At 36.2% G+C, this 144,179-nt stretch overlaps 1 protein-coding gene across 6 annotated transcripts; it reads right to left on the bottom strand.

Moving 5' to 3' along the window:
• Nucleotides 1-42,851: 42,851 nt before the first annotated feature.
• On the bottom strand, nucleotides 42,852-129,983 carry RDX (radixin). Of its 6 annotated transcripts, XM_072611172.1 has the most exons (15): nucleotides 104,559-105,153; nucleotides 97,208-97,329; nucleotides 96,401-96,469; nucleotides 93,635-93,718; nucleotides 88,125-88,220; nucleotides 85,214-85,488; nucleotides 72,744-72,827; nucleotides 72,380-72,526; nucleotides 68,682-68,778; nucleotides 66,455-66,618; nucleotides 54,858-54,988; nucleotides 48,665-48,825; nucleotides 47,425-47,517; nucleotides 46,858-47,100; nucleotides 42,852-45,563 (listed from the first exon to the last, which is right to left on the bottom strand). In XM_072611172.1, exons 3-15 carry the CDS (start codon nucleotides 96,410-96,412, stop codon nucleotides 45,399-45,401), a joined length of 1,752 nt encoding a protein of 583 aa, XP_072467273.1. In that variant the 5' UTR covers nucleotides 96,413-96,469; nucleotides 97,208-97,329; nucleotides 104,559-105,153; the 3' UTR covers nucleotides 42,852-45,398. The 6 variants fall into 6 exon arrangements, with proteins under 6 accessions (XP_072467273.1, XP_072467272.1, XP_072467275.1 ...); XM_072611171.1 differs by lacking the exons at nucleotides 97,208-97,329; nucleotides 104,559-105,153 and adding an exon at nucleotides 129,886-129,983; XM_072611174.1 differs by lacking the exons at nucleotides 97,208-97,329; nucleotides 104,559-105,153 and adding an exon at nucleotides 129,760-129,838.
• Between the last annotated feature and the right edge of the window lie 14,196 nt (nucleotides 129,984-144,179).

The raw sequence follows: 144,179 nt of genomic DNA, 5'->3' as shown, positions 1-144,179 counted from the left end.
TTAATAAGGCAAGGACAAACCAGTATTGTACCTGCAAGAATTCACATAGATAATTTACAAGTAAAACAGCAAAATTATGTTATACTAGACAATACAACTTCTATATATGTTTCACGTTTAGTTAAGATATCAAAAAGGTAGGAGTTGCCCTGGGTGTAGACCAAAGGAGATAATTGGGGGAAGTGGGTAAAAGGCAGAATGGCCAGAGCAGCCACAGTCAAGAAAATGCCAACTCTGTCTCATGCCTTCATCAGTCCCAACATCACTTCCTGATTGTCAGGAAAGGCAAGAATTTCCCAGGTGTTCTTACTACCGGCCCATTCATTCCCAACCTGAGGCAGCCCAAGGCACTGTTACAAATCCTAAACTGGAGCAGTTTCCAAGAGTGGAACCAAAAGAACTCCTAGAATATAGTTTAATTCAATACACTTTTTACCTGATAAGAACCTCGTAAATTAATAGCAGGAAGTGGTAGATTATAAATTAACTGCCACAGTGTTGATGGAATGATTTGGTGTGGGAAATATATGTAACCACAAGCTTTGACTAAGTTGCTGAGAAAAATAGCTTACTTATGTTGGGCAATGCCCTCTTTTAAGGGTCTAGGGGAATGAACAGGAAGATCAAGGAGAGAGCCAAAGCCTGACTCTGGCTCTTCAGACTTCTAAAAGAGGAGTGGAGGTGTTCTGGTATACTTCTTAATTTCTTAACTTTAATTAAAGTTAAAGTCACCTAATTCGTTCTCTTTAGCTTGTGTTTTTGGCTACATTTTAATTAAGTTAATTAGCACTTTAATCTCTGAGTTTTTCCTGGAATATTTGTCAATATAATCAACCTGGAAGGAAAATCATTGGACCAACTTTCTTGTACCATTAACCTTCTATAGCTTAAATGCCCTCAGTCTCCCAAATATGGCCCCTCTCTCTCCTTAGATTAGCGTCTGGTCATTAACCATATTTTTATTTTATACAATCCCATTCAGAAATCTTTGCCTTCCCGGAGCCCCCAGGAGTCTGCATAAATACTAGAGCAATTTTAGGAGGAGCATTAAATCTTTCTGGCCATAAAACCATCAGACAGGAGCATAGTTATTGAAGAGAAGTAAAGGATGCTTCAAGGAAGGATTAGTGCCCTCACAAAGTGGTCTCTTACACCCCAGATGCTCTGAAAGTGGTATAGGCTCTCAGACCACACTGTATTCCCACCAACCCATTCTAATTGCCTATTTGTGGGCCCTGTTTAATGTCAGTTTATTTTTCCTATAAGTGAATTGTCCTATGGTGAAGCCATGAGGCAAAGGCAGAAAAAAAAAAGTCATTTCAAAAATAAAAACCAAGCAAGAGGCTAGGATACTGAGGGGAGTACAGTTGACAGCAATAGTCTTCCCACAGGTAAAGCTCTCCCCACCCTTACTGCAAATGCGGGTATGTAACCTAGATAGACTGTGTTAAAGGAAAGACCATGGCAACAACCTGGAGTCCTCTTCCTGGACCAGAGCCACACTGAGATAGTTGAGGTCAGGCAAGCCCCATGCCTGGTTGTGCCTTCGTTTTGAAAACTAACAGACTAAGCCTGGAGGTCACTAGCCACAAGAGCCAGCTGAAGCCAGATCCTCCATCTACAAATGACTCATAGGATTAGAAACCTGTTAAGGAGCTCTATTAATTCTTTTAGACCATAGAGATAAGGTATAATGCCCTAAAGCATTCATTTATGAATGTGTCTGGTGGCCTGGAAGGAGCTGGTCAATTTCCTCAAAGTGCCTGACTTCGTTGTGCACCCAAGGAAGGATTTTGCTCAAACCTTATCTAGCTTGAGCACCCATTCATTGCCAATCCAGATCCCACAAAGGAAGAAGGTAAGGAAAAGATGCTATAAGCTCTTAGATGGCAGAAACCATCTGATGATTAAGACAGGACAAATGTGAAAAATATGTAAGAGAAACACATTTTGCCAACTTTAGACAACTTTCAACCTGTCCTAAAACCTTGGAGTCATCTTCCAACAACTTGGGCCCTACATCTTTTGTCTTCACCTGTTAGAACATGAACTCCTTGAGGGCAGGGGCTCTTTCTTTTTTCTTAAATTTGTATTTCTAGCAAGTAGGCTAGTACACAATAAGTACTTGGTAAAGTGCTCTATTTATCTGTATCCTATTTCTCTTAGGTCACTATCATATGTGGATGAATATGACCAAAAAAACAAGTACAAAAACTTTCACCTAATGTGTTCTCTTTAGCTTGTGTTTTTGGCTACACTTTAATTAGATCTAGTGATGAAGATGATATTTAAGGCACAGAGACTTGTGTAAGATGTGTTTTCAATCTCCCTTTTAGAAAGGCAAAAAGCAGAATTAACTATCTAATGCTTGATGTTCTCTGTATATTACAGTTTTTTAAAAAATATTTTTCCAATTACATGTAAAAACAATTTTTAACATTTTTTTAATTTTAAGTTCCAAATTCTCTGTCTCCCTCCGGCCCCTATCCCCTCAGTGAAAAGGCAAGCAATCTGATAGATACTCATGCAGTCATGCAAAACATTTCCATATTACTCATGTTGTAAAACACAGACAACCCCCAAAAAACATTAAAAAATATGTGTTTTTTTTTTAAAAATATGTTTTGATCTGTATTCAGACTCCAGCAGTTCTTTCTCTGGAGATGGATACCTTTTTTCATAAGTCTTTTGGCATTGTCTTGGGTCATTATCTTGCTGAGAATAGTTAAGTCATTCACACTTGATCATCTACAATATTGTTGTTACTGTGTATAATATTTTCCTGGTTCTGCTCACTTCACTTTGCATCAATTCATGTCTTTCCAGGTTTTTCTGATGTTTGTCCACCATTTCTTATAGCATATTAGTATTCCATTCACATAACCCACAACTTGTTTATTCATTCAGATATTGGACATCCCTTCATTTTCCAATTCTTTGTCACCACAAAAAGAGCTGCTATAAATATTTTTGTACATACAGGTCCTTTTCCTTTTTTAAAAAATTTCTTTGGGATACAGACTTAGTCGTGGTATTGCTGAGTCAAGGGGTATGTACTATTTTATAGTCCTTTGGGCATAGTTCCAAATCTATCTCCAGACTGGTTGAATCAGTTCAAAACTCTACCAACAGTATATTAGTATCCCAGTTTTCCCAAATCCCCTCCATTTGTCATTTTCCTTTTCTGTTACATTAGCCAATCTGATAGGTGTGAGGTAGTCCCTCAGAATTGTTTTAATTTGCACTTCTCTAATCAATTGTGAGAGTATTTTTAATAACACTATAAATAGCTTTGATTTCTTCATATGAAAGCTGCTTATTCCTATCCTTGGACCATTTATCAATTGGGGAATGATATGTGTTCTTATGAATTTGACTCAATTTCTTATATATCTGAGAAATGAAGCCTGTATCAGAGAAACTTGCTGTTAAAATTATTTTTACTGTTATGATTGTTACTTGTGTATTTTCTTCTATTCTGTTTTCCCTGTTTATCCTTCTCTCTCTTTTTTCACTCTATCCCCCTTCAAATGTTATGCTTCTGATCGCTACCTCCCCTAATCAGTCCTCTCTTTACCACAACTACCCTTGCTCCTTATCCCCTTCCTTTTCTACTTCCTTGTAGAGTAAGATGGATTTCTACCTCCAATGGAATTTGTATGTTACTCCCTCTTTGAGCCAATTGAGAGTAGATTTCAAGGATTGCCCACCACACTCCCATCTTCCTCTCCACTGCATAAGCACTTTCATGCTTCTTTTATGTCAGATAATTTACCATTCTACCTTTCCCCCTTTTCCTTCTCCCAGGGCATTCTTCTTTCTCATGCCTTGATTTTACTTTTTTTTAGATATCATCCTTCATAAACAACTCACTCCCACTCCCTCTGTCTATGTATACTCCTAACTGCCATAATAATGCTGAAGTTTTTAGGACTTACAGGTATCATCTTACCATGTAGGAGTGTAACAGTTTAACCTTAGTGAATCCTTTGTTACCTTTTCATGCTTCTCTTGAGTCTTGCATTTGAAAGTCAAATTTTGTCTCTGATTTTTTTCATCAGCAATGCTTATTAGAAGTCTTCTAGTTCATTAAATATCCATTTTCACCTCTAAAGGATTAGAATCAATTTTGCTGGGTAAGTGATTCTTGGTTGTAATCTTAGCTCCTTTGCTTTCTGGAATATCATATTCCATGACCTCTAATCTTTTAACGTAGAAGCTGCTAAATCTGGTGTTTTCTTGGCTGCAGCCCCAGAATATTTGAATTATCTTTTCCTGACTGCTAGCAGTATTTTCTTCTTGACCTGGGAACTCTGGAATTCGACTATACTATTCTTAAGAGTTTTCTTTTTGGTATTTCTTTCAGAAGGTGGTCAGTGGCCTCTGTCAGTTTCTGTTTTATCTTCTGATTCTAGGATATCAAGACAGTTTCCCTAGATAATTTCTTGAAATATGATGTCTAGGCTCTTTTTTTGATCATGGCTTTACAGTGGTCGTCTTAAATTATCTCTCCTTGATCTATTTTCTAGGTCTGTTGTTTTTCCAGTGACATTTCATGTTTCCTTCTATTGTTTCACTCTTTTTACTTTGTTTTATTGTTTCTTGATGACTTTCATGGAGTCATTAGCTTCTACTGGTCCAATTCCAACTTTTAAGTTCTTCAGTGAGATTTTGTACCTCCTTTTCCATTTGGCCAATTCTACTTTTTTAAGGCGTTCTTTTCTTCAGTGAATTTTTGCACCTCTTTTTCTATTTGGTCAATTCTGTTTTTTAAGGAGTTTTATTCAGGGGATTTTTGTGCCTCTTTTAACATTTGACTTATTCTATTTTTAAGAGGTTATATTCTCCAGTATTTTTTGTGCCTCCTTTACCAAGTTGTTGACTTCTTTTTTTTTTTTTTTTTTTACAATTTTCTTGCACCATTCTCATTTATTTTCCCAACTTTTCCTCTACCTCTCTTATTTGATTTTTAAAATCATCTTTTGAGACCTTTCAGGAATTTTTTTGGGCCTGAGGACAATTCACATTTTTTGAGGTTTTGTATGTAACTGTTTTGACATTCTTGTCACCATAGTAACTTTCTATGGTCAGGGTCTTTTTTTGTTTGTTTGTTTGTTTGCTTATTTTCCCAACCTATTAATTGACTTTTAACTTTTTGTTAAGGTTGGGATCTGCTCCCAGGATGTAGAGGGCATTATCCCAAGCTTCAGGTATTTGACTCTACTTCTGGAGATCTGTAAGTTTTCAGTTCTTCCAAAATAGTATGTGATCTAAGAAGAGGTGTAGTCACTACTCTCTTGGCCTATCTTCTAGTCTGTGAGAAACCACAAACACTCTTATCTGCCCTGAACTGTGAGCAGAGTTCCCACTCTCCTGCAAGCACATGCTCTCCTCTGGTATTTCTCCTCCTCAATCTGGTACTACAATCTAAAACTTCATATGGGCAGTGTAACAGAGACTCCTGCACCCAGTGCCAGTAAGGGATCCCCAGTAATCTCTTTCTGTCTGATCCCCTTACCTTCTGTGGGTTGAGAGCTCTGGAAACCACCACTGCCAATTCAGTTACCCTGAAGGCATGCTGATGACCTGCCGGGAAGCAGCTGGTGTGGCCTGTGCTAGACTAAGCTCCAGTCTCACTTCAGTGAGACTGACCTTTACTGTGAATCTACTATGTTATCTTGAGCTTAAAAATTGTTTCACCCTTCTTTTTGTTGGTTCTGCCCCTTCAGAATTAGTTTTGAGGCATTATTTTAAAGCTGTTTGGAAGGGAATTTGGGAGAGCTCAGGTTAAGTCCCTGTCTTTACTCTGCTATCTTGGTTCTACCTGTGGATTGCACTTTGATCAGCCTTGGAGTAATCTCTCCAATCTTATGACTTTTGATATTTAAAACTCAGGATTTTTTGTTGTTGTATGTTTTTGAAAAAAAAAAACAACATAATCCCAGTTTTGAAGGGAGCAGATTTGAAAAACCTACAAGTGCATGTTCAATCTATATCTAATGTGTGTGGGCTATGGGGCTGTAACACTATTTGTATTTGAGAGAAAGGAAGGAATTCTGTCACTCCATCACAAAAAAGACCCCTTTTCAGGCATTTGTACTATGATGTCCATCTCCACTAGCTATCATCCCATATCTCTTCTTCCTTTTGTGGCTAGATTCCTCGAGAAGGCCTTCTGGATAGGTATGTCAGCTTCCTTTCTTCTTTCTTCTGAACACTGTGCAGTCTGGCTTCTGACCTCATCATTCAACTGAAACCGCTCTCTCCAAAGTTCTCAAAGATCTCTTGACTAACCTAAAGACCTTTTCTCATCCTCATCCTTCTTGACCTCTCTAGTTTTATACACTTTTAAATCACCATCTTCTCCTTAATATTCTCTTCCCTTTAGGCTTTTGTGGCATGGTTTTACTTACCACTTCTGTTGCCTGTGCTAGACCTTTATATAGGTCATACCTGCTAACTGTGGGTATCCCCACAGACCTTGTCTTCTGCCTTCTTCTTTTCTCCCTCTTTATTCTTTTATTGGTGGTCTAATCAGCTCCTTGGCCTTAATTATAATCTCAATGCTAATGTTTCTCAGATTTGTTTGTCCAGCTCTAACCTCTCTCCTGATTTGGATAATCTCTGGATGTCTTAAAGTCAAAGTGTCCACAACTGAACTCATTATCATTCCTCCCAAACTGTCCCTTCTTCCTCACTTTCCTATGACTGTGGAAGATACCACTACCCTCCCAGTCACCAAAGTTCACAAGTTAGGGGTCATCCTTGACTACTTACTCTCTCACTCCTCGTATCTAATCAGTTGTCAAGTCCTGCTGTCTTCTCAGGTGGGATTAGCTCTTCAAGCCCTTTAGTGGTTAATTCCTGTCTAGGGAGCATGTCATACTAGTTTTTACCTCCTGCTATGGTCCTGGTCTTCTAACTCCTCCACCTTCTTTGTAAGCTATGTGATCATAGTACTATAAATAACAATAATTAGAAATTAGAGAGCATCTATTATGTGTCGTGCACTGACCTGCCCTAAACACTTTACAGTTATGCCATTTGATCCTCACAAAACCCTTAGGAGGTAGGTGCTATTATTATTCCCATTATGAAGAAACTGAGGCAGACAAAAGTTAAGTGATTTGCCACACAGATACTAAGTGTCTGAAGCCAGATTAAACTGGTTTTCCTGATTCCAAGTGAAGACTGAGCCACCTAGCTGCCTTCTTCCAAACTCCTGCCACTATTCTAATCAGCCCTCCTCTTCCCCACTCCTAACAAAGTCATCCATCTCATGGCGGGATCCATAATGCCCTTTGAAAATTGTCCTCTCTGCCCCTCCCCTTATCTCCTTCTCTGACTCATTATCCTTCCCTTTTTTTCCCCTTCCTTGTCCCCTTCCCTCACTCCCCGCCTCCTTCCCCATCTTCACCCTTCCCTCCATCCATTCTCCTTCCTTTCTTCCCTGGCCTAAATGATGCTGTGGTGGAGACAGCCAAGGAGGCCACAGAGCCCACTAAGGTGGACATCACAGGACTGTACCAGGACATGGTCTCCAAAATGGCCAAGTACCTGATGGGTAAGCTGACAGCCACCACGGAAGACTATAAATTTCTGGAAAATAGGAACAAACTGATCAGCTTGAAGTATCTAGAAATGAAAGATATCACAGTAAACATAAGTAGAAACCTAAAGAATTTAAACCAGAAATATGTAGCTCTTCAGACTCATCTGGATCAGTTTGCTTTCACTGAGGAGCAAGTTGCAGCTCTGGAGCAGGCAGCTTACAAGTTGGATGTGTATTCAAAGAAATTAAAAGCAAAGTATAAGAAATTAAAAAGGTGATGAAAGACTTCTTTAGCACAACTTTACAAGAATGTTTTATAAGAGCTGCAATAAGTGGTATGGAACTTATCACTATGCTTCAGTTCCTAAAAGGAAGTGGTGCTACTAATCTGAAGAGAATCCCAGTCCCACTTCTGGTTGGATGTGTAATTCTGGCCACCCCCGACCTTTTCCTAAACCTGTACCCCATGGAGTCCCATCTCATCCTGTGCTTCATTGTGTGCCCTGGACCAAGGTTCAGAAATCAGGATCAACCCTCTCTAGAGCAAACACAGATGAGAGGCTCTCATCTCCGTGTCCTCTCTCTTTCCTCTCCCCTAGGGACCCCCACCTCGTCATAACCTGATCTTGATATTAAATAATTACTGACAACATAAAAAAAAAAATCATGCTCTCCTGTCCACAAACTCTCCTAGGCCCTTTAACTTTTCAGCCAACATTTCCTCCACCTTGCTACTTTAATAAAAATTCATCTCTTCTCTTGGGTTTTCAATTGTTCTTCAGACAAAGTATCAGTTTCACCATTCGGCATTAACCTGCACTTTTAGTTTATGTCATCTGCACATCTGATAAGTAGGTCATCTATGCCAAGCTGACATCCAACCATCAGTGTCTACACTGAGTCTGATCATTCATCTAGTTTACCACTTGATCCCTACTACTTTCTCACACATTAGAATGTAAGCTTTGGGGAGTTTCCAGACATTTTCACTGATCCTCACCCCTCAATAACCTCCCATATTTTGAAGTCCATGAAATTCTTGTCCTTTACTCAATGCCCTTTAAGTAACCTTTTCATCTTTCTTAGTGGCTTTCATTGCAGTCTTGGGATTTTCTTTTATCATTCTCCCTTGCTATAAACCTGAGGAATGTGAATATATTCCCATTAATGACCTCTAACAGCTGATCTCTCAATTCATTTAACTTTCTAGCTCCATCAAACTCTATCTCTACTTCCCTAGGTAATGAATTCTAATCCATGACAACCCATGCAAAAATAAAAATAAAAAAATGGTCCTCAATCCTGCACAGCACTCTATAACAGTGACAGTAGCAGAATAACAAACAGGAGTACCAAGGGGGATACAAAACACACAATGTTTAGACTGTCTAAAAGCATTTGCCTAATGTTGGTACTTTAAATGTGAATTATTTGTCCAAAAATGAACTCAACACTTGAATTCAATTGGAGGAGCTGAATGCCTTCAGTTCCTACATTTCCTGTAGGATGAATATATCTTATTATAAAATGCTACCCCACTCCCACAATTCCTTTTACTTAGCCTGCTTCTTTTTGAATAAAGTATATTCATCCAGAGTCATGTTTCAGTCATCAGTATCATCCCACCGAAGGTTTGCATGGCATGTATGAGGTCAAATTTTACTCTTTGTGCTAGTACCTCTAAATTCTTGATTGTTGTCCAGACTTTGAGCATTTGACTGTGGACATTTGTGGTCACAAGTTTTACTCCCAGTTCTCTCTTGGATTTTGTCTCCTGGGACTTTTTGGCTGTCTCAGCTGATAATGTACTTCCTTCCTTGTGGCTGTTCCATGGCATCTACCCTGGGGCAAATATAAAGATACAGCATGATGTGGAAGGAGTGCTGGATTTGGGAGTCAGAAAGCACCTGGGTTCAAATTGTGCCTCTAACATTGCCTGGCTATGTGACCACATATCTCCACTGAAGTCTTCTTCCAAATGCCTCTTCACAGTAGAGAGGTAATCCTGGGTCTTTGAAGGCTTTACAAAAGAGTGTAAATCCTTTCCACAATATGGAAAAGTCTCAAATGCAGGTGACAGACAGTGCGTCTTGTCTGAGGAACAGTCTAGCAAAGTTCGTAGAGTTTCATAACCAAGTGAAGACATTTTTCAGCCATAGCAGTTCATCAACTAAAGTACAGATGGGGTTGAATGGGTGTTAGAAGTTATGGGTTATGATAAAATTGAAAAAAAAATGACAAATCTTTAAAATACTGAAGTGACTATATATGAGCCATAACCCTCTTCCAAAGTCAGTTTCCTCATCCATAAAGTGGGACTATTTCCTGTAGTCTTCCCTTATGAAAAGCTGTGTGGTGCAATAAAAGAACTAGCTATGGAGTCAGAGAGTTTGCAGTTCAAGGCTTGCCTCTAATATTTATTAGCTGTGTGATCATGGGCAAGTCCAGGAAACTCTAAGACTATAAATTACAGATGAGTTGCCAATCTGCATCAATGCAGGGAGTTTCCATATTAGAATTCCCAGCACTGATGAAATCATAGGTCTGGACCAAAACAATCCTAAATCTTAGGGGTTGTTATGAGGGTTGAAAAGGCTAGCTGATTTTTAAAACTATAAATAGCTACATGACTTTTCCTATCAATATTGCTTCACTCTTCAGACTGATTAGGCAAACAGTGGTGGGCAGATTCTAATATTTGCTTCATCCTGAGGCAGCAAGAACAGAAACAATGACTTGTCTTATTAACTTTGACCAAAATACATTTTTCTGATCACCAGAGCTTGATCTCTGAGGGTCTCCTCAGTTACTTTGGAGCACAAGTCTATTGTATATATCTGCCTTAGGTAAACCTCCACCTCCCAGGGATATCCACTAGTTCTTGACAACACAGGTGGTTTGCTTATTAGAGTGACTTTGATTTGAGATAACAGCTTTTCCTTTTTCAATGATGATAAGAAAAGGATGGATCTTTGTTCTAAACTGATGAGACCCTGAGGAGAAATCCAGCAGATGTGAAATAAAATGATAGAACTTATTTGCAGTAAGAGAGGGCAAAAGTTAGTAGCTAGTGACCATGAGAGAGAAATAGAGACAAAGAATATAAACAACAATGAAAAATACATAGAAGAGTTGGAAGATCAGAAAGTGACAAACATCATCTCCTGACTTCTGGCATTTTCATTGGCTACCCTCATACCTGGAGTGCGCTCCCTCCTCATCTCCACTGTCTGGCTTCCTTTAAGTCCCAGGTAAACCTTCCCTTCCACAAGAAGCCTTCCTTGAATGCTAGGGTCTTCACTCTGTTGATTATCTCCAATTTATCCTGTAAACAAAGCTATTTGCCTGTTTGTCTTTTTCCTTTAGGCTGTGAGCTTCTCATGGGCAGAGACTGTCTTTTGCCTTTCTTCATATCATTAGTGCTTAGCATAGTGCCTGGCATATAGAAGGTACCTAATAAATGCATATTGATTGACTTTTTAAGCAACAAAAAAGCAGGGCAGTTTTGTTACTACCATGTTTAATTTAATATACTTTAAAACTATGAAAGAGTTCATATTTGTTATTTGTATATGGCAACATTCATGTTTGTCAAATTCAAATTAAAAGAACATTTTAAATGAAAATAGAAATGAATTGACAGAAATGAATAAAGTAAGCTTATTAAGGGATTTGTCTGTTAGCTTTGAATCCTTTGAAAAATAAGTTTTTAATTAGTGTCAAAAGAATACACTAATGATATGTATTTATATACAGATTTATGTGTCTGTATATATCAACTGTTTATTAACCCCCAACATAAACAGAATCAGACGTTCAGTGTTCATTAAGTCCAATCTACACTTCCCCAAAGAGTTCTCATTACAATGTGCTCAACAAAAGATCATCCATGCTTTGTGCTATGCTTGAGGTTTTCCAAGGAGAAGGAACCCAATATGTGTCAAGGCAGCCCATTCCACTTTAGGGTTAGCTCTAATTACTGAAATGTTTTTCTTTACATCCAGGCTAAATTTGCCTCACTGCTACCTCAAGCCCTTGCCAGAACACATTAAACTTCTCTTCCATAGGAGAAAAGGCAGCATGACAACTGAACTTCTACTCCCTTCCCTTTCTCCCTGAAAGCCCCATAGACTCTGATATCTGAACCCCCTCAGGAGACATCAAAAAAGACTCCACCATGTTCAGCAGAGGGAGGCCCTCGTGAGAAAACTTGGGCATTACTTACCTTGGACAGGCATACAGGTTGAGGTGACAGATCTGTATGTGTATTTGCGAATCTCTAAACCCTGCCTCCCAATTTCTGCCCTCAGGGCTATCCATCACGGCTCCCATGTGTGGCATAGACCTGGAAAGGATTTTAGATGCCTTCTACTCCAATCCCCCTATTTTATAGATTCAGGAACTGTTTTTCATTCATAGCCCCAGGACCTAACCCAGTGCGTTCCTTATTGTAGATGCTGTTGAACTGAATAAGATGGAAGTCCAGTAAAATGTAGTGCTTTGCCTAAGGTGGCATAGCTACTTAGTAGTGGAGTCAATTCAAAGCTTTTTTCCACTGGTCCCTCTTGAAAGGGGTCTAGCTTGTGGAATAATATCTTTGCTCCTTTCTTCTTTTCTCCCCCCAGTCCTCCAGCCAATATACCGAGTTAAGGGATAAAGTCACTGCAGTCTAACAGTTTAGCTAAGAGATTTGCTTCTACCTGTTTGGCCTTGAGGAAATCAAGGAACCTCTCTGGCCCTTAATATCCTTATCTTCAAAATGAGGATGAGGTCAGATTAGAAAGATTACTCCCGAGGTCTTCTTCTTACTCTAAATCTGTGATCTCAATGTATCAGACACAAATTACAAATTCTTCTAGAACACTCCATCCCTGTATCCTTAAAGAACCTGAGACAAAAAGCCAAATCAACATTAGAGATGACATTCTCAAGAACAGACTAAATGATCATCTTTCCTGAATAGTCTGAAGATTTATCTCCTGGAATGCAGAAAGGATGACACAAATGACTTTCTAACTACCCTTCTAACCTCTCATTCTGATTCTTTTCATATTTAAGAAATGTTTCAAGCATTGTAAGTCCAGGCGTTGGATCTGGAGTCAGAAAAACTGGATTCAAATCTCATGTAACTGTGGCCAAATCATTTAACTTCTTTGTGATTCAGTTTCCTTGTGTAGAAAAATGTCAATGGTATTATTTACACTACCTAATAAGCCTATTATAAGGAAATCACTTTATAAAAACCTTAAAGTACCATAGTACTTTACTGAGTTATAATAGGTAACCTTTTAAGGTCTGCAATGTACTTTACAAATATTACCTCATTTTATCTTCACAACAATCTTGGGAGGTAGGTACAACTATTATCCGCATTTTATAGATAGGGAAACTGAGGCATATAGTAGTTAAATGACTTGCCCAGGGTCACACATCTACTAAGTTTCTGAGGCTAGATTTAAACTCAGATCTTCCTGACTCCAGGTCTAGTGCTCTATCCACTATACCACCTAACTGCTATTATTTATGCAATATGATGCTCTACCTTCTGTTACATTGATATTGCCCTCCTTTTAACCCTGAATATCTCATTTGGTATGAATACCTTCTGCGAAAAAACACAGTACTGATGTTAGAAACAACTCACCTTCAGTGAGAAAGAAGCTTAAATACAAAGCTAGAGTAAATTACTAGATAATTTTTCAAATGATAAACAAAATCAGGTCCTCTATGCTAATGTTTTTTTTAAATGCTTGATAAAATAAATAAGAATCCTGAAACTGATAATAAATCAAGTTGGGGAACAAATGCTAATTGACATCGATAAACAGCATCATCCCTATCACATGAAAAGGTTAATGGCTGATGTGCTAACATCCTTTCTGTAGAAAAAGAATGGTCTTCCTGAAGCTGTTCCTTCCATGTGAAAGGAAGAATAGGCCTCTGGGTCTCAGAGTAGATCATTGAGTGAAAGGAAATTCAATATTCTAAAAGTGATGGATATTCATAGGTCAAGTCCTCAAATAGCCTTTCTGTTACCCCAGACTCCCTCCATTACTTGATATGTTCAGCTTCCATACCAGGTTAAGCCATGTTAGATAAAAGCAATGTTATCATCCTCACCTCCTTAGTTTGTGACCTGCACAAAGTACCTGGGGATTATAATGACTCTTTTCAACCTGAGTTGCTTAGGTAAACCATCCTTCCCAGTAAGCAGGACAATTATATCTGCATTTAAAAGTGATCCCAAGGTGAAGTCAAATGAAAATAGGATTCATTTATAATGTCAGAATATATTTATTGTCCCATTTATTTACACATATAGAAACAGCCTGCAGAAAAGGGCATATGTGTTAAGGAGAGCACAGATATATGTAGGCATATAGAGCTGTACACAATTTCCTTCTTCTGATTCAGAGCTAAATACAAACTATGTACATTTTCTTGAAAACCTGAAAGGTCTTTGGAAAACAGACTATCTTTTCTTCCCTACAAGTTAGTCATGCAGAACTTGAAGGGTTGACAATAGCTAGGTGACCTCATGCACCTGTCTGAAAAGGGGAAGTGGTCACTTATCAACTAAGGAGTGCTGGATTGAATCTGCTGGGCGCAATGCAGGATTCAGAAGTCACAGCTCACCTTCCTAAAGTCTATCCAGGAAAACATAATCAAGATGACCAAAAGGAAGCATAGTAGACCAAGAAATGAAAATTCAGCAGTCAAGAAAGTGCAGAGAGAGCGTCAGTGAGAACCTTGCTTGAGAGCCTGGACTCTTCCACATTGTTTTAGCTGTAAATAGCTCCACTTACGGAAACCATATATTCAAAATATTTGATCATTAGAAAGTGTCTATCCTAAGGCTCGCCAGAGATCAGATTCCAGTGACCTGCACAAAGACAGAGAAATTGAGCAGCAAAGTTAGGAAAGAAGGAAAAATCAACAAGAAAGTTTCAACATTATTGTGATGGCACCAAGCAAAACCCAACACTAGAAAACTCTAACCATGCAGACACTCTCTTTATTATTGACCTTAACGTGCCTTACAGGGAACACTGAGGGAAATGGAATGTCACTAAAGACAAATGATCTTGGCATTCCTTGGGAAAATGAGTTGCAACAGGGCATGGAGAAAGCTTTCGTCTATTGTATGCCCTATCCCCAATCTAGCTAGTATTATTTTGGGCTCTAGGGAGAGGCTACTTACCACAATGTAGTATAATTCTATCTTACAACCACCAAGGATAGAATTATAGTGATGCCAAAACCATTTGTAAGGGTATCATTTCATATTATCTTCCTTAACCAGATGGAAAATGAGGTGGGCTGGCCATGTGGCAAGAATGAGGAAAAACAGATGAATAGCCTGAGTAGTGTATGAGATAATAAAAGAACAAGAGGAAGAACTGAAGTATGCTGGGTAAAATTTCTGTGGTTACCACGGAGAGCAATATGGACCAAGGTTGAGATGTGGAACAATCGTGACTAGCACAGGTAGAGGGAACATTTACAATGATGAAAGCACGGTTCTTTCAAAGCATCAAAATCAGATGGATAAAGAAACAAACATATCAGTAACAAGGGAGATGGCATAAGAACCTAAGCCAATGTCTTCAATTACTATCATTATCCCAGCCTAGCTACTGAGACTCTTTGGGACTCAAATAGCTCTCAGGAAATAACACTGTAAGCTCTATTTACCCTCACATTTCTGTATTTTAAGCCAAGGAAAATTAAAAAACAAAGTTTTTAAGTCCAGGATATTATCGTCTCCAATGACTGAATCTTTACCCCACCACCTATTTGCTCCTTTACCATTAGGTCTATCTCAGGCCACTTCTCCATAAAGAGAGCTGAAATTCTGTGATACAAGGCAAGCTGAACAGACAGACAACAGAAAGGGAATCTCCAAGTCAGATATAACCTAGCTTCCTAAGTTAAAATCAGCCATAAGAGGAGAAGAACAAGGACCTCGAGATGACCAAGAAACCTAAAGCCAGGAATAAGGCATATTCATGGTACAGGAATGCTGTTGGTTAACTCTGCTAATTATAGAGCTGGTGAGGTGAGGATCATAGGATCAATCCCATAGATTCACAGCATGCTATGCTGTGTGTCATGACCACATTCTGCACTCCTATACCTAGCCAGCCCTCTTTTCAAAGGATACCCTTCATAACAAAGAATAGAATATTACATATTATAGATCAAGGTAAAGTCTACCCCCAAAATAACTTAAAGTGAATGCTCTACTGATTCTAGGTAAGAAACATTATACAACATTACAGAGAAAAGACCAGCAGCTTCTCCATGGCCATCACTTGTGACATTTCAAGTTGATGGATGTAACAATTGTCAATTCCCTTAGTCCCTTAATAGATTCATTCCTAGGCAATTCAATATTTCTTCCTGTCCATTGATCTTGACTTCACAGTGAATCCTGTCGAGACTTTCTTTCCCTTACTCTGGGCAGTAAATGCAGTCAATTGAATCATCGACAATTTGTCCCTTAAAGAAAAATTACTTTAAAATAAAAATGAAAATTGAGGATTGGAGAGGGGGCAGGGAGAGAAAAATCACAAAGGATCCAGAAAACTTAAATTTTACTTTGGGGATGATACCAATCAGGAGTTAAAACTTAAAGAGAGCCATATAATGAGATGTATATTGCTGAAATTACTACCATATTACCTTATACTACAAAGCCAGATGATGTTCTAAAGATATTATTTTGAGAGGAAATTTTGAGAAAAATTTGTAAACAACTACCTGACTTATTATTTGCAATAATATTTGAAACACTTTGCAGGCAACATACAATGAAAAGAACAATGGACTTGAAGCTGAAAGACTTGGATTTGAATCCATTTCATCTATTTTGTGTGACCTTGGGCTGGTTTCTTCCCTGAATATTTTCATTGGATAACTTTCAAAGGGTGGTTGTAAAGAAAAAACTTTGTAAACTTCATAATGTTCCATAGAAATTGGAAATAGAATTATTATAACTAATAACAATGACAACCACCACATGCTGCCAAACAGAAAAAGTTTATTTCTACTTCCAAGATATGGTTAGGACAGTTCCATAGGCACTGAGCAGGTCTGAATAATAAGCACTTCCTCCAACTTCATGACATTCAAAGGATGTGAGAAAACTGCCAAAAGATGCATGTGTAACATGGTTCCAGAGAATCCTCTCTGTACCATTGCAGGCGGTGCACAAAGGAATGTTAATGTGTCCTCCAGGGACACCTATAATCAATCAAAAATTTTATGCCAAGGAAATTGATGAAACGGAAGGAACCCCTACCTAAAGTCAACTCATGATTTAAGGTGGAGGGAAGAGGGGAGACGACTATATAGAAGAGGTGAGTAGCTTCTGGCATCAAATGAAAAATTCTAAACAAATGTTTTTAATGTCACAGTGGACCCAGTTCTGAATCTTAATAATACTTTGTACAGAGCACCTAATTAGGTGGTAGGAAAGGTGCACATTTTTTAGATATACCACCCTGCCCTCATGTACTTTATAGTCTTGTACAGCAGATCAATCTAAACTGCATCAATAGCTTTCTGTGGGTTCTTCCTGTAAAGTAAGAAAAACTTATGTAACTCATTTAGATTTTTAAAATCTTCTTGGCTACAAATAAGCAAGTGGTAGGAAGCAAAGTACATATCCAGAATATAAACCAGATTTTCCCCAGAAACAGAACTCATGAAACCAAAGCAGCAGCAGACAGAAAAATTTGGAAGTCAGCATTGCACAGAGGTGTTGGACTGAAACACAATGGACTGAAAAAGTCCACACAAATGTTTGCATTTGTCATTGTGTTGCTCTAACACTTAAAAACACAGTTAGCTTGGTAAGCAATGTGGATGGTACCTTAGTCAGTTCTGGTCCTATCTTGTGTTCAGCATGCATGTCAAAGAAATTATTTTACCATAAGGAATATCAAAAAATGAACTGAATTGCTTTATACTGATGAATGTATACTAGGAAGGTCTGAACTGAAACCTTTTAGGTTTTAGGATCACAAGTAGAATTTACATTTTAACCTCCATAATAACTTGTCTTTTGAATTAGGAATGACTTTAAGTCAGGCTTACAGATAGACTCAAACCCTTACCAGTCCAGGAAAATAGTTTGCTACCCCTTAGCATTCTCAGCAACTCTAGTGACAGTTATCTGCATCACAATTATAATTTACCTGATAGCAAAGTGCACTAGTGGCTTGAATTAGGCGTTCGATATCTAACTTATCTTACTAGTTGTGTGATGCTGGGTAAGTCACTGAGCTGCTGTTTGCCTTGCTTTCCTCAACTGTGAAATGTGGATAACAATAGCATTTACTACCCAGGATTGAGGTGAGAATCAAATGAAATAGTAATTAGTAAATGCCTCTCACATAGTAAATGCTATATAAGTGTAAGTCCTTATTATTATCATCACTATCATTATTATCTGTAGCCTTAATTTTATTTTCTTCAGGTGCTAGTCACACAGACCTCATTGTAACTTGCATAACTTCTGTATTTATTCACTGATTTCTGGGTTTACATGGGTTCGGTAAACTACCACGCTTTGCAAACAAATTTTTTTTTACCATGAAGTCAAGCATTTATTGGGGTCTCTCTTTTCATTCCTCCCCACCCCACGTGCACAGAGCACAGTTGTTAGGCACAATCATTCCGCCTTGTAATGTTCAAAAATAAATACTATTTAACTCCCCCAAGGAGTCCAAAGGTCTTTAAGTGAGAAAAGATCAAAAAATTTTCCAGAAATCCTATTTCTCCAGCACAGTTTGGCAATTTTGGTGTTGCTGGGGCTAGGTCTCTGTTCTACCAAGCTTAACAGGGCATACAAATTTTTCTGTTCAATAAAGGCCATTCTAACTAGTGAATAATGAAGGCCAAGAAACAAACTGAGTAGAATGGATGAAAAGCTTCTTTAGAAAATCTGTTTTCCCTGTGGCCATTTTGGCATTACATGGAGTCTGTAATAGAGGTATTCTCTCCACCTTCTTTTTCCTGCCTCCTCCTCACCAATTATCTACAGTAGGGTCACCAACCCTACTCCCACTTTGCTTCAAGCCTTTAGTAGATGCTGTAAATTCATAATTATCACTAACATTGCATGGAGAAATAGCAACTGGAAACGTGTACTGTAGATACAAACATTACTGCAAAAATTCATTTGCAAGTTGATATTTTTTAAAATGCAGGAATATATTTTCCTACAGAGACAATTTTATAAATGGCAGCTAGGTTCCAGGACAATCTATAGAAGTCTATTTAACGTGAAATATATTTGAAATATTAGGAATTTGTATTTAAAAAAAACAATATTATTTTAATACTTTTTAACTATTAAAACTATTTAAAACTCTCAAACCGAATTAAAAACCACTGTTTAAAGTTTATCATAAACACTTATTCATTGGAAACAGACAGACAAAAGAAAGATAAAAAGTAAATGAAGGTTTTTGTGGAAACTAAAAAGTCAATTTCTTGAATTTGTAAGGGCTTTAGAAGATGATGCAAGGGACCTTTCACTGTGTCTGATTTCATTTAAAAATTTACAGTTTTCCTTCATACTGTATCCCTAGCACAATTTTTATTATAATAATAAGTGCTAGCACTTATATAATGCTTTAAGATTCACAAAACTCTTAACACACTTTATCTCATTTGATCCTTAAAGTCCTAGATGTCAGATGAGGAAAGTAAGGATGAGAGAGGTTAGGTTACTTCCTCAGGATCACACAGTTAATAAGTATCTAAAATAGGATTCTAACTTAGATCTTCCTGAATTCAGGTCTGACACTTAATCCATGCAGCCAGTTATGTTTTTTTTTTAAAATATGTTTATAAGCTATGATTGGGGTAGGAACAAAGAAAAGGAGGAAAAATGTTAAGAAAACAGAACAAGAGTTGGAAAAGAGATATAAGGAAAAGAAGGGTTAAAGAAGTCATTTTTAAAATGTGAGAAGGGGAATCTTTCATGTGGAAATCAATGAGCAGTGAGCAGCGAAAACAAAGCCAAACAAACAAACAAGCAAATTTAAAAGGACAAATTCATGATCCTTCCCAGGAAGAAGAAAGGATGTGGTGGTGGGAAAGTTGGGTAGAATAGTTCCCCACATGGGCCACCAGGTGGAGCCATAGGTACCAGATAATTTCCTGAATGAATTTGAAACAATCAGAACAGAATATGTAGAGTGTGTGTGTACAGGTGTATCTGCAAAGTGTACAGCCACCATTCAAGTATACAGGATATGCATAACTCAGTTGTTTGTACCTCAGAATGTGCCAATATTTGCAAAACTATAGGTTAGTAAATAAAGCGTAATATAAAAGTAAATTGCCATTTATCAATCCCTGAATGACAATTTTTTGGGGAAATTTTTCTGTCAGAAATGCTACAAAAAGTAGAGTTAAGTATACATATTGTAAGAGTTATTCTTCAACAATATCATAAGGATATAAAAGATTTTTAAGAAAAACTTCATTGTGGAAAAATCAGTGGCCACAATTTTTTTAAAAAATAGATAAAAGCAAAGCAGTGTAATATTTCTACACTACTTAAAACTGAGTTCTTTTTAATCAGATAGGGAAGAAAAGGAGAAAGTAAAGAAGTATTTATTAAGCACCTAGTATGTACCAGCCTGGTGTGAAGTGTTTCACAATCATTATCTCATTTAATAATATTTATAAATATTATGACTGCAAAGGCACAAAAGTAAGACACGAAGAACAGTATGCCAGAAGCTGTAAGCAGGCCAGTATAGCTGCAGAATGTGTGCAGGGGTGTTGAATGTAAGAAGACTGGAAAGGTAGGAAGGGGTCAAGTTACAAAGACTTGAAAAAAGGACATTAAATTGAATGATATAAGAAATTAAGGAGCCAAAGGAAAGAAGAAAGTAGGGGAGAAAGACAGGAAGGTGATATGGTCAGAACTACATCATAAAATGATTTAGGAAAATCATTTTGGCATTCAAGTCAAAGATAAGTTAAGATTAGGAAGAGACTACAGACAGGTCGATTAGAAGGCTATTGCAATAGCCCAAGTGAGAATGAGGAGGGCCCTACTGAGGGTAGTGGCTGTGTGAAGGCCCAGGAAATTAAAAAGGAGATAATGTAAAGGAAGATATTATAAGATTTAGCAACTTACTGGATATGTGCCTTGAGCACAAGACAAGTCTGAGGGTGATTGGAAAGTATAATGGTATCTTGGTCTATAATGGGGAAGTTCAGAAGTGCAGCGGGGTTTGGAAGAAAAGAGAGGTTTGTTTTGGATATGTTGAGTTTGAGATTACTATGAGACATTCAGCTTAAAATGTCTAACAAGCAACTGGTAATGAGACTGAAGGCCAGGAGAGACACAGACTGGATAAACAGATCTCGGAATCATATACATAATTATAACTGAACTCATTGAAGCTGATGAGATCAGCTCATAGTAAGGAATATAGTGAGAGAAGGATATAGTAAGAGAACATAATAAGAAAAAAATAAGAGAGTGATGATCAGACTTTTAGGGGACTCCCAGTTAGTGGATGTGACATAGATTAAGATCCAAATTGGACAGATAAAAGAACCCAAGGCAAAACAGTCATGAAAGCCCAGAAATAAAAGACTATACAGCAAGAGGTGGTAAAACAGTGTCAAATGCTGCAGAGAAGTCATGAGGGATGAGCCAATGTTATTAGGTTATTTTTTTCTCTCTTCTAAACCTTTAAGTAAATGACAAAGAATGAACTAGTGAATTTCAGTGAAATACTTGGTTATCACATCTAGTTTCTGAAAGCCAATTTAATATTCTCTTTCTACATGAATTCTCTCTACTAGCTAGTTATATTTCAAGGCTCAGTTCCCAAATCTTGAAAGAGAGAAAAATACCTTGCCATACGGGCTAGACTATACAATCTTTAAGTTCTCTTATAGCTCTCAAATCCCCCAATTCTATGACTACATTCTTGGGATAGAGAGAAGACGAATAGGACAACATACACTAAAAGTACACTGAACTCTTTGAAATGAATATATTTAATGCTCTCAAAATGGTTGTTTGGGCTGAAACAAATTCAGCCAAATCTGATCATCAAATGACTATATATGTAAAAACACTACCATTTGGTAAATACGTTTAAATGTCATCGTAAGACATTTCTCTTTTGAACTCTAGACTAATTTTTCTCCTTTAGTCTGCTCTTATGTCATATTTACTTATAATACAGGATACTTTTAATATATAATTTAGCTTTTAAACAACTAATTCAGTCTTTCTTGAATGAAAATTTTTGGCTGATTGTAGATAAGTTAGATAAACAAGTGATTTTAATAATAAACACCAGTTCAGGACGGTATTTTTATTATTTTATTTTTTTCCGGTATAATCTGAATGACCTGTTATTTTGTAAGCAGACCATGCAAAATTAGCTAACAATGTGAATATGCTGACATCTGGTGTTTTTGTATACAGGTGTTTTTTTTTCCCCCACTCAATGTGGGGGGCGGAAAAAGAAATAAAGTAGGATGATATATAGACAATCATGTATATTCACTATGGTAAGAGATACACTTCCCAGAAGTACCTGTAAGGTCAAGGTAGTCCTTCAAGGTAGACAGAGAAGACTAACCTTGATAGACTTAGCTCTTCTTAGCAAAGCAGGATCTAAGATAACTCCAAGGGACACATGATGGAAAATGATATCCATATCCGGAAAACGAACTATGGAGTCTGAATGAGATCAAAATATATTATTTGCTCTTTTCCCCCCTTCTTTCTTAGGATTTCTCCCAATGGTTCTAATTCTCTTTACAATATGACTAATGTGAAACTATGTTTGAGAGGAATGCATATATGCATCTTGGGAAGGGGGAAGAGAGGAAGGGAGAAAATTTAGAACTCAAAATCTTATGAAAGTAGATGTTGAAAATTAAAAAATAATTAAATAAACTTATTAGATCTATCTATCCACAGATAGCTAGATAGATAGCTAGATAGCTAGATAGATAGATAGATAGATGTATACAGGCAGAGTCCCTTATGAAACTAGATTCTTTGAGGTCTTATCTCGAAGTGTTCATAGAGGGTACCTGAGAAATAGTGTATCCTACCACAGTTCTTTGGTAGCATGATTTTCAGATACTTAAGAAGTTGGACTTAAAAGTGAAGAGAGGTCTTCACATGTACTTGGTTTTTGCATAAGTGACATCAGTTAGGTGAAGTTGCCTCTCTGAAGGTCCTAAGGATGCATATTTGCCTGCCTATCTTCCCTGGATATTGTCTTGTTAAAGAATAGTGCATAATTAGCCCTGAAAAGACAGGAGAGTGATGCTTGATTGAATCTCTATGAAAATATGGTTAATTAGCCTATATAATCTTATCATGTACAGAAAAAGAAGTTCTAATTCCAAAGCCATTTAAACCTCATAATGTCACTAATAATGGAGATGAGAGTTTACCCAGAAAGTTAGGGAAAGGCATTCAGTTTAAATACAATTGCTTTCAGTGAGAAGCAGCAGAGATAATGAAAAGGGAGGGGATGATTAATTTTTAAGGATTTTTTTTCTATTTGATTTTACAATCATACTTGTATCTGCTTGGTTAATTCTTTGAAATTAAGGAATTAATGACGCCCATTAAAACAAATGGTATTAAGTGAAAAAAGAGTTTGAAATGTGTCTTTCTTATTGAATTTATTCATCTTAATCTGAACATTCCAAGTGAATAACTTTTCTATATATTCTTAAACCACATTCAAGGAAGTTTTATGATTTATACAATAAAAGGGTGAAGGTAGTAGATAATAAAAGTATTATTTTTGAAATGCATTTCTCAAGATTCCTTCCCTCTTCTCTTTTTTCTAAAGTTGACACTGCCCATGGAGAATTCTCTTGATGAACACTAGACCTGTACTTCTTCACTAAAAGGCAGGGGCCCAAGCTACCATTTCTTTCATGGGAAACTGTCTCAGAAAATCTTATTACCTTCTGATGATAAGAACTCACAAAGTCTGCGTAGCCAGTGCTGAGTCACTAAGCATTATCAGTCAGAACCCCAGAAAAGAAGCTACTACAGCCTTCTGGGTTTTTTCTGGCAGAGATCAGCATTACTTGTGAGGCTTCTCACCTTCAGACATTTGTTATTTTGCTATCCTTTACAGAGTGATTAGCAAATGCACGAAAAAAAAGACTTTTCTTCACACAACGTACAATGACATCCCCCAATTATAACAAGTTGGAAATCACTGAAAGGCTACAATCTGATTTGCTTCAATTTGTTGGCACCCAGTTTAGAGAGATGGAATTATACTAGGGAGCCTGAGTTTGGAGGATGCTAACACTACCTTTGTGATAAAATCAAGTGTGGAAAATGGGCAAAAAAACCACTTTCCTTTGCCTCAGTTTCATCTCTATAAGAAGCGGAGTGGAAAAAGTGCCACTCACTATGCAACTTCAAACAAGTCACAGCACCTCTCTGCTTGCCCATTTTCTCATCCCACTAGGGGTTGGGACCAGTTCATCCCTAGCTGCCAAATTCTATAGCACTGATGAATGTCAACATGGGAATGAGGAGACAAGTGTTTGTTGAATTGAAATGAATTGATGCTTGATCTTACAATTAGTAATTGTATCATCTTGGGCAAGTCACAACCTTTGGACTCAACTTCCCCTTCAAAAATTGAGTAGACTTGATATGGCAGTTTGGTATAGTATAAAGAGTAATAGTTCTAGAGTTGCAGGACTTGGGTACAAAATTTGCCCTGACTACCTACATGACTTTAGACAAATTCTCAACCTTCCTGGCTCTCAGTTTCTTCATCTGGAAAATATGGGGCTTGTACTAGATGACCTTGAGGCCCCTTCTGAATCTAGTTCTATGATCCTAAGGTCTTTTCTTTGCCTTTGAGTAGGGACTATTATAAATGTGAATGCCTCAAAGAATTTAAGGGTAGGATAAAATGTGCATGATAAAAACACTTAAGATTTAAAAAAGAGCTACACAATTCATTCTGTATCATTGCTACTGTTAGTAATATTCACTACAATGATGTAAATGCTAAACTGAGCAGTGATTTCGGTCTTTACAAACAAGGATAACACAGACAAACATAGTACCAGCAACCATATTTGAGCCTTAGTATGGGGAGAAATTAAAAGGCGAGAATGTTTTAGAGATTCCAGGTATAGAATTGACTAGTTTAGTTTTCATCTTTTTCTCCCTTCTACTTTCTGATAAAATAAGCAGAAAAAAATGAATATAAAAACATAAAAAGAACCTGGTAGAAAAAGGTTTTTTTAAAAGAGAGCAAGAGTCCTAGATATCACAAAAACTAATATAATGAGCAAATAACTGATCACTCTAACATCAAAGAAACATGAAAGAAAAACAACACAAGTATCTATAAGACTTTCTGGAGGTAAATCAGGAGAGAGCGGTGACATCTGATATATTTTGTGCCAGGGAAAAAAAAAGAATTCCTGGTTGCATTATCTATCCTTTCACACCAGATAAGTAACATAAAGGCATTCAGCATAGTTCTTTATGTAGTGCCTGGCTTTACTTTGCTGACATTATACAAGATCAATAAAAATTAGAATTTCTGAGAAGAGGTTGCAGCCCTCTAATCCTCTCAAATAGAGACAAGAATATTTTCCATCAATAAACCAGAAAAATCTAGTCTGAGAGATAACCTTATTAAAATTACATGCAAAATGGCTCCATGGAACCCCATCAACAGTATAGAGGAGACTAAAAGAGAGAGGGAAACTTTCCAATCTCATTTCTGGTCCTCCAAAACAGTAATTTACACTAACCTACTTGTCTACATTAATGAAAGGAAGTTCAGGGTACACCCTGAAAATAAAGGGTAGGAATGGAGACTGAAAGAAAAGGTAAAGCCAGAACCACAGCTACCAGTTAACTATTCAAAAATAGGTAATGGAGAAGGCAGTGAGGGATTCTACAGGCAATCAAAAAAAAATCACCTCTACTTTGAAGCATACAGTTGCTAAGTAGGAGCCTGCATGCTGATTTGCATTGCAATGATTCAATGCCACCTTGAGAGAGTATACTGTTTAGAAGTGAGTTATAGATCTAGTTTAAGCAGCATGGTACAGCCATAGTGAAGAAATGCTCATTCTTGGAGTCTGGAAGATGGTTCAGATCTGGTTCATGACATATTTGCTGTGTGACCCTGAGTGAATCATTTAATCTCTCAGTTTCTAGTCAATTTTAAAACTATAAGTTATAGATGAGTTGATCTGCATCAGTGGTAGGAGAGTCCTCACTGGTAGCTCCCATACTCATGAAATCATAAGAGAAAGAAAAAAATAACATCTTAACTCCAAAAACAGAATAAAGGTGATCATTAAATTTAAAGATTATGCTAAAGTTGCTAAAATCTCAGGAGATACAAGAATTCAAAATTATCTTTGATCAGTTAGAGAAATTGTCATTCAAAAATTGATGAGCTTCAGTGGAAACATCTGTAGGAAAAGAAGAAAAGATGACTACACAGATGGGATCCAAAATGGGAAATAAATGGTTAGGTATAAGATATCACAGGTCTGGTAAGAAACATCACAACAAAGACCACAAGATAAAGGAGAATTTAGTCTTCACAATAAAGTTTGTAAAAAAGGTATGGAACAGATCTAGAACATTTTAAAAAGATAAGATTCAAGAACCGTGCACAAGTTTAGGGTGCTAGGAAAAACCAATTTAAAAAAAAACTAAGTTGCTGGAATATATGATTCATGAGAAAAAAGACAAAATTTGGAAATGTTTATCTAAAGAGAGTTGATCTCTACCGTTTCACCAAGAATGATGAGGAAAAAAAAATGAGTTTTATTTGTAGAAGTAAAAACTTTGGTCATTTGCTTCTAGCAAATTTACAGCAGTAAAAATTTTGGACTTTAAGCCTATGTAATCATGGAAATTATTAAAGCTGTAAGAGCTGCAAAACGGGAATCACTGGGTTCTAGCTTTCAGCTCTGCCAACACAGAACCCATGGAATAGAGATTACAGAAGACAGATTACTGAATGTCCTCTGAATGTCCTTAAGAATGGTACTTAAGTGTCTAATATGGTTTACTAGGCAGGGGTTTGTTCTAGGTGACTTACTTGAAGATGCCTTCTAAACTGGCTGAGAAAACAATCTTGATAAACTGGTTTATATGTCAAAAACTGCTGTAGCTACAGGAAATAGAGTAAGGTAGATCATTTACAGCCTAAAGGTTCACTTCCAAAGCAACTAGTTAAAACTTTAATTTAGAAAACAGAGGTTCCAACACTTCAAGGGCATTCCCTCAGTTTCACAAGGATAATCATGCATAATGTTGTTTCTTTTTTAACTAGAGGAATGTATCTGCCTATTTTCTCATCAATTGAGATTAAATTTTACATTTTTTTTCAAACGTTCAGATGAGCACTTAAATTCTCTTCAGGCAAGTTTGAAAATCCATGAAATCCTAAAGGATAGGATTTGTGCAAAGCATTATCACTGTTAATAGTTGTTTTAATAAAGTACTTTATAGTAGCTAAATGTTTTACCAATTAGATTATATAATCATGAACCACATAGTAACAAAATCATACACGGAGAAATATAGCATTAGGAATGAAAAGACCAAAAGATAAAAAAAAAGAAATACCTCAAAAACACTGTATTCAGAAAATCAAATGTGATTTCCTTACTTCAGCTTAGAGTTTTCATTTAGGTTGGCTCTTTGCTTTTCAAGGTCTAAGTCATTTGCAGTTATGATGTGAGCAAATATGACGTAAAAAAAATCCAACTTCTTCAAAAAGGGAAAGGAGAAGATACTAGGTATCAACTATTTCCTTTTTAAAAAGGATTTTTCACCTTACAAAAGAATTCATTATTATTTCTTTAAATCAGTAAGCATGATGATTTTTAATGCTTCAAAGAATCAGTGTTTGACTAGAAGGGATCCTAGAGATGATCCAGTTCAATTCACTCATTTTAAAAATGAGGAAACTGGGACCCAGAAAGGTCATGTCTTGTTCAAAGTTCTTAGTGACAGTGCTAGCTCTCCTAACTCAAACCCACGTCTCCCACCTCCTAGCCAGATAATTCAAGGTCAAACCATAGGATCATAGGATTTAAGAGCAGGAAGAGCTTAAGAAATCATGTAACCCAACTGACTCACTTTAAAGACGAGGATGCTGTGACTCAGAGCTGAACTTTGCTATAGTTCTCTGTATATTTTTGGCAAAAAAAAAATATATTGACCTAAATAATCCTCAAAATTGCTTCAGTCAGTTAATAAGCATTTATCAAGTTCTTACTATGCTAAGTGCTGCAAGTACAAAGAATGGCAAAAACAGACTCTGCCTTCAAAGAGCTAACATTTGGATGGAGGTAACAACATATATAAATAACTAAGCATATACAAGATATATAAAGAGGAAAAAGCATTTCCAGAGAAAAAGACAGCAGCAGCAGGGCACGGGGAGGTGGGGATATCAGGGAAGGACACCTAGATAGGATGATCTCTAAGCTTAATCTTGAAGGAAGACAGGGAACTTGGACAGGAATAAGGAGAGGATTCCAGGCATAAGGGATCGTCAGTACAGAGGCAGAAAAGATGGATGATGTCAACATGTAGGCCAATGGAGCTGGACTGGAGAATACATGGAGAGCAGTAAGGTGTAAGAAGATTGGAAAGGTAGGACAAGGACAAGTTGTGAAGGGATTTACATGTCAGAATTTTATACTTCATCTTGGAGGTTATAGGGAGCCACTGGACTCTGCTGAAGAGGAAGGTGATATTGTCTGATCTCTGCTTTAGGAAAATAACTGGCAGCAGAGTGGAGAATGGATTGGAGTGGGGAAGAGACTTGAGTGAGGCAGAAAGGACAATTGCAGAAGAATGGCTAAATTAAATGTGGTACGTAAATGTGCTGGAATATTACTGTGACGTAAAAAAAAAGCTCAATATGGAGAAGCATGGAAAAGACATGAAATGATGCAGAGTAAAGTATGTGTAGCCAATAAAAATAAAGATACCCTAATACAACAACAGAGATGGAAAAAACTACCACCTCAAAACAACCCAAAGTAAATGTTGCAAAACTACAAAGAATGAGCATTGGCCTCAAAGAAGAGATAAGAAGGCAAGCCTCCAACTTCTTTATCAAGGCAGGAGTACCATGGATGTAGACCACTGAATTTTTTGGGGGGGTGGGGGTGGGAGATGTATTGCTCACTTTTTCTGATTTTTTCTCCTTCTTCCTCTTTTTTCTTTAAATTTTGTTTTATGATTAGCTTTCTAGAAGGGAGGATAAGTGGGATGCAGGGGAAAATTTAGATGATGTAAAAATTTTTTTAAAAATCAATAAATTTTTAAAAAAGGTTATTGCAACAGTCTAGGCAGGAAGTGGTGAGGGCCTGTACTAAGGTGGTAGTTATGTGAGTAGAGAGAAGGGCATGTACAGGAGACATGTTTTGAAGGCAGCCAAAATGTGGCAAGAGACTGGGTATGTACAATGAATAAAAATAAAAATTTGAGGTTGACGCCAAGTCTGCAAAACTAAAGGACTTTATTTTGTAGTAGCAATTGCTTATGTGACCTAAAAGTTAGATTTTTGAAAACTTTCACTGGTAACATCATCATAACATTCCCACCAATACCACCATAACAACTCATATTTCTAAATTTCTTTAAGATTTACAAAGTACTTTCCTTACAACAACCCTATTGCAGCACAATTATTAATTATCCCCATTTCCCAAATGAGTAAAAAGACTCATAGAAGTTAAAGGACTTGTCCATGATCATAAATGGCATTAACTAGAATTTTAATTCAGGCCTCTTGATTCCAAATGAACCCAAAGACATGTTTTCCCTAAAAATGTTAAAATACTTATAAGTACATACACCTCACCATTAACATTTTTTAGCTTGTCTAGCATGATCTTTACATAAACAAACCAAAAGGCTGGGAGGTAGTTTCCTTTAATACTAATATAATTTTGATGTTTCATCTTTCTTTCCCTCTTATATGCTACTTGAACGTGGAGCTCTTCTATATGCAGTCCTACAAACATGGAATACATGCAATTAACTAGTGTGACATAGAATTATGTTGTACTAGCTGCAGCGATTGCGGATAATTTTTTATAGCAACAAAATGGTTTTTAGTCAGACATGGGAAATGGCTTTTTGTTGACTTTAAATCCACTAGCACTAAAATAATTTAGAAGATATAGAAAAAAATATTCCCAAGTAGCTAATATTTAATTTGGCTTGATTGGTTTCTTGCTTACAGACTATTATTTTTCTTCTGAAGTTTATAAATTAAGTAAAAATCTGACATAATTGGAAAAGTCTCACACTGGAAATTAAAAAGGACTTTATTAATAGGTAGAAATATAACAGTCACAAATTATAATGTAGGGCAACTTCTAAAGGGACCCTTAAGTCTATTTATGATGGTATAGCTTTCCAAGGTGATAGAGACTGAACCTATGATTTCATTGACACATGGAATTCTTACATGAACAAATATAATCTTAAAGAGTTGCCAATAACAGCGAATGGTTAAATAAGTTGCCCAAGGTCATACTACCAGTAGGTGTCAGCAGTAAACCTCAAACCTGGATCTTCTAGGTTCTGAGACCAAATTTCTATTATGCCATATTGCATCTCAGTCTTCCAAGGAAATACTGTGATATAGGGTCATACAGAAAATAGGATTTTGGAATGGTTTCAAAATACAGTTGTAGGGCTGTTGTAAGAAACTAAAGCTAAAAACACGGGAAAAAAAAACACACTTAAATGCTTACTCTTTGGTAAGCGTTTAATGGCCCTCCCAAAGATTGCTTGAAAATGTTCCAAAAACCATGGCAAGCATGCCAATGAATGGGTTAAAAAAGCACAATGATGTTCTTAGCTTCTTAAATTTACAGAGTGAAAATTAAAAAAATGTTTTCTTGGTTCTGGTATTGAGACAATGGCATGCTAGCTGTTTGTTATCATCTACTAAAAAGCCAATGGGGCAAAGGAAAATTTTGAAAAGGTGTTTTGTACTTTAAAAGACTCTAATTTCCTCCATGTGAGTATTCCCCTCTGCAGATAAATACAGCAGCCCACTCCACACCATACTAAACAGTTGCTATATCCAAAGACTCACTTGATGGTAAAATTTCTGGGGATGAGTTTAGGATAAAATGAGATCATACTTACAAAGTGCTTTACAAACCTTAAAGCACCATCTAAATGCTGGCTATTTATTGTTGGTATAGCTATGCTGGTCCTCAGACAGCAGTCATGGAATCACAGACCTAGGATGAGAGGGGTCCAATGACTTGTGGCAGAAGTGGGATTTAGATTCAGGTCCTGTGATTGCCCAGTTCAGTGTTCTTCTCTACACAATACTCCCCCCCTTTAGTCTACTCCATTACCAGGTCATTACCTGCAAACTGCCAGGCTGGTAGGATCTTCCGGGGCTTGTGTGTTACTAGCATAACCTTAGAGTACCCAGAACCACTTCCACGTTACATTTATGAGGCATAAAAGTAGGACTTTAGTGGAGGTGCCCTACACTGGTGTGCCAAAACACATATGCATTTTCATAGAATCGTAAATCTTAAGAGCTTGAAAAGCATAAAAGAGCATTCAGTCTAAACTCCTGTTTCATGTCATATAAGATTTCATAAATAATAGATTTAGAGTTAGAAGGGACCTTAGAGATTATCTAGTATAATGCCATTGTTTAACAGACAACAGTAAAATGACTTGATCAGTGTCACATAGCTAAGCAAGTTTCTGGGGCAGAATTTGAACTCTAGTCTTCCCGACTCCAAGTCTAGCATTCTATCCGTTATAATGATGAATCACCTGATTCCCAGAGAAATTCAATTTGCTGGAGGTACACACCTAGGAAGTGGGAAAATAAGAAAGAGAACACAGATCTCTTTCCCTTACCTTGGTGCTCTTTTCACTATACAACTTGCCTTTCTTTTTTCTGTATGTCTAATGGGCAAGAGAGAAAAAAGAAAAAGAAAAATACTATCTACATAGAAGCTACTAATTTAGAAAATCTTTACAAATTGTTTCCAATATTAAATTCTATTTCTTAAAGCTGGAAGTCTTTCAAATCTCATGTCTAAATCCAAAAAATAGTGCCCTAAGATGGAAGAAAAAAATGGTTCCTACCTGTACATATAATATCCACTAATGCAGAAGGACAGATTTATTTCTAGTTTTTTCCTGGGCATTAATCAATTATAAGAAGTTCAATACCAAATTAGCTTCTTTTTGAGGATACAACATTAGTTCATCACTGGAGACTTCCCTTCCTATAGAATTACATATACATATATATACATATACATGTATAAAGTTCTTCCATTAAAATACCTTGATTCAACAGAATACCCTAAAAACTTAGTCATACAGGAATGCAGTCTTGCGCAATACCTTAACCTATGAATGAGAACTGAGCTTTGGGCTTTAATCCCAGCTCTTTCTTCATTTACAAAATGATGACAATAATACTATCCACTTAGGTTACTGTAACAATGAATTAAAAATTCCTATAATTTTCTTAAATGAATGGCAGTAATTTTATTTAAGCTCTTACCAATGCAAATATTTTCTTTCTGTTTATCACTGCTTGCCTTCAAAAAAATTTAGGTTTCTTCAAAGACTGTAAAAGGTCAGATAACACTACCCTAGAACTAGAAGAAACTCAAATTGGATAGAACTAAACATCAATTTTAAAACAAGATAAGAGGTAAGCTCCTATCTTATCTGATCTCTTATCGAATAGGTAGAAAATGTTATACATTTCAGAAAGTATTTTTAGAAAGCAAAATACAATTTATAAAAGTCAATATTTAATCTTTATACACAACAAACCTACATTTTTGTTTCAAATCTGGAAGGCATATGGAATCAACCACTTGAGATTTGAAAATGTCTTCAAGACACAGCCCTAAGTTATAAAATTTGTGACTACTTGACAACCAATATATTAGATATTTTATTGTACAAAACCACCTAAGTAAAAGTCACTAAAATGTGATAATAATAGGAGTGTACTTCACCCTTCAAAAAAGTTGTAGTTCTAGCAAATGTCTTGATTGCAAATGACTGTGAACTTCACACAGGACCAGTGGGAAAAACTGGGAAAGCTGAATGGCTCAAAGTTAGTCTTGATGCCCACTTGAGAGAGGTAGAAGGTAAGATGGAAAAAGAGCAAAAGAGGAAAACAAACAAGGGGAAGAAAACCCTTCCTGAGATATTTTGCTATTTGACCTCAAAGGAGATATAATTCCTTCCCTAATCTTCCAAAACAGAAGCCAGACCTGTGATTTTCCTGGCATCAGAAATGAGAAACTGCCTCTTTGCAACTTGCCAAGAATAATGAGAAGTTAAATGATTTACACAGCCTGTAAGTGTCAGAGATGGAACCTGAACCCAAGGTCTTCTTTCCTCAAAGTCCACTTCTCTAACCACTATGACATGCTGTCTTCCTTAATATGGTTTTTGAAAAATCCTGAGTTCCTTCTCTAATTACACTCAAATGTATCTATAATACTAACAGTGTACTTCCTCCAACGATACATATCACAGCCTATCTTTGCCTATCCATCCTATACAACTCTTGTCCACATCCTTCCATAGCTTCACCACAAGAAATTTACTCGTGAGCCTGGGGTCTTCCTTCTCACTTTGTCATGCCATGGTATGGATGTGAGTACATATTCCTTGCTCTTACTACCCAGTCAGTCTATATTCTTTGTTACACATACATATCTTTAATGACATCCTATATACAACTTCTTCATATTTCTTTGTAACATACTGCAGCCTGCTCACACCCACAATGTGCCCCTCCATGGCTCTTCAGGTGATCTATTTTAATTCTCCAGAAACTTCAGTGTTCCATGACTGAGTCACACATCTTCTGAAGAACTTTAGGATTAAAAATACGGGCTTTTATCAGGTCATGTGAGAAACAAGATGGCAGACTAGACAATTCCTCTGATCTCTATAGCTACTCCAAATTTTCCAAAACAAAAATTATGCACCAAAGATAAAGTAGCTTTTAACTATTTCCATGGTTAAGGATACCCGGAATCCAAAAGGTTAAAAAGAAAATACTCCAAAATTCAGAAACTGATGCTCACTAACCTTAAGCTCACTTAACACTCCTCCCCAACCTCCCATGCTACCAGCAGCAAGGCTGCAATTAGCAAATTTAAGGATATGACATTGGCTTACATCAAAACTCACCCTAACAATTCAATTCCGCATGCCTCTTTCCAGTGTTGTGCGTACGTATGCGTACGTGCGTGCGTGTGTGTGTGTGTGTGTGTGTCCATGAATTTCCCAGTGCAGGAAGAAGCTGAGACAATTTGAGATCCAGCCCCCAAGAAAATCACAATCAGAAGGAAGAGATTCAGAAAGTGAGTGATAAGGAAAATAAGGTGAGCCAGTGGCACGGTTTAAAGTAATCAAAGATTTCAGAAAGAAGAAATCCCAAATATCTTGAACATAAACAGTAACAGCAGAAGTAAATACGGTCTCCAGATCTAGTAAATGATTTCAGGCATCTGTGAATAAATACAGCAAAATAAAGGAAAGTGATCTAGCACTTGATGAAACACAGAACCCTGTAGAATTTGAGAACATGTAACTATAAAGTGCTGTTCCTGAGTGAGCAAAAGAAAAACACAAGAGCTGACTTTATGTGGTGCCCAACATAAATAATGAGCAGAATAGAAAAACTTGAGGCTGTAACAGAAGCATCACCAAAAAATCAAAAGAAAAAACAGATTAGGAATGCAAATACACAGCAGTGAAGGACAACTCAGAAGAGAAGGAACAGTATAATAATAGCAATAACTTAAAAGAAGACACGCTCACCAGGCAAGCAAAACATACTGATCTTGAAGGCAAAATGTACAAAGACAAGCTAAGGATCAGAGATGGATCCCAGACAACACGAATGGATGAAACAATCTTAACACCACAATAAAGGAAATAATCAATGAGAACTGCCCAGATTCTGGAATGCTGAAAAAGAAATGTCAATTGCCATCAGAAGACCTTTAAACAGAAAGGATATTTGAATGACACAATGACTATTCCCTACTAGAAGAAGGAGAGAATGGAATGTGTTCCAAAAAGCAGTGAGATTCAAAAAAGTAGCCCAGCCTGACCTATCCTACAAATCTGAGCCTAACCATATGGAACAAAAGATGGATGTTCAATAATAAAGAGTTACAACTCTTTTTAGAAAGAAAATCAGGACTGAAGAAGTCATTTGCTTCTCAAGCAAGAGAAATACAAAGAGGACTGAATAGATGTCAGCAAGCAAGGACAATGGCAGCAACAGAGTCGAAAGACCTGTGAGAAACTTCTTCCTAAAGGTACACAAGCAGACAGGGGGAAGTCTGGTAGAGGTAACAGTGAGGAGGAGGACGGGGCATGGCTGTACTTACCATATTGGTGACAATCGTAAAGTAAGCTAATTTAGAGACATCTACCAGGCAATGGCAGAAAGCGCCTCAAAGGAAGACCCTGCCTTGGAAGCTTTGACTGGAAAGGATACAGAGAATAGAGAAAGAGGGAATGATTATAGGGTCATGAATCAGAGAATGAGGGTCTAGTAAAGAGAGAGATAAGATGGATAATGAAGGGAGTACAAGAAATCTTTTTCAGAAAGAACAGAAAATGAAATTTTAAAACAACAACAGGACTAGCTGAAGGAGAGGAGAAAAGGGGAGAACCTACTTGACTAGATGAGAAAGAAAAAAGAAAGGGCAGAAATATATAGCCAGATAAAAAGCAGCAGAGAGAACTAATAAAAAACCAAAGAGAAAGAGGTAACACACAAGAAGGGAATAAGGAGAGAGAGAAAAGAGCCAGTGGAAAGAGTGCCACCTTAAAAAAGATTAAAGTAATGGAAGGAACATAATAATTATGTTTAGAGCTGAAGAGAGGGAAAATCATAACTTGAAAAAATAAAGCAATTTTAGAGATGGAAGAAAATGCAAATCTAAATCATAACTTTGAATGTGAATGTATTAAACAATTCTACAATACAAAAGAGTGACAGATTGGATAAGAAAACAAAATGTAACAATCTGTTGCTTATATGAAATACATTTAAAAAACAAAGACATACACAAAATAAAACTGAAGGAATGGAATTTTTTTTTCACTATGCGACAAGTGAGTCCAAAAAAGGAGGTGTTGCCATCACGCTATCAGAAGCAATAACAGAATGGAAAATATAAAAACCACAAAATGCATAAAATATCAGGAGTAGATCTGGAAGGGGACTAATCTCCTAAAGCACACAAAAAAGTTGTATAGATTCCATTACAAAGAAACAATCTAAATAGCTGGCAGAATATTCAGCGATCATGGCTAGCTGTGCCAATATAATAAAAATGATAATACTACCAAAATAAATTTATACTTTTAATGTTTTGCCAATCAAATTACCAGGGGGATACTTTACAGAATGTGATAACATAATTTATTTGGCAAAACAAAAGATCTAGAGTATCAAGAAAAATGATGAAAAGGACAAAGTGGGTAACAACATTTCCAAATATCCAACTGTATTATAAAGCAGTGGTCATCAAAACCATCTGGTATTTGCTGAGAACAAGAGAGCAAAGAGAAATGGAACAGAGTACACAAGGGAGATTCAGAAACAACAGAACTTAATAACCTGTGTTTGACAAAGTAGAAAACATAGATTATCCAGGGAAAATCTCCCCATCTGATAAAAACTGCTGGGAAAACTGGGAAAGTAATCTGGCAGAAATTAGTCTTAGAGTAAAATTTACACCACATTCTACAATAAATAAAAAGATAAGTAACCTTAATATTAAAGATCTTATGACTGAAAAATTATAAGAGAAACAGATCATATGCTTCTGGGTATGTAGGTATAGGTAAAGAGATGCAGCCCTAAAAAAACAAGAAACAGAGGCAAATATAAAAGATAATAAATAACTTTGATTTCTTGAAACTGAAAAGCTTCTGCACAAACATCAATGCATTGAGGATAAAAAAGAAAGTGATTGAATGTAGAAAATCTTTGTATCAAATGTCTCATTAAATATTTGGTATCCAAGATATATAAAAGTTAATATACTACTACTAATCATTACTAGTATCACTAATTACGTATTACTAATAGTCATTGTATTTCTGACATATGCATGTTATTAACATATATTACTAACAGCCATTTTCCAATAAATAAATCATTAAAGGGTACGAACTAATAGTTCTCAAAAGCAAAACTGTATTCACAACCAAATGAAAAAAAATTGCTCCAAATCACTAATAATATGACAAATGCACATCAAAACAGTCTAGAAATTTTACCTCATAACCTGAAAATTGGCAAAAATGGCAACTATCAATATTGGAGGGGTTGTAGAAAGATAGGCCTTTGTTAATGGAGCTGTTAAATGGTACAACCATTGGGGAAAGCAATCTGGAATTATGCAAAAAAAAAAAAAAAAAGTGACTAAAACATCCATATCCTTTGAACCAGAGACCACATTACTGGATTTAAACTTCAACGAATCCATCAATAAGTAAAAAGTCTCCAGGTACTCCTAAATATTTATAGCAGTACTTCTCATGATAGCTAAGAATCAGGAACAAAGTAGCATCCATTAACTGAGGAACAGGTAAACAAATTGTGGTACATGAATGCAATGGAATACTATTGCACTATAAAAAAAATGGTGTATGTAATGAATACAGAGAAGCATGGGAAGAACTATATGGCCAGATGTAAAGCAAGCAGAGCCAAAGAAAAGTACACAATAACTACAACAACGTAAATGGAAAGAATAACACTAAAAACAAATCGAATGTGAATGCAACAAAATCATCAAGTTCAAGTGGGGCTCAAAGAAGAGACATGAGAAGATGCTCTCAACCTACCCCTTTCTGGAGGTGTCACAGGTGTTACACATTGCACATTTTTGGACTTTTTCAGTGTATCAATCAGTTGTGCTGACTTTTTTCCTCTCTAAAAAAAATACTATTTGTCAAATGGGATGGTTCTCTGGAAGGGGAAAGGCCACATTTTTAAGCAATTATGAATCTTATCCTTGTGATGCAATCAGCACACCACACTCCAAAAGGAGCACTTCTAGGAAATTCCTCCTTGATTTTAACTCTAAGCTGGCCTTCCTAAATGACCATGGCAGCAATTTAGGTAACTATATATTTCCCTATCTTATACCTAAACTGACAGTCATGATCAGAAGGTAGGTAAACAAGGTGATGCCTGTTATTTTTCCAAAGAATTCTGCACAATTTTGACATGTACAGTAGACATGCTCACAGAAAACAGCGGAATTTCTCTTTATTAAAGTGCTTTTTAGGAAAATATTCAACAAACAACAATCACAGTGGGACTGTGTATTCTTTACATCTTGTAGTCAGTTGGCGATGGTAAAAGATGTGGTCTACCGTGTAACATCCCTTGGAAAAGTCTGTGTGTATCTTCTGTAAGGATGTAAGGAATGTGTAGATAACTCTCAAATATCTTTCTATAGAGAAGTATTCATCTGGATTAGAGTTACTGATGTTTTCTTAACAGCTTCCTAGGTATCTTCTTTTCCTTTAGATGCAATGAGAACCCACGTTTTCCTGCTTCTAGCACAGACCTCCCCTATATGTACTTAGTCTAGTTCTTCTTTTGAGGCAGTTCAGCTCAAGCAAGGACTTCAGTGTCTGGTACCTTATCCTGCCAGGTGATCCTCACAGTCTGTAGGGTGTGTTCAGGGAGGACCAGTAACTTTGGTGTGATTGCTGCCAAACCCTTTTTGGGGCTCTACCTTTGGTGTCCACCTGTTCCACCTAACTCTCACTTAGGGCTCCAAGAAGCTGCAGCATGCACAGCAGCCACACCTGCTCTCAAGAAACTCACGGGACTGTGAATTACCTGAAGTCATACAGGGAGTAAGTGGCAAAGCTGTGATTTGAACTCAGGTCCATTTCTTTTCCCATTATATCAAGATGCCTCTCAGTCAACTTGATTTTTATTATATTCTTATCACGTAATCATGGCACTTTTCATAAATTACTACCACGTAATACATTTCAATTCTCTAAAGGAATCTCAAAATTCTCAAAAAAGGATCAAAGAGGCAAGATAATTAAGTGTGAACACTGGGGAGGGTGGAATAGGCAAGAAATAAGAAATTATTAAGCAAACAGGAGGTAAGGGATAAAGTCCTTTTATGAATTTACATCTATTTAAGTAACATAAAGGGAAGTTGTTGGCACAGTGCCTAGCATATAGTAAGTGCTTAATAAATGCTTATTGACTGATTGCTGTAGAATCAATATAACATCCATTCACATGTGTATTTTAATTAGATAAAATATATAAGCATAATTAAATATCAAGTAGCTTAACTTTGTACTTCAGTTGTTTTTCAGTCATGTCTGACTCCTCATGATCCCATTTAGGGTTTTCTTATCAAAGATACTAGAGTGGTTTGCCATTTCCTTCTCCAGCTTTTTTAACAGATGAGATAAACAGGGTTAAATGACTTGCCCAGGGTCACACGGGTAGTGTCTGAAGCCAAATTTGAACTCAAGAAGAAGAATCTTCCTGACTTCAGGCCTGGCACTCTATCCACTGCACCACCTAGCTGACTAGTTTAATTTGGATGACCCTTATTTATAATTATCAAATCAATATTATTACTTCCATTCTATCCTAAAAGCTGAAGTTTTGACTCTGAGTATAATTACCTAACACCTGAATGTGTCATGGTGCCTTCCTGTTTATCCCATCTGCAGTATTACCCTCCTCATGATTTACCACCAGCCTACTCAGTAGTAAGAATTTTCAAGTACTGTTTTGGTTATATCAATCCTTCCTTAAACTTTGAAAGAGTTCCCAAATGCTTTTTAAAATCAGAATAACACTCCTGTATTTCACTGACCTCTACAACCTCCTGGCCTCATTCATTCCCATCTAATGTTCCCAACTAGATGTTCTCATCTACCCATAATGTGGTTGATGTACTCCATGCCAACCAAAAATAGTTACTTTTCCTGTACATGGCTATCCCTCTAGCTGCTGAACATCCTATTTACTCTGTAATACCTTACCCATTTCTCTGCCAGAATCTCTATTACCTTTCCTTTAAAAAAACATTATGGAAACTCATCTTTTCTGTGGTGTTCAGAGAATTCCATTAATCTTCATGTCTTTCTTCTTCCTACAGATCTTCCCTAATATTTAGTACTTCTGTAGATATCAATATAGCTTTTATTATTTCTATACCTATTGATTTTGTATCTTTCCATTTCCCTGAAAACTTCCCTAGGCATCAAACTGATTCTATGCCAAGAGCAACCAATTGGGAAAAAATAAAACTAAGTAAGTCAGGAGGAAACAGCAACAGCTCAGTTTTCATCTGTCATTAACCACTAATTTTCTCTATGAAACAATTGCCTTCCATATTTGTATGGCAATTACTTCAGCAATATCACTGTAAAGTTATGCTAAAAGAGTTAAAGGCAGAACAAATTAAACATTGGGACACAGAATTAGAATATTAGGCAACAAGAAAATGGGATTTTCAGGACAGAAAGAAAAGAATAACATAGTGTTGTGTGCCCAGATAAACATCTCCTCACCCAATACCACCTGGTCTCTCCTCCCCCACGTATATATCAATGTTTCCACATTTAGGAAACCAGAGGTGAAAAATCTCTTGACACCATGATAAAAGAATGATACCATGGTAAATTTAAAGCTATGAAAAGACACATCCCATGAGATACATTTAAAATTTAGGAAGGATTTTGCTTTTCTATCAGCATAATCTCATTAAGTAACCTGAACAATAATCTGGTCCACAGAACTTCTACAATAATGCCTTTAGTTTATTTATGATCACACTTAACCATTTAAAGACTGTATTCATTAAGTTCATAGATGATGCTAAACTGAATAGGATTTTAATACACTAGAAAACAAGAACAATATGTGACCTTAATCAAGTTGAATGGGCACTTTAAAACAATGGGTAATAAACATGGAGATCCCATCATACAGGTGAAAATGACTATTTAGCTACAAAGACGAAAGAATTTGGAAACAGGAATTGAACAGAAATAAACAACACAAAGTTGAAGTTTTAAAAATTAACCTATTAGAATGCATTAACAAAAGAATGATATAAGAAAGTTAGAATGCAATTACAACCGATGTTTTAAAGATCTGTCTTAAAAGTATTTCCAATTTGGGATATCATACTTTAAGAGAGATTCAAACAACAGGCTTATACCTCAGCCCAAACCAAATATTTGCTAAAGACATAAAACTCCTTATGCAAAGGACTAGAACCATTTGGGAACTGGATAATTCTAGAAATAATACCCAAATTCTACTATGGGAGAATGCTATGGGGAATTACAATCATGCCTCTCTACTTCAAGATCCTCCAAGACCTAATGGAAGGTATAAGAACCCTAAATGTATCTTATAAGGACTTAGAATATCTCAATTTGTGAAACAAAGACCTTAAGAAAACATCCCAGAAACATGGGCAAAAAACTTCATTGCCCTTTCACAAAGGGAAAATTAGATATCTTAAAAGTATAACAACACCTGAAAGGGGTTTAGAGATGACCAGTAAAAGTGATTAACAGGGTAAAACAGGATTTACTAGGAAATATTGAAAACTGAAGTTATTTAATACGAACAATGAATGATGAGGGAATACCTCTTTCAAAATATATCAAAAGTATTTAAAGAATACTAATAATGTGTTCCCAGCTACACCGCACTTACAATTGTATAAACAAGTGACCTAATGCTTTATACTTCTTAAGTCTCCAAATGTCCGTACAATGTATTGAACCCTCCAAAAGTAAACACACACACACACACACACACACACACACACACACACACACACACACACACACACACTAAACTTGATATCCACCATTAAACCCTTACTGTGATGCCTCATTGTAAGGTGGAGGTGACCCTGAAAAGTCAAAGGCTATCCCAGTGGAACAAAAGCTTTGCAGATCTTATCAAAGCTAGGAAGGCTTTTAAGGATGGGAACAATGATGAACTGGTGCGTGTTGTCTAAGAACCAGTCTAGCTAAGTGTGGAGAGAGGATCATCAACAGAAAGCTGGGTATCAGGAAATTAATTTTTCAGCAAAGGGAGTACTCACACCAATGAGTTCATGAGTCTTTCAAAGTATCTAAAGCATATTTGATGAGCACACTCATTTGTCAAGCAGAAGTCAAGAAAGTAGAACAAACTCAAAAAATCAGCTCATGCTCTGCCCATTTAGACTCATCTTGAAGACCACTGGTTTTGATCTACTATAAGGATCAGAAAATGCATGCCAAAAGTAAGTAAGCAAGAGATCATTTCAATTGCTTACCTGTTGGTCTTTTAATAATTCTTTAATTTTATCCTGCATATGAAAAGCTTTGGGAATGAAAAAAATTCTATATCAACTTACCTCATTTTTATTTCTAATAAATTTGGAGTCTGCACAGTATTCAAAGTTGGGCAGATAGTAGAGGGGACTTGTCTTAGAAGAAGGTGAAGAAGGATTAAAACTTTCATTTCTATTCTAGCAGAAAAAATTTTTCTAATAATACTCAGAAAGCAAGTTACTACTGAGTCTAATACCCTTGAAAAGTAATTCCAATTGATAAGAAAAACACTCTCCAAGAGTTGAATACAAAAGAAAATGCTTTTCCTATACAAATCTAAGTGACCTGAGCCCAAAACCTACAGAAGAAAAATAAAATGAAATTATATTCAACTATAAACTGAGAGGACATCTAGCTAGTACAATATTTCTTAGGGTGCTCTAAAAGTCAATTTATTAAGAAGAAAGTGTCCCAAATTAGTAAGAAAGATGAAAAGCATCAGTCATCAGGGTCTAGACTTTAAGCCAGACCCATAAATACAACACCACTTTAAAAATGCATACATATATAAAAAGTAATTAAAGACAGTACAGTAAAGAATATTTTTGCACTTTAATAAATGAAATGAGTCAATGACAATGAGACCTTCCACAACAAGGGCCTAAATGAAAACAATGAAAGTAGTGGCTGGAAATATTTATACAGCCAAATTAATGTTAGTTGTCAAAAGAGCTAATTCAATCTAATAATTCATCTATTGAGAACTAGTAACTAGCAGCCAATAGCCTCAATTCCAAACCAAAAAGGAGGTGTGATTTCAGTAATAAATAACAACAGTGGACCTTGAAGGCATGAACTTTTAATCTCTTTATTGTTAACCAATGAATGTTATCCAAAATAATAGATGTAATCGTAGCTTAATTGAACAACACAAAATCATGATGCTAAACTCTCACTAAGGGCAAAAAGCATAATGTAAATTTACTTTACCAAATGATTATTAATGTATTCTTAACATGGCTGCATGAGCATGCGCTCCTAATGGTTAAGTGAGAAGCTATGCTGCTTTGATCATTATGAAAACCCAAATTACAAATGGTTGTTTCTGTGTTAGAAAAATTCAGACAGCTTTATAAATGGATTAGATCCATTCATTTTAATTCAAATATATATATTATATATTATAAAGAGCAACCATAACCAGTAATTTTTCAACACTGGTATTAAGCTGACACATCAATATTGGTGCATTTATTTCAAGGGGGAAAAAATCCGTAATTCACTGGAGGCACAATATTTCACCTGCTATGGCAAAATTTTGGAAATTGGAATGCCTGTTCATGCTTCAGTGCACCAGACTTGGGATCTGCCAAGGCCCCTCTGAAGTACTCCAGATCACACTACAGGAAGGAACACTTTCTTCCCCAAAGCAAAGCTCTGAAGCACATACACCATGACTGCACACCAGTCATTTCAAAGTTAACCAGCTACCTTTAATCCCGCAAAGCTGAAATATATTAAATACAACTTTTCCTTATCATGATGTCTGCCCAAATTATTACTTTTTGAAGTCAGCATAAATTAAAAAAAGCACAAGAACTTTTCAGATATAAGCTGAACTTGCTGTGCATGGAAAAATGTTTAATAAAATGGCAATATTAACAGATAAATGTAAGTCTGAGTGCATAATACCAAACGGAAGGTAACTGAACCACCCTCAGAGAAAATAAGGCTTCTTTCCCTCCTTAACTCCAGATATGGGCACTTTACAATGAAGAAAAGCAATTTAGACATGTTAGTTTTTAAGATTACTTCAGAAGAACATAATTGAGATTAATATAAACTAAGTATAACACACGAAAACATGATTAACAATTCAAATGCTGTCTTCTCGTTAACAACTTAGAAAAACAAGCATAATGATTCAGATACTAAGTATGTCTAAATGATCATGAAATAATTGTGCCAAGAAAGTGAACTATAAATTTTCTTCATCTAATGCAAGGGCAGCATTTCTCCTCCATTCTCTCTCTCTCTCTCTCTTGCAGGCAGGCAGACACAGACAGACACACACACACACACACACACACACACACACACACACACACACACACACACACACTCCCTTCCCAAACATGCAACACCCCTCCAGTAAGAGTATACCAGTGAGAGCTTACAACTGTAATAGAAATCAAAAACTTTTACAATTTAACTCAACAAAAAGGCAGTTAAACAATGAGCGTACAAAAATCTCCCGAAGGAAAAGCAAATCTTTTTCTGAGGAAGCGTCTTCTGTTATATAAAAGAATCATTATGAATTATTAAACTTATAGCTTCCACACTCAACTTTATATGGTGTTTGAAAGACTAGTCATCATGTATATAGTGGAGAGGTAGTATACTACTGCCCCTTTTTTTGGGATTGATGTTTTCATATGTTCCATTGCCAGAAAGGTCTAGGTTTTTGTCAATGCAAATAAATTATTAGTAAATATATACTTTTCTTTAGTAAGGTATGAAGCCTTTCAGTAGTCCATTATTTGAAGGTAGTGTTCTATCCATAAGTTCTCTTTTAGAAATACAACCTGATATCTAGACCTTTGTGAACCAGAAGACAAGGAAAGCCATCAAAGGGTGACAGAAGATTAAACATCAAGCAATTTATGCAAGAAAGAAGAACTTAGTAAAAAAAAAAAAAAATAGGCATATCTAACTTCTAATTATGTGAACAAAGTGGAATTGTTTAAAAAATAAACAGCTGCACACCACACCACTCAAATATGGTCTTTTATATAACTTGTTTGTGATCTTTAACATCGGGCCAAAGCTCCCCACTTTGTCACCTGCCCTCATTCATAAAAGATTTAAGGTCAATGATTTTGTATAAAGGCAGAATTCTGGATATGTGTATGGCAGAAGGTGTAAAGGGTGTCACAGGAAAAGTATGGGTAGGTGAAGGGATGCTGAAATATATCAGACAGTAATGTGAAAGGGAGAGGGAAAAACTGAGTGTCCTACCTAAACATTCTTAAGCCCCCATTGGCAGAATTCCTTTAAATTCTCAAAGTGCTAAGATCATACATACAAATTTGTCAGTCAATATTGTTAGTGTTAATCTTCAAATGGAAAAACAGTGAAAATGGAAAATGTGACAGGTGATGGAACATGCTTCCTCATTCCTCAGCCAAAAAGAAAGAGAAAAGAAAACAAATACCAAGCATAATGTCATACTGCCTTAATGCTGAATAGATTCCTTTAAATTTGTCTTTTTAACTACCGCAGTCAAACTGGTATAAGCGCTTTGGCAAGGTGGGATGCAATCCATCAAATCTGCAAAGGCCTGCTTTTCTCTGTTGGTGGTTCAGCTTAGGAAGAACACATATGCAAAAATAACAGCTCTCACATTGCTTCAAATTCATCAATACGTTGTTTTGTATTGCCTTGTCGAATCTGCCGTAGAGTCTTGTACTTGTCACGGCCTGCTTTAACATTCTCAGCATGAAGTACGTCGTTTTGTGTTTTCTTTGTTTCATCTCTGGCTTGGGCTAATTCTGAACTTAATGCCTATGTTAAAAAAAAAAAAAAAAAGGTCGATATTTACTTTTTTAAAAATTTATTAACAAAAATGACTGCTTCTTGTTGTCTTAAAATTATTTGAACATCAAATCTTTGGCCTTTTACATGAAAGAAAATTTTAGAGTTAAGTACTGAGAATTTAAATCATTTTACTAATTAATTGCATAATCCCCTTCCACTGTCTTAAAGGTCTTTTCTGTGAGGAAAAAAATATTGTACAAATGCTATATGGTAAGATAATGATCCTTTCTACATCGAGTCTGACCTTACTGGCAAATGTTCAATGAAATGAGTCATTTATGTAGAGAGACCAGGTGAATCAGATTTTTCAACCTATTAGGTAATAATATGATAGTGCGGTATATAAGTCTAAATTTGCCCACAGTTTTCATCCCATTCCTAAATCTTTCTTTTAAAGGTTTTCCATTTTGTTCCTTATTGTAGTAGTTATGAAGCAATGCTATTTCAAGACATAAAATCTGTAACAGAAAAACATTTTTATTAAAGTCTTCTTTTGCTTTACCTACTGAGACTTTTGAAATTGTTACTACTTAGATCTGATTCTATTTTAGTTTCCTTTTTCACAGCTTCATCTCTTCTCACTAGTACTAAAAAACTCAGAAAAAATTAACTGAAAGAAGAAAGTCTGAAGAAGTGCAATGACTAGAAGTAATCACATTTTCAGTTTTGATCCTAGTTATTATGTAACCTCTCCCTATTAAAATGGAACCTCCAGGTAGGCTAGGATCTCATCTTATCTAAACCTGGGATCTTCCCAGCACCAAGCTGACACCTACTATGGCAGGTATTTAATGTATCTGTTGTTAAATGGTAAGAGAAAAAACTGTCCTTTCTTTTATTTAAAAAAAAAAAAATCTATTCAAAAGACTTCTAGATCATGTAATATTTTGAAAGTAATTATGTTAGAAGACTCCCACACTAGTTTCACTATTATTCTCTATCTGAAATAAAGACTAAATAAAATAATTTTAAATTAATATTCAGATATTGTCAAGTTTTTAAATTATTACCTGAGTGAACACTAGATAAAAAAGTGCCAGTCTGTTACATCAGTATCCACTAATGCTGTATACAAATCAATCCTAAATATATACATTAACTTGTACAATATAGAATCAAATAACCAGGAACTATTCACAATGCTAAATGATAAAAAAAAGGGGGCTAAAAGCCTGCAAATTTATTTCTGAAAATGGTAGTCTTAAGAAAATAAAAGGCATACATACAAACTTAAGCTCTAATTTTAACATTAATTTAATACCTGTAACTGCTTCTTCACTCGTTCATTTTTCTGCGTTTCTGTAAGACGCTCTTCCTCACTTCTATGGTTCACAACACCATCATTAGACAGTTCAGCACTAGCTTCAGCATTATTCTCATCATGTTCATCATGTTCATTCTCTGTTGGAGGAATGACTGGTGGAGGAGGAGGTGGGGGAGGGGCAGACATTACAGTTTTCAGCTCTTCTTTGGTCTTCTCCAAGTCTTCTTGGGCTGCAAAAGCCTGAATATTAGAAACAAGTTTAAATATCTCTGAACCTCATGAAACACAGTAAAATATATTTAACGTAAAATTCCATCAAACCAAGTGGTACGGCAAATAGTACCAACAGGTTAATAGTTATATTCCTTTTGCAAATTTATATACATAGGTTGATTTTAAAAACTGCAAATGAAATTCAAGCAGCTACATTAGAAACAATATGAATAACAGAAAATTGTTTTTGATAATGTGAATTTAACTTTGCCATGAAAATTAGAGGATTCATAAATATAGATCTGTTTTTTATTACTTTGTCACGTAAAATTGGAACAAAGTCATCATTACTTTGTGTTGCCATTCTGAAGCTTCCTCTTCTTTTTTCTTCTTGGCTTCTTCTAGAAGTGCTATCTTGGCAGTGAATTCAGCAAGTTCTGCTGCCTAAAATCAAGTTCAATAATTAAACAACACTAAAAAAATACCTAACAATATATTCCCAACCACTTTATCAAGTATAATATCAACAAAACTTTCATATGTCACAGATAAACTATTAATACAAAATTTATCTTGGTAGTTTTCCATCATTCAAAGTAAGAGCTGATATTTCCTGAGATGGGATTGTTGAGGAAAGTAAGTTTGGAAACGAAAAAGCACCAGGAAAATGTGATCTATTATGATTCTGATACACATTACCATTTTAAAACACCTCATAAATCTTTAAAGTATATTTATACTTTAGTATTTATATAAACAGCTTAATATCTGTTTTACTCAAACTTTTCTTCCATTTAAAATAAATGTGTGTTTTTATCTCAAGAAACTTTTGTAAAACAGATAAAACACTTCTTTTTTCATGGACACAGGTGTTTTGTGTGACAGATCTTGGGAGACATAAATATTTCCAATAAGGCACATTTCATCAAAATGTCAAAAGTAAATTTTAGAAACATGTTTCACAAAAGAAACACTTAAATTGCATGGTAAAGAGCTATTTCTTCTATCAAGAACACACTACTGGAGGTTCTTTAACCCCTTTGATTATCAAAGGATTTGGCAATCAAGGATCCATACAAATACTTTCAAAAGCCCTCAGACTCCGCCAGCAGAGAAGCTAGGACCAATATATAACCTCACAAAAGTTTAATTTACTCACAATTAATAGTTTTCTGTTTGCTTTAAATTCAATCTTTTTTCACCATCTGTTGTTGTTCAGTCATGTCTGACACTGAATGACCTCATTTGGAGTTTTTTGCTTTTTTTTTTTTTTTTTTGGCAAAAATACTATGTCCTGCTATTTCCTTCTTCAGCCCATTTTACAGATGAGAAAAGTGAAGCAAACAGGGTTAAGTGACTTGCCCAGGGTCACACAGATAAGTATCTAGGGCCAGATTTGAACTCAGGAAGAAGAGTCTTCCTGACTCCAGGCTTGGAGCTCTATCCACTATGCCATCTAGCTGTCTTTTTACCATTTTACACAGGGATAACTGAATATGAGGTGGCATGGTGTTTGTTTTATTGCCTTGCATTCAACAGTAAAAGTGCTTTACTTTACTCAATAAAGTAAAACTAATATCAATTTTCTCACTAGCTGCTCTTGATTTTTCATCTGGTCAGCCGCCTGCTTGGCCAGAGCAGCTTTGGCTTCCTCTGCAGCTCTACGCTCCTTCTCCAGTCGTTCTGCTTCCTCTTTGGCTCGCTTTCGTTCCTGGTCCAATTCTAGGGCTCTTCTAGTCTGTTCTTCCAGTTCTGTCAAATAAATATTAGCAAAATTAGTGGAGTGCAAATCATTCTAGTGAAGAAAAAAATCCCAAACTGTAATCTGGATTACAGATCAGAAGATTTATCACAAAGTCATCACAGCAACAATGCTCTCTGAATGTGTATGTTTTTAATTTAACAAAAGACAATGATTTTTCACAAGTTCTCCTTGCTTAGAAAAAGTAAATTAAGATCCTTTTAAATTCAAATCAGAAAACTGAAAGTACATATACTCCAAATAATTGCCAGACATATATCTTTTTTAATGTTTTAAGTAGAAGATCTTCCTTTATCAGAAATATTAATACTGTGTGGCATTTTAAAATTCAAAAGCAACATTACTTGAATAAAAACAATCAGAATATAAACTGGAAAAATTATTAATTCAAAAACAGTATTTGCAGACCAGATACCATTTCTAAAATGAATGAAAACAGCTAATTCAAAATGTTGCATTGAATTAGTTTCTTCTTTTCCTTTAGGAAGTGAGCCAACATTTTTTTTTTTTAATTAAGATTTTTCACCTTCAGGTACTTAGGCTATAAATTAATTTCCTCTTCTGTCTTTGCTAGTCTGATTAGAAAATGCTATTTTAAAGACTTTCTGAATTCTTTTCTAATAAGCACTTGATCCTTTTGTAACATCTATAAATGATACTTACTACAGTGTGTTATGATTCACACAAACAAAAATGAGATGCTGAGACAGTGACATAGTGCATAGAGTGCTAGGTTTCAATCTCTTTCCATACACTTCAATGTGTGACTCCAGCCAGTCATTTAATCTCTCTGAGACTCAGTTTCCTCACAGGTGAAATGGAGAAAGTTGACCTCACAGAATTGTTTTTGAATAACAAGATAATAAAAATAAAGGACTTTATAAAACTTAAGTGCTATTTAAATGTTAATTATTATTGCTATCCTTTCCACAGTTGCTGAAGGCAATTAGGTCTCACAGTGAATAGTATGTTGGACCTAGAGCTAGGAAGATCTCAACTGAAATTCAACCTGAGATATTAATTCCTGTGTGATACTAGTTAAATCATATAACCTATCTACCTCAATTTTCTCATCTATAAAGTAGGGATATATTAGTATCTAGTCTCTCAGGATTGGGGGATAAAACAAGATAATGTTTATAAAGCAATCTACAAACTTTTAGGAGCTATCTTAATGCTGGCTATTATTACAACTACCCATGTGGTGTAGCAACCATTGAAAAGTATTGGGTTTTTTTTTTTGCTTTTTGTTTTTTTAGTGCTACGTACTACATTTTAGAGGCAGGCAAGTACCTCAAAAGAGAAAACACTGGGCCTGGAGTCAGGAAGACCTGAGTTCAAATTCAACTTCAGGCATGTACGTACTAGCTGTGTGACCCTGGTCAGGTCACTTAATCTGTCTGCCTCATTTTCTTCAACTGAAAAATAAGGATAATAATAGCAACTACTTCTCAGGAGTGTTGTGAGGATCTGTTTGTAAAGTACTTGGCACATAATATGTATTTAATAAATGCTTGCCCCATTCCTTTCCCTCTCACTCCTTTCTACTTCTAAATAGGAGGCAGGCAAAAGGGTGTGGGGGTTATTGGTAAACCTAAGAGTGTTAAAGCAAAAAGGTTAAGCAAAAAACTACAGAATTCATGGCTTTCCACAGTTACATCCATATTTATTTTTTTCAGACTCAAATTAAACTGTGCAAAGTTTTAGTGGATAAAAAGTTGAGTGAGCTAAGAAAAAATGACTGCAGGGCAAAGCCAAGAGAGCTGAGTAAAAGCAGGGACTTGCTTGAGTTCTCCCCAAAAGCCCTCCAGATATCTGTAAAAAAATGACTCAAAACAAATTCTAGAGCTACAGAACCCACAAAATGACAGAGTGAAACAAATCTCCAGCCTAAGACAACCTGGAAGGTCTACAGGAAAGGTATATTGCACTGGCCTAGAAGCAGAGTGCAGTCCAGTGTGAGCCACACAAGCATAGACAGGGCTGGAGTAAGCCTCAGGGGACTAAATCACTGGCAGCTGTGGCAGTTTTCAGACTTCTCACCCACAAACACCAAAGATAGCAAAGGTCAGTGAAAAAACTCTGTGGGATCCGGGTGAAAGAGGAACATGGTCAGGCTGGAGTCTAGCCTCAGGCCTGGGGCAGGAGAGGTGGCAGCAGCAGTGGTGGTAGTGGTGGTGGTGGCAGCAACAGCAGTGGTGGCAATAGTACACTGGCAGCAGTGGGCTCTGGGGCCACAGATGGTGGGAGATTGAGTGACTGACACAAAACCCCTGAAGCCTGGGACAGTACACACACCCCTAACCCCACTGGAAGAAGAGTTCTACCTTGAAAAAGAGCTTAAAAGTCAAGTATTTCGTTGATGAATAGACAGTGTAAAAGAAAAAACCTCAGACTACAGAATCTTACTTACTGACCAAGAAGATCAAAACATACAACCAAAAGAAGACAACAAAGTCAGAACTCCTGCATCCAAAACCTCCAAGAAAAATATGAATTGGTCTCTGGCCATGGAGGAGCTCAGAAAGAATTTTGAAAATCAAGTAAAAGAAGTAGAGGAAAAACTGGGAAGAGAAACGAGGGTGATGCAAGAAAATCATGAAAAATGAGTTAACAGATTGCTAAAGGAGAATCCATGGGGTACCATCCTCCAAAAAACTCCCTAATACTTCTTCCCTCACTTCAACAACCCTCAACTTCAGAAGTCACATGACACTTTCTCTAAATTCACTAATGCACTTATCAAGCAATATTACCTATTATCATTTGCATAACTATGTCATTCTCTTACTGAGGGTGAGCTCCTTGAGTGCAGGAACTCAAGCTTATCTAAATGTAAAAAGTGCTGTACACTGAGCAGGTCATTAATAAATATTGATATGACTGGTTAAGGGAGTGTAAGTAACATATTCAATCCTTTTCCTTCTGTTCATATGAATCGTTAGTATTTAATAACTATATAATTGTAAATGTTTTTGTCAAATATATCATAGATACATTATTATTATTATTTCATATTATACATATATATAGATATTGTAGAAAAGGAACTAAGATTTATAGAGCAGTAATGTTTATAGATTAGTCAAATAACAGTAAAAACAAATGGTAACTTGAGTTTAAGATTACACAAGATATTCCCCAAGATGTTTCCAGCTGTTCTAGTCTATATGGAAACCTAAGACAGTGAAAGATCAAGGAATCTGCCCTAGGTCACTGTTAGGACTAGAAATCAATGCTTTTGACTCTTAGTACTTTATTTCATTATTGCCTCTATTTTGTTTTCTTTGAAGGAGAGAATCTTTTAAAAATATTTTTGGACAAGTGGAAACAATTCAGATAACATATGATATTACTTATAGTTAAAAAAAAAACTACATCACCAAATAAAGCTCAATGCATAATAAGATATAATCAAAAAAGTGATACAAATTGATGTGATGTGATTTTGTTGCTCACTTAAAAATATGAGGATTTTAATTTTACTTAAGTAACAATTACTTTAAGTACAGAGAAATTTTTGTAAAACAAAACAAAAAAGTTTCAACTGAATATCAGTGTATGCTGCAGATATTGTGGAAATTATGGGTTTTGAGCACTTAGTACAAATTACAAGACAATGATGAGGTTTCAAAGCTCCATAAGAAGGCTTTATTATAAAAAAAAATGAAAGAAAATACAAACTGAGTATCTGATTCTCAAGATGACTGATTTAAAATGTCCCGTTGAGATGGCTCTAAGTTCTTTCTGATGTTCTATCTTCCACATGTTCTCCTATTTTCTTGGAGGGATGTTTTCTGTACATAACTTATTACTATTATTTTTGTTATATGTCCTATATGAATAAGATTGAAAGTCTTTAGTAACCAGCAATTTTCTAACAAAAACCACTATATCCACATGAAATAGAATGTGTTAAGTCAAATTTCATCATTTTAAAATGACATCAACATTATGCATTTTGTTCACATTTATACTTCCACAACATAATTACAGTACCTGACAGAAAATTCCATATTCTATTCTCTGAACTGTTAGCATTTCTAATGCACTTGGGTAGTGAGTACAGTAACAAAGAATTAAAAAACACAATTTGTTTTCTTCCACTAGATTAGTCTATTTTTAAACTGGAACTAAGAGGCAGTATGGTATAATGGATACAGAGATGTCCTTGAAGCCAGGAAGATCTGGATTTCAAGTCCTGTCTCTGAAATAGGTTAGCTGGAAGACGCTGAGGAAGTAATTTAGTCTCTCAGGGCTCTATGTAAACCTCTAAGTTGCAGAGAAAGCACTGAACTGCAATGTCATGAATTCTTCATCTGGAAGTTCCCTACACCAATATAATATAAAGGGGTCCTTATCCTTATCCTAAAATGGAGCTATACATGATGAACTACATAATTTGTGAAAACATCAGAAATCTATTGTTATTTATCTTCTTCTTTTACTTTACCATAGGCAATGGTGAACAAGAATCCCCTCCATAATATCTCTAAATGATCACTGCCTGAAAGCCTCTACATATTGTACTGCTCAATATTCAGCAACTAAGTGGCAAAACAGATAGAATGATAGGATAGCAGTCAGACATTTCAGAGTTCAAATCCTTCCTCAGATACATACTAGCTAGTGACTCTAGGCAAGTCATTAAATCTCCTACAATCTCAATTTTTCATCTGTAAAATGGGGACAACAGTATTTACTGCCCAGGGTTTTCACCAAATGAAATAATGTCAAGCAATGTGCAAACCTTATAGTGTGATGTAAATCATTATATATCTAAATGGATCTACGGTCTAATTAATTTAGAATAAAGACCGCAACCCATGCATACCTGCCCTTCCTCCTACGTGACTCCTATCCACATCCTCCCATAAATGTGTCATAAACAATGCCTATCCGATGGGCTAGAGATCTTTCCTGCTTTCTTCCATCATCCTAATTATACTAGTGGAGTACTGGGATTCTCCACCTGTCATCCCTCACCCACCATTACATGATCAACTCCTTTTCTCTCCCCATCATACATTTTCCCAATGACCCCTTTTACTCTTGCTTTCACTGAAGCTCATCATTGGTTATATATTCTCACAACTTATTTCCACCTAGAAGTGATTACTATATGCTCCCACTCATCAAATAACAAAATGAAGCACTCAAAAAAATGAGTGACGCTACAAAATCTCCAAACAATAATACATCTTTAAACATTAAACTACATTAATAATATTTTATATTCTACTGAAACACAGTTACAGCAGACAGGCAATGTCATAAAGCGTAAAGAACTCAGAATCAAATAAAATTATATATGGGAAACTATTTTGAAAAACTCTAAGTCACAGAAACAAATATAACATGTTTTGAAAAACTATAAGTTATAGAAACAAATATAACCAATTATTTTATCTTCTTAGGTACCACTTCTTCAAAATGGCAACATGTCTCTTTTTCCAGTCAGTTCCTTTGTCCTCTACAATGCTTTTGCACATAGAATTCAGTAAAGTATGTGATCATGGGTGGTGGGATTTTTTGGGGGAGAGGAGGGCATATAGGAATATGATTTTATTGCTGCAGGGAACTCTCACTATGAAAATTCCTCATCCTAAAGAAGACAGCAGCTTTTCCATATTTCAGACTCTCAAAGCACTCTGGGCAAAGCCATTTTTGGAGTTAGGAAGATGGTGGTTTAAGGCCTGCTTGTGACCCCAGCAGCTGAGGGACCTGGAAACATCACGCAAACTTACAGTGCATGGATTTACTTGACATAAATATATTTTTTAAAAGACAGCATGCTTCCTGCAGTACACTGAAGAAATTTGATTTGAATATGGTGTTCTAGTTATGTCCTTTTAACCTTGAATTGAGTGGGAAAACAAATTATTCCTGGAGCAAATTTTAACTTTAAAAAAATGTCAAAATTGAGACCATCGTAAACAAAACTAATTTTGAAAATCAGTGGTAAGATCTGCAGAAATGCTATTAAATTAACCATTCGATAGCCTTTTTCAAAGAAACTTACCTTTCTGAGCTTTCATTGTCTGTTCTTCAATTTGTCTTAGACGTTCCATCAGCTCCTCCTTTTCTCGCTCTATTCTCTCCTTTTCTTTTTCTGCTATTTCCCTCTTCTTTTTTTCGTTTTCTAGTTGTGCCCTTAAAAAAGAGTTGCAAGCATATTATTATAATTCAATTATTAGATTACAAATATTTAGCTGTTAATGGGAAACAATAAAACTGAGGCTACTTTATACTTAAAGATGGGGGAAATATATAATGCTTTTACGAATATGGAAACAGGAGCTGTTACAGGAGTGACATCAAACTTAAGCCAGTCAGCACATTTAAAAGTTTAAAATCTGAAGATAAGACTTTATAAGCGCACAACTTTCGTGTTCACTATGACTATTCACAAGAAAAAGCAGGAGCAAGGGCTTGAAGGAAACACATAGGTAAGGTAGGATTCCATGACCTTGAACAGACTAGTAGAATACAGTCCGAGCACTGTATTAATTAAAGTACCGAAGTAAACTACAAGGGTTTTAATGCCTAAAAGAGAAGGAACAGTTTTAGGTACTTGTAGGTTTCTGACAATAATAGAGACGTGGCAAACTCAGAAGTACTGACTAGGCTTCTAAAGTGCTAGGAATCAAAACAAACCAAAGCTTTCTTAACACCAAAATCCTAGATCTTTTTCAACATTTCAACCTGAGTTTTAATTAGGTTACAAAAGACAAAAGCAAATGAAAAACAACAGTTTAAGTCATTAAATGGTACCCATTTGTTTCTAAATGATTCTACTTCTCTTGAATTATCTTAAATTTCCTCACTATACGTTAGAACTATGTGAAACGCACTGTGCTAGATACAATGATGTATATAATACAAGAAATACTCAAGAATTTTACTAGATAATGGGGGGGAGATACATATGAATAAATAACTATAGTAAAAAGGGAAATTAAATTAAGTACAAAGGAAAAGTTTAAAAAAAGAAAGAAGTTTAGATATAAGAAATTTGAGAGAAAAACTATTTTCACCTAAAGGGGGAAGGAAGGTCAAGGGAAGGCTTCATGGAAGAGTTGGGCACTGAAAGAAACTTCAGCAAATGGCAGTAAGGAAGTGAGGGGAAGAGGTCGTACATTCTAGGTTTAAGGGATAGGGCAATTAGATGCACAGAGACAGGACACAACAAGACAAGGATAAAAGAGAAAACAGTCTGGCTAAAATAGAATATGTTCAGGGAAGTAGTACAAGATAATACTAGAAAGGCAAGTTGGAGTCAAACTGTGGAGGACTTTAATGCAATCAAAAATTTATACTTTATTTTTTAGGGAGCTGTAAGTGGCTGAAGGTTTTTTGAGTAGAACAGGATTGCAGTTGTATATTAGTAGTACATTGGCCTACAGGCCAAGCAACACAAAGAGTGCAATGGAGAAGCTGTGAGTGAACAAATTTACATTACTGTGTATAAAAATCACAATAGTCCAGGTACGAAGATATGAGGGCTGATGGTATATGTAGGATAAGGACGATTAAAGTAAAAACTGACTCAGAGTTTGTGAAATTTAATGACCAGGAAGATTTTGGGACATCAACATAGGCCTTTTTTCCTAGATTTTTCCTAGAGCTGGAAGGGACCTTAGAGATCATTCAATAAAGCACATTTCTTTTAGAAATGAGAAATTGAAAATCATAAATTAAAGTGAATTGTACAATAAATAAGGGACCACAATATAGAAGCCCAAGCCTTTCTTCTTTTCCATGCTACAAATAAAGAAGCTGGTAAAGGGATCCTGAGTTTGGATATGGAAGGGAACAGGGTTAAGTTCAGTTTGAAATATGCTTTATTGAGTCACATACAATGTCACATCCAAGTGAAAATAACCAATGGGGAGCTAGAAATGGTACTAGAACTTTGGAGAGAGGTTACGTATAATTAGTATTACCCAGATAGAGGTGATAGTTAAAGCTAATAATTACAAATGAACAGATAATGAAGAGGAGGAACAGTGTAATTCTTACTTTGCTTCTATTTTTCTATATGCAAATGACATGAGACTAGACAGGACAGAACAAAAATGGATAATAATAGGAAGCTCATACCAAAAACAGAGAATAAGATCACATCTTGTTGCCCTTGACAAGTTCAAATCACAAGGCCCAGATAAACTAATGCATCCTAAGGTAATGAAAACTAGAAGATCATATTGCTAAACCACTGTCAACAATCTCTGAACAATCATAGAGGATGGGAGAGATACAACAAGATTAGACAGCAGCAAGTATCCCAATTTTCAAAAACCGGAAAAGAAGGACACCTGCAAAGTATAGGCCAGAGAATCCGACTAGTTATCCTGGCATAATTCTAGTCTACTATTAAGTTGATGGTTAATGAACATCTAGAAAAAAGCAGTGATCACAAAGATTTAGCATGACTTCAGTAAAAACAAATCATGTTGGGAGACAAGATAGCAGAGTAGAAGCAGGAACCTGCTACAGTTCTCCCCCCAAACCTGTCAAAAAACCTGTAAAAAATGACTTTAAATTAATTCTAGAGGAGCAGAAGCCACGAAATGATAGACTGAAGCAAATTTCCAGTCCAAGACAATCTGGAAGGTTGATGGAAAAGGTATATTGTACCAGGCTGGGAGCAGAGCACAGTTTCACATGGGGAACTTGGCACAGACTAAGCAGGAGCAGCCTAAGGGGACTGAATCGCTGGTAGCTGCTGGGGATTCAAGACTTCTCAACTCACAAATGCTAAAGACAAAGGTCAGTGGGAAGGGTCTCTCACCTGGCTGAGAGGGGAGCGTGGTCTGGCCCAGGCCCCAGCACCAGGGCAACAACAGCCACTGCTGAAGTGGAGGCTGCTTCTGGAGCCCTCCACTTAGCCAAATAATTGGCTGGGAAAATGAGCAAATGGGGAATAAGAAACAATCTATGGATTCTTACTTTCTCTGTGAAAGATTTTCTTACATCATTGGTAACAAGGAAGATCAAAACATACATCCAGAAGAAGACAACAAAGCCAAAGCTCCTGCATCCAAAGCCTCCAAGAAAAATATGAATTGGTCACAGGCCATGAAAGACTTCAAAAAGGATTTTGAAAATCAAAAAAGAAGTAGAGCAAAAATTGGGAAGAGAAATGAGAGTGATGCAAGAAAATCATGAAAAACTAATCAACACCTTGCTTTAGAAAACTCAAAATAATGCTGAAGAAAATAACACCTCTAAAATTAGACTAACCCAAATGGCAAAAGAGGTTCAAAAAGCCAATGAGGAGAAGAACGCCTTAAAATGCAGAATGGACTAAATGGAAAAGGAGGTCCAAAAACTCACCGAAGAAAATAATTCTTTAAAAATGAGAACAAGCAAATGGAAGTTAATGACTTTATGACATGTCAAGAAATGATAAAACAAAACCAAAAGAATGAAAAAACAGAAGACAATGTGAAGTATCTGACTGGAAAAACAACTGACCCAGAAAATGGATCCAAGAGAGATAACTTAAAAATTACTGGACTCACTGAAAACCATGATCAAAAAAAAGAACCTAGACATCATCTTTTAAGAAATTATCAAGGAAAGCTAACCTGATATTCTAGAATCAGAGGGTAAAATAGAAATTGAAAGAATCTACCAAACACCTCTTGAAAGACACCCCCAAAGGAAAACTCCTAGGAATATTGTAGCCAAATTCCAGAGTTCCCAGGTCAAGGAGAAAATATTGCAAGCAGCCAGAAAGAAGCAGTTCAAGTATTGTAGAAACACAACCAGGATAACATAGGACTTAGCAATTTTTACACTAAGGGACTGAAGGGCTTGGAATATGATATTCAGAGGTCAGAGGAGCTAAGATTAAAACCAAGAATCATCTACCCAGCAAAACTGAGTATAATCCTTCAGGGGGAAAAAAATGGGCATTCAGTGAAATAGAGGACTTTCAAGCATTCCTGATGAAAAGACCAGAGCTGAAGAGAAAATGTGACTTTCTAATATAAGAATCAAAAGAAGCAAAAAAAGGTTAACAGGAAAGAGAAATCATAAGAGACTTATTAAAGGTGAACTCTTTACATTTCTACATGGGAAGATGATATTTGTAACTCATGAAACTATTCTCAGTATTAGGATAGTTGGAGGGAATATATATATATAGATAGATAGATATCTATCTATATATATATCAACACACATGCATACATAGAGAGAGAGTGAGAGCGAACAAGAGAGCAAGCAAACAGGGTGAGCTGAATATGAAGGAATGATATCTAAAAAAAAATTAAGGGTTGAGAGGAATGTACTAGAAGAGAAAGGGAAAGGTAGAATGAAGTAAATCATTTCACATAAAAGAGGCCAAGAAAGAGCTTTTACAAAGGAGGGGAAGAAGGGGAAGGTGAGAGAGTAATAAGTGAGCCTTCCTTTCACTGAATTTGGCTTCAGGAGGGAATAACATACACACTCAATTGAATATGGAAATTTATCTTACCTTATAGGAAAAGCAGGGAAGAAGGGGATAAAGGAGATAAAAAGAAAGGGGGGGGGGGGGATAATAGAAGGGACAGCAGATTGGGGGAAAGGGTAATTGGAAGCAAATACTTTAGTGGAGGGACAGATCAAAGGAGAAAATTGAATTCATGGAGGGTGGGACAAGATAGAGGGAAATAGTTAAGTCTTTTACAACATCACTCTTATGGAGGTGTTTTGCATGACCACACATGTATAACCTTTATTGAACTGCTTGCCTTCTCAATGAGGCAAGGGGGAGGGGGAAAGGGTGAGAATGTGGAACTCAAAAGCTTTAAAAATGAATGTTAGAGGTTGTTTTTACATGCAACTAGGAAATAAGATATATAAGCAATGGGGTATCCATCTTACTCCACAGGAAAATAGAAGGGAAGGAGATGGGGGTTGGGGAAGGAGGTGATAGAAGGGAGGGCAAATTGAAAGAAAGGGCAATCAGAATACACAATGTTGTGGGAGGAGGGATGGGGGGAAATGAGGAGAAAATTTGAAATTCAAAGTTTTGTGGAAGTGAATGTTGAAACTAAAAATAATGGATAAGGTAGATATGATAGATCTTTGGAGAAAATTAAATGGGAATAGAAAGGAATATACCTTTTTCTCAGCAGTACATGGAACATTTACAAAAATTGACCATGTACTAGGACATAAAAATCTCACAATCCAGTGCAGAAAGGTAGAGATAATCAATGCATCCTTTTCAGATCATAATGCATTAAAAATTACATGTAATAAAAGGCCATGGAAAGAGAAACCAAAAATCAATTGGAAACTAAATAATCTAATTCTAAAGAAGGGTTGGGTTAAAGAAGAAATCATAAAAACAATCAACAATTTCATTCAAGAGAATGACAATAGTGAGACAACATACCAAAACTTATGGGATACTGCAAAAGCAGTTATTAGGGGAAGTTTTATATCTTTGAATGCTTACATAAATAAAATAGAGAAAGAGGAGATCAATGACTTAGGCTTGCAGTTGAAAAAGCTAGAAAAAGAACAAATTGAAAATCCCCAAGTAAATACCAAATTAGAAATACTGAAAACCAAAGGAGAGATTAATAAAATTGAAATTAAGAAAACTATTGAATTAATAAATAAAACCAATAGTTGGTTTTATGAAAAACTAATAAAATTGATAAACCTTTGGTCAATCTGATTAAAAAAAAAGAAAGAAGAAAACCAAATTACTAATATTAAAAATGAAAGGGGTGAACTCACCTCCAATGAGGAGGAAATTAAAACAATAATTAGAAACTACTTTGCCCAACTTTATGCCCACAAATTCGACAATCTAAATGAGATGGATGAATATTTTAAAAAATACAAATTGCCCAGATTAACAGAAGAGGAAGTTGAATACTTAAACAACCCCATCTCAGAAAAAGAAATTGAACAAGCCATCAATGAACTCCCTAGGAAAAAATCTCCAGGGCCAGATGGATTCACAAGTGAATTCTATCAAACATTTAAAGAACAGTTAATTCCAATACTACATACACTATTTTTGAAAATTGGGGAAGAAGGAGTCCTCCCAAATTCTTTCTATGATACAAATATGGTTTTGATACCCAAACCAGGAAGAGACAAAACAGAGAAAGAAAATTATAGACCAATTTCCCTAATGAATATAGATGCAAAAATTTTAAATAAGATTTTAGCAAAATGAATACAGCATCTTATCACGAGATTAATACATTATGATCAGGTAGGATTCATACCAGGACTACAGGGCTGGTTCAATATTAGGAAAACTATTAGCATTATCGATCACATCAACAACAAAGCTAACAAAAACCACATGATTATCTCAATAGATGCAGAAAAAGCTTTTGACAAAATACAACACCCATTCCTACTAAAAACACTGGAGAACGTAGGAATAAAGGGAACTTTCCATAAAATAATAAGCAGTATCTATCTAAAACCTTCAGCAAGCATTATATGCAATGGGGATAAGCTAGATGCATTCCCAATAAGATCAGGGGTGAAACAAGGTTGTCCATTATCACCACTATTATTCAATATGGTACTAGAAATGTTAGCTGTAGCAATTAGACAAGATAAAGATATTCAAGGAATAAGAACAGCCAAAGAAGAAACTAAGTTATCACTCTTTGCAGATGATATGATGATTTACCTAGAGAATCCCAGAGATTCAAGTAAAAAATTACTAGAATTAATAAACAACTTTGGCAAAGTTGCAGGTTACAAAATAAACCCACAGAAATCTTCTGCGTTCCTATATATTAGCAACAAAGTCCAACAGCAAGAGATAGAAAGAGAAATCCCATTTAAAGCTAGGGTAGACAGTATAAAATACTTAGGAGTCTACCTGCCGAAACAAACCCAGGGATTATATGAACACAATTACAAGACACTTTTTGCACAAATAAAGTCAGATTTAAGTAAGTGGAAAAACATTAGTTGCTCATGGGTAGGCCATGCTAATATAATAAAAATGACAATTCTACCTAAATTAATATACTTATTTAGTGCCACACCAATTAAACTATCAGACAATTACTTTCTAGAGCTGGATAAAATAATATCAAAATTCATTTGGAAAAACAAAAGGTCCAGAATATCAAAGGGACTAATGAAAAGAAATGCTTGGGAAGGTGGCCTAGCGCTACCAGACCTCAAACTGTACTATAAAGCAGCAATTATCAAAACCACTTGGTACTGGCTAAGAAACAGAGAGGTAGACAAGTGGAATAGACTTGGCACTCAAGATGCAGTAGGCAAGGAATATAGCAACCTTCTGTTTGATAAACCCAAGGACCCCAGCTTCTGGGATAAGAACTCATTGTTTGACAAAAATTGCTGGGAAAACTGGATAACAGTGTGGCGGAAATTAGGCATAGACCCATACCTGACACCGTACACAAGAATAAAGTCCAAATGGGTACATGATTTAGGTATAAAGATTGATACCATGAATAAACTGGAGAAGCAAGGAATAGTGTATTTATCAGATCTATGGAGAAGGAAAGAATTCTTTACTAAAGGAGAGATAGAAAGCATTATGAAATGCAAAATGGATAACTTTGATTACATTAAACTGAGAAGTTTTTGCACAACCAAACCCAATGCAACCAAAATCCAGAGGGATGTAATAAATTGGGAAAGAATTTTTACAGCTAAGCTCGGGGATAAAGACCTCATTTCTAGAATATATAGAGAACTGACCCAAATGTATAATCATACAAGTCATTCCCCAATTGATAAATGGTCAAAGGATATGAACAGGCAATTTTCAGACGAAGAAATTAAAGCTATCTATAATCATATGAAAAAATGCTCTAAATCACTATTGATTAGAGAGATGCAAAACTCTGAGGTACCACATCACACCTATAAGATTGGCAAACATGACAGAACAAGAAAATGATAAATGCTGGAGAGGATGTGGGAGAGTTGGAACACTAATTCATTGTTGGTGGAGCTGCGAGCGCATCCAACCATTCTGGAGAGCAATTTGGAACTATGCCCAAAGGGCTACAAAAATGTGCATACCCTCTGACCCAGCAATATCGCTACTAGGACTACATCCCTAAGAGATCACAAAAATGGGAAAGGGTCCCACATGTACAAAAATATTTATAGCAGCACTCTATGTAGTTGCCAAAAACTGGAAGTCAAGGGGATGTCCATCAATTGGGGAATGGCTGAATAAATTATGGTATATGAATGTAATGGAGTACTATTGTGCCATAAGAAATGATGAACAAGAAGACTTCAGAGAGGCCTGGAAGGACTTATATGACCTGATGCTGAGTGAAAGGAGCAGAACCAGGAGAACTTTGTGCACAGCAACGACCACAGTGTGTGAGAGTTTTTTCTGGTAGACTTGGATTTTTGTAATAACGCAAAAACTTCTTATAAAAAAGAAAAAAAAAATCCCAAAGGTGGTTCTCAAGGCAAAATGCCTTCCATACTCAGAGAAAGAAATATGGAAGTCACTCACAAAATGTAGCAGATCATGTTTGTGTATGTGTATGTGTTTGTGTATCATGTTCTGATTTGTTATACGATTTCTTTCATTTATTTTAGTCTGACTACATAGCATGACTATAGTGAAAATATACTCAATAGGAAAGTATATGTAGAATCTATACAGAATTGTATGCAGTCGTGGGGAGGGAGGGGGGTAGTGGAGGGTAGGTGGGGGGGGATAAAATCTCAATTGTATGGCAGTGATTGTTAAACATTAAAAAAGAAAAAAAGAAAAAAGAAACTAAAAATAAATTTATATGAAAAAAAGAAAAAATCAAATCATGTTAGACCACATTTTCTTCTTTGATAAGAATTATTAAATTGTCAGATCTGGAGAGCTCCACAGACAATTACTTAGCAATTCATGACAAGAGATATGGGCTAGAAAACAGAACAATTAGATGGAACTTCAATGAGTTGAATAGCCAGATCTACAAAGTAATCATCAGTTTGTCATCAACAAGTTGGGTTTTTGTTTGTTTGGGATTTTTTTAAGTGTCTAGAGGCCCAGGGATCTGTGCTTGACATGGTTCTGTTGGGTACTTTTATCACTGACCTGGATGAAGGCATAGATGGCACACTGATCAACTTTAAAGAGCACACAGAGCTGGAAGGGATAGCTAACATACTGGATGTCAAAGTCAAGATCCTAAAAAGTATTGACAGTCTAGGATGTTGAGCCAAATTTAATAAGAAGAAAGTTTTTGTGGTAGGTATGGGTAGACTACAGTATATTAAAAATGAATGATGTTAAAAGTAAATAATAAATAACAAAGCAAAAACAAATGAATGAAATAATACTGTCAAAGACATATATGACCAGAAAAGAAGCCAGGTCAATTGTGTGCTAAGAATGAGACAAAATTAACAGAAATCCCACATGCATAATTATTTTATATATGATGTTAAGGTACTACATTAAACAGAGAGAGCATTAAACTTGGAGTTCAAATCCTATCTCAGAAATGTACTAGGTCACTGTATAAGTCACTTATTAAGATAATAATAGCACCTACCTCACTGGGTTGTTGTGAGGCTCAAATAAGTTGACGTATTTAAAGTACCAGATAAATGCTTCTTGTTATTCAGATGTTCAGTGATACCCAACTCTTAGTGACCCCACTGACCATACTGTCAATGGGATTTTCTTGGCAAGGATATTGGAAGTGGTTTGCCATTTCCTTCTCCAGTGGATTAAGGCAAACAGAGGTTAAATGCTTTACCCAGGGCCATATAACTTGTAAGCATCTAAAGCTGGTTTTGAACTAGATCTTCTGACTCCAGGCCCAGCACGCACTATTTTATCTTAAAAAGATATGAGGGTTTAGAGGACTGCAAATTCAGTGTAGGTTAATGTAACATAATAAAAAATAAAGTTAATGTAATCTCAAGAACTTGGTAGTGGGAAAATAGATAATACGCTGTACTCTCCTCTGGAAGACCATCTCTAAAACAGTGTATTGGTTTCTGTGTATCACATTTAAAAGACACTGAGAGGAGTCGGAGTATCCAGCGAGAAGCAACCAGAAGGTTGAAAGGCATGACACTGAAGGAACTAGGGGTAGTTGGACAAAGACTCAAGAGGATACACAATAGCTGTCTTCATTATTTGAAGAACTGTCATGTGAAAGAGGGATGAAATTTGTTCTTCTTGGTCTGAGAGATCAGAACTAAGAACAATGGACAGATGCTACAAAGAGGCAAATTCAGGACTGATGTCAGAGAGAAAAAAAGCTTCCCTCACAATATGAGTCACCCAAAAGTAAGAAATGGGCTATTTCATAAGGTTTCTGCCTCCTCACCTCACCAGATGTGGGTTCCAGAAAAAGGTTAAAAAAAAAAACAAAACACTTAATTATCAAATGTGTCTTAAGAGAGAATCCTTGTTAAGAAGTGGCTTAGACTTGACGGCCCCTGAGGTCCTTGCAATTCTGAGATTCTATTATACTGAACTATAGAGCACACATGTCAAAGGAGGCACAAGAAATGTTTTCATGACACAACAGCTAGTATAAAGGCTATGGAGAGACATATTTGGGAAGGTCAACATGTATTAGAAAACTAAAGAGTAGAAAATTAAATTCCTGCCCTCTCTCTTCCTACTTTTGAGCCCTCAAGGCTATCAAGAAGTATACTCCAAATGGTCCTTGACCTTATTCAGGGTGAAAGTTGGGTGACTTAAAATCAACTAGTGTAAGGTTTAAGTCTTAGATCATTATTTTTCTCCATTAAAGGCCAAGTACAAGTCAGCTGTGACAAAATTAACTGATGCCTTTCCTTATGCAAGATAAATATTTCAATAAAACTTCAATTAATTGGACTCATTGATAGGAATGGCAATTTAAGTAATTAAAGTGCAAAGTATAGACTTTTTCTAATGCAATCTCATTTTCATTGAATACACATACTAATTCAAATTCAGATTGATAAAATGCTAAACCGAGTGGGTCCCTTGAGGGACCTTAAAGAAAAGGTTTCCTTAGCAAGGATTAAGTTCAAACCAATTTCTGCTCTGCAAATTCAGAATTAGTGAAGGATTTTTTTACCAATAACCATTTACTTTAAAACTCTCAACTTACCAGAATTAATTTCTGTTAAGAGAATTCCAAATGCACAACATTTGGAAAATGTTATTGTTATAAGAAAGTACGGCTGCTGCTCAACTCTATGCTATGACTTATCAGGTGAGTTTTTCTAAAAGCACAGAGACTTTGAGAAAATTATTGAAAACTCTTACCTGGAAAGCATCAGTAAGACAAGCTGAAGATCCTTAATCAAATGCTTCCAAAAAGATATTCAGCAGTAGAATAGCAAGGATTGCATAAGGGGGCAGAGGGAAAACAATTCAGTGACATTATGAAAGGCTACTCTCATAATCCTTATGTGATGAGACTTCAAACTTTATAATTACAAACCTTTATCTTAAAAGGGGAATGATGGTGCTTCTAGAACACTCAAATGTCTTGCTCATGTTTTTCAATGACAATGAAAGGTTCTATGTAATTTAAATCTGAAGCACTTCAAAGAAATTAATTTGTCTAAAATTTTAGATAACTATATGCCTATCAATTAAAAATTAAATACTGCAAAATTTCATACCTTTCCAGCTGCTTTTGATGTTTCTCCTCTCTAGCCTGAGCCTTCATCTGTTGTACTTCAATTGTATCAGGCTTTCTTCTTCGCATGTAGAGCTCATGGTTTCCCATGCACAAAGCTAAAATCCGTTTATTGATTCTCAGACGAGGTGCATAAAAAACAAAATCCTAAACATAAATTATTTTAAATTAACTTCCTTGCAATGGATAGTCCATCACCAATAACTTGTACTAAGTGTTAACATATTAGTAAAAGAGTTCAGTCACATAACAGTTAACTTGGAAATTAGCTGAAATCTCACAGGACTCATGTCAATGGCCCTTAATAAGTGATTTCTCTAAATGTTCCAGAGCCACATATTGGGTCCCATTTATTTTTTGCCCTCTACTTTTCCAAAAGTAACTCAGTCCTTGATCATTGTAACTGAGAGACACAATTCTGCTTGGTCCTAATTGTTTGGGGTATTTTTCCAACAATGTAAAAGACCAAACTCATTCATGAAAATATCTACTGCAGACTCAAAATGTCAAAGAATACTGAATCCTTGCCTTTTTTCTATGGATAGTTCAGAATGCTCGACTATGATATTCTATTTCATCAACAGAATAGGTGCTGCCACTTAAATGAAATCCTCCAATCTGTAAATTTTTAAAATTCAAGTTACATTAACACTAAAAATTAAGACCATAACTTACAATTCTATAAATTATCATAAAAATACCATGAATGACCAATACCTAGATTGCACTATAGTCAATAAAACAAATAGTCAAACAAAAATTTTTAAACTGAGTTTTCAGATCTACAGTCAACCACTATCCAAATGCCACTAATGGTCTCCTTATACAATTTTGACTTTATTCCAACAAATATTGTTCAATTAAATTTAAATATATATATATATATATATATATATATGCCTCCTTCAATAAAATTTAAAAAGCACAATAATTTCACCATTTCACCATTAAGAATATTAAACAATGAAAACAGAATGCTTTCCAGTGTCAGTTTGATAAATGAGAATTTCTGTTCTTTGATATCATTTTAGAAGGTACCACATATTTCCACAAAATTGGAACCATTCTTGACTTCTCCTCCCTCCCCCACTTACCACCTTCCATCTCCATTATCAATTTCCAAGTCTCATTTATCCTCCTTTAACATCTTACACATCTGTGTACTCAACTCACAAAGCTTCAATCATATTCAGATTTTCATTATCTTTCATCTGGATTACTGCAATAGCCTCTTAATTGGTCTCCTACCTCATTCCCTCATTCTCCAATCCACTCTTTTTCTCATAACTGCCAAAAATGATACTACTAAAACAAAGATCTGACCATACTCCTCTGTCTAACATTTTAAGCCCTTTATAATCTGACTCTCATCTACCTTTTATTACATATTATTCTCCTTCATGAACTCTAGTTTAACTGGACTTCTTGCCATTCCTTACACATAATCATATTTTGGTCCCTGTGCCTTTACATTGGTCATATCCCATGCCCGCTTTTTAGACTCCCAAATTTTCCTTCAAATTTTAGCTCAGGCACTATCTTTCCTAATCCCCACAGTTGCTGACAGGGCTATCCTTACTGTCTGTAGACCTCACACCCAGCACAATTCACTGAGGCACATAGTAGGCACCTAATAAATGTCTATGATTGCTTTATTTAATCTGAAATACAAACTCTTCAGCCTGGCTTTTAAAGCTTTCACAATCTGGCTTCTTCCTATCTTTCCTGTTTTATTTCATATTATTTCCCTTATTCGACTGCTCCAATAAAGATGACCTCCAGGCTGTTCATTGTATACAACATTTCGTTTTCCACTTCCACCCCCTTGTACAGGTCGCCCCTTAAGTCTAGAATGTACACCCTATTCTTTTCCCCTGATCTATAGACTCTACAGAATATACTTCAGGCGCTATCTCTTCCACTAGTCCTTTCCTGATGAACCCAGGTATGGTGTTCTCTCCATTATCAATTTTGTATTACTTTGGTCATGTTGTTTCCTCATCTAGGTACATGTTGTTTCCTCAAAGTAGAATGGAAGCTCCTTAAGGGGTAGGTCTGCTCCATTTCTGTCTACATCTTACATACACAATCCCTCTCTCTCCCCACTTCTTAACATAATGCCTCACACATAGTAAGCACTAAACAATACGTTAACTTGAATTCAACACAAATGTAAAAGACACATAAGAAAGTACGAGATTTTTACTTACAGGTGCCTTCTTGTCAATTGGCTTTATGACAAACTTTTTGTCATTAAATGAAATATTTCTGATTTCACTCCAGGGAAAACCAATTTTAGGTGTCAACCTTTAAAATGAAAAGTAGACTTTTAAACAAGAAGGCATATACAAAAACTGATATTTATCTGGTGCTTTAAGGTTTCCAAAATACTTTACATACATTATAGTATTTCATGCTTACACTAGCCCACTAAGCAGAAAGTACAAGTATTATTACTCCCCACTTTTGAAAGTGAGAAAATTCAATCTCAGATCAGCTGACTTGGTCTTAAAGTTTATAAGTAACAGAGCATGAATCTGAACTCCATCTCATGTGCAGAGCTCTTTCTACCATACTAGAGGTGAAATAACTGCATTAGTTTTTACAGCTTGAATGGACAAGCTCTGTAACTTAACTTTTAGGATATCTAAATTGGCACTAACACGTGTTAACATGTTACTACCACCCTGCTTCAAGACCTCCTCAACTCTAGCTTGAACTATTACAATAAGCATACCTATTCTATCTCTTCAGTTCTTTTCCCTCTTGTCCAGGTATGATTCCTAATTTAGTGTAATGGATCACTAAGAGGCTGAAGGTTAAACCACCAACACATTTATTTAAAACATTTTAATTCTCTGGGTAAAATATATAGAGAATATAAATGTCAATGTAATACATTCCTATGGAAAGAGATAAAACCCAGACCAGACATTGTACTGGTGTATAATATTTCACTTTTGAAGTGTACCACATTCATAATAGGAAGCCTGATTCTGTGAAATCTTGAAAAATACAGTTCACATTAGTAGTAATGACTTGAATGAATCTGTGAACTAAAGACCAAAATAATGTGCACTGATTGGCGAAAGCCTGTTATCAAGTGACAAGAGAACAACTTAATCTATGCCAATAACTATCAAAAAAGTAAATGAGATCAGTCTGGGGTGACCTGATGTGTACAAAGCTATACTAGCTCTTTATAATCACTGTTTCATGAAGATAGTTTCCTCTTTCTAGATATATACTGACCATTCATTTAATAATATGTTCTAGAATTTTGCCAGATATAGAAGCCAAGTTCATTACATAGTTGTCAAGCAACACTCACCCTTTTCTGAAAATGAGAGCATTTGCCATTCTGTAAATCTGCAGCACTTTTCTTGTTCTCTGTTATCTTTCAAAAATGACTATCAGTGTGGCTTAGAAATCACATCATCCAATACTTCCCATATTAACAGAATTTTATTAAAATTCTATTTACTGTGTCTGACTCTTTATGACCCTGTGGATCATACTATCCATGGGATTTTCTTGACAAGGATAATGGAGTGGTTTGCTATTTCCTTCTCCAGTGAATTAAGGTACACAGAGGTCAAGTGATTTGCCAAGGGTCACATAACTAGTAAGGGTTTGACACTTTGATTTGAATTGAGGTCTCCCTGACTCCAGGCACAGCACTACCCACTAAGCAACCTAGATGTCATAATTCTATTGGTATAATTGGATATATAATCATTGAAGATCTAGTCTATTTTATACTATTTCAACAAGTAATTTCAAAAAACTGTATTAGTTTCCTAAATTTTTAAGAAGTATAATGCCATCTAATGGCTACTAAAGTAATTCAATGTTAAACATTAATATGAATGTTAGAGAAAGCAAGTTTCCTAACGTAGCATCCCTTTATAGTTAGTCATATAAACATTTTAGAGACTTCAAAACACTTTCACAAATACCTCATTTGAACTTTAGAGTAATTCTAGAAGATAAATAAAGGATAAGGTATTATCCCCTATTCTGTGGATGAGGAAATTGATGCTTTCAAGTTAAATGATATGCCCAAGACCACACAACTAATAAGTGGCAGAGCCATAAATAGAACTCAGGTCTTCTACCTCTTAATTCACTGCTCTTTGCTTTATACTGTTAATTTTCTTCAATGTCTTCTGTGACAAGACAGGGATAGGGACTAGACCTGCAATTAAACTGGTATAAGAAGGTCCCAGAAGAGGAAAATTCCTCTATTAATGCAGGTTTCCACTTTCTGTACAACTTCTGGCCTTAGAGAGTTGCACAGAGCAAAGATTCTTAACTTGAGTTAACCAACATCCATGGGATCTGTGGATAGATTTCATGGTGGTCCATGAACTTGGATGGGGGGAAAATATATTTTTATTCGAATATAACTGGTTTTCTTTGTAATCCAATGTATTTTATTTGTTACTTAAAAGCATTATTCTGAGAAGGATAAAGTCTTCATATGCTTGGTGTTGACACTCCCCAACTCACTAATAGGTTGGAGGCCCACTGGTTACTTTCAACTTTGTTTAACCTTTCTGCCAAAATGGTTTACCAGGTGTAGTCACAGGACATGCTACAGCTTCTTGGAGACACAGATGAGAATTGAGTGCAAGGCAAAATATCAAAGGTAAATGAGTAGCTCTGAAAAGGAATTCAGCTAGCTATCACACCAGAGGTGGCTAGTCCTCCATGAACACCCCAAGATCACATAACTAATATATGTCAGAGTAGAACTTGAGCACAAGTCATCCTTATTCCAAGGCTGTGTCTCACTATCCACTACACCATGTGTGCCTAAATGTAATTTATTTTTAATGAAAAAACTGAAATCACACACACACACACACACATACACACAAATGGTTTGTATTTTATATATTAAAATGTGCTTCCCGCTGCTGGTAGAAGTAACAAGGAAGCACTATTTATATATAAAAAAGTACTGCACAAAGAACACAAAAAACAAAAATGAAACTCAAAGTTGCATAATAGTCCAACTTGGCCCTTAATGAGATAAAAAAGTGCACCTTTCTTTCTCCTCATCCTTTCAGGGGTGAGAAATTATAGGTGTAAAACATTATACATAATATCAGATATAAAAACAAAAGATATCAATACATCTTAAATTACATTTGTGTGAAGATATTTAAAAAACAACAATGCTGGAATTAAAATTAAAACTTCTAGTCTCAGGTACACCACTAATTAGCTATGTGATCTTGTATAAATCTATCTTGTTATTTTGGCTTTCTCATAAAAAATGAGGAATCTACAGTGAAGAATTGCCATGTCTAACTCTTCTTTCTTCTCTGCTACTGAAGGTCCTTGAAGATGTATTGATGGATTTCACACCTTAAAAAGTATATCCTTTTAAAAAGAAAGGGTTAGACTAATACTTGGCCAGCCAATGGCTAATGGCTCTCTAAATGCATTAAGGAGAGCGTCATACTTCATAAAATGGTGAAAATAAATGCTTCTTCCTCACTCTAAGTCTAGTGTTCTATCCACTCTACTACCTAGCTGCCTGTATTCTCATATAGATAAGAAAATTTAATCCTAGGGAGCTTTAAGTGACATGCCCAATTTAATTTAATTAATATTTATTGGCTGTGTACTATGTTCAACTCTGCCCTAAATAGTAATGAACATAAGAAATACTCGATTTATGCCAGTGAATTGATCACATTTCATAAATATTCTGGAAAAAAGTCGAATCTGAAAACATAGGTTACAAATATAGTAAAGGTGTAATGAAATTTTAGGGAGCTATCAACTAAACTTTAACCAAATGAACGTAGTTAACAAAAGTATTTTTGAAACAAATGAAAAGAAATATGTAGCTACTTATGATAAACATGAATAGTTTGGCATGCAATTTACTTACTTGTCATCATGTTCATAAATGTTCAGACCCAAAGCATCAACACCTAGCCATAATTCAGTTCCTTTTTTATTTTTTATTTCAAAATAGTTGACACCATACATTTCCAGATCTTGTGCAATCTTCAGATATTCCATCATTGAATCTTCCCTGTTGAGATAATGCTAAATTATAACAGACTTACTCAGGGCAAATTGAATATACAGTACCAAAATAAAAATGTGAAATTCACTTTGTTGCTAAAATTTAGTAACACAATTTTAAAAATTTAAACAAATTATACTTACTAAAGATCTGATGCAATGACAAATTTCATAAAACCAAAAACATTTTACTTAGGGAAAACAAACTTTCAAAATTGAAGTACCTTAACATTCCTCTGTGTTCTTCATGCCAGTTTTGTATTCTTTCTTCCCATTGTTCTTTTGTCAGTTTGTGCTGTTCCAACACTCTATTAAGAAAAAAATTCTATGAAAGCTTAGATAAATTAACACATCTAAAAATAATTCAATTAGTCTGAATTTATGTTCATACATGCTTTACAAATATTATCAAAGAAATATTTTATTATGACCTCCTCCTTCTACAATAGTGCATATTAATAAATTGAACAATCAAAACATTAACACATTCCTCCCCATCAGTATTTTTTTTAAAAGGTGAAACAGTATGTATTCAAATTTACAAGTGCTGGATCCTAGTTCATTCCTTAGTTTACTGAATCACATTTTCTTCCTAAACTTGTAACATTAAATTATCACAGTTAATGAATTACTAATTAAAATATTCATGTACAAGCACCATGATTTACTTCTATTTGGAAGGAGCAGGTAAATGATAGTAATTTCTCAAAAAAAAAAAAAAAAGTTTTATTTGGTGACTCCCATTTCCTACACTACATAGTAAATGTTGCAGAATTTTAAATTGCAAGGTAGAAAACATTTTTAAAAACTCCTAGTCTTCTAGGAAACATATGAACTTAGAGAAAAATATTCCATTCTCAAGGAAAGTGCTCATAAACCTAGAGCTACCTTTTAAAAAGAGGTAACAGGAACATTGGTTAGACCAAAACACTGCTCCTCTTTTCACATGGATTCAGGATAGACTTATCCCCTTCCATTAAATCTCTTACACTGATCCAACAAATCCTACTTTCCCACCTCTCCTTTGTTGTTTAACTTTGGGGCTTATATGGGTTGTGTAACACTACCATGACCTTCCAAAGTATGACTTTATGCTTCCAACTTCTTCCTGAAACACACTAAACCTGAAGTTAGAGCTTGAATAAAATTGTTGAGTCATTTCAGTCATATCTGACTTTTCCGTGATGTCATTTGGTGTCTTCTTGGCAAAGATACTGGAGTGGTTTGCCATTTCCTTCTCCAGATCATTTTACAGAAGAGGAAACTGAGGCAAACAGGGTTAAATAACTTCCCCAAGGTCACACAGCTAGTGTCTGAGGCCAGATTTGAACTCAGGTCCTCCTGATGCCAGGGCCTGCACTCTGTCCACTGTACTACCTAGTTGCCCTTGAATAAAACAGGCTCTCATTAATATATGCATTTTGATTTATGCTTTAAGATCTGTGTTTTTTGTATAATAAAATGATATTGCTAAATTTTAAATTTTTCAATTGTTGCATATAAAACAACAACTTCTCACAAATATTGACATAGTAAGTTATTTACAATTACAAAGTGCTTTACATTTATGATCTCATTTAAGCCTCCATAAAAATTAATACTGAAAAGTTAGTAATAAAGATCATATTATTCCCATTTTACAGAAAAGAAAACTAAAGTTCATAGACATTGAATGATTTGCCTTTCAAGAAAATTAACACATAGATAAGGCAGTGTGGGGTCTGGAAGACTTGAACCCAGTTCTTTTAACTCCAAATCCAATGCACTGCCAACCACAGCACTTACAGCCCTTCAGATACAACTAGTAAAGAAACACTCAGTTTGTCGAATGGAAGTTACTTTGGAATGTTCTGTTTTCTAAATTTATTTTCAACTTAAACAAAAAGACTGAATAAGTGGCTCTCACTGTAACAATGAGCTACCTGATGCCTATAACTTTAAGTGTAATGTTGAAAGAAGATTAATGGATTTATAGAACAAAAATTTCAAACCCAGTTCCCATCTCTAAGGCCCAAAATTCATAAAATATTTAACAAATTTTATTCCTCCATGAAAAAACAAATCACGATGCAGATAGTGATAATCATCTCCATTATGCTAATTTTAGAAAGGATAATACTATTACACATAATCCCAGTACTTCTATGCTTAATTGATACAACATAACTAGCATTTAATTATACATACATTACCAGAACGAGCTCAATGTTTGGAAGCCCCAAAGGAAAGTATGAGAGAGTAGAGGTATTAAACTCTGAAGGTCTACAGAGCCACTATGCTGACCTGATTGTTGCATGCCTGTAAAACCTGGACTGCATACTAGCACCACGCCAGGAAACTGAATCACTTCCATTTGAATTGTCTTAGGAAGATTCTGAAGATCACCTGGCAGGATAAGGTGCCAGACACTGAGGTCCTAACTTAAACTAAAATGCCAAGCATTAACACTCTGCTTCAGAGAGCACAACTCCAATGGGCTGACCATGCTGTTCGAATACAAAACATATGCTTGCCAAAAAGACTGTTTCATGGAGGACTCACACAGGGCAAGCCGTTCACATGGTAATCAGAAGAAGTGATACAAGAACACTCTGAAAAGTCTTGCTTAAGAACTCTGGAATTGATTGTGCGACATGGGAAAACACTGGCAGAGGACCACTCAGAACGTCGTGCCCACAATCAGAGAAGGTGCTGTGCTCTATGAACAAAACAGAATTGAAACAGCTCAAAAGAAACACAGGATGTGCAGATTTAGAGTATCCACCTCAACTGTTCACATAGACTATTTGTGCTAGACCTGTGGTAGAGCATTCTGAGATCACACTGGTCTGATCAGCCACAGTCAGACACACTGAAATTTGATTCTAGCACAGTGATGTCATTTTGCTCCTCTTTGACAACGAAGAACAACAACCAATCAATCAACCATACAGTCTCTGTACTGTTTTTCTTCCATTTACTCATTACTGAATAGCAAAGAGAGTTCTGGACTTGAAGTCAAAAGAATCCTGGGTACAAATACTTCTCTGACACTATGGTGAATCATAACCTGCATGAGTCTAGGTTCTGTTATTTGTAAAATAGGGATATCACCTGTAAAGCCTACCTGACATGGTTACTTGAGGGATCAAGTAAGATGATATGTGTAAAATACTTTTTGAAATTTAAAGCAATATACAAGTATCAACTACAACGCACTGTCTTTTCTCTCTACCACACCACAAACTGAAACTGCACTGTTCAAAGTTAGCAACAATTTCTAAATTACCAGATATAACGGCTTCTTTTCTATCATCATCCTTCTTGTCCTCTCTGCAGCATCTGATACTGTTAAATACCTTCTCCTCCCATAAACTCTCTCCTCCCTGTATTTGACTCCTCTCTTGGCTCTCCTCCTATCTGTCTAATCAGTTATCTGTCTCTGGCTAGTTCTTCATTCATGTCAACTCTATTAATTGTAGAGATCGCCACCCCACAAAGATTTTGTCCTGAGTTCTCTTTTCTGTCTCATTCTTTCACTTGGTCATCTCTGTGATCTCCATGGGGTCAATTAATTACTACATGCAGACGATTTATTTATTCAACTCTAATCACTCTTCTGAGCAATACTACATCATCACCATTGGACTATTGGACTGCCAATTGGACATTCCAAATTGAATATTACATAGGCAACTAAAATTTAATGTCCAAAACTGAACACTTTATCTTTCCTCCCAAAAATCTCTCCTCCTGTAAACTTCCTAATTACTGTTTGCTGTTCATCCTCCCAGTAACCAAGGTTTACAAACCTCCTCTGTCATCCTTGATTCTTCTCAGTTGCTCACCTCATATAGTCAATTAGTTGTCAAATCATAATTAATTTCTCTACGATATCTGTTATATATATATGTCCCCTTCTTGCCAACACCCTAATTCAGACCCTAAACATTTCTCAGTTGGACTGCTCCAATAGCCTTCGTATACTAATCAACCTCCCCTTACCAACACATTGATTTTCCTAAAGTGCACATGTGACCATGTCACTTCCCCGTTCAATAAACTTCAATAGCTCATTATTAACCTCCAAAGTCCTGTGTTTGGCATTTAAAACTCTTTACAACCTGGCCCTTTCCTACTAAAGCTGTGAAAAATGAACTCCCCAGCACAGGAGAAGGCTCAGACAGCTTGGGGACTAGTCCTTGGGGAATCTTGTTTTCAAATGGCAAGGACTCAGAAAGTAAGCAATAGGGGGAATATATAAAAAAAAAAAAATACTGAAATTACCAAGGATTTCAGGATAAAGAAAACTCAGTTAAAGACCTTGAGCTTAAGCAGATAAATCAACAGGGAAGATATTAATAGCAGAAAGGAATATGACCTCCAGATCATCAAACAAGCCCAGACATCTCTGAATACCGCAAGACAAAAGAAAATTAACAAATACCCAGATAATCTATGAATTTAAAAAAGCATAAAATCACATCAGGATGTTTCTGAATGATATAATAGAGAAATAAGAATTGTGAAAGCAGAATTTATGGCTTTCACAATAGAAATAACTAGAAGAATAGAAAACATATCCAGGATGGCAAAACTCACCCCTCCAAAAAAAGAGAGAATAGATTGGGAATACACAAAAGTGAAGGGCAATCTGGAAAAAAGAGAAACAAAAAGCAATAACATGAAAAGAAAACAAGCAAAACAATGAATTTTGAAGACTAGCACAGAGACAACTTAAGAATTTTAAGTATTGCACTAGAAACATTATCATAACTCAAGAAATAATATAAGAAAACTGCTCCCATTTTGAACACAAAATACAAAGTACCAATCTAAACAATCTGTTGATCCTCTCCAGAATGTAAACTTCTTGAAGCTGAGGACATTTTTACCCTTTTATCTTTTTCTCTTCTTTCTTTATTTGTATTCCCCAATGCTTAGCACAGTTTCTGGCACATGAATGTTTACTGATTAAAATACTCTCCTTCATCCTCACTCTTATCCATGCCCAAATCTTAACCACTTTTCAAAACCAATCTAAAATTCTGCCTTCTACATGATTCAGGAGTCCTGCTGTGTCACTAAACAACTTCTAATCTTGTTGAACTCCCTTTACCTTTTCTGAGCTTCAGCTTCTTAATCTGTCAAGGGGCTATCTTCCCTAAACTTACATATTGTAAAAATCAATAGCAATGCACTTTAGTCCAACATAAAAAAAAAAATTACTGTATTATGCCAACTTAAGGTGATTTTATTTTTATTCTAGCCTTCATTGATCTCACTCATCTCTGGTTTTTAATACATTTGTTGTTTATAACACATCATTTACTAGTCTCTATTTCATGAACATTATCTCTTAAACTAGGCTATGATACCACATCTGAAACCAAGAATTCTGTCTCAAATTTATTTTGCATTTTTCTCTGATAAAATTTCATAAAGTAACCTCAAACAAGAATTTCTTCAAATGGAAATCAAAAGTAACCTCAAACAAGAATTTCTTCAAATGGAAATCAGGTCAATTCTACCATCTTAGCGATATGTATTTCTGGTCTTGAATTCAAGACCAAATTCCAGTTCCACTACAGTAACTCCTTTCATCTTTACCCTTCAACCACAAAAATCAGAAACATGTAAGTGAAATATTGACTTTTAGACTCTAAGTGGATTATATTCAAGCTAACACAATGTTCTTTTTGTCATTCTAGAATTCTTAAAACTGGAAGAAAGCATGGCATATTAAAATGACCTTAAAACTTAAGAGTGAAAGGACCTGAGTTCAAATTCTAACTCTGGTACTTACTACCTAAGACTTTGGGAAAGCTTCTTAATATAACAGCTCGCACATCATATTTTAAGGTTTGCAAAGCACTTTACAAACATTATCTCAATTTATCTTCACAACAACTCTTGGAAGCAGGTACTAATATTATCATTTTACAAATGAGGAAATCAAAGCAGACAAGTCAAGTCACTTGCTTAACTTAGGTACATAACTAGTACCTAAGGTTGAATTTGAACTTGGGTCTTCCTAACTCCAGATCAAATTCTTTATTCCTCTGCCTTCTTTAAATGCTAGTTTTTTTTTGAAAATATGGTTAATTAAGACAGGCTCTAAAGTTCCTCTCTACTTCTAATTTCTATGTGCTGAACCATGCAGCTAATACTAATCAATCAATATTTATTGAATACCTACTACGTACCAGGCATTCTAGATACAAAGGCAAAAATCAAATAGTCCCCTGGCCTTGAGAAAATAATATTCTACTGGATCAAGCAACACATGCAGGCTTTGTATTTATTTTGACTGCAACTGGGATTTCACTGTGATAGAAAATGCTGGCAGAGGAATTTTCTCTACCAATTCACATTCTACTCAATTGATTAGCTTAGAATATCCTCAGAGCACTGAGAAGTAGTAAAGGACTTGCCCAGGGTCATATAATCAGTATGTGTCAGAAGTAGGATTTAAACTCAAGACACCCTTCTTGGGAAAGAAAAGCATAAAAGCAAATTTTTTAGAACATCTTCAAAGAAGTTCTTGAAACCCCAGGAAACCTTCTTGCTAGGGGCTTTTATTTGTTTCTACCCTCTGGGTGCTTCTAAACTGCTGGGTGAATTGCTTTTACCCAGAAAATTAAAATGTTTTAAATAATTATGCTGACGATTTAAACTTAGTGATTCATTACACTAAATTAGGAATCATACAAGAGGGAAAAGAACTGAAGAGATGGAATAGGTGTGTTTATTGCAATAGTCCAAGCTAGAGGTGAGGAGGGCCTGAATTAGGGTGGTAGTCATTCATGTGAACAGAGAGAAGGGTTACAATGTGAGAGAGCTTAAGAACTGGTACAGCTAGGATTTGACATCAGGTCCCCAGTACAATGCTTTTCCACTAAATCATAGCTGCCTTTTGTATCTTGGAGTACTTTCTCAGTTTGGTCCTTATTTTTCAGTTTCACCTTGCTCTTTCTCTAAAAGTTGTCCCTTTAATCAAATTCCAGGTTTAGTATTACTCTATATGGAGGAAGCACTTCTATGTCAAAAATGGCTCTTGAAAAACCTGAATGCAGGCTATAACCGGTATAAGCCTATATATTTTCTAGTCAAAGCGATCTCATTACGGATGTGGTCTATATTTAGATCAGAGTTGTTGTAAAGCACTGCATTTACATCAAGAATGTTCTTTTTTTTAAGTCTAAGGTATACTCAGAATGCAAACCTAACTGGGCACCATTACAATCATTCAATAATTTTGTTATATTGTTCTCCATGGTTCTTCCTATATTTAAAAAACCCTAAAAAAGTTATTTTTCCTATTAGCCTACTGTACCCTGGAGACTGTCTTAATAGCTTCACATATTTTTCTCCTTTATAATCTCAGATTTCATCTTTTCTCAACCAGCTGCCTCAGTGTTTCCATATTTTCTTAATACATTCTTTAATCATTTCCATGGAAACAATGTGTCTCTCACTATATTAAGCTATCACCTCCTGAAATCTTCCATCAAAATCTATTTCTTCTTATACAAATCCACTATATGAGACTGAAAAGTCAATAAATTTATATTAAAAGTCATAGAAGAAAAGCAATATTCTCATAAATGACATGTCTACTTACATAGCAGCCCATGGGGAGGGCTCACCTTTGCCTGTATGTTCTCAATGTAAGATACTCAAAAAATCATCTTCAAGGTGAGATTTATGTTTTTCTTAAAATGATGGGTGATTAAGAAAATTAGTTTTCAGAAAAAGAATAAGTAACTTTCATTATCTACAACACCATACCATGAATGGAACACATAAGATTCTTTGACCATATTATTAATGTTGGAATGATAAGCACATCTAAGTGAATATAAAAAGATTACCATATCACATATCTCACGGATGTTTCTCTTTAACAGTACAAAAAGAGTACACATGCTATTTATTCCTTGACATCAAAATTATTATAAAATATAAGTTAGAACATGATCTGAGATAACATTTAAATAATCAAGCCTTCTTAGAGGTTAAGGACAATCATTCAATCTCTATGTGAAGATCTCTAGAAGAGATCTTCACCCATGACTGCTTGATACAACTGATCTACTTTTGTACAATTCTAATTATAAGAAAATTTTTCCTCACATCAAACCTTATTGACACTTCCACCTACAGTACATAGAGTTGCCCTCTGGAGTCTAATCCTTATTCCACATAATAGACCTTCAGACCCTTGAAGCCCATGATCATATTTCCATAAGTAGCCATTTTTTTAGGTTAAAGCCCTCAGATCTGTTTCATATGATCTACTATATTGTCAATGTATTTTTGTTTAATTTGAAGATCTTTCCCACTCATGACCATGTGACCTGCTTAAATCACATGGAAGCCTAAGTCACATGTGGTGGGAGGAGCTGATTGAAATGGTGAAACAGGAAGGGTGGAATAGAGCTGTGAGGAAGTTGAGGAAAGCAGTTAGAGCAGAGGAGAGAGGACACAGGCAGGCAGACAGCTAGTATTGTGAGTGTCTGCTTAAGGGGAGAAGGGCGGGGAGGAGACAAGGCTTGGGAATGGCATTATCCCCTGCAGTGTTAATGTGCATTGACTTCTTGGTTACAATGATGAGTCTGGTTTTCTGGTGTCTGAATGAATGGTTTTCTTCTGCCTTCTATATGGACAGTCTGTTATATTTTTGCGATTCAGAACTACACCAACATATTCATAGTCACCGTTGGTGCTGTGAATACTGCCTTGGCAATACACCCATTGGTTCTTTGTAATTCAGCTAAGAATATAAAATTAATACTACTAAATTATAATTATAACAAAAAAAATAAGTTCCTGAAGTGACAATGGTGAGTCTAAATGTTGCCATTCTAAATATGAAATCTTTACCCCTAAAAAAATGACACACTGATACTGAAAGCATCGAACAAAGCCACACTAACATCTCATTATAAACAAAACCAAATAAAGAAAAATAAACGCAGGATGATTTGCAGGTTCTCCTTATAAAGGTGAATGAAACCATTAATGAAGTTAAGATTTTCATGTGCCAAAAGACAACAAGAAATATTTCCTGGAACATTTGCTAATTTTACCTTGTAGTTCTAATCAAGAACACTGACATTACTATAAAGAAAGTCACAGTTTATATACTAACATCTATTGCAGAAGACAAATAGATAAATTCTGTGATAAACCTGATGAAATTCCTCAAACTAATCCCCACTTAACTTGATACTTAGTGACATCAAAGTAGATGTGAGGTCAGCAAAAACTAACCTGGAAAATATGGTTTAAGCTTCAAGAAATAAAAGATCAAAGCCTTGAATGTCATGAATACTTTCTTTAACAAGAGAACTAGGAGGCACCTAAAAAGATTTCAAAAACTAAAATCGACTCTGCCTTAGCCAATAGGAAACTATGTACCCATTTCAGAGTTAGCTGACTGTAATAGTATCCACCGATTAGAGCAAAATTGTAAAGTTCCAGAAAAGGAAATACTATGTGTTTGATACCGCTAAACTAATGAGCCAGAAAACGAAACAAAAAACATAAGTGCACAAAAATAAAGGCAATATCACCATTTCTTTGAAAAGTTTAACCAATATGAAACATTTGCAATAAAGAACCCACAAACTAACTTGGTTTGCTAACACTAGATCTCTTCACCAAGCTATGAGACTTGTGGCCAAGAACACCATCAGTTGAGAATACAAGCTCACATGAAAAATGTCAGACCTAATGGAAAACCATGAGACAGTTCGGAAGAGTAAACGAGCCTGCAGAGCTTGACATAAAAACTAGTTGGGCCAGATCATTTTTGCAATATTTATAGATGAAACTATTTGTATAGCAAGTCTATAGTGATTGTTCTTTTCTTATTTTGTTTCCCATCTTTATTTATTGAATGAAGCTTTAAGCCAGTATAAAGTAATAAGTAAACAATTAACAAAGAACAAATGTACTGAAGAAAAGAAGAGTGATAAACATTTTTAAAGGAAAATTTAAATCTGCATCCTGGACATAAATTAATAGAAAATGATCAGTGTGTTAGCACATAGACAACATTCTTAGTAGTAACAATAGTGAAACCATTATACTTTTATTCCATGATCTCAATATCTGATATAACAATTAAGAAGATGAAGCAGCAGAGAATGGTTGCATTTAACTAAATACATAAAGAAAAATCCATACTAGGGACAATACAATACCAACACTTCAGCAACTACTGACCCATCCACCTATTTCCTCATCTCTATAAAATACTTAGGAGAATGCTCTATGTGTACATCAAAGGGATCCTTGATGAAAACTTAAGAAGAGAATAAGCAGATTTTTGCAGATAATTTTCTACAGAAGGACATATCTGACTAAGGTTTAGCAAACAGGAGATCTTGTTGCACGATTGTTAATTTTTAAGACAATCTGAACAAAATACAACTTCTGTCTCCCATACAGGTTAAAAAACAGTACTCAATATCTATGATAGTTATCTATGACAACTTCATTCAATGACCCATTTTATACTATTAAGTTAGGCACAAAACAGAGAAATGTTTTCCCAAGGGATTTTTCAGTATCAAAGGCCATCCTGTCAAAGCAAAGCTCAACAAATGTTCTTAGTGGCAGAAAACATTGTAATTCTATTTAATACTAGAATACTATAATGACATCCATAATTATTCAAGAGATCATTTTGCCCATCCATACTAGAAAAAGCAGAGTTAACTGAAAAATGAATACCCTCAAGACTATCACATATAACCAGACAAATTCCCATTGCTTTAGTCTAGACAGTCAGATATCCCTGGACAGGCAGTGCAAACGGACAATGAAATGAGCTGGACTCCAAGCTGAAGATGAAAATCAAAGTATCAGAAATACGAGTTATAAGGGACCTAAGAGATCAACTAGTACAGGGATGAGCTTCCAGGGCCAAATTTCCTGTTGGTCTGCCACTTGTGTAAACTCAGAATGGTTTTTACATTTTTAAATAAAGTTTTATTGTATTAAAAAATATAAAAACTATTTTTATCTCACTGACTGACCCTGCAAAAACAGGTAGTCAGTCATACTAAGCAGGGTCAAATATGGTCCTTGGGCCACAGTTTGCTAACCCCTAATCTAGTACATCTTTGTTTTTTGTGGATGAGATTAGACTGGATAGAATTTTGGAAACCACACAGGCTTTCAATAATCTTCTTTTAGGGCAAAGCCAATTTCTTTAACATCACTATTCTTCTAGTGATGCTATATGGCTATGAATATTAGAACACCTTAATCTCAAAGGAGTCAATACTACAAGTAATCCTAGAAGAAATGAAATTATGAAAATTAATACCAAGGCAGAAATACATAAACTACAGTTATTACTGGGGGTGGGGTGTGGGGGGGTGTTAGAGACAGCTCAAATCAGCTCATAAGAACAAACTGTTCAATCTTCAATGTCACCATTTATATATTGGAAATTTGCAAACACAACAAATCAAGGCTTGATTTTTTTGTTTTGCTGATTGTCTAGACTTAAAATTAAGAATACTAATAATGCAGGTTAAACTTAAAAGTGTGATAGACATACAGTTTATTGTGTTTTCGCCCCCAGAGAGCTGATTGTTAAAGCATACCACAGGTTACTAGCAACAAAAGACTCGTGCTTGAGAAGTGGCATAAAAAAAAAATTACAGGCCACTTATGACAAGGCAGACTATGCATGTTCAAAGAATGAACAACAGATACTCTCAAAGATAAAACAGGATGCATATGGGTAAGAATCAAAGGATGAAAAATGATCCTTCAACCACATGGAAGGAAGACACAGACCCTTCAGGTAAAATATTTAACAACCAAGTCAGCTGGTACAAAACCTAAGTTTTAATAATTACAACAGATCAAGAATGGCAAGCTTTTTGCCAGTGTATACAAATGTTAAAGCCCGTTTAATATCTTCTTAAAGATTAGGAAATTTGCAAATATGAAAATCCAAATTTATTATATAAGACACTGTACACCATTAATAGGAGTGAGAAAGATTTAGGGAGTTTTCAACTGAGTCACAGAATGATAATTAAATTTCTGGCCAAACTTCACAAAAAAGTTCTAAATAACATCTTCTGATACTAGCAACAGAAATTACTCCTAAAATTATTACCTGAAAATCTTTAGTGGCAATTTCATTCACTTACAGAAATCAAATTATTTCCAAAGAAGATGCAAAGATCAGTAATTGTTATTATGAAGAATACTTACTAAGCACCTCTCTGCATGTGGTCAGATCTATACCAAACAAAATACCCCACTTAAGCACCAAAATTTTCCATTAAGTGCTGCCAGATTATTATATATAAAATCCAGTTGTAAAACAATACACATTAGTTATCTGGGGAGAGAGACACTAAGTAATTACCATATAAGACCATCTTACTCCAAAAAGCAACCTGGTCATGATTTTAGTTAAAGTTTAAAACATGAAAAACTTTATTTACCAATTCTGGAAGACTTTTAGAGGTGACAGGATAAAGGCATCCATCAACAATGTACAAAATGTCCATTAACAATGCAAATGGAAAGAAAATATATTAAAAAATCACTGAAACAAAATGTTATATAATTATGAGAAACCATGGTCCTTGGGTATATTTGAAAATGAAAAGTAAGAGAAAAAACAAAAGAACTTAATAGTAATTAAAAATACAATAAAAAAGCATTTTCCACTTACCGTTGAGGTAGGAGTCTGTCATTAGCCAGGTAGCCTGGTTTATGAATTTCCTTATTATGATCTCCATATTTAGATTGTACAGCATAGGAAGCCAAAAGAACAGCAGTTTCAGGGGGGCAATATATTTCATCATTTAAGATTGCTTCTTTAACTTGTAAGAAGAAAAGTCTCTGTGTTATTTCTTGAATTAGTTCCTCAGACACATCTTCAGGAAAGAATTTAGCTCGAAACTTGAACTGCAGAGGATTTTCTTTTCTTACATCTTGCTGTGTTACCTTAAATAGTAGTTTTGAATATTATCAATAGCAGAAATCTTACACCAAGATCTAAACCCTTATTCAAGCATATTTAAGGGAAAGAATTCTGAAAGAGCATAGAATTCTTTTTTTTTTTTAATTTAACTTTTAACATTTATTTTCACAAAATTTTGGGTTACAAATTTTCTCCCCTTTTATCCCCTCCCCCCCCATACCCAAGCATTCTAGTTGCCCCTGTGACCAATCTGCTCTCTCCTCTATCCTCCCTCCCTGCCCTTGTCTCCGTCTTCTCTTTTGTCCTGTAGGGCCAGATAGCTTTCTTAACCCCTTAACCTGTATTTCTTATTTCCCAGTGGTAAAAACATTACATTTGATACTAACACTTTGAGTTCCAACTTCTTTAGCTCCCTCCCTCTCCACCCCAAGAGCATAGAATTCTGAAAGTTCTAAGTATAGCTCTAAAGTAGGCTTTAACTAAATACAACTTAACTTCAATATTCTTTTGGTCATTTTATCTTAAAGATTCATTTATTTATAGTCAAAATTTTTTTTAAATTCTATTCACTTTAAAAATTTACTTAATTTAAAATCTGTTTTAAAAGACCATATTTTGGCATACAATTTAGTGATTTAGTGATTGCTTTTTCTCTTTCTAGTATGCAACCTTGATGCCTAAAACAAATTTGAAAAAAAAAATTTAAATAAACAGCATCTCAGTTGATTATACATTAATTTATACTTCAAAAAAAACTTCGACTGATTTTAAAGCAACTACTTTTAACAATTTACTCTAAATAGGTTTCGATTCCTAAAATAATCTCTTTAAATGGAGAAAATATACATTGTTGTACAGTGAAAAATTTCCTCAATTAGCATATGAAAAATATGCATTTAGATATTCTGATTATATTCCCTATATAACTATCTCCCCAAATCTATAATAGTTCCATTCTGGTCCTGAGTTTCCAACTGCCTCCTAGACACAACCATTTTGACATACTACTCACATCCAAAACTGAACTCATCATCGAATTACCAAGTCAAACATGCAAATCCTCCCAACTTGCCTATTTCTGTTTATGGTAGTATAGATCCTCCTAAATACCCAGGCTAATAAATTGAAGCCCTTTTAGACTCCCTTCTTCCTCACACCCTTTGTCTAATCAGATGTTGAATCATGTGGATCATATCTCAATAACACCTCTTGCATCCAACCCCTTCCATTCATATTGTCATAATGCCTGACACTGACACTCATTATACTTCTTCCACATCCCTGAGTGAAATTCTTCTCTCCTTTCAAAGCCCAGCACAGACAAAAATTCCTTCATGAAGATAACTTCTCACCTTATAGTCTCAGCTAAAATTGATTTCTCCTTCCTCAAATTCTATTAGGATACATTGCTCAGAGGTTTCCCTTCCCCTTATCACATTATACCTGTATCAAACTTTCGTGCACATCTTATTTCTCCATTAGATAATAAGCTGCTGAAGGATCAAGATAATAGCATAAACATGTGATATTTTATATCTTGGTAACTCCAACAGTAAAAAATAATGCCTTGCACATGAACTGTGAAATGCAGTTGCTATGACAGTTAATTTCTTACACAAGAGATTTAGAAGGGAAGTAAACTATAGGGAAATGACTATGACACTTCAAAAATATATAAGCAAAAGGTCTTTAAATAAAGTCAAGATATGCTTGCAAACATAGCCAACTCTAGTTAAACATAAAACATGGAGACATTACTCTAAAAAGAAAAAAAAAAGTAGAATTCTAGAAAAATATGTAAAAATCAATATATCAGTGATTTGACTATCTGCCCATCTTACAAATCCCTAATCCTTTTTCTGATACATTATTGCTGGCTTTACTGTTGATTTGCCAGGTAAAGCTTGAATGCTTCTCCAAAATAAATGAAATCGGACTTTCCTTTAAAATAATGGTCGGAACAACGAGTGTTAGAGAATTTAGGAAGAAGCAGTCCAAAAATGACTTACCTGGGGATGACAGGAGCTCCCTGAAGTTCAAAAGATACATCTGACATTTACTAGCTGTGTGATCCTGAGCAAGTCACTTAATCTCTCCTGTTCTCGGTTTCCTCAACTGTAAAATGGGGATGATAAGAGCACCCACCCCCTAGGGTTGTCGTGAAGAACAAATGAAATACTATGTAAAGCACTTAGCACAGTGCCTGTCACTTAGTAGGCACTACATAAATGCCGTTCTTTTTCCCCAGAGCACAATTATAAGTAATATTTAGGCTTTAAACAAGTTTGGGAGGGTCAAATGTAAATTATATTCAGACAGTAAACTGATATACCTACACCAGAGCTGTTACTCTAAAATACTGACAGTAAACATATAATTATAGCTAGCAATTATATGGCCCTTTAAAGTCGGCCAAGCACTCTATGTATGTTAGCTAATTGGAACACCATGACAACTCTGTAAAGTAGATGCTATTACATTCATTTTATGTGTGAGGAAAATAAGGTTGAGAGAGGCAACAAGTGATCTGCCTAAGGTAACAACACAACTAGAAGGGTCTGAGGCAGAATTCAAAATGAGTCCTCCTGACCCCAAGTGTGGCATTCTAAACACTACACCTAGCTGCCTCTATATATCATGATCACTGCATATAATTTACCTTTTTATTTAGCTTAAGCCAAGTTGAATAGCCTTTACTATCTACATATTGGAGCCCAAAAAACCAGACTTCACGCAGGCCAACTGTTTTCACCACCTTAAAAAAAGAAAGAAGCAGAGGAGTATTAATTGATCATTCACAGTGTATCTGGATAACATTTTACTTTGAGGGTTCAGTGCAAATAAGCTTGTACTTTTAACCACAGAGAAGGATTGCTCTGTGTTTAAAAATGTGCACCATAAAGCTCAAAACAACAGTGAATATAACTGCTAAGGAAATTGTCATTTGTTGTGTCAAATTTTGTACTGCTTTCTGTTGCTTTGTGCCTTGAAAAAACATCCTGGAATCCCCTCAGGACTCTGAGAACTTCAGAAACTGCTTGAGGAAATCTAAATGGATATATATGTGCTTAAATTTAAGAATATTTGCTATACAATAAACTTGCTAAGAAATAAGTAGCAAAGGCATTAAGCACAGTAAAGAAATATCTTGGCTTTACAAAAGGATTCACATCTACATTTTTGTTAAGACTGAGTTTTCATGATATATTTAAAAGCCAAGCTACAAACTATAACATACCTCCAAGTCACAGGTCATATGTTGCTACACATTTTATGACCAAATCTGTTGCTAATGAGTATCCCAGTATGTGGAGGCACTTACTTCACATATACAGTTCTCCCTTCTCATTGTATTATGTATATAATAAGCTGCTTCTATGTGATTGATAAGTAGAACATAAGCTCCCAGTTTTTCACTTTTCTCTTTCAATCACCACTGCCCTGAACACAGCAGGCACTTGGGCTTTTTGCTGGATTAGATAGAGCTAAGTTTTATGAATCAATCAACCAATAAATATTTCTTAAGCTCCTATGAAATGCCAGGCACTGTGCTAGGTACAATAAATGAAACAATCCTATCAGAAGCAACAAGACATTCCTAAATATATATCACATAAATATAAAGAGCCTAAATACAAATAAACAAAAACGAGTAAAATGAAAGGTAGCTTGAGAAAAAAGGCTATAACAACTGAGGTGATGAAGAAAAGGAAAGTAGTATTTAAGCTTTATATTCAGGGAAGAAGAAGATTCTAGGAGACAGAAGTGAGGAGGATGTACATTCCAGGCATGGGGTACAGTCAGTGCAAAGGCACACAAACAGGAGATGGGGTGTTCTGCAGGTGGAACAGAGAGAAGGGCTGGCTGCCTTTATCACAGAGTGTACAAAGGAGAACAATGTGCAGTAAGGCAAGACAAAAACAGAATTTAACTGGGGAAGGGGGAGGGGTGTCAGATTGTGCTTAAGGAAATCATTGGATATGTGGGCTGAGAGACAGTGAGGAGTCCAGGATAACACAAGGATTACAAGCCTGGGATACTGTTAAGAATAATGGGGCTATCAACAGAAACAGGTAAGTTTTAAATAGGGCTAGGTTTTGGAGAAACGATGAGTTGTGTTTTGGAAATATTAAAGTTTAAGACTGCTCCAGGATCTTCAGTTTGAAACATCTAAAAGGTAACTGGTGATAGGAGACAGAAGCTCAGATGTGAGACTGGAACTGGATAGTACAGATTTGGGAGTCAGAAGCTTAGGAATAAGTATTAAACCAAGGGAAGGTGACAAGTTCACTGAGAGTATACATACAGAAAAAGGAGAGGGCCTAGGATACAGCCTTGGGGAACATTTACAGTTAGGGGGGATAATATGGATGAAGAATCAGCAAAGAAGAATAAGAGAAGGAATAGTTAGGCAGACAGGAGAAGAACCAGGAACTAGGAGTGTCACAAAAGCCCAGAGAAAATAAAGTATCCAGGAGGAGAAGGTGGTCAACAATGTTCAATGCAGCAGAGAGGTCAAGAAGGAAGAGGTCCTAAAAAAAAAAAAAAAATCAGATTTGGTAACTAGGAGATCCTTAGTAACATTAAAGGAAGCAGTTCCAGTTAAATAATGAGGTAGAGACCACACTGCAAAGGGGTGAAGAGTGAAGACAAGATTGCAGACAGTTTTTTCTGAGTTCACCAGAGAAATGGAAGAGAAATATAAGACAATAGCTTGAAGGAACAGGTAGGGTCTAGTAAAGATTTTTTTTTTTAAAAGGAAGAGAGATACTTAGGCATACCTGAAGCCAGTAGAGAAGAAACCAGTAAATAAGAGCAACCAAAGATTAGAACGGTTAAGGTTATAATTTGCTAGAGAAAACAAAAGGGGAGGAGATCAGGTGCATCTATAGAGGTTGGTCTTAACAACAACAACAACAAAAGGTCACCTTATTCTGAGAGACTGAGGAAAAGTCAGAGACATTGGGGGATGGCATCAAGGGGGACTGAGATGAAAAGAAGTGGAGGGGGAATATTTGTGAAGTGCTTTACAATCTTTAAGAAAGGAGTAGTATAACAATGGGAACTCAAGAAGACAGTTAAGTTTTAAGTGTATAGAGTGCTAGACTTGGGGAGTCAGGAAGACCTGAGTTTCAATCCCGGCTCAGACACTTACTAGCTGTGTGATCACTGACAAGTCACTAAAAACTCTGTCGTATTTTTCTCATCTCTAAAATGGGAATAATAATAGCATCTACCTTCCAGGGTTTGTCATGAAGCTCAAACGAGATAACATGTAAAGTGCTTTCCAACTTAAGGTACTACATAAATGCTAAATATTATAATTAGTATTCTAATTTTCTCAGTATAATAGGAGCAAGGTCTTCAGCTGAGACAGAGAGGGTCTGAAGAGAGAAAAGAAAAAATTTAGAAAGCTTTTGTGGAGAGTAAAATAGACAACTGACTGGGAATAAATAAAATAAATAATAAAAGAATTGCCTTGTTGCAGAAGGTTCAATTGAGGATGAATAATATTAATTTATAATGTACCTCATCAGCAAGGTCTTCCCGTGTGTGTGTGTGTGTGTGTGTGTGTGTGTGTGTGTGTGTGTGTGTGATTTCCTCCAGCTCTGTTCAGCAGTACATGGGTAGGAGCTGAGGATTCAGATGGTAGGAGTAATTCATACCTGAGTTTTGACTAAAAATGATCAGTGATAAGACAAAGAGGCAAGAAAAGCAAGCAGTGGTGAGATGGAATGGCTAACTGTAGGGTCAAGGATAGAGAGGGAAGGAAGTCAGATCAGGGTAATGGTCTAAGAAAATTATTGGAAGCAGGGGCGGAGCCAAGATGGTGGAGTAGAAAGACACACATACGCTAGCTCCGAACCCACAGCCCATAAAATATCTGTAAAAAAGAACTCCAAACAAATTCTGGAGCAGCAGAAGCCACAGAACAACGGAGAGGATGAGATTTCTGTTCCAGAGAGCCTGAAAACCTCTCACAAAAGGTCCATGGCGCTGCGGACCCGGAGCTGAGCCCAGCCCTCCTTGGCCGCGCAGCACCGAGAGGAACAGATCCAAGTGGGCTTCAGGGACAGAATCTCCAGCCGTGCGGGTCCCTCCACCCACAGGTGACAAGGGTCTGCGAGAGGGTCTCTTTGGCAGGTCGAGAGGGGAGTGGGGTGCCCCCATAACTCAGGCCCCCTTGGGAGGCAGCAGCAGAGGCGGGAGCAGACAGGGGCTCCCCAAGCAGGCAGGAGCCCTGATTCATTGTTGAAGGTCTCTGCATAAACCCCCTGAGGGAACTGAGCCTGAGAGGTGGCCCTGCCCCCACCTGAGCACCTGAACTTAATCTCACACTGAATAGCAGCCCTGCCCCTGCCCAAAGCCCTGAGGCTGGGAAGCAGCATTTGAATCTCAGACCACAAGTGCTGGCTGGGAGGATCTGAAGGCCAAGCGGGTGTGAAGAGAATATTCAGAAGTCAAGTCACTGGCTGGAAAAAGCCCAGAAAAGGGAAAAAAAATAAGATTATAGAAGGTTACTTTCTTGGCGAACAGGTATTTCCTCCCTTCCTTTCTGATGAGGAAGAACAATGCTTACCATCAGGGAAAGACACAGAAGTCAAGGCTTCAGTATCCCAGCCCACTCAGTGGACTCAGGCCATGGGAGAGCTTAAAAAGGATTTTGAAAATCAAGTTAGAGAGGTGGAGGAAAAACTAGGAAGAGCAATGAGAGACATGCAAGCAAAGCATGAAAAACAAGTAAACACCCTGCTAAAGGAGACCCAAAAAAATGCTGAAGAAAATAACACCTTGAAAAATAGGCTAACTCAATTGGCAAAAGAGGTTTAAAAAGCCAATGAGGAGAAGAATGCTTTCAAAAGCAGAATTAGCCAAATGGAAAAGGAGGTTCAAAAGCTCACTGAAGAAAATAGTTCTTTCAAAATTAGAATGGAACAGATGGAGGCTAATGACTTTGTGAGAAACCAAGAACTCACAAAACAAAACCAAAAGAATGAAAAAATGAAAGATAATGTGAAATATCTCATTGGAAAAACAAATGACCTGGAAAATAGATCCAGGAGAGACAATTTAAAAATTATGGGAGAAAATTATTGGAAGCTAGAGGGCTTGGGTTTCAATAAAAGCAAAGAATGGATTTAGGAAAAGTGCAGCATAAGGAGAAATAGAATAATAATGGCCAGATAGAGGAACATCAGAGCTTTAAATTGGGCAAATGTAACATTGCTGGATAATGGTAATACAGTTTATAAACATGTGTGGCTACGGTGGAAAGGAAGAAGAGATGATGAGAATTACGGAGACTACAAAACTGAGCAGTTAGAGAGATTGAGGGAGTGTCAACAAGAATGTTAAAGAGCAGGAGATGGAAAACAGAGAAAGACAGTGAATTAGATCCTGAACTCCTTGAGAAAGAGTTGCAAATGACCTCAGGATGGATATAGGATAACCACCAGTATCTGGACTGGATAGAAGATTTGGATACTGTAAACTTTAAAAGAAAACAGCTTGCTGAAAGATGTTGTCCATGAGAGATAAGGAAGGAAACAAGCATTTGTTAAGTACCTGCTATAAGCCAGGAAATGTGCTAAACACTTTACACATATTATCTCATTTGATCCTCACAACAACCATAACAGGTAAGTGCTATTATTATCTTCATTTTGCAGTTAAGGAAACTGAGATTAAATGACTTGCCCAGGGTCACAAAATTAGTGTCTGAGATTGGATTTGAATTCCAGTTTTCCTGACTCAAGGCCCAGCACTCTATACACTGCACCATCTAGGTGCCTCAAAGTAGAGTAGAGTACATGTAATAATGAAGTGATTAAACACAAAAAAGCAGAAAATCACATTTAAATAAGGATAATTAGTAGCACTTCTTTTTTGTGATATCCAATCTACATAAGGAACTCAATAAACATTCTTTGAATTTCATTTCATGAATATATACTACCCTACATAATTAAGATGAAAAAGATTAAAAGAAGGCCTATCCAAGCAGCCAGTGGTTAAAAATGTTAACAAAAAAAACCAAAACATAACATACAATTGATATTATTAGTGATGGATATAAAATGAAAAGATGGAAAATGGTACCTAAAAACACTTGATATATTCCATTAAAAGCCACATAGTGAAAATAAATGTAGACGGTAACAAATTTACCTGATCAAATAGTTGTTTGCCAGTTGTATTGGGCTGGATTGCAAATTCCAGCTCCGCATCCATAGTAGTTACTCTTACATTGATCTGTAATAATAAAAAGAAAAGTGAGAAAAATGAAAAAGTATTTCTGTTCAATACTGGGCTAAATAAGTACTTTTATCTTTTATAAAGCCATACATATGATAAACTTTGTAACTGGAAAAGAGCTGTTAAACAACATGCTACTAAATTAAATCATAAGTCCTATTATTATTTAGGCTCTCTACCTAAAAATACTTATTTTACATATATCTTAGTATTTCCCCAAAAGCTTAACAAGAGAATACTGTACAGGGGTGGCATTTAATAATCTCTATGGGACTGGTTTTAATTCTTTACTATCTCAGAGACAGTGTCTCAAAAGTCTTAGCGCAGTTTTAATCTTTAATAACTTCAGAAGTATAATGCTATAAACACATTAAACTTCATTTAAACTCATTTTGTTTTGACTGCCTCAAGTCTCCCACTTCAATCGATCCTTCATTCAGCCACTAAAGTGATTTTTCTAAAGTGTAGATCTGACCATGTCAACTCCCCTATTCAAGAACTCACTCCCAGAATCAAATACAAAATTTTCTGTTTGGTGTTCAAGGTCCCTTCAAACTGAGGACTCCCTCTTCCTCCCCCACACATCTTTTCAGTCTTCTTATACTTTATTTCAACACATTCTTTAATCCAGTGACAGTGGTCTCCTAGCTATTTCATTAAAAAACACTCCCATCTCTCTGCTCCAAACATTTTTTCCGGCTGCCCCCATGGACAGTCTGGACTGTTTTCCCTCTATCTCTGCTTACTCCTCTAGATTCCTTTAAAAGGCCCAGCTGAAATTCTATCTTCTACAGGAAGACTTTCCCAACCTCTCAATTCCAATACCTTTTCTGTTATTTATTTTCTATTTCTCCTGCATATAGCTTGTTCATACATATTTGCTTGTTATTTCCTCTCTCACAAACCTCCCCCCCCCCACCCCATCCACCATTAAAATGTGAGTTGATTGAGTGCAGGGACTGTCTTTTGCATCTTTTTGTATCCCTAGTACTTAACACAAGACTTGGCACATAGTGGGCCCTTAATAAATGTTTAATTATGACTGGGCTAAAACTGGAGATGCCAAAATAAAGCATAAAAAATAGTATTTAGCCTCAAGGATCTCATATTTTACTAAGGAAATAGAAGAGTATTAATCAAATACAGAATTCAAGAAAGGCTTTGAATAGAAACTCAGCCTTGAAGGAAATTAAAAAACTCTAAGAGGAAGGGTGAAGAGGGAGAGAATGTACTACAGGAATGGCAACAGGCCTTGTGCATAAAGGCTTAGAGCATCCATTTTGGAAAGCAGTGAGCAAGCTGTGCTGCGTGCATTAAAGAGGCTAATATTACTTAAGTCTAGAAAGGTAGGCAGGAGCTAGATGCTATGGAGGCAGGATCAACAAGACTTGACAATTAATTGGATGACAAACTTCATTTGGAGTGAACTGAGATTAAGATGTCAATGGAATATCAAAGTATAGGTAAATGGGCAGCTGCTGAAGCTAGACTGAAATTCAGCAGAGGTACTAAAGTTTGGATACACAAATTTCAATTTACAAAAATATTCTTTAAATGGTCATTTATACTACAAAGTAATTCTTTATTGAGACACAACTGTATAATGTAAAAAAGCTGGACCCGGATTCAAAAGACTTAGATTTGAATCCTACCTCCAAAACTTACTATATGCTATGAACGTGAACAAATCACTTAATTTCTCCAGGATTAAAGATAAAAAACCCTCAGATATTTTGCCTGGGATTAAAAAAATAAGATTTAAGGATACGTGAAGCATCATAAAAAAAGGGAAAGATAATGTGGAATCTTCTATCACCTCTATCATTAAGTTGTCGCCACTAGTCAAGGTTAAACTCTGTGATCAAACGGTTGGGGAATCAAATGTAGAATACAAACTCTTTGAGGACAGGGACTGCTTTTTATTCTTGTCTTTTTTTTATCGTCATAGCCTAACACATTGCTCTGTATATAACAGACACTTAAAAATGCTTGCTCACTATTGAACAGAACTCATATAGTATAATTTCACATAAAAATCTCATAGGTGGTTGATAGAATGCTGGATCTCAGGAAGACCTGAATTCAAATTTGACCTCAGACACTGTGTGATCCTAGGCAAGTCACTTAATGTCCATCTGCCTCAGTTCCCCCATTTGTAAAATAGGGATAACAATGGCACCTTCTTCCCAGGGTTGTTATAAGGATAAAATGAGATAATATTTGTAAAGCACTTTGCAAACCATAAAGCACTATACAAATGCTAGCTATCATCATCATCATCATCATCATCATCATCAAGCTACATGAGACCTTAAAGATCACTTAGGGTTGGAGAGGATAAATGACTTTTTAACACATGTAGCAAAGCTAAGAATCAAGCCAAGAACTTAATTCAATGCTCTTTCTACAACATTTTCCTCTTGTAAAGTTATTATAAAAATATATTAAGTATTTTTATTCTTTAAAAATGAAATAATCTAAACACTCAAACTGATGACTCAAAACAAGTTTCTTTCTAAGGCCTCCCAATTATATTTCAATTGAATGTGCAACTATATTCAAATTTCCTTAGTTCATAACATCTGGAAAGACCTTCGGCAATGATGAAATGAAATATTTACTGCCAGTGGAGTAAACCTACTAAACGACAGTTCAAAAGAAATCAACTGATATACTTACTGGTTTCGGCATTTTTACTTTTCTTTGTGTCTTCTTTTTGTCTTTAATAATTTTCCAAGTTCAATGGATCTGTTAAGTAAAAATAGAAAGATATTAATAACTTTCACAAACAAACATCAGTGCTGGAGAATGCAGACACCCAATGGGTTTTTAACCCTGCTGCAGCTCAAAATTTCCAGTTTAAGTGATTTACCAGCCTTAGCCTACCCAGCAGTAGAGACTACAGATATACACTGCCGTGCACAACCCTTTTATGATTTTTGTCCCTTAGTTTTTTGCCTTTCTTTGTATTTCCAGAGCTTAGCAGTGGTCAGGCACGTCCTACATGCTTAATGACTTAATGACAAAGGAATTTAGAAAGTAATCCACCTGTTAAATAGTATTCTCTCAATTTATCAGTTTTTAAAAATCTACATTTTTTTTAAACCAAGTTTTCCTACAAGACACATATCTGCACTAATGAAAACGTTAAAAAGACAGCAAACTGAACACCTGCTTTTACTGGGCAGCCCAAAATTTTAAGTTCCTTTATACACACAGAAGATGACAGTTTATCCATGTTCCATCATACTTGGTGCACAAAATATATGTAGCAAATAACTAATTCCTGGATCAATCATTTGGTTTATTATGAAGCGAGATTTGACCAAAAATTAACGAGCAAGCAAGCAGTTGTAACTTTAAGTTACACTCTTTTTCCCCCTTCTCACTTTCACAATTAAATGTTTCCCATTCTCCCATCAATTGTGCAATTTTAACTATCTCATTTAAAAAATTTTGAATTTAAATATCAACTAAAACAAATACCTTCATATACACAGCAGAACAAAGAGGGTTGTAGATCTTTATAATGTAGAGTTTGCTTTTTAAATGCTACTTCTTTGCTGTCCTGCTTGGCTGTGATTCCTTCTGGGTTTCTTTGTTTTCTTCTGTGTATTTCAAAAATAAGTTTCCATACCCTCTGTTCTAACTTTTATTTTCTTTTTCCTAACCTCCTCAATCTTCATTGCCTCCCAAATTAAGGAAAATGAAAAACAACAAATAACAAATCCTAACAAATAAACATAATCACACAAAACAAATTCCCACGTTGGCTGTGTCTTAAAATGTATCTGATGGAGGAACTTGAATCTATTACCTGTCAGGAAGTGGTTGGCCAATGCCCTTAAATCTCTCAAAGCTGTTTTTCCTTATCATGCAATTATTATTGTATAAATTGTCCTGTTCCCTTCATTCTGCATCAATTCACATAAGTCTTTCCAGACTTCTCTGAAACTATTTTATCATTTCTCCCAGCAAATTAGTGTTCTACTATATTCGTATACCACAGCTTGTTCAGCCATTCACTGTTTTAAAGGTATCCTCTTAGTTTCCAGTTATCATGATAAAAACAAGATTTATGAATTTTATTTTTTTTTTACATATGGGTCCTCTACCTCTTCTTCTCATTTCTTCAGGGGATAAACATAGTAGCAGTATCACTAAATAAATACACAACTTAGTGACTTGAGATATAGTTCCAAATGTCTTATCAGAGGCTGTCACAATTCGCAGTTTAACCAACAATGCAGAAATTTGACTTATTTTTCAGTGGCCCCTCTAAAAACTGTCCTTTTCCCTTTTTTAATCATTTTTCTCAATTTGATGGATATGAGGTGGAACTTCAGAATTGTTCTCTTTTGAATGTCACTATTTATTAGTGATTTAGGTCATTTTTTCACATCCTTATTGACAGTTTAGATTTTTTTCCTTTGATTATCTACTTGGGAATTGTTCTTGTTCTTATAAATTTGAATCAGTTCCTTATAGATCTTTCAAACAAGTCTTTTATCAGAGAAATTTACTACAAAGTTTTTTCCCCTCGATGGATTTCCTCCTAATTTTAACTGCAATGGTTTTGTTTGTACAGAACTGTTAAAATTTTATTTAAGCAAAAGTATCTATTTTACCATCTTTGATCCTCTCACCTTCACCCATTCATTGTTCTGAAAGGTACTTTCTTCCCTGCTCCTCTAATTTATTTATGATGTCATTCTTTAAGTCTGAGTCACATAACCATTTGGAGCTTATTGTGATATGTGGTATGGGATGTTGATCTATATCTAACTTCTTTCAAAGTGCTTTCCAGTTTTCCAAGTGAATTCTTATCCCAGTATTTGGGATGAAGTATTTGGGTTCAACAACACCATGCTACTACATCCATTTGCTTCTAATATGTTATAGAACTAATCTATTCCACTGATAAACCCCTCTCCCTCTCCCTCTCTTTTGATAATTAATGCTTTGTAGTTTGGGGTATGATATATGATGATGAATAGTATATATTCTAATAACAATAGAAGAAATGTGTCTAACAATAGAAGAAATGTGTCCTCAGAACCCTAATGTCTTTAAGGTCACTGGCTTCCTCCTCACACTGGCATGCCTACCTACCTCCACTCTTCTACTCCTCTACTACCTCCTCGAACAAAGGTGGAAAGGCCATCTACGCAGTCACAGGCTTGTCTGAATTTAAAATGAACACAGATAGCATGGGTGCTTCTTCAAATGGAGGAATTCAGGGAGAAAGAGGCCATAGAAATAGAGTTAGGAGTGCCAGTGTAGAAAGAAGTCACTGACTCCTAAAGACATTAAAGTTCAGAGGATATATTTATTCTATCCTTATTAGAATATATACCATTCATCATCATATAAGCCCTTCTAACTGATCAAATGTCTTTTCCTTCTCTCTTGACTCCAGCAATTGCAATTTAAAATTTCTACTCAGTTCTAACCTCATCAGTAATACCTATAAATTTTTTATTTCATTAAAGATCCATTTCCTCCTCTACCACCACCTCCATCACCCTCACCCCCAATAGCCATATACTACAAAGAGATCAAAGGAAAGGACTCACACGCACAATGCTAATCATACCAGTACTTGTTGTAGAAAAGAAACAGAAGGGGATATCCAATAACTGAGGAATGACTAAACAAATTACTGCATAGTAATGTAATAAAATACTCAAAAAATGACAAAATTTGAAAGTTGGAAAATACTTCAGTGGTCATCTATGCCAATCTGCACATTAATGGAATCCCTACTAAACATACCTGACAAGTTTTTTGTCTAGACTCTGCTCAAAAACCTCCAAGTTTGGGGGAGAGAAGGGAGAGGAATCTGACGCTTCTGGCAGCTGATATAATTTTGGATGGCTCTAATTGTGAAGAAAATTTTCCTGACAAGAAGCCCAATTTTGTCTTTTTGCAACTTCTAGCTACTGCTATAGACTACCTGGACAGAAAAGGGAAATACGTGAAGAGTTTGGGAAACAGCCTTATTTCCTTCTTCTGTCCAGGTAGTATATAGTACTATTTATCAGTGACAAAAGCACTTGTTTCTCCCTCTTTTGACCTTTACCCAAACAATCTCTATCATTCTTCCCCACTCTGGTTCCTGCATTCCCTCATGAGTATATCTTCCTAATATACAATGCTATATCTCCTTTTTCCTTTTACCATCCTATTTCTTTTGAGTAAGGTACATCCATCCAGAGTCACAGCCTCAGTGATGGGTTTCATTCCACCAAACTTCAGTGAAAAGACTTCTACTTCTTCTTGTTTGTTGCCTTGGACATTTATGTACAGGCCTCAAGGCCAGGGGTATTACTACTGGCTTTGTTCTTAAATTTTATAGGGTTAGGAAATCACAAACCAAAACTCGTTCCTTGTGGTTACTCTCTATAATATCTTACTTTGAAGATATACACACTGCAAATATTTTTACTAGCCTTTATTATATGTATTCTAACATATTATATGTACTCTATGTACTTCATCTCTGGTCAGGAATCTGTCAACCCTGTGTTGCAAGCAGTGAGCCAGAAATACAAATACCATTCTCAGACTTTACCTATTTAACCAGTTACTCATTTCCCAAATTAATTTTTCTCTTCTGTATCCCTTCCCTTCAATGGGAAACAGGGAAGAAATCTCAGCCCAGGTCTCCTTTGGGCAATACTTTTCAAGTTCCTTCTGGAAGCGTTATTTATGCCCATGAGTCAATAGAAGTAGGTAGCTGTCATCTGCTTTGATACACTGTGGAAGTTTTTCTTATATCTTGGATGCACGTCCCAAGAAGACAACAGACCTTTCTATTGTTATCAGATCAAGAAATAGCTACCTCAATACCCCTAGAAAAGGAGTCAATTACTACTCTTCTCTCCTTACTGTGCCCTTTACTAGATAATTTCTTACTTAGCTTCTGTGGCTCTACTACAATATTCCTGGATAGATAAGCAGCTTCTTCCTCAAGTGCATCAAGCTTCTCTTTCAGAAAAAGCTTCACATCTGTTTTTAAGCGTTAACTGTGCATTTGTTCTTTTCCTTTCCTTTCTCCTTTGTGTACTTACCTACTCTCCAACACATTAACAACGGTCAAGTCTCTCTTCCTACACCTATTTCCCTCAAGACCACTTTGTTCTCCCTAACAACCTAAATCATGGAATGGCATTCAGGCATTCAAATACCTTCACTTCCCAAGAAGGAAGATCATCCTACACTTGGAAGACATATAACAGTCATTCGAACTACTCTGGGATAAGTCTACTGTGGGAAGAATTATACTTGAACAGTTGGTACAAGTTGCTGCACAATTACCTTTATTCCCCATAATGGCTAAGATTTTCAGCCTTATTGCTTTATAGATACCTACTACTTGTGAGTATTTATACCTTCAGCTAGGTTCCTAATTAAAACTTTTTAACAGTCAATCATCATTTGAAAATCTTATTCAAATTCCTCTCCTATCTAAATAATTCTACATGGGGGTGGGGGTGGGGGGGAGGTGACCAAGCCAAGATGGTGGAGTAAAAGTAGGGACTTTCCTTAGCTCTCCCCCAAAGTCCTCTAAACAAATTCTAGAGCTATAGAACCCACAAAATGACAGAGTGAAACAAATCCTCAGCCCAAGACAACCTGTAAAGTCAACAGAAAGTATCTTTTACACCAGGCAGGGAGCAGAGCACAGTCCAGAATGGGCCTTATCTGGCACAGATAGGCTGGAGTAGGTCTCATGGGACTGAATCATTGGCAGCTGTGGCAGTTTGCAGACTTCTCAACCCACAAACGTCAAAAAGTTCAGTGGGAAAACTGTGTGGGACCTAGGTGAAAGAGGAGTTCTAGTCTGGCTGGGTTCAGCCCCAGGGTGGCAGCAGCAGCAACAGCTGCAGAGGCTGCTTCCAGAGCTCTGAACCCACAGACAGTGGGGGATCAAATGACTGATACAAAACCCCTGAAGCCTGGGACAGTACAACCACCCCCACCCCCACTGGAAGCAGAGGCCTAGCTTGACAAAGAGTTAAAGTCAAGTACTTGGTTGAGAAGATGAGCAGATGGCATAAAAAACTCAGATTATAGAATCTTACTTTGGTGACAAAGAAGATCAAAACATACAACCAGAAGAAAACAAAGTCAAAGGTCCTACATCAAAAGCCTCCAAAAAAAAAATACATGCATATATATACACACACACACACACACACACACACACACACACACACACACACACACACACACACACATACATACATATATATACACACACACACACACATACACATATATGTATATATATGGATTGGTCTCAGGCCATGAAGAGCTCAAAAAGGATTTTGAAAATCAAATGAGAGAAGTAGAGCAAAAACTGCTAAGAGAAATTAGAGTGATGCAAGAAAATCATGAAAAACTAGTCAACAGCTTACTAAAGGAAACCCCCCCAAAAAAATACTGAAAAAAATAACCCAAATGGCAAAAGAGGTCCAAAAAGTCTATGAGAAGAAGAATGCCTTAAAAAGCAGAATGGGCCAAATGCAAAAGGTGATCCAAAAGCTCACTGAAGAAAATAATTCCTTCAAAATTAGAATGGAGCAAATGGAAGCTAATGACTTTATGAGGAATCAAGAAATTATAAATCAGAACCAAAAGAATGAAAAAATAGAAGACAATGTGAAATATCTCATTGGGAAAAAACCAATGATCTGGAAAATAGATCCAGGAGAGATAATTTAAAAATTACAGGACCACCTGAAAGTCATGATCAAAAAAAGAGTCTAGACATTATCTTTCAAAAAATTATCAAGGAAAACTGCCCTAATATTCTAGAACCAGAGGGTAAAATAGAAATAGAAAAAAATCCACTGCTCACCTCTTAAAAGAGATCCCAAGAGGAAAACTAGGAACAGAGTTCCCAGGATAAGGAGGAAAATATTACAAGCAGCCAGAAAGAGATAATTTGAGTATTGTGGGAATACAGTCAGGATAACACAAGATCAAGCAGCTTCTACATTTAGGGATCAAAGGGCCTGGAATATGATATTCCAGAGATCAGTGGAGATAGAATTAAAAGCAAGAATCACCTAACCAGCAAAACTGATTATAATCCTTCAGGGGAAAAAAAATGAAATTTCAATGAAATAGAGGACTTCCAAGCATTCTTGCTGAAAACATCAGAGCTGAATAGACAATTTGACTTTAAAGTTGAACTGTTCACATTCCTACATGGAAAGACGATATTTGTAATTCATGAGACCTTTCTCAGTTTTAGGATAGTTAAATAGATAGGAAGGAGATAGATAGACAGATAGATAGATAGACAGACAGAGAAACACATAGATAGATAGAGCGGGCGCACAAGGTGAATTGAATATGAAGGGATGATACCTAAAAAATAAAATTAATGGTGAGAGGAATATATTGAGAGGAGAAAGGGACAGACAGAATGGGGTAAATTATCTCACATAAAAGAGGCAAGAAAAAGGTTTTACAGTGGAGGGGAAGGCAGGGAGGTGAGAAGGAATGAGTGAACCTTACTCTCATCGGACTTAGCTTAAGGAAGGAATAATAAACACACTCAACTGGGTATCTTACCCTACAAGAAAGTGAGGGGGAAGGAAATAAAAGGGAGGGATGATAGAAGGAAGGGCAGATTGGGGAAGGGGGTAGTCAGAAGCAAACACTTTTTAAAAGGGACAGGGTCAAAGGAGAAAAACAGAGTAAGTGGGGGGCAGAATAGGATGGAGAGAAATATAGTAAATCTTTTACCACATGACTATTATGGAGGTGTTTTGCATAACTACACATGTATAACCTATATTGACTTGCTTGCCTTCTCAGTGAGAGTGGGAAGGGCGGGAAGAAGGGAGAGAATTTGTAATTCAAAATCTTAAAAACAAATGCTAAAAAATTGTTTTTACATGCAACTGAGAAATAAGATATACAGGCAATGGGGTATAGAAATCTATCTTGCCCTTCAAGACAGTAAAGGGGAAGGAAATAAGGGTGGGGGAGTTGATGATAAAAGGGAAGGCAGACTGGGGAAAGGGGTAATCAGAATGTGTACCATCTCAGGGTAGAGGGGGATGATGGGGAGAAAATTTGGAACTCAAAATCTTATGGAAACAACTGTTGGAAAATTACAAATAAATTTAAATCTTACAAAAAAAATTCCACCATCTCAGACACACATCCCTCCTCTTTAGCCCTGTACCAACCTACCCTGTCCCACCATTTTGCTCTACCCACACTCATCAATAATTTATTTAATCTTCCGATTGTTTCTTATTCATTTTCTGACTTAGCTTATCTTGTCTTGCCATTTTACCTTCTCATTTTCTCCTTGAGGGTACTACTTCAGATTCTATTCCCTAATACTTCTAAATACTTTTATATCCTCCTTAACTGAGCTTGATCTAACCTCTTATAATCTGAAAATAGAATACAGACCAGTATCTGAGTCTGTTGTTGTTCTTCAAGTTTTCTACAATATATCTCAAATTTTGCCAAATTTTTACTTCCCAAAGTCAATCTATAAACCAATCCTTAGTCCAAACCTCTTCCAAGTCACCTATATGATTTTCTTCTCCTCCCTTGGTTCATATCTTAATCCTTCTCTTGCTCCCTTTCCCTTGTGAGTCAGAAGCAGTCACAAGAAACAAGGAAAAGCAAGAGAGGAGTCAAGATAGCAAAATAAAGGCAGGGGACTCATTTGTGCCCTCCCAAATCCCCGTCCAAACAACTTCAAAACGAATTCTGGAGTAACAGAATGAACAAATGACGGAGTGAAGCAATTTTCCAGCCCAAGATAATTCAGAAGGTTGTCAGGAAAGGTCTGTCTCACTGGTTAAGAGTGAAGCACAGGTTACACCAAAGCAAGCCAATGCTAGGACTTGGTGGTGACTGAATTGGCAGCAAGAGTTTCTGAACTTCTGAGCCAACAGAAGGTAAAGAGGCTGAACAACTTGTCAGAAGGAGAGTACAGATGACACTTAGAACTTTGTGGTATTGCCTACATAGTCATTGTGCCTGGGTCACAATCAGAGGGTTAGGAAGAACACTAGTACAGTGGAACATGTGGACCCTGGTCACAGTTTGAGGGTAGAAAAGAATGCTTGTGGTCATTTACAGACCAGAAAAAGACAAATCATACCTCTCCTTAGATCATACCACTTTGAAAAAACTGAAAATTTAAAGAGGCCCAGAACTAGATCTGAAAATACTAACACAAAAAACCCAAAGCTTGGGACAGTGCCCACTACACCCTGGAAGCAGAATTACTTTAACGAAGTTAAAAGTCACAACATAGGCTGGAAAAATAAGCAAACAACAACAAAAACCCTGACTGTAGAAAGTTACTATGAGGACAGGAAGATCAAAACACCAACTCAGAAGAGGGCAACAATGTCATAAGAGCTACATGCAAAGCCCCCAAGAATAATGTAAATTTATCTCAGCCCCCTCCAAAAAAACTTGGATCACTGAAAGAGGTCAAAAAACAATTTCAAAAATCAAATAAAGAGAGGGTAAAGGAGAAACTGGGAAAAGAAATGAGTGATGCAAGAAAATCAAGAAAAGAGAATCAATAACTTGGTAAAGGAGACACAAAAAGTAACACCTTAAAAAACAGAACAGTCCAAATGATAAAAAAGGCACAAAAATCCACTGAAGAAAAGAACTCCTTAAAAAGCAGAATTGGCCAAATGAGAAAAGAAGGTACAAAAAGTCACTCAAGAAAATAATTGATTAATTACAATTAGTCAAGTGGAAGTTAATGACTCCCTAAGAGTCATCAAGAAACAATAAAACAAAATCAAATGATTGAAAATATATAAAATATGTAAAATCATTTAAAAAACAACTAAACTGGTAAATAGATCAAGAAGAAATAATTAAAGTATTATTGGAGTATGTGAAAGTCATGATTGAAAAGAGCCCAGACATCATCTTTCAAGAAATTATCAAGGAAAACTGCCCTACAACTATAGAGTAAATAGAAATTGAAAGAATCTACCAGGAGGATTTTGGGAAGATGGTATAATAAGGCAGGAAATTACCTGGCTTTGCCACATTTTCCAAACAATTTAAAATAATGCCTCAAAAAGTGAACTTTTAGCAGCAAAAATAACTAAAATTCAGGCAATTGTTTGCCTGAGACAACTTAGTAGGACATTTGGAAAAACCTGATCTCGCAGAGTGGGAGTCTGGCCTGAATGAAGGGTCCATACCACTGACCAAACAACAAACCCTGGGGGCAGCTGGGTCAGGAAGCAGCCCCAATTGAAGGAATTTTCACCCCATTGACAGTGAGAAGACTGAATAGTTGATCAGAGGAAGACTGTAGGGTCCACTGTTGGCACTGGATCAGACAGACTCAGGTGTGACTTTGGGCAAGGAGGAGCAAGAATATACCCATGAGTGCTGTTGTGGAGGGGCTGCATGGGCCCTGTTGGCTGTGGGCACTCGCAGAAAAATGGAGTTCTTGAAATAGCTTAAAAAGGACTTTAAAAATCACAGAGGTTGGGAAAAAATTAGCAAAAAAATAAGAGCAAAGGAGCTGAGTTTGTAACCCAAGTTCCTGATGAAAAAAAAAATTTAATGAATTAAAGGATTTTCAGATACTTGTGAAGAAAAACACAGAACTGAATGGAAAATTTGACCTCCAAGAATCAAGAGAAACATTAGAAGATAAACACTAAAGGAATATTATAAGGAATTATATTATAAGAAATAAAAAGATCAAATTGTTTACTTCTTACATGGGAAAATGTTATCTGTGACATTTAAGAATGTTACCATCATTTGGGTGATTTGAAAGAACATACATAAGAACTGAGTTGAGTATGACATAATGAGAAAAAAAACTGGGTAGAGAGAGGTAAAATGTGTGAGTAAAAAAACTATTATAGAGAGAACAGGAGACAGTGGAAGGCTAATAGTGCTAGAAACTTTATTCTCACAATTGGTTTAAAAAGGGAATAACACATACATTAAAAGGGTATAAAAGTCTTCTTAACTTACAAAGAAATAAATAGGAGATCAAGGCTATAGAATAAGGGAGGGGCTCTTATAAGGGATAAGGATTAGGGAGGCACTGGTTAGATTATACATAGGTTCCCAAAGTGGGTGACATTGTCCCTGAGGGGTACTGAAATGTTCCAAGGGAGTGGTAATTACAGGTACAATTGGGGGATGCTGAATAAAAATAAGGGGGTAGTAGAAGCATAAGGAAAGAGAAAAAAATTCTGAAATTCTGTACATTTCATCTATTGTGTAACAGAATTAAAGTGGTAGTGATTACATTATTTTCCAAATAAACACACAGAACATAAGTTATAACCCATCAGTAGTCAAGTTCACCAACAGGTCTTAGGTCTTAACAAGCAAGTGTTGGCAGGCAAGCATATCACACATTGCCTGGTCTAGCATGCATTGGCAGTAAGATGTGTGTATGACTTGTTCATGATATGATACGATATGGTTACATGATGCAATATAATATCATCAAAATTTCAATGCAAGAAAAAATCAATTTACAATAAATTATTAAATTTAAAATGCATCATTTTAAATATGTATATTTTGTATTTGTTTGAAATTATACAAATTTTTTTTAAAAATTAAAAGGTTAAAGAAAGTAGATTTCCAGGGAGATACCAAGTAATTTTTTTTAAAAAGGGGATGGTAGGCCAAAATAAGTTTGGGAACCTCTGAGTTAGAAGTAAATTAGATATTTGAAGGGAGACTGCAAAAAGATGGACAGAAGGACCATAGTGAGGAAAAACAGAAGGGAGAGAAATGCACAACTAGAAATTATAACTTTGAATGCGAATGGGATGTATTCACCAATAAAACTGAAATGGATAGCACAAAGGATTAAAAAACAAAATCTTACAGTCTGTAAAAATAAAGGACTGGAGTAGAATGTATTGTGCTTCAGCTGCTACCAAAAAAGGCAAGGATAGCAATCATGACCTCAGAAAAAAATTAAAGCTAATACAGAATTAAAAGAGATAAACAGGGAAACTACATAATGATGAAAGATACCATACATAATGAATATCAATACTAAACCTACATCCACCAAATGCTATAGCATCCAAATTTTTAACGGAAAGGCTAAATGAATTATAAATAGAAACAGATATGAAAACTATAATAGTAGGGGCCTTCAATCCTCCCCTCTCAGAACTAGGTAAATCTAACCAAAAAATAAATAAGAAAGAAATCAAGGAGATGAACAGAATCATAGATAAGCTAGATATGACAGATATCTGGAGAGAACTGAATGGGAATAAAAATATACCTTTGCTCAGCAGTTTATGGCACCTTTGCCAAAACTAACCATATATTAGAGCATAAAACTTTATAGTTAAGTGCAGAAAAGCATAAATATTAAGTGCTTCCTTTTCAGATCATAATGCAATATGATTATATTTAATAAGGGACCATGGAAACAGATTAAAAATTGAATGGAGACTAAATAACCTAATAGTAAAGAATGAGTAGGTTAAAGAACAAATCACAGAAACAATAAATAATTTTATTAAAGAGAATAATAAGACAATATATCAAAACCAATAGGATACAGCAAAGGCAGTAAAAAGAGGAATTTCTATTTCTAAGTGCTCATATCAATAAAATAGAAAAAGAGCAGACCAATGAACTGGATATGCAATTAAAAATAAAAAACTAGAAAAAGAACAAGTTAAAAATCACCAAACACCAAATTGGAAATCTTAAAAATTAAAGGTGATATTGATGAAAATGAATATAAGAAAACCATTGAAATAATAAATAAAACTAGGAATTGGTTTCATGAAAAAAATACATAAAACACTGGTCAACATGATTTTTAAAAGAGACAGAAGAAAAGCCAAATGACTAGGGGCAGGGGTAGGGAACCTGCATCCTCAAGGTCACATGTGGCCCCCTAGGTCCTCAAGTACAGCAGTTTGACTGAACCCAAACTTCACAGAACAAATCACCTTAATAAAAAAGATATCTTCTGTAAAACTTGGACTCAGTCAAAAGGACCTAGGGATCCAAGGACCTAGAAGATCACAGGTTAACCATAACTGAACTATGAAAAAAATGAAAAGTGTGAATATCACAGTAATGAAGGTGAAATCAAAGTAATTTTCCCAATATGCCAATAAATTTAACAATTTAGGTAAAATGAAAGAATATTTACAGAAAATATAAACTTCCTAGATGAACAAAAGAAGAAATAAATAGAGTATTTAAATAAAATTATTTTGGAAAAAGAAATTGAACAGGACATAAATGAGTTTCCTAAGTAAAAAGCATCAGGACCAGATGTATTTGCAAGTGAACTCTACCAAACACTGAAAGACCAACTAAATTCCAATATTAAATTATTTGGAATAACAGGTAAAAAAAAAAAAAGGAGTACTACCAAACTCCTTTTAGGAAATAAATATGGTGGTAATATCTAAACCATAAAGAGCAAAAACAGAGAAAGAAAATAATAAGCCAATTTCCCTAAAAATATTGTTGTAAAAATATTAAATAAAATACTATCAAGAAGATTAATTTAAAGCAACATAGTACAAAGATCATACACTATGATCAGATGGGATTTATATCAGGAACTAAATCTTAGGAAAACAATCAGCATAATTGACCATATTAGTAACAAAGCTAACAGAAATTATATGATTATTTCAATAGATTCAGAAAATACTTCTAACAAAATATAATTTATTCCTATTAAAAACACTAAAAAGTATAAGAATAAATGGAGTTTTCCTAAATGCTGACACTGAAAGCAATCATTATCTACAATGGGAATAACCTACAAGCCTTCCTAATAAGATCAGGGGTGAAGCAAGGATACTCATTGTCACCAATATTATTCAATACTATACTCAAAATACTACAAGCAATAAGAAAAGAAAAAAACTGAAGGAATTATATTAGGCAATAAGGAAACAAAACTTTGCATAGGATATGTTATACTTGGAGAATCCTAGAAAATCAACTAAAAAAACTAGTTGAAATAATTAACTTTAGCAAAGTTTCAGGTTATAGAATAAAAACATAAAAATGATCAGCATTTCTAAATATCACCAACAAAGTCCAACAAGAATCAGAAAGAAAAATTCCATTTAAGATAACTGCAGACAACATAAAATATTTGGATGTCTACCTGCCAAGACAAACCCAGGAACTATATGAACACAATTACAAAACACTTTTCACACAATCAAGTCAGATCTGAACAATCAGAAAAACACTAATTGCTCATAAGTAGGCTAAGCCAATGTAATAAAAATAACAGTTCTATCCAAATTAATTTACTTATTCGGGGCCTTACCAATCAAACTTTCAAAGAATTACTTTATAGAGGTAGAATAAGTAGTAACAAAATTCATCCAGAATCAAAAAAGGTCAAGAATATTGAGAATCAAAGGAAAAAAGTGGAGGAAGGTGGCCTAGCCCTACTAGATCTCAAACTACATTACAAAGCAGTAATCATCAAAACAATCTGGTACTGGCTAAGACAGAGTGATAGATCAGTGGAACAGGTTAGGTACACAATACATAACAGTAAATGACCATAGTAATCTAGAATTTGATAAATGCAAAGATTCAAGATTTTGGGACAAGAACTCACTACTTGACAAACACTACTGGAAAAACTAGAAAGCAGTTTGATAGAAACTAGGTATAAAACAACATCTCACACTGTTTACTGAGTTCAAAATGGCTATGTGATTTGGATATAAAGGATGATGATACCTTAAGCAAATTAGGGGGGCATGTAATAGTTGATCTGTGAGATACATGGATAAGAGAAGAATTTATGACCAAACAAAAGGTAAAGAGCATCATGGGATGTGAAATGTATAATCTGATTACTTTAAATTGTTCACAAACAAAACCAAAATAGTCAAGATTAGAAAAAAGCAGAAAACTTCTACAGCAAGTTTCTCTGATAAAGGCCCCATCTCTCAAATACATAGAGAACTGAGTCAAATCTATATTACAAATCATTTCCCAATTGATAAATGATCAAAAAATTTGAACAAGCAGTTTTTAGACAAAGAAATCAAAGCTATTTTTAGTCATATGAAAAAAGGCTCTAAATCACTACTGATTAGAGAAATGCAAATTTAAACAACTTTGAGGTACCACTTTACATCTACCAGGTTGGCTAACATTACAGAAAATGAAAATGACAAAGGCTGGGGGAAATGTTGGGATATTAATGCACTGTTAGTGAAGTTGTGATCAGGAGTTTTAAACCTTTTTTTGTGTCATAGACCCCTTTAGAAGTCTAGGGAGACCTAGGATCAAAATATCAAAATAATGATACCAAAATCTTTTTAATGCATAAAATAAAATACATAGGATAATAAAAGAAACTAAATATACTAAAATAGTTATAATTTTTCTTGAATTCAAAGAAGCCAGAATAAGACCTCCTGATCTATACTCTCTTTTAGTAATGTCATCAGTTCCTATGTGTTTAACTATCTCCAAGTAAACAAGTCTCAAATCTAGATATCCAGCCTGTCTCTCTCTCAAGCTTCAGTAGTCCTGGATCCCATTGCTTATTGGACATTTCTTTTTGGTTGGGGGAGTCAGGGAACAAATCCATCTCAACTCAAAGTACCTAACATGCAACATATATGGATAGGTACTGTTACGTGTGTGTGTGCATGCGCACATGCTCTCGGAGATTTTTTACAAATTAAAGTTATTGCATACCTGGGAATATGCATATCTGCATATCTTAGGCCACTGGTCTTAAAACCTTGCTGCCTGAATTATAATTTTGGCTTAACATTATGAGAATATTTTCATTCAAATATTCCAGTAAATATTTAAACTCAGATAAGTTATTCCACCACAGTACTTGTGCTGGAAAGCAGATTAATATGACCAGTTCAAGTCACTGGACTAACTAGTTGTGATATCTGCTTAAAACTGAATTAACCAAATTTAAAAAAAAGTTCGACTTAGTTCATAAATATCATGTTGTATCCCCCAAGTAATGTATAACCTGCTTATTCATTTCTGAATTTGAATCCTGAACAATCAGCTCAATGTAGGGGCTTAATAAATTCTTGTTGATTGTTAAACATCATTAAGCTGCTACAAAATCATTAAAGATCTTTTGCTCACAAAGTTAGTAAGAAAGGTATGATTTAAAAAGCACACATATTCCCTCTGGGAGGGGAGTGAGGAAAACCCAGGATGATATAAAAAACCAAAGACATCAATAAAAGCTTATTTTTTAAAATGTTTTTAAAGAAATGAAAATAAAAAGCAGTGCAACAGAACTAACCAGTACCCAGTGTTTCCCACCACTGTCTGCAATGAAAGGAGGTGCATTTTCTCAGTTCTAGGCTTGGTTATTATAATCATAACAACGTTCATTTTCTTTTTTTATTATGTTCATTTTCATTGTTTTGGTCATTGTATATATTGCTTTACTGGATCTGCTTTATTTTGACTTAGTTCATGCAACACTCAATATTGAATAGTCATGTATTCTTAGGATACAGTAAAATTCATGTGCCACAATTTTTTTGGCCACTCCCAAAATGACAGACATCCACTTTGTTTCCAATTCTTTGCTACCACAAAAGTTGCTACGCTGAAATTTTCTATTCTCAAACTGGGCCTATGATTTCATTGGCATAGGAAATCCTTGATAAGCAAGGTTTCTACCAATACAAATCAGGACTTGAAATGAACATCTTAATATATACGATTGGACTTCCTCTCCCTCCCCGCCCATCTTTGACCTCCATGGGACATGTGAAGCAATCATCCAGGGAGTATGGATAATTCAGTTACTTTTATAAAGCATAGTTACAACTTGCTTTCTGGTATTGGTAAACCAATTTACAGCTTGTGGTGTCTAAGGTAGGATTTGAACGAGGATCTTCCTGACTCCAAGTCTAGTGCCTTTATTGTAGTTCTTATGAAGACTGTTTTTGTCTTTGACAATATATCCTTTGGAGATTGACCTATGTCTCTTTCAGCATCAAGTTCACTTAAGTAAAATAAGTTAGACAGGCTTAGAGACTGGTTCTGATCTCCCAAGGCTTGTTTGCTTTAAAGGGATATTTTTTACATTGCTTGAAAAGAGATATTTGGGCTTCAGAAGATTATGACTTCTTTTGGTCCTCTTAAGAGTTCCCATCTGCCAGGCCTAGAATCTTACACTCCAAGAACTGGAAGAGACTTTATTTAGCTCAACCTCTAACCCTATGTAAGAGTCCCCTTTTAAATACTGATGAAAGGTGGCCATCTAACAATACTAACAACACAGTATCCCCAACTACCAACTATGTATTTTGCATTTTTCTGTATATATTTACCTTGTAAGCGTGCTTCTACATGTTCATGATGTGTCCCCTAATAGAATGTAAGCTCCTTGTGAGTAGCATTATTTCATTTGTACATCAGGTACAATGCCAGGCAAATATGAACTTAATTTGTCAGATAACTGACCAAAAAAAAAAAAAAGTAGCTATTCTAACTCTGAAGAACCATTTTATATGGGTAGGAAAAAAGTTACATACATTTGTTACATGAAAATGGCATCATACAGTTTTTATGGTCATGCTCTTTATTTCCTGCCTTTCTTTATACATGGCCAAAAAAGAAATAATAGCAACTTTCATAACCTTGAAATAGGTACCAAGACTATTATCAATGGCATGCATGACCTTGACAACAAAATGTGGCAACCAAAACTTCAATTTTTTCAACAAAGTCCAAGTAGCCTATTCTGGAAACAAAGGCAGAAGTTATACATCTATACATATACACTTACATATATCGTATAGTTTTACATATATACCTGAGAGAACACAAGAGTCCAAGCACACTATTTTTAATCAGGTCATCTCTGACACTCATCCAGATTGCAAAACTGAGCTATTTGGCTTCTATAACAATTTTGTCCAGCAAGACAATTTCCATCGCATGTGACGTTCCTCCAAATGGTTTGGTCTTCAAAGCAGTACCTAAAGTGGCTTTCTTACTGTTTGTCACATTTCTTTTGCAGCTGCAGAGCTTTCTAACTATACAAAGACTATGTGCACTTAACCATGTTGCTGGTATCTGAGTCTAAGTAAAAAAAAAAAAAAAAAAAGATTTATTGTATGTCCTAGAGACAACTTAGCTCAAAATACCTAAAACTGAACTCGTTTTCATTCCTCCTAAATCATCCCATCTTCCAAACTTAGATATTTCTGTCAAAAGTACCACCATCTTTCCAAAATCTTGGGTTGGTAATCTCAACATAATCTTGGATTCCTCATTCTTCTTCACACTACGTATTTAATAAGTGGTCACATCTTGTCATTTTTATCTTAACAGCCTCTCTCTCATCCAAAATTTTCTCTCCATTCACACAGCTACCACTTTTTAATTCAAGTCATTATCACATCTCATTTAGATTATTGTAATAGTCTAATTAATTTCCCCACCTCAAGCCTCTCACCATTTTAGTCCAACTTACACACTTGCTGCCCAAGTAATTTTATGGTAGAGATATGACCATGTCATTCCTCCTTCAACCAACTCCAGTGGTTTCCCACTGTCTCTAGCATAAAATATAAACTTCTCTGCTGATCTTTCTAAGTCCTATAAAAACTGGTCCAACCTAAATTTCTAGATTTATCAAACATTACACTTCCCTTCCTGCACTCTGCTATCCAAACCTGGCCTACCCTGTTACTCACTGTTGAAATTGCCATCTCACATCTCTCCTTATTTCTGCCTCAGAGAGTCCCTATCTTCCTTAAAGATGCAATTCAGGTAACATCTTTTGTACAAAGCTTTTCCTGATCCTCTTTCCCAAGCTGCCAGGGACCCTCTCTCCCATATATTTAACTACTTTGCATATATTTGCATGTATTAACCTTATAATTATTTTGTATACTTGCATAGTATAGAATATAAGCTCATTTTGAGTAGGAATTGCTTCATTCCTTGTATAATATCCCCAATGCCTAGCACAGTGCCTGGTACACTGTAGGCTCTTAATACTTGATGAAATAATATAACAACATCATAGAGGAAAAACAACTATAAAAAGACTTAGCTCTGATCACCACGATGACCAACCAAAACTACAGAGAACTAATAATGAAGCACACTACCTATCTCCTGAAAGAGACGGGACTACTACACAGAATGAGACACATACCTTTGGATATGGCCAAAGGTGTAATATATTTTGCTTGACTCTGCTATTTGTCACAAAGGAAGGTGTTTATTTTTAAATTCAGAGTAGATATTTTAAAGGGGAGAGGGAAGACAGTGATGCCAAAAAAAAAAAAAAGAGATAAGAATGAAAGGAAAATAAGAGTGATTGAAGCATTTAAGTAAATGCACAGAAGTGAAGAGAAGGAAGTTTAGAGGGGGACCCAGACAAGCAGAACTGTTTTGAAATAAAATGAATGCACTGTATGCGTAAATATAAAACTATGTAATAGACTCATGATTTCATACACAATCCTCCTTCTCTGCTCCTCTTTTGATATGCAAATATTCATATTTGTTGGTGTTGAAATTAAGGATTATAAATTGTTTTTTTAATTTTTAAGGAAAAAAGACCCTAGACATAGAATAGGAAAGAAGAAGAGGAACTCACTATTTTTAGCAATTTAATTACCACAGGATAATAAACAATAATGGAGTAAGTACTTAGGAGTGACAATCTCATGAACCTTGCTTTCATCTGAGCTAAAAGAGCCAGGGTAGAAAATTAAATAGAGGAACAATAAAATGAAAGTAAAGGAAGTACAGGACTACAGCAAGGACAGAAAGAAAAAAGGGCTATAAAGATGGGATAAAACTAGCATGCTTCCGATGGAGTTGTAAATTGGTCAAATCAAATTACTGAAAAGTAAAGATGCTACTGCTAGATATATACCTAAAAAGGGTCAAAGACAGAAAGAAACATTAAATATCTACACAAAAATATTTAGAACATTTTTTCTTCTGGAAACAGTACATCCTTAGCAACTGGACAATAGCTAAGCATAGAACAAAACTGGTAGATTAAGAAATACAAAAACATTGATGTAACCAAGTCTAGAAGAAAAGAAGCAAAAAGCAATAACATTAAAAGAAAATATGTTCTCCATACAAGCAAATCATATACTGATCTTGAAAACAGGATATATAGACAACTTAAGGACTGGAATCTCCCAGAACATAAGTCAAAAACCTGAACTCTATAACGCAACAAATAATAGAAACTGGCTCAAAACTTCTGACCACAGAAAACAAAGTGCCAATGGAAAAAAAAAATCACAAATTGTTTCTAGGGAAAAAAAAATCCAACAATTTAAATGACAAATTCTGCAAAAGACAAGGAGAAAGACTTTCAATTGAAAAAGAAAAAAAAGGCAACTGAAATAACACAAGGTTATTTTGCATGGCTCAGTGGAAAGAGTACTGAGCCATGAGTCAGGAAAACCTGAGCTCAAATCTACCCTCAAACCCTTTAAAAGCTGTGTGATCGTGAGCAAGTCAATTCACTTCTGTTTGCCTCAGCTTCATTATCTGTAAAATGAGCATATTATCTAAATCCCAGGGTTGCTGTGAGAATTGAGTTATTATTTATAAAGTGCTTAGCACAGTGCCCGGAACATGGTAGGGTACTATATAAATGTATATAATATAAATATAAAACTATTATTAACAGCAGAAAAAGAAGATTAAGATGGAAGTAGAAATCAAGCAAAAATAACAGTGGAGGAATAAGCCTGAAACATCTGGGATCAAATATTAACAATAACTCAACTATAGGTAAAGCCATTTGTTTTGTGGGACTAACCTTCAGAACAAGAGGTCTATAAAAGGGAAACTGGAAGAAAGAAGATAAAAAGGAATATGGGAAATATGTTGATCAAGTCAATTAACAAGAGTTGAATAACTTATAATCTCCCAGAAACACATGCAGTGCCAAAGGCAAGGACTTAAACAAGAAGAAAGAAAAGATAAAAATCATGGTTCCTTGGTAGAAGGGACTCCCATTAGAGAATGGTCCTACAGAAGAAAGAAAAAAAATTCTATAAAGGGAGACAGACTTCATACATAATCAATAATAATAATCAAGGATTTAGTGCTTAGGGAGATCAATACACCTCCAAGTGTCGGGCCTCTAAGGACAGTATCCTTCATCAGAAGAGGAATCAGAGCTCCTGGGGGCAGGCAACACCCAGACAAGTTGGATGGCATGGCCCCAAAGAGATATCACGAAAACTGAGGGTTGGGGAGAATGATCATAAGGAATAGTAATGAACTGTACCATCACTGACAGAAAAATCTTACCATGAGGCAATAATTCTACCTTCTCTATCTCCTGCAGAAACTGACATTTCTAAGACTAAGACTACAAAAAAGGGGACAGAAGAGCTACAAGATAACATAAAAACTTTAGAAAAGGGAACTCAAAAATAGATATGTTAGAAGTTTTAACCCTATGAGGAATAGAGACTGAAGAAGGAAAAATACAAAAGCCATCAGTCAAAGGATAAAGTCTAGAGCAGACATAAAGGAAAGAGAAATAATAAAGAAAACAACACCAAGAAATCATTTTTAGAAAAAGGTACAGAAAATTAAATGAACAACCTGATAAGGAAGAAGGTAAGGGGCATTTTGCTTGACAACTTAAATGAGAGAAAAAAATGGGGGAAGAATTAGAAAACTAAATAAAAGGAAAGAATAAAAAGTAATTAATAAATGAAGCGAAACTCCAAAACAAGAGAAAAAGGTCATAAATGAGGGAGGGAAGAGGAGCTGAAGGTGAGGAGATGAGAGAAGATAGAAACAATATCACCTTAAAGTAAATTAAGCAAAAATAACTGAAGAGATGATGTCCTTACAGAGGAAGCAAGGGGGGAAAAAATCTTAATTTGCCAAAAAACAAGTTAGAGACAAATGGAGAATATAAAACAATACATAACTTTAAATGTTAATGAATTAAGTAATCCAATAAAATGAAAAACACTGATAAAAGCTAACATTTATATAGCTTTTACTATGCACCAGGTACTGTGCTAAATGCTTTATAATTATTATCTCATTTGACATAAGCAGATTGGATTAGAAAAATGAAAAAAATGACAAGAATTCAAGAAAATATAACAATTTATCCATACAAAGTAAGCAAAAACAGAAGAACAATCTGCACAATGACAACAATAATGAAGAAAATAGTAATTAAAAGACAACAGAACTCTGATCAACCCAGCATTATCAACTGTAACTTCAGAAGACTGGTAGTGATATAGTAGACTATAGATGCAGAATAAGCATGGCTAATGAGATGATCTGTTTTGCTTCAATTTCTTTGCTGCAAAGAAAGTTCTACTGGGGAGGAAGAAGATTGAGAAGTGACAGCAATGTACAAGAAAAAGATCAATAAAAGAATTTTCAAAAATTTAATCCATGATTTGTGCTTATATCATATTTATATCTGAATATATCCCCCCACACTCTACCCAATGAGCTATTCCTGTAGCAAAGAATTTTTTTTTTAAAAGAGAAAGCACAACTAACCAACATGGCTGGGACTGAATATATTGCAATTTTCCCACATGTACTCCTCCACCTCTGCAAAGAATAGAGGTGTATTTTCTCATCTCTTCTTAGAGGCCAAGTTTGCTTATTTTAATAACACAGCATTCCATTTTTTAAAAAGAATAAACAAAAAAATAAGAATGTTAAACTGTTGGAGCTATGGGGAAAGAGGTACATGTATACAGATTGGTGTGTGGCACTTTAAATTGATGAGTAATAACTGTACAACAGTAGCTAAGAAGATCTTCCACTTCTGGGAATATAAACTTCCCCCAAAAATGTACAAAATATTCCTAGAAGCACTGTTTATGATAGATTTTAACAGCTAGATATAATCCCAAAGTCCAACAATGGGGGAGGGAAAGAGGAAGTGGCTAAACAATGGAATATTATTATACTGCTAGTGATTAGGAAGTCTATGACAAAAAATGAATATGCTGATATGAAATAACATTAAGAAAAACAGAATAAGGTAATACTGACATATTGATTACTTTATAAAAATTAACATTAGATATTGCTCACCTTCTCTACTTGAGAAAAAATCTACCTATATTCCTCTTTTTAAAAAATTATAACCACATTTCCTTGCCTCCAGTTCCAAAGCTAGGCATTTTTTTTTTTAAGAGTTCAGACAGCAGTTCAGCAGTCACAAAGTACTGGTATTCTATGGTTGCCTAAAGCTGATAGCTTGAATTCAGTTAGCACATCTAAGTGCTCAAATGCCATTTCCTCAATTATCTTGGGTGTGAATGAGAATTTAAAACATCTTTAGAAGTGCTGTCTGAATAGATAATATCAAGTAAGGGGATCTTCCAATAGCTTTGAGAAGCTCGGTTGGTAGCCCGGACTCAGAAAAGTCCTATTGGCCAATTTATTCAGTGCATTCAACGTATTTTTAAATAATCATAATTTAAAATTTTGTTTCAGTTTACATTTGATTGTTCTATGTACCACTTAGCTTAACTATTTCACCAATTCCTCCACCCCCCTCCAAAAATAAGACATTGACAGAAGAATTTTAATTTATCTGGGAGAGCTTCATAGAAACAATATGGGAAGGTCATAAATGTGTTCAGAAGTAGGGGAGAGGAGAATGTCTAATTTCAGAACACTAGCTTGGAGTAGAAACAATTAAGATATATTTGAGGATGAAGAAAATCTTGATAGCAAAATTGGATCGTCTGGTATCAATTATTGATAGCTCAATATAGGACTTGTATAGACAAAACATAATACCACCTCTTTCTTTACCTCACAGGTGGAAAGGGAATTGATACTGAAAGGAGTGCAAAGTATTTTTGCATAATGAGTCTGCTTCTCCTTACCCTCCCCCTTCCACAATGAACAAGGGCTGTGGCAAATCCACACAGGGTATTCTACACATTGAGAAAACACTTTCCCTTTTTATGCTTTTATATTGTAATTTCAATTTATACTCTTTGACAGTGAGTTACGATTGCAAACAATTCTAGCAGTCTATGTTTTCCTGGTTGTGCAACTGTCACCTCTGAATTCCCAATCTGATACCTTCCTCCTCCATTTTTAGAGTTGGCATAGGAAAACTCAGGTCCCCTGGTTCCAAAACCAATTCCCTTTTTACTGTATCTTGCTGGTTCTAGTCCAAAACTTTGTTCCTAAACTTCAGTCCTGTTACCCATGTGTACTCTTGTCATGTCCAACTTAAGATTTTTTTTAATTAAAAAAAAATTCAGAACCAATAAATCAGTAATGTTCGCAATTTTCAGTTCACCACCTTTCACTTAGCACTTGGCTCTGCTGAAACTCTGCCTGAATTCACCACTGAATTGTTACTACAATCTCATCTTCTTATACTTTCCCCATCCCAGTGAGGCTTAACCCTGAGCTGCTTAAAAGAACCCTGTTTTGCATCAATAATTTGCTAATTCCTCATGCCTATCTACCTCAACCCTCCTCCTTCATTGTCCCACTCCAAATCTGCCTACTCCTTCCCTTGTGCCCTCCAGAATATTTGTTCTGTAATTAACTTCCTTTCATCTAAAAATTCTCTCTCTCTTCCCAGCATTTGGCACTCCCCATTGCACACCTAAACTAAGCAACCTTCTCTCCTTTAAAGTTTACACGATTCTAATTTATCACCCAATTCAGATCCTGGTAGCTTATTCACTGACACCCAATATATTTTCTTCCCTTCCTCAATGAGTTTAAAGCCTAGCTCATAATTTTTCTCTCCTCCCCATCTCCTGACCTCCCACTAGAGGACTTCAACATACATACCAATACTCCCATCAAATACCCCAAGTTCCTGGTTTCTTAATTCACTCGGTTCCCATGATCTACTCTCCACCTCAACTACACACAGAAATGGGCATACTTAATCTTGCTATCATGCACAAATGTTCCAAAGTGTTTCATGGACATGAAAGTCATGTTTGTGATCTGGGAAATTTTTTAATTTGATCACATCTTTCACCATTTCATATTTACCGTTATCTTATAACCCCTATCATTGTTCTGTCTCCTCATAGGTCCCTTCATTCCATCCAACCCTTAGTTTTGTTCCCCAGGCCATCATTATACTAGCTACACTCTTCTTTGCCTATCTTGACCCCTTGGTGAACTAACTTGACTCTAAACTATCTTCCACCCTCAAATCATCAGTGTTATTCTCAACTTCCCCTTTTCACTTATCCCACACATCCTATCCATTACCAAATCATGTTTCTACCTTAAGAATCTTTCTCAAGTGTGTCCCTTTCTCTTCAATGGAGCAGCCTCCAATGCACTCTAGGTCCTCATTACCTCAAGCCCACACTAGGATAATAGCCTTCTAACTGATGTATCAAGGCTCTCCCAAGCTGGAGTGGAGGGGGAAGGAGGACGAATTGGGGGAAAGACAGGGAGAGAGGAGGGAAGAGAGAGAGACACAGAGAGAGAGAGAGACAGAGACAGAGAGACAGACAGAGAGAGACAGAGAGAGATATGGGAGGAGAAAGGGGGGGAGAGTTCAGGAGCCAGTCAATAAGCATTTATTAAGTGCTTACTATGTGAGAGGCACAGTGCTAAATACAAAGGAAGGCAAAACCAATTCCTTGCCCTCAAGGAGCTCACATTCTAATGGAAATGTCAACATGCAAACAACTATGTACACACAAGATACATACAGAGTAAACTAAAGGCAATCTCACAGGGAAGGCAGAGAGGAGGTAATCTCAAAGAGAGTAAAGACAGATGAGGAAAGGAGACAAACCAGAAGACTATTTAAATAGTCTAGGCATGAAGTGATGAAGACTTGAACCAGAGTGATCAGAAGGGGGAGGGGATTACATGGAGAAATGTTACAGCAGCAGAACTGACAGGACTTGACACTGGATTGAGGGGATGAGATTACACACACACACACACACACACACACACACACACACACACACACACAATGTTAGTTAGGGCTAGATATACAGATTTAAGAGCCCTCTGCATTGCTGATAATTGACCCCCAAGAGACTATAAAAAAAGAGAACACACCCAGGACAAAACTGTGAGGAATAGCCAGGATTAGAGTGTGAAACTAAGATGATGCTTCAACAAGAGACAGAAAAAGAACAGTCAAGTAAGAAGACAATCAGGAGAGAGTGGAAGATATGTAGGAATAAGGAATGGTCAAAGGTGTCAAAAGCTGTAGAGAGGTTTAAAAAAAAAAAGGGATGAGAACTGAGAAAAGTCATTGTTATTTGTCCTTCCTGATGTTCAGCAATTAAGAGGATCTTGGAGATTAGATTAAGTCAAATCATAAATCCTGAAATCAGACTGCAAGGAATTGAGAAGTGAGGGAGTAGAAGTACTTAATCTGGAGCAGACCTGCACAATTTGGCAGTAGGTAAGGGCCAAAATTAAAATAGGCTAACCTTCTTCAGCCTGGAGACAGGTTAGACTAGAACAGACCTGCAAATGTACAGGATGTTTTCCGCAAGCTACAGGTTGTTCAGGCCTGGGCTAGAGACAGACTGATGATGGCTGGTTGTCACAGGTCAGGCAAGTGCACAGTGGCAACCCTACATTTTTCACAGATCCCCTGAAATTCTTTGGCAGGATGAAAGGGGCCCACAGGCTATATGTTGTGCAGGCTTGATTAAGAGCCAACAGCAAAGATGAGATTCAAGTTGGGGAGGGTGACTGATGCGAGACAGAAGGATATGAACCCAAGCGGAGAGTCAGTTGACCTCAGCAAAGAAGCAACTCTTCATAATAGCCTGTAGCAAAGTAGACAATGGGGAAATGACATCAAGCCTGGAAATCCAGCCTTGAGATTCAGAATAGGGGAGAAGAAACAGATAACCTCTATAAGTGACTAATGAACCACTTCTTGCAAGAGACTTTTCTGGATTCCTCCATTTATTAGTGCCTCCTCGAAAAATTTTGTATTTATTTGTATATCTGTGAACATCTATTACCCCACAGAATATAAACTCCTTGAGAGCAGGAACTTTACTGTTACTTTTAATTGTACTAGTATCCCTAGTGCCTGGCACTGAATGAAGAGTTTTTGATTTAATGATTGAAAACAAGTTCTCCAAACACCTTAGGTTTTCAAGTTAAAGCTAAAAGACACTTGCTAGTAAAGTTGTAGACAGAATTCCCATCAAAATAAGGATTGGACTAGATATCCCCTTAGGTAACTTCAAACTCTCATGCTCTATGATTCTATGACTTTCATTATGAATTTTTTATAAGAGTTCTGGCTAAGAACTTGCCCCTCATATTGAAGAAAGACCCTTCAAAGATTCTTGCAAGAGAACAATGGGGATGTATTTTTACTAAACTGAAACCAAGCATTTCCTTCAAATATGAATGTAAATAACAAGACATTATTTTGGGAAGGGGTGCTCAAGTTTCAGGAGATTGCGGTAACAAAAAAGAAAAAGTTGATCTAAAGCAGACTCATCTGTTCTTCACTTATAAATAAACTGTTTGGGAAGCTAAGATCACCTTCACTTTGAACATTACAACTATTCTATTTATAAGGAATTATTCCCTATCTCAGTATTACAAAAACATTATCTTAAAACTATCATAAATCCCATGATCCTACTGAAAAGTTAATATAATACTGTAGCACCTACTCTTTAAATGTAGTATCTAAAGCCATCTGCCAATACTTCCTTGTCCTCTCAATTTTGAACAGTATCAAAGAACTTAGTTTTTTTAAAGCAACAAATTAGCTTTAAGATCACAAAACTTTTTACATTTGATATCTTAAGTTTAAATTATACTGCATCATACTTGTAAATAATTCATAAAGTCAAAGAAATTTCAAGCTGGAAGAGGACTTAGAGGTAATCAAATCCAATCTCATCATTTCTAAATGAGGAAACTGACGTCTAAAGAAGTTAAAAGACCTGTTCAAGGTTCAATGGCTGATTAGTGGCAGTCAGCATTAGGAACCAAGTCTTCAGACTCTCAGTTCTGTGCACTTTTCCAATATGTTAAACTGCCTCCTGTGAAAGAACTAGTATCTACCAGTGCTTCTTCCCCAACCAACATGAGCTAGGAAAAGGAAAAAGAAAAGAACTTGAATGGACCCATGGATGGGGCAAACTATGTGGCCTTACGCACCTTTCAGGGGGCCACTGACCACTGAAGTTGTTTCTTGTTCACCTAAGGGACAAAAAAGGTACTACCTATGTGAACTCAGGGATTCACCAATTTGGTGGAGGTCTGAAGACCACAGAGTCACCATATCCTGGCCTACTGACCAGGCATGTTTATGTAGAAATGAAGTCCCATTGTATATTAGTTGCATATCCTTGCTATGTGAGGACTAAGTAAACTTTTAACTGTTCAAAGACTTGTGAACGTTTCATTTCATTCCAATATCAAATCTGAATTGGTTCACAATGGGGTGGGTGGAAGGTCAGACCTACTCCTAACCCTCCAATATTAATATATTTGTTCATTAATATTTGATGATCATTAATATTTCAGAAGAAAGACAGAGCTTCCTTATATATGAACATATTTTAAGACTGAAACTATTTGTTTTCTGACAAATGTTAACTGCACATGAAAAAAATCAATACATACTACACGTAGTTGAATAAATAACATACTAAGACCTGGAGTTCATTATTAGAAGGAGGAATGAAATGAAATCGTGTTTTTTTATACATATACTACACTTTTACTTTCTATATACTAGACCTGTAACTACCAAAAATACCAACAGCGAAAGACATAAAACCCTTGATGCAATTATAAATCAATAGTATATGATCAATAAGGCATGGCAGGGAGGCATGATAGCAAAGTGAACCTACTTTGGAGTCAGGATGCTGAGTGAAAGGAACAGAACCAGGAGAATTTTGTACACAGCAACAACCACAGTGTGTAAGGAATTTTTCTGGCAGACTTAGTACTTCATTGAAATGCAAGGACTTAAAAAATTTCCAATGAACTCTTGTGGCAAAACTCCTTCCACATCCAAAGAACTATGGAACTGAATCACAGATAGAAGTAGACCAGTTTCTTTTCTATTATGCTTTGTTTTGTTTTATGGTTTCTCTCATTCATTTTAATTCTTCTATGCAACATGTATTTAATAGGAACGTACATATAGAAACTATATAAGATTGTACACCATCTCAGGGAGGGAATGGAAAAGATCTAAGATATATAGAAGTGATTGTCGAACACTGAAAACAAAATAATTTAAGTCCTCCCAAAAAAAAACCTGGGTTCAGTTTATGCGTTTTATACATACCAGTTATGTGGCTACCCATAAGTCATTTAACTTCTCAGTGCTCCTGAAAAAAATTCTAAGACTACAGATTAGAAGAGTTGTTGATCTTCAAGCCTACATTCTGACTTTACAGGGAGGGAGAGAGGGGGAAAGAAAGGGAGAAAAGGGGAGGTTGTGGGGGGCAAACAGGAAGAGGGAGGGGGAAGGAGAAGGATGGAAGGGGGAGGGAAGAGGGAGGGAAGAGGAAAGGAAGGAAGAAAAGAGAGAGGAAGGGGAACAAAGGAGACAAATAAAAAAAGGAGAAGACATGGGGAGGGTGAAAGGCTAAGAGGGAAGACAGAAAGAGGAAAGAAATGGAGGAGAGAGGGAGGGGTAAAAGGAAAGGGACAGAGAAGGGCAGAAAGGAGGAAAAAGAGGGGAGAAAGAGGAAAGGGAGGGGAGAAAAAAGGGGGGACAGGATGAAATGGGGGAGGGAAGAGGTAGTAATAGTAGTAATAGTAGTAGCAGTAGTAGTAGTAGTAATAATAGTAATAGTAGAAGTAGTAGTAGTAGTAAATAAGAGCAAAAGCAGCTAGCATTTATAGAGCTTTATCTATATTACTTCATTTGATTCTTATAACACCTCTGCAGTAGGTGCTATTATTGTCCTCACTTTACAGATGAGGAAACAGAGTCACAAAGCGGTTTGGTTTTTTTTGTAAGATGTAAGATACATACTTACTATGAATCAATATTTTAAAATGCTTTCTTACTGAGGGTCTGTTTTTATAGTATAATCAATAGGTTCATACTAGCACTCAAAATGCAATATCTTAATTTTAATTCAAGTTTATTTTCCCACCAGTTAAAGTCATCTATACTATATTATCTTATTTCAATCTTGTATAATGTATAAGCGTATTCCTTAAATAAAAACCAAGCCTGAAGACATGTATGATTATATAAAATATCCATCTAAATTTTTCCACCTTAAGACAGAAAAATATCTACATACTTATTGCTCAATCAGATTCTCCCCCAGGCATAAGCTGTAACAACTACTTGCATTTCTAGAGTGAGTTAAGCTTTATAATATGTTACAGTAAAAGAGTTGCTTATAATATCACTCTTTGGTGCATAGCAGCAATACACCAAAACAATATTTCTTACAGTTCTTCACAGTAAATTTAAGAGGCAAAGTTTTCAAGTAGCAAGATATTAGGGCTAAGTTGCCATGGGAAGCTGACTGAAAGTGGCCATAAACACAGAAAAAAAATGATCCAGACAATGATTCCAAGGAGGGGAGGGGGACAGGGCTGAGAGGGCACCAAGGATGTGATCTAATACTGGCTTGGAAGTGGGCCAGGATTTGGAGAGGCTCCCAGTATGATCCTAAACTGCTCATGAAGCCCTAAGGTTCAAAATAGCCATATAAAGGGCTAGAAGATTGTCTTTTGTCTCTTTTTTGCATCCCCAGCACTTAGCACAGTGCCTACCACATAGTAGGTACAAACATCTGACTGATGTGATTAACTTGACTGTAGTTCCAGAAAAAGCCTGAATCTCAGCAAAGTTGGTTTACACCAGTCTATCCCACATTAAACAGACACAAAATAAGACAGGCTACATTAAAGTCATCCTATCTAGAGGAAAGGTACCTTTTCCAACTTTCAAAATTCACAAAGTAAAAAACAGAATCATCTCCACTATACACCACTTCTTGAGAAACAACTTGTCAACAAAGATCAATTCTCCCAGCCTTAGGCATAATTTGCTGATTTGCAATACTAGTAAAAATTTGTTCACATTTTTAAATGACAGGAGTATAAAAGACTTCATAATTCCATAATTAAATTTTTTTATCAAAAAGAATTTCTGCTTGTGAAACTAAAATCAACAATAAAGTAACTGTTCAAGAAACCTGGATAAAGGATAAATCACAATATCAGCATGGCAAAAACTAATTAATATATTTGATTAGGTCCAACTCTCTCCTGATTGTGCTTGGGAAAGTAAAAGCAACAAGAAACAACCCTTTCTCCTTATTTCTAATTCCCTTGAGAATCAGAGGTTAGGTCAGTAGAGTTTATTATGTTCCACCTACAGGAAGAATAACCATCTTTAAAACTCATTTCACCTCACTCCTACATCTTAAAATGAGAACTGCTCCATTCTAAGAGACTTCCAAAATAAATTCCCCATAGACATTTTTCTCCCCCACTTGTTTTTTAAAATCTTCTAAATTAAACTTAATTGTGTTATTTTTAAATGATGTTTCTGCCCCTTTCTCCTAAAAGGGTAAGGGATTAATACATATGCATAATTAAATCTATATATCTTAAAAGCTACATGTGTTTTTCTTGTGTTATTTTCCCTTAACTAATAATGAGGCTCATCATTAGCTGAAAATAGCCCCAGCAACTCCTAAAGACCAAAGACAAGAGAACTGCAATCAAGGTTTCCCACTACCACTCCAATTACAGCTCCATGAAATATGGAAGTGCTAATAATAAATCAACAAGTGCCTACTCTGCATTGTCCTAAACCCTGGTAAACAGAAGCTTTTGGAGTTGGAAGGGATCTTAACTCGATCACACAGCACAATGTAAGAAAATCATACACAATGCAATCTTCCCGAAAGAGTATATACTTTCAGCTAACTAAAAATTAAGATAAACTCATCATAAATATGACATGACCAAAGCATGTTGATGGAAAGCAAGAGAATCCTGAAATTTTAAAAAAGTACTTTCAACATTTTTTCTTTTCCTCAACCTTACGTTTTGTTTTGTTTTTACCCAAAGGGCTAAGAGCATTATTTTATCCAGTGTTCCACACAGAACAATTATTCATTCAGAGCTCTGCCCATTATGCAAAACAGTATTTAGTATTTCTAAAATGTGGATTCTGTAAACAACACAAGGCAACGGCTATTTGTCAATAAGTATTTTTTTTATGCTATCATATTTACATCACACCAGTATTGAAGCCAGGGGATTTGTCACAAAGCCCTTCATTAAGATGTACTTTGCAAAATTTATACTTCCAAAGGTTCGGAAAAGTTGACATTTAACAAACCATCCTAACTTTAAAACAAATTAAACATCTAGTAAGTTTAAAGAAAATATTCTCTATTTGCGAGTTAGTCACAACTTTAAAGAGACATAACAAAGGTTCGCTTCACTTCAAAGCTAATTTTGCAAAGTCTGGAACCCACAAAGATAAGAGAAATTGGCATAATCCGTAATTACAACAGATGACACCAACAGGCACTAGCTAACAGGACGCTCACAAATCGCAAAGCTCTAAGGCCCCTGGAAGTGGCAGCAGGTAAGAACAGCCAAAGCTCGGTGGACAGGGCAGTTACACCGGCCCCCAGCTTACCACCCAGTGCTGCAGCCCGCAATCTCCAAGTGGCAGCAGCCGCGCTACTGCAGTTCTGCGGGAGGTGGCGGCAGGAGAAGGGCGGGGGCGAGGGGAGTGAAGGGGGGCAGAGAGAGGTGGAGCTCGCAAGAACTGTGCCGTGACCAAAAAAAAAAAAGTGTTGTAAAAGCAACATCCTTTGCCCAACCAGGACCTTAATTAAGCACACCTAGTAACAGAGCACCTCTTTCCCAATCCTGGAAGCTGAAAGAGAAAAAGTCTTCGTAATTCCTATCCTATTTTTAAGGATTCAAGCCATGTCACTCTTAATATGACTGTTTTTAAAGTGCTTTACAGATGGAGAAAGTAGTGAGAAAATAAAGTCCCAAATCAAATAGAACCGGGGGGGCGGGGGGGAAGGGAGAGAAGGAAAGAGGGGGAGAGAGAGAAGTAGGGGGAGCAAGGGAACTGAAGGAGAGAAGTGAGGGACTGGAAAGAGAAATAGCGTGAAGCCAAGCAAGGAAGAGAAAGGTCAAACTCTTTTAGAATAATAAAAAACAAATTCGCAGCTTGGAATGACGTCGGTATTTTACACGTCCGTCGCGCGCCCCACACGGGGCCCTGCTATACATACCTATATGGGGGAGGGGGCACAGGGGACAGTCCCCTTCCCCGCAGCCACGCGCAAACTTCGCCTCCTTTCCCCCGGCCGCCAGCAGAGTCGCGGGCCCCCAAGTCCCCCTCCCCTCACGCTGTCCCCGGACTCTGCTCCCGGCCGAACCGTTAGATCGGGACCGGGGTCCCGCCGGTCCCCTCCCCCCACGCGCCGGCCGCCCCGCTCACCTGGCGCGCGCGGAGGCGCCCGAGGCGCGAGGGGAGCGGGGGCCGGCGGGGCGCTGCTCGGCCTCCTCCGCCGAAGCTCGGCGCGAAGCTCCGCTGGCTGGGTACTGACACCCTCCGTTCGCGGCCCGGAGGCCGGCGGGGCTGGGGAAGGGATTGTCCCCAACTTCGTTCTTCCCCTCCCCCTTCGCCGCTCTTTGGGGGGGGGGGGGGGGGGAGGGAGGCCCGGGAAAGTCGAAGCTGGACGAGGGAGTTGCCGGTTCGGTCCCCTTCCCGCCGATGAGGGGCTGAGCCACGGGAGCCCGGGGCGGGCGGCGATCCCAGGTTGGAAACGAGTGCTGGGCTGCCGGAGAGGAGACGCTCCGCCGCCGCCGCCGCCACCGCAGACAGCTCCGCAATATGGCCGCCCGGCGGCTCCTCCGGGGGAAAAGGCGGGGCTGCCCCGCGCCGCCCCCTCCCCCTACCGGCCGCGGCCGCCGCCTGGGGTGCCGCCCCCACCCTTTACCTTCCCCCTCCTCCCCCCAGCCACCGTCCGGTCCCTCCCCCCCACACCCACGCACACCTCGCGGCCCGGGCCGAAAAGCCTGTCTTCTTCCCTGTCCGCCCGCCCCTCTTCCGGATGTCACCCCCTTCCCCGTGTGGGGACATATGTGGAATCATTCTCTGGGGGAGAGTGGAGGGAGCCTACCGGGATGTCCCGCGGAGTGGGAGCCCTCCCAGCTGCGTCCTTGTCCTCCTCGGGAGCGAGGAAGTGAAGTCCCTCCGGAATGCCTGGGGGCAGCCCCCCGGGCCGGCCTGAGTGGGCGCTGGGCGGCTGTCCTCCCCAAGGACAGGAAAGTTTAAACTGCCTTTGACCCTTCCCGAGAGCTCGCTTAAAGATTTCCTTCCCAGCCTATAACCGATCCTTTTCGCGGGGAAGAGACACAAGCCAAAGCCAGCGTTTCACTTTTGTGGGCTGTGGTCCGAGGAGGGCACACACATGCAGCGGTGTGAGGCTCTGGAGGCAAAACTAAGCTGAAAATGCTTGGATCGGTTTAAAACGACTCAGAAAAGCTGCGGAGGCAGGCCCAGTTCAACCAGCAGGTCTAACGTGGAGGACTTTTTCTTTAACCAAGATAACAGCGCGCCTTTACGGAGTCCTTGCAATGTACAATGTACGCTGAAGGGTGGTAGAAAGCCAGGCATTGTCTGACCAGCCACATTCAATAAATGTTTACCAAGGGCCTACTATGGACAAGACACAAGCAGAGTTTACAGTAAAAACAACGATGATTCCAGCTCGAAACAGAACTGGGATTGTGTGGTACTGGTGCTCCCTAGGAAACGTTCGAAAATTGGCTCCCTTGCGTGCTGATGTCCGCTAGAGGCACATTTAACTATTACCCAGGGTATACCTGTCAACCATCAAGAATGGAATTTTCAGGAATTAAAAAATATGTACCTTTCAAATTATACCCACCTCCACCTGTTGCACGCTGGGTGACTTGCCTAGCTTGCCTTTCACTAATCTTCAGCTCTAGCTCTAGAGATGAATACTCTATGGGAAAAGAGTAAGGAATTGAAGGAGTGTGTAATATAAGTGCAACAAGCCTATATCTGGAAAGGACCTCACAGATCATCTGGTCCAAACCCTTCATTTTAGAAATGATGAAATAAAGACCTGGAGAGATGATTTTGCCCAAGACCTCAAGCGTTCGTGATCAGTCAGAACTAAAGTCCTAGGCTTTGCCAGTTCCCTATCCAGGATTCTTTCTACGGTATGATACTTCTTCATACTTTCAAATCTGGATATGTAAGATTAGGTGTCTAACTGTAGTAATTACAGAATATAAGATTGTCAAGTTCTCTATTATGTATGCCCTAAATTAGGAATCTTTTTATGAGATTTAAGTGATTATGTCTCAAAATTATGACCAGTTCTCTTATTACTCTTTAATTTTCATGTTTGTGTGTGTGTGTGTGTGTGATATGCTGGAAATGGCACTGAACTTAGAATTAGAAAACATACTTTTGAGTCCAAATTCTGCAATTTCTCAGCTGTGACTGTGACCAGTGACTAGTACATATTTGTAGCAGAAAAATGTTCTTCTTTGACTACATTCTGATAATAGTGTACTTATATGAGACATCTATGACCTCTGGTCATGAGCTTTGTCTCACCTAGGGGAACACTTGTCCAGTGTTACATTTTTCATCAAGCTTTCCCTGAAATAATTTCTTTGGATGTGGATGATGGGATGGTCTGTTATCTTACTTTTATAGCCCATACATATGAAGATATTTTAGAAAACATACTTGTAAGTTCTCTTTGAAATCAGATTTTTCCTCTAATAATTATATTGGATCGAGTAGCTTGTATCAAACCCACTGCTTCATGCTTTTGAGTCTAATGAGAAGTCCTTGGAACTGCACCTGCCCAGTGTTTACTTGGAATATGGATGGATGACATCATCCATCTGGCTTCACTGCTCTCTCCAAAGCCAGATCTCAACATGCAGCATGAATTTGGAAGAATTCTATCATTTATGCTGGCAAATATTCAGGAACTGATATAAGCTTGCTGTCAATTCTTTGCAAAGAAAAATCATTTCCCTAGCATTTATAAAATTTCTGTTTCTGTCATACTAAATTCCTGTGTTCAGACCACATATGAAACTGAATACTTGTCCTTTGAGACTATTCATTAGTTTTCTTCATTTCTCCAATTTAATCACCAGACACTACGGTAATGTCTCTATAGCATATCCCATTTAAGATTCAAATGGTTCCTCACAAGAAAGATAAGGCAAAGGTCCCTCACTAGAAAGATAAGGCAACTCTCCTGAGAAGGATCCTAACTTGCCATAGGGAAAGTCTTTGCTCTGACTTGTATACAGCTTGCTTTGTACTTCCAGAATTCAACTCACATGTGCATTTCATAGCATCTTCAGAGATTTCCTTTGTAGGAGAGTCTTAATTATCACCTCTATATAATTAACCTATGTAGGGGGTGGTCTACTGACCAGTTTCCAGGTATTCTCTACCTGGAATTATCTCTCTAGAGATTCTAAAATGAACCTCTGATCCAGGTAGTATATACTACTATCTGCCTCCCCAAGTCTTCACTCAAATCATTCATTAATGCCTTCCAAAACTTTGTCTTTGGTGTAAATAGGCATACTTGGTTTCAAAAGTCCTTTAAAGGTGATTAAATTCAATTATGTGTTTCACATAAAATCCTTAGATATTTAACACTGATACTTCTCATTTTAACGTAAATCTCATTCACAAAGTGCACTGCCATGGAACAAATATCAATGCTTAAACAAGCAACCATGCTAATTCTGTGGCATAAATTTAAAATAGTAGCACAATCGAAATTTCAATTAAACAATCTGAATCAATGGCAAATGATATTGTTTTTATATAAAATTAGAAGATTTGCATAAATTAAAGGTAGAATGAAACAGTGCTTCCTTTCAAGAGGGATTTTTCAACAATAACAAACCTAAGAAAGTGGGAGGGAGAGGAACTTTTCTCAAAAGAATCACAAAATTTTCCTTAAAAATAAAAATTTAGAGGAAATACATAGAATTCTAGGTATATCCATGTGAATCTCTTAGATTTGAAAAAAAAAAAAACCCACACACTTGGTGATAATAATTGCAGATTAGCCCCCATATTTAACCACCAGGGGACACTGCTAATTTGTTACCTGATGCTGTTCATCAAAGGGGGGAGGAAGGGAAAAGGATTGACAATTACACTCTTGTTGATTAAGATCTACACTCAACACCAGAGAGAATTCTGGAAAAACTCTAGATTCTCTAAGATTCTTTCAAAGCAGGTTACCACTGTTCTGTAGCTTCACTTCTTTTCTAGTTAAGTCTAGGATTGAGGTCTATGTGTATTTATCTAATTAGTCTTTTGGCTCAGCTCCATCCCCTAACAGTTTCCACCCACTTCTCGTTCCTGCTATACCTTTTAATCAGGTGAGTTTAGCACAATGGAGTCAACCACAGAGGCATGAAACTTTAATCATTATTATTGAAGCAAGAAGAATATAACCAAATATATCAAAAAGTCATGTTGAGATGCAGCATGGCATGGAAGATAAGGAAGGCATGAGTTCAAATTTTGCCTCAGCCATTCACTAGCTCTGTGACCCTGAGTAAGTTACTTAACTTCTCTGTACTTCAATTCCTTCATCAGCGAAATGAAAGAATTGGCCTCTAAGATCCCTTCAAGTCATAAATCTATAATCCTCTTAAAACAGCCTAAGGTGCAGGCTAAGTACCAGACTCGGGCTCTGACCAAACCCAGTGTCCTTGTCTAGTTTATAGGCATTCCCTGAACCCAGTTCTAGGAACATAGTTCAGGTGCTGGGACTCAGACATCTTCATTAGTCACTAAATGGTAAATTGGGCAAACTTTACAAATGTTTGCATTTGAAGGATGAAGACACCTGTAAGGTTGTAAACTAGCAGAAAGATAATAGTACCCTCAACAGAAAAAAGAAACTTTGGACGAAGATAATAAATTTTGTTTTAGATAATTCAAAATTTATCTTCTCATAGAATCACAAGCTGTTCAGGGGATTGGTGAGGTGGGACTAGAGTTTAGGGGAAAGATAAAGATTTGGATGAACAGATCTAAATGTTATCTGTCTCAAGAAGATTGTTGAAGTCATGGGAACCAAGGAGGTCACCAAGAATAGTTAAGATTTAAGGTTGGAAGCCAGATTAGAAATTGAAAAGTGAGTGGGATGAGAGGAAGTATAGGCAATGATTGTAAAAAACTTTGTCTAGAGTTTGACTGTGAAAGGGAGCTGAAACATATAGTTTGAGAAAATGTTAGGATAAAGTGAAGATTTCTTTTTAATGGATAGGGAGACCTGCAAATGCTTGTAGGAGTAGAGTCAATATATAGATTAAAATTTAGAGATAGAGGGAACAATTAAAGGTATCTTTTAATACAGTAATCCTCCACTCCTAGGTACATAGCAGTTACAAGTAGATCAAAGACAGCTAAGTGGTGAAGTGGATAGAGAGTGGGGCCTGGTATCAGAAAGATTCATCTTCATCAGTTCAAATCTAGCATTAGACACATACTTAGCTGTATGACCCTGAGGATGTCACTTAATCCACTTTGACTCATCTTCCTCCTCTGTAAAATGAGCTAGAGAAGGAAATGGTAAACCACCCCACTATCATTGCCAAGAAAAGCTCAAAAGGCTTTTGGTCTGACAAAGCGTCCAAAGTGACAATAATGGAAACAACAAAGATATTATGTATCATAATATGACAAGTAAGTCTTTTTTGTAGTAACTGAAAATAAAAAGAACCCTGGAAAGAAAGTGGGTGCCCATCAATTGGGTAAATGCTGAACAAATTGTCCTATATGAAATTATTGGGGGAAAAATAAAAAATGCAGAGAAACATGAGAAAACATATAATATAAACACACAGTTAAAAAGCATTTATTACCACTTACTTTGTACCAGGAGCCATGAATTCATGTAATAATGAAAGAAGATATAGAAGAGAAATATACACAATGACTAAAGTATGTAAATGAAAATAACCCTTAAATGCATCTGATCACAGATTAAATACAAGGACCAAACTTAATCCCAAAGGATAGATGATGAAACACTTTCTGCCCTGTGTAAAAATGTAGAGACTACTAGATCAGAAAGTTTCATAAAGTACCTGCCCATTTAACTGTTTTTTGTTTTGGTTTTTTTTTTGTTACAAGGGAGGTTTCTACAGGGGTAGGTGTGGACTATAGTCAGAAAATGATTATGGTATAAAAAACAAAGGGTACCAATACAACTTTGGAAAAGGGGAAAGAAAAACAGAAATATTCCATCAAATAGTTCTTTCCATTTTTATAGACCAAAGAGATAACACTAGTATTCCAACAATATATATGTAACTCTCAAATAATTGAATTGCCCTGTTTCCAATTGCTTCTTTTGAAAACGCAGCTTATTAATGACCAGAGATCTTTTTTTGCTATCAGATCTTAAGAGAAATCTCAACTACCATAATACACTAAGAACATTCTTTTCCTGCTAAAATTTTACCCACTACTACTTTTTAAATACACAAACCTAAAGTGTGTGAGATACAAATAGAAAGTACTTTTCTAATGGAAATGAAGACTTCCTACAATTAGTATTAAAATCATGTTTTTATAAAAGCACAAAATAAAAGAAATGGGAGCATGCAGATTACATCAGTATTAGCCAACAGAATGAAGACAAATAGCATTCTGTTAACAAATAGCGTTTTTTATTTGCCACACACCCTTCTCCTTATCTTATCAATTTACCTAGGTACATAATTCATAATATGTAATCTCTTTGGTATACATAGTAAAGCAAATTTAATTGGCGATATAAAGCTATAAATTTTCATTGTAGTCAATGGAGATAGAATGTAGTAGACAGGGAGTAAGGAAATCTCAGTTCTGTTTCTATGTTATTCTCTAGTTATCAAAGATCTAATTATTTAAGTGTATAATTCTTCACGTGTTATGTTAGCTCCCAACAAAGTTAGCTCAGCAATAAAATTTTGGTGGAGTCAATATGCCTGACAGAAAAAGGACTAAATTAGAAGTCCAAAGGGCTAGCATTTTTAACTAGTTCCACCAAGCTACTAAGTGGATACAGTTTATTTATACTCTGTGGTTCATTCTCAATAGCAATCTGATGGTGGAGAGTATTGCGACATCTGTATCTATCTCAGACTGATACTAAGGGATTTAATTGTTTAAAAATGCATAAAGTCCATTGCCTCAGTTCCAAATGGGCACAGAATTAATAAATGCATTGTTTTGCTTTTGCATTTATCACAGAATTTTTTTTAAGCATTTTCCTATATTTCTTCAATAGTCAAAAAACTGGCTATATATAATGAAATATTTCTTAGATTAATTTTGTTTTTAAAAAAAAAATCAAGATAATACTAAGCAAAAATAATTTAAAAGAATATGTGTTTAAGCCAGGGACTCCAGTTAGGTTTGAGAAGTTTTGTAATGTTCCAGTTCAATAGTTTTAAAAAATATGAATTTCACTGTGATTCAAGATAGTTTATGAGATTTTAAAAATACAATACAATAAAACTTTGAGTAAGTTCACAAATTAGAACATTGTACTCTGATTTTTAGCTGAAGGTTCAGTTTAGTTCAAACTCTCCATCTAAACAGTCTTACAAATGGTCACTCACTTTAGGGTAAATAGTGACAGTGTCAGGATTAATTTTATTTTACTATCTTTGTGCCTCTCTGGGAAAGAATGATTGGTAAAATACTTGTGAAATTTTTATTTCTATGTGGCTAGTATAACACAAAATTAAATGAAATTGTTCAATTCCACTCAACAACATATATTTATCAAATGCCTACCATGTACCAATCACTGTGCACAGTCACTGGGCATACCAAAACAAGAGTCCCTGCCCTCCAGGGACATTCATTCTTTAGATAGTTTAGTCACTAAGCAGCCAACCCCGCAGATATTTGGGAAGTCAGTATGGCACAATATAAAGAGTAATGTGTGTGTAGTCAGGGAACCTGGGTTCCAATTGTGGATTTGCCATTTATTCCATATGTATCTTTGGGAAAGGAACTTAAATTTTCAACCTAATTTTTTATCTACAAAAATCCCCAAATTGAGTTAGATGACTTCTAAGTTCTAAAGATATCATCCCTTCATATTAGACCTGTGACCTAAGCCCAGAAATTAATGTGTATATATTTTATATTTACTTGTGTATACATGCTGTTTCCCTGTATAACAATGTAAACTACTTGAGAGAAGGGACTGTTTCATTTTGCCTTTGTATCCTTAGCACCTAGTACAATTCCTGGCAAATAATTGATATTTTAAAATTCTTGTTAAATTTAATGGACTTGAGGGGAACTGCTATTCTAGTTTTATTCTGACCAATATGGAATAATTGGTGACTGAAATAGAAATGATTTGGAGGGAGCAACCACTGCATTAAGAATTTGTCCTAAATAAGGAGAGGAAATCGAGGTATAGTCTGATGTGAATCTAGGTCATGGAAGAACTTATTTTTGTTTTGTTTTGTTTTGTTTTGTTTTTGTTTTTTTTATTATTTTTTAATGTTTAACAATCACTGCCATACAATTGAGATTTTATCCCCCCCACACCTACCCCCCACTACCCCCCTCCCTCCCCACGACTGCATACAATTCTGTATAGGTTCTACATATACTTTCCTATTGAGTATATTTTCACTATAGTCATGCTATGTAGTCAGACTAAAATAAATGAAAGAAATCATATAACAAATCAAAACATGATACACAAACACATACACATACACAAACATGATCTGCTACATTTTGTGAATGACTTCCATATTTCTTTCTCTGAGTGTGGAAGGCATTTTGCCTTGAGAACCACCTTTGGGATTTTTTTTTTTTATAAGATGTTTTTGCGTTATTACAAAATTCCAACACTGTGGTCATTGCTGTGCACAAAGTTCTCCTGGTTCTGCTCCTTTCACTCAGCATCAGGTCATATAAGTCCTTCCAGGCCTCTCTGAAGTCTTCTTGTTCATCATTTCTTATGGCACAATAGTACTCCATTACATTCATATACCATAATTTATTCAGCCATTCCCCAATTGATGGACATCCCCTTGACTTCCAGTTTTTGGCAACTACATAGAGTGCTGCTATAAATATTTTTGTACGTGTGGGACCCTTTCCCATTTTTATGATCTCTTGGGGATGTAGTCCTAGTAGCGATATTGCTGGGTCAAAGGGTATGCACATTTTTGTAGCCCTTTGGGCATAGTTCCAAATTGCTCTCCAGAATGGTTGGATGCGCTCGCAGCTCCACCAACAATGAATTAGTGTTCCAACTCTCCCACATCCTCTCCAGCATTTATCATTTTCTTGTTCTGTCATGTTTGCCAATCTTATAGGTGTGATGTGGTACCTCAGAGCTGTTTTGATTTGCATCTCTCTAATCAATAGTGATTTAGAGCATTTTTTCATATGATTATAGATATCTTTAATTTCTCATGGAAGAACTTATTTCAATGACTTCAAAGAAAGACAAGAGACGTGACATTTTGTGACCTAAAAGTATATAAAGGAAATGAATCTAAGGGAGATAGGAAGCTTTCAGGAATGATCCTCGGAGAACAAATGCAAATAACTCCATTGAGGAAGAAAAGGAATTGTCTAAAGTGGTAGATAGGTACACATAATCAACGCAGTTTTAAGATGTATAGGAGATAGGAGTGTGGGCAGGTAATTGAAGAGGAATGCAAAAGATGGGGAGTAATAGCATAAGAGCCTCTAAAGCTCAGAATGAACAGAAGCTGTGAATAACAAGAACAATAAAAACTGGATTTTCATCTATGCTAGGAACAAGAAGATCAAAGAAAAGAAAGATATACTGCTTGATAGATGGAATGGATGGCAAGGAGAAGAAAAAACTACATAAATCTTATGTTCCTTGCACATTTTATACCAAGGAGAATAATCTTTGGACTGAAAAGGTAAGTAGCTTAGTAGGTGGGTAACAGACATGTATTGTGTACATAGTATGCCATGCATTGGTGGTACAAATATAAGCAAAAAGAAAGACAATTCCTGACTTCAAGGAGATTACATTCTAATGGAAGGAGACTTGACAACACACAAAGGCAACTGGAAGGAGGATAGGGAGAGGTACCAGGCAAAGACAGAGTGGCCAAGTCCAGAGAGCCAGAAGCACTTCTGGGACAGGAATGGAGCATGTCCATGTTGGGTCCATCCCCAAAATGGAGGAAGCAGAAAGAACTCACCAATGTGAGGGAATGAGTCAGATGGAGAGATATTGCAGGGTAAGAAACTCCCAAATAAATGCCAAGGGAAGTTCTAGGGTGAAAGGGCAACCATCATGAGGGTGAAGTCCTTAGAGTCTGAAGGGTAACTGGATGGTGAGGGGGAGACAAAGCAAAAATGGTTGATGGAACAGAAATCCAAGACAAGTGAAGAGATAGTAAGATGGAAACTTAATTGCTCTCAATGACTTCAAGTCACCAGGTCAGATAAACTATATTTAAGAGTATTAAATGAAGTAGTGGCTGTAACTGCCAAGTCAGTAATCCTGGCTCTGCTACTTGGGCATCAGAGATTCCATGACAACTAAAGGTCCAAGGAGGAAGTTGTTAGTAGGAGGATATAAACCAACTCTAAAACTCATGAGAACAATAAATTTGGAGGAATATCAAAAGCATTCTGATAGAATGCTTCATTCCCATGTTTCCCATAACAGATTTCTGATAACTTTCAAATCTTAAAATTGGTTAAAAGTCAAAAATGTATGCTAAATAAAACAAACCAGTTTTCTACTTTTAAAGACGTGTTTTTGATAGACTTGACCATTCACAGCAAAGCAAGGATATAAAACATTTCCAAACGACTCATGCATCCACATCCAGAGAAAGAACTATGGAGTCAGAACACAGAATGAAACAGACTATTTTCTCCTTTGTTATGTGTTGGTTTGTTTTGTTTTTCCTCATGGTTTCTCCCATTCATTTTAATTCTTCTATGTAACATGACTAAAGTGAAAATGTGTAGAACCCATACAAAATTTCATGCCATCTTGGGGAAGGAAGGGGGAAGAAGGGGGAGAAAATTTGTAACATGGAAGTGATTATTGAAAACTGAAAACAAATAAATTAATAAATTTAGAAAAAATAAAGGTATATTTTTCAAAATTTCATTATATCATACTTTGGGCAAAAAATCTAGTGTGACAGTCCATAAAACCTGAGACTTGAAAGTTGAACTTGTAACACAGTGCTTCTATTCTAGAAATTAGCTCTATTCTTATGTTTTCTGGAAGCATCTATACTCTGCTTATTTACCCTATTAGATTTGCTATACCATCCTTAGTATCTATCTACTTGTGACATGACCAACTAAATGTACCTGAGTAAGAACCCTCCCCTCCCCCAACAAAACCATGACCATCTTGCAGCCCCCTTTCAGCTGCTGTGATATAGAGGAGATGAAGGACATGTGTCCTCCCATCAACAAAAAAGACAATGAAACAAAGGAGAGCAAATATCTCTGATATGAGCCACCAAAGGCCATCCAGGACTATGGTCTTTCCATCATCAGTAAGTAGATTCCTTATCCTCTTCTCCCCCCATACTCCACTCATAACCTTCTGCACTAGAATCTGTAGCTATTCAGGCCTGATTCACTGATTAACTCTACAAAGCTGGACCAGAAGCATCTTAGGACCAGAGCATCAGATATTAGGCTCCTTCCTCTTCATGACTGCTCAAGACAAAGGGTCTCAAACACAAAGTTCTTGTCTTCAGTACCTTGTCTAGGAGTCAGGTCACTGACACTAGGTCAAATCTCACTTCTTCCCTGGTGCTTGAGAAAGAAGTAACTCTATCACAGGACCCTTAAAAATCAAACAATACTATGTATTTGCATTATAGCTTGCAAACTCCTGTCTCTTCCTCCCCTTATCCTGGTGACACAGAATCATTTACTTCCTAAGCAAAAAATCTATTACCATGCTCCCACTCCTCATTTATTCATCCCCATCCATCTCAGGCCTACCCTTCCCAATATGGACCCTTCCTATCTTTTCAGACTTATTGTACATCATTCCCCTTCATGCACTATGTGTTACAGCCAAAATATCAATCTTTGTTGTTTCCTGAACTCAGTATCCCATCACTTACCCCTTCCCTTTGTATGGTCTCTCCCCTCACCCCTCTCATGTTATCTTCTAATTCTTAGTATCCCTAGCTTCCTTTAAGGCTCTGCTCATATACCACCTCTCAAAAAATAATATAAATCCTATGGGAATTTAAAGACTGGGAAGTTCACCATGGGCTGTACTGCAATGCAAATAGGGGGTGGGAGGAAGAAGAGGAGATAGCAAAAGAGCAGTGAGGAAGACAGAATAAACACTTAGAATCTAAAGGATGAGAAAGTTTTGAGGAAGTATAAAATAAAGTCATTTTGAAAATGGATTATCCTATAGGTGTATGCATATATGAAAATTAAACATATAATACCATACGAATTATCAATTCTATGCTCATTTGTAAACCTAATTTCATTTCCTGTCAACATACACGTATTAAGAACCTGTTGAGTAATGCACCTAATTCTGCCAAAGACTATGGTCCTGTTCTACACTTCAGCAAAGATTATCCAAAAGCTGCAATAAATGCTTAATTTACTACAATGTTATTCGATTGAATACAATGATTTGGTGCAAAATACATTAAACACTCATTCTGTGTAATATACAATGCTGGGGAATTGTTTTCTAAATCAAGCTATGAAAATGATACAAAGAAAATGAAAGGGAAATTACATTTAAATGAACAAATGAACAAAGTGGGCTGAGATATAGTAGTGCTGATTTATCACCATGTTATTTTCATTCATAATTATTTTTTTTAAACTTTGGAAATCCATGCCAGGTAACTCATTTTTAGTTTCTTTTTTCTCTTTCACTCTACCTCCACCCCTTTCTTTTTGCATTCCTACTTTGGGTCAATAATTTTGATCCCTGGCCTATCCTGTATAATGTCCAGTAGGGAACTATTCAATAAAAGCACTTATGGAGTTAGTGGGTTCTTAGTGAATACACTTTGATACTGACTCTTTAGGTTAACCTCAGGAGGCAAACTGGTATAATGAAATATACACTAATTTGGAGTCAGGATACCTGGGTATTTGGAATAAGGCTACCATGTCTGCCTCTAAAACAGAGACCTAAGAATCTCTGGCAAGTCTCTGAATTTCACTTTCCTCAACTATAAAAATGGGAATAATAATATGTGCACTGCCTATCATATGGGGATTTTTTTATGAGGGAAATGCTTTGTACACTTTGAATTTTTGTATAAATAATAGGTGTTTTTATTAAGTTAGGGCAACTGAAATTTCCTTTGATAACATATTAATTTTGTCAGATAAAAGCATAAACACACACACACACACGCGCGCGCACACACACACACACACACACACACACACACACACACACACACACACACACACACACACACACACACACCTTCTAACCTCCTCCTCTCCACTAGAGCTGGTTTTTACAGTACTCCATTCTTCCTTAGACCTGGACCTCCATACCTAAATCTTTCTGAATCTATGCTCTCTAGGGAGGTTAATCACTCATTCAGATCTCTTTCCCCAGAGAAGTTGATTGATGATTGAGTTTATATAATTTAGCCCACTTAGCACACTATAGCAACTGTCTGACCCTGGATATCAGACTATGCTTCACCTTCACATCCAATCCAGACATCCAGCCAGACTCTCCTCATCTATCCCACTCCATTTTATACTGTGAAAGAACAATACTTCCTTTACCTCTCTCCTATGTATGTTGTTTTCTTCTAATAAAATAGAACAGGGACTTTCTCTTTTTTAATATTTGTATTTCTAGTGTTTAGCACAGTGACTGGCACATAGTAAGGACTTAATACATGCATTTTCATTCATCTATTTATTCATTGTTAATAAAAATAGAAGATCATATTTGGTAGAATAGATGACAACAGTGAATGAGCACCTAGATGGGGTTTGGGAGCCTGCAGCTACCTTTCAAGGTCCTTGAGTGCAGCCATTTGACTCAGTCCAAATTTTACAGAACAAATCTTTTTATTAAGGGGATTTGTTCTGTGAAGTTTGGATTCAGTCAAAGGGCCACACTTGAGGAGCTATAGGGACACATGTGACCTTGAGGCTGCAGGTTCCCCACCCTGATCCTACCACTATCCTGGGCACAGTGGGAGATACAGAAGTACAAAAGAATTTGAGGCTGAAAAAGTTTTTGTTGATATGAGTTGAATTGATTTGAATTGAAACAGAAAATATTCCTCCAGCCCTCTATTCTGTTGGGTAAACAAGACCAGTTTGCACTAGACAATGAGAAAATAAATGTGAAGTTGTGTAGCATTCACTACAAAACAATAGTCTAGAAAAAGTAGAAGTCAGTGGAACTTGACATAATATGATTAGAGAAGGTTTTGTGGAGAAGGTGGAATTTGCATGGAGCCTTGAAGAATAAATAGGATTTGGATAGGTAGACAAAAAGAGAAGGGAGGGCATTTTAGTTAGGAAAAACAGAAAAGAGGACAAAGAAAAATGCAGTGCAGAAAATGGCCTTGGTAGTGTAGAGAATTATCCAATTTTATTACTCAGCAACATGCCCTCTCTGCTCTAGTAAGACTAATTTCTTTACTGCCTATTGCTTTCCCTTGTTTTCTGCTTCCCATGCACTCACTTTTCTGCTTACCTATCCAAATCCTAACTATTAAGAAAGACTGGAATCTTGGAGAGAGTTAGAGTTTAACTGTCATTAAAGACTATTAACTCTCATGACTGGGGGAAGAATGTGATGCGCCCAGAAAATTAACAACAGAACTTTTCTTAGAGACTGAACAAGTTACCTGTTACCTTTCAGAAAGCCTGAAGATACATTTCTGAGACAGTTAAATAGTGGAACTGTGTTTCCAGAATTGAGGTGAAATAAATAGTTGCAGTTGATAGAAATGACTCTGACTATAATGTTTCTCATTGTGATACATTGTTAAAACATTATTTATATTGTTTTAAAATAGTTAATAAGTTATATAACTAATAACATTGTTGTTTAAGCCCATGAGACTAGAGAAAGAGAGCACTTGAAAATTGATGGAAGTTTCTCTATTTTATAATTAGTGTGGGTGCTAACAGCTTTTTTAATTAATGTATTTATATTAGTTTATGAGGAAATATCAGAAATACTACTAGATTGTGTTAGAATTGAGATGATACATAACATATATGACCCAACTGCTAATTTAGTGAAGAGTACCTGAGTCAAGAAGAGCATGAGAGCTACAATAAATGTTAAGTATGGTCTTCTTGACTAAAATGGCTACAGACCATGACATGAATACCAGTACAAACAAGAGAAGAAAC

The sequence above is a fragment of the Notamacropus eugenii genome, chromosome 5, assembly GCF_028372415.1.
Source record: "Notamacropus eugenii isolate mMacEug1 chromosome 5, mMacEug1.pri_v2, whole genome shotgun sequence".
NCBI classification, from domain to species: Eukaryota; Metazoa; Chordata; class Mammalia; order Diprotodontia; family Macropodidae; genus Notamacropus; species Notamacropus eugenii.
This window is presented reverse-complemented; position numbering and strand designations above follow the sequence as displayed.

Coding starts and splice junctions, on each gene's coding strand:
- RDX (XM_072611171.1), bottom strand. Junction 85,489..88,124: donor GGCTTAAGCTAAATAAAAAG/GTAAATTATATG, acceptor CTACTATTTAAG/GTAACACAGCAAGATGTAAG. Junction 45,564..46,857: donor GAGTGAAGAAGCAGTTACAG/GTATTAAATTAA, acceptor TTTTTAACATAG/GCATTAAGTTCAGAATTAGC.